Source organism: Pelobates fuscus, chromosome 1 (assembly GCF_036172605.1).
Source record: "Pelobates fuscus isolate aPelFus1 chromosome 1, aPelFus1.pri, whole genome shotgun sequence".
NCBI lineage: Eukaryota > Metazoa > Chordata > Amphibia > Anura > Pelobatidae > Pelobates > Pelobates fuscus.
In genome coordinates this window covers 252,437,364-252,552,314 of record NC_086317.1, presented here as the reverse complement: position 1 = coordinate 252,552,314, position 114,951 = coordinate 252,437,364, and the positions used below count along the sequence as shown (strand labels likewise).

The window sequence follows — 114,951 nt, the reverse complement described above, 5'->3', positions numbered from 1 at the left end:
AGTGCATGCACTGTAGCTGCTGTGATGGAGATAGGTGGCTCTCATGCCTCCCCCCTGCATTCAGTTGCTGATATTGACATATGTGCTGAGTATTAGTGATGTGATAAAGAGAGGGAGCAAATATGTACAGTTTTAACTTTAATGGTAAGTTGTGTGTAACATAACAGGTAATGAGATGTACATGATCCAGTAAATGAATTATTTCCCAACTAGGGCAGAATAGATATTAATGTAGAAAAGTACGTTTCAACAAGGTTATGGAAATTAAAAAAAAAAAAAAAAATTCTACTCGTCAAAGTGACTAAAACGACTAATGTGCATTTTAATGATAACATTAAAGGAGCATATGCAGTAAAATACACTGTCACTTTGATCTGAGCCTCTTGTTTTATTTAATCATAATGTCATACTGAGCAGTTACAATTTAGAAGCTAGTTAGTAGGGTGTAGGTCTTCAATGACAACTTAAATTACTTTAAGGATGAGATTCATATAAAACTTCAGAAAAAATAAATTCAGAGCTGGAAGGTTCTGCCTCTGGCAGTGCTGTTAAGTAGGAGTAGTGTAGTTCAAGCAATTGTTGAGTCACAGATTCCCTCTAAATGTACCGTATATGCTGGTATACGTCGATCCATCGTATAACTCGTGTAATACATGTTTAGGCCTGCATTTTCCTGACAAGTCAACACCCCAGGAAATTTGCAAATTGTGGCCATAGGCCATGGATAGGCAACCTTTTAGTAGTACTGTGCCAAAACAAGACCTTGAAGTTCCTTGGCGTGCCGGTCTTATTTTTTTAAACTGAGGTGTGTATGTTACTGTATTCTGTTATTCATGGGTGCTGCTGTTGTTTTGTAGCAATGCCTTTGTGTGTATGTGGGCTGTTGTATATATTCATGAGTAGTTTGTGTTATTGTGTATGATACCTATACATGTGGGCTGTGTTTGAGGGCTACTTGTGGAATTGTGGAAATATGTCACTTTGTGTGTTTGGTGTATGTGTATAGCTTGTGCTATTGCATGTGAGAGACTGTTTGTGGGGTTGTGTGCATGCATGTCGATTGTCAGTGGTGTTTGTGGGGAGTGTGTGTGTGGAAAGTTTATATTATTTGTATGGGGGGGATGTATTCTGTATATATCGAGCAGTATGGATGGCTTCCTTGGGGTCCAGTGAGGACCGGGCTGGCCAGGTACAGGTCAAGGACAGGAGCTGTGATAGCTGCTGCAGGCTGCTATACTCCAGTGTCGATTCCTGTTCACAAGTCCTGGGAGGAAGTGACCTGAGACTACTTCCTCTAAATGCTGCAATGCATACATTGAGGATTTTCCCTCTCCACTTGCTCGTTTTGCACTAGCAGATATCTGAAATCCCACTCGGACTCCTGATAGACCAGAGCCTGTTTGTATCTGGCTGCTTTGACACTTATTTAGCGCCAACAGATTCCGTAGCGCTTTACAATATTATGAGAGGGGGGGATTTAACTATAAATAGGACAATTACAAGAAAACTTACAGGTACGATAGGTTGACGAGGACCCTGCTCAAACAAGCTTACAGACATGTGCCACAGGTTGCTGACCCCTGCCTTAGGCTAGGCCTGCAGACTCGTACGGTTATAATTTGGGGATAGAAAGCAGAAGTCCACAAATAGTCCTGTTTCATAAAAGATTAGAATTTTTTTTTATTGTATCCTTGTATATCAATGGTTATATTATATTACTATATGATTAATAAGATGGTCAGAGTTTAAATGTAAACAAACATTAACATGTTTATTTTTTGCCCATAAATGGCACATGTGTATGTCTCCAGCCAGTCAGCTGTGTAAACACATGAATATAATACTGGAAGCAGTTTTCTGCTAGTTGTCCAGAAATTTGTGGATAAAGCGTAAATAATGACTCCTAAATTACTTAGTTGAGTGATAACCTTGAAAAAATTCCCACCTGTCTCTAAATTAACATTTTACGTACTGCAGCAAAAAGCAACAATTGAAACCCTGCCTGCATCCATCATTTTTTTTAAATTTTTTTTTTGTTAACACAAAAAAATAAATTAATTTAAAAAAAAAAAAAAGCCTTTACATTTAACTTTTATCCAGATCTGGGAAAGTCTGCTTACAGCGAATACTCCTCCCAGTACTGATGATCTCTGCTCCATTGCGGACAAACTGCGAGTGAACAGCAGTTGTCACGATCACCAGTCTGAAGTATTAGCAACGTTCAGTGCCATCTTGTTGTGCATGATGATGCCAAATGTGAAGACATTTGAATATTGAAGGTCTTATGGGAAGAAGTGCTTCTAGTGGTTGTCTTAGACAAATCTAAATGCTGACATTTCTCAGAAATAGCATTGTTATACACTGTCTTAGTAAAGAGACAGTGTCTATGGACCAAAAGCTCTACATTAAGACGTAGTGGTTTGGATACTTCAAATGTCCCTGAAATATAAAATTATTTTATGAAGTTTTTTTTGTTTTGTTTTTTTTTATCATTAATCTTCCCACTTTAAATTATAAGGGATACGAGAACAACATAAATAGTCAGGTGGGCTATTAATACCGTAGGCAAGTGGTCTGTGGACACATGACTGGGTTTAGGAAGTTTGAACAATGGGGCTACCCTCTCCTACCTATTGATTTGGAGTTGTCAAAGTATTTAGTGAGCTGGGAAAACCCCTGACCCTCATGTATAAGCACCAGGGTTTTTCCAGGACCAGGAAATATACAGGCCAAAGAAGTTGAAGATCCCTACAAACTTCGTATTCATTATATTTGTATCTCACAGCACAATCTCTTCACTATTGCTATTACACCCTATGTTTTTAAAATCTTTGTCATATGTGTATAAAACTTCAAAATATCTTACATGCAGGCTAAATTACCTTGTTTAAAATTTATCTTAAACTGTTTTTAAAAATTTGTGTCATATTTATTCACCCCTTAAGGACGCAGCTTCAAAAACTGGACTTACCCTTAAAGGGACTCTCCAGGCAGAGTCTTTTACTCACCTGGTTCCAGCGCCGGGAGCCTTGTGAAGCCGCGCCCCCTATTTCGTCAAAATGACGAAATAGGCGGGCACGAGCAGGGAGCAATCAGACGCTTCCATTTGAAGTCCTGAGCGCACTACCGCGCATGCGCGCGGTGTGCGCGGCCGCGAGCTGAGCTGACTGACAGCTCAGCTCGCGGTCTTTGCCCGCCCCCCTCCTCTGCTGACAGGCTGGAGAGAGAAGGCGCGCACACAGTGCCTTCTCTCTCCTGCACACGTCAGACGTATTTTAATACGTCTGACGTGTACAGGGCCTTTTTAGGGCCCTGCATGATAGGAAGTCCCTCTGGTGGTCCTCTGAGTGACGGCCACTGGAGGTATTCCTATCAATCAATGTAAACACTGTATTTTCTCTGAAAATACAGTGTTTACATTGCCTGCAGGGAGCTATAGATCATACCTGAACAACTACATTAAGCTGTAGTTGTTCAGGTGACTATAGTGACACAAGCCATTTTTGCTGTTTGTGTTCAAATGCAATTTGCATCTCTGTCATTTATTGCACCAATACATATTATATGCTGTTTTTAGAGGATTATAAGGGCTTTAATTTGATGTCACATATACATAGATAAATTCTCCTTAATTATAAAACAAATGCCAAAAAATGGGGGTAAACCCCCCCCCCTTTTTTTCAGTTTTGGCAATAATAGCGTGTGCATAATGTCCAGCTTAGAAAAAGTAATTCAAAATAAATTCATATATGTGTCATGATTTATAGAGTACATAATATGTATAGGATTTCAGTTTATTTTGAAAGTTACAGGTCACAAAATAAAAGGACTAAAATAAAATTTCAATGTGAAACTATTTTAGAAGTTGGTATGTTTGTCTTGTAAGTTTAGTAGGCATTACAGAAAACAAAAGTGTATATTTATATAAAGTAGACATCACAGGCTATTTACCTAAGGTTAGTTTGACACTTTTTACGTAGCCATTTCATCGCCAATCTCTGCTAAATGTTGGAGTAAAATTGTGTTTTTCTTTATTTTGGCATATACACCTATAACAAGGTTTTTGTAATGTGTATTTCGTAAAGCTGTTCAGCTACATCTGCTGATTACAAAGATGCCCCCATTGTATGCCTTTGGCACTGTTCTGTGAAGCTACAATCCATATAAGAGACAAGGCTATTTCAGTTTCTATAGTTAGAATTTTCATAGATGGATATGATGGGCCTATGTAGTAGTTTCGCTGGCGTTCTGTCTAAGTGACAGGACGTTAGGGAATACTGACAGTAAGCATCGCAAGATCACAAATCAAAGGTGAGAATTGTGGGGTAATTGTTCTGACCACCAGAAACGAAGCACACTTTGCTTTGCTCCTCCACTGGTCATAGCTGGTTAGTTGTAGGAAACCTCCATAAGACAAAGTAGTCCCTACTTTGTCTTATGTTTTAAAGAAAACTAGAGCAGACAGGAAGAAATGAAGAACAGATCCTGACAGAGGGAGAGAAGAGGAATCGATTAAAGAACGGTAAGTTCGGCATGACCGTGCCGCTTTAATGTATTCTTTAACTTTTTTTATACTTTTTAAAACTTGTTTTTAAACTTTTACTTACTGCATTTTTTTAACTTTAAAACTTTTTTACACTCTTAAAATTTGTATAAACTTTTTTTACCGTTAACCCCTAACTAGCAGTAAGCAGCACTTACAGTAAATTCCCCAATTTCCCATAACTCCCACCCACCCACCCCAGCTAGCAAAATATAGAATTTAGAAATATTTAAATTAATGAAATAAATTGAAACCAAGAGGGTTAAAAAATAAAAAGTTAATCCTCAGGGGTTAAAAACAAAAATCAGGGGGGCGTGTCTGGCTTCCGGTGCATTCAGTCGCATGGATTAGGAGCTCCGGCGTTATACCGTCCTGATCAGCTACAAACAAGCCAGAATAAGCGGTAACTCAAATATTCATCTGCCCTTAACTCCGTGGTCGGTAAGGCATTGCGTGATGTCTCCCCTCAAGCAGCCTAAGGCTCAAGAATCGACTAAACTAAAGAAAAGAGAACGCCAGATACCAAATCAAGATGGCGGCGATGAGCTCGGAACTATGTCGGACGGCACCTCTGACCAGGATTCAACTTCTTCTAAATACTCAGACTCCCCAATTACGGAGAAGAGTCTCCATAAAATGTTACAGGAGCTGTAGAGCAACAATAAAAGTGGATTTCTACCGCATAGATGGCGACCTCAGAAAGGAAATAGCAAGTCTGGGGGAACGGACTAACCATCTTGAAAATAAAACAGGTGACCTGTGTAATGCTCACAATGAAGTTGTGGATAAACTTCAGTCCCTAACGGAGGAAAATGAAGTATTGAAACTAAAATTGGCAGACCTGGAGGACAGAACAAGAAGACAAAATGTACGTCTTAGAGGTATTCCTGACGATGTCTCCCAGGACGCTCTCCCTACGTATGTACTCTCCATATGCAAGGCCTTAGTTCCAGAACTACCCGATTCCGCCTGGGCCTATGACCGAATGCACAGACTCCCTCGTCCGTCTCGGCTATCGACTGAAATACCCAGGGACGTGATCATTACATTTCATTATTATGCACATTAAGAGGCTTTAATGTCTGCAGCAAGAAAATTGCCAGCACTTCCTTACCCACATGCCAAAATCGCTTTATTTGCGGACTTATCAGCTGCAACCATGGCAAAACGAAGAGAATTCATCACAATTACCAAGACGCTGCGGAACAATAAGGTGAACTATAAGTGGGGATACCCGACAAAACTAATCATTTGGCGACAAGGATCAACCCGAATAATAAACGACCCTAAAGAAGGTATGAAGGCGCTCTCAGAATGGGGATTATGGCGTAATGCAGAAGAACGACAAGCCGATTCGGGAGAGGTCTCTCCGAAGAAAATCCAAGCTGACTGGCACATGGCAGGAACTCAGCCTAAAAAGACATGAACTGTCACAATCATTCATGCCGTATCCTATTAGGTAGTATGGGTATGATGTTTAAATGTCTACTTAGCCTGTATAATCTTGGTGATCTGGTAACACTTGATGCCCCCACCTGTTATATTATTAGTGGCCAGTGTTCGTTGAACTACCCTTTGAATATATAACAGCACATATAGGGTCAGCCGTCCACGACTATACCCCTACCATTTGACCATAGTATTATTCATAGTTTAATATTTATAATTTTGTTTTACGATTACTTAACTTTTTTTTTTTTGGTTGTTGTGTTCCTTTACTTAAATTGGTTAATAAGCCAATCTCTCCACTGGGTATCGTATCCGCATTGCCATGCCTACATTACTCCTATCTGGGTTGTCAGTTATTGCTTCCTTTCCCATTTAGAGATATTGCAGTATGACAACTCAGATGGGGGGATAACCCATGCGACAGAGTATTTTTGATTACTTTCGGGTGGACATGGATATAGTTGCACGGAGTGGTTCCGCTTCAGCATCGCCAATGGCGAGGTGATAAGCTATCACTATGTTGTTCGGCTCATGAGGTGCAGATTAAGCACTTAGACATCAAGAACTAACGTTATTGTTATTATATATTACTGCTGTTTTTTGAATGTGTGTTATTGAAATGTATATCTTACTGTGATACCTCTTTACACACAGACACATATTCTTTCTACTAATGCATTTGAGTTACACTCTATCAGGACGATAGGGGCTCCATGTTCCCCCCTTATTCTAGGTCACCTCTTGAGTTCACCATCCGGTGTTCTCTAAATGACCGCATTTCATCTCCTTCAGAATGGAGATCATTGTACATACTTTAGTTTGTTTTCCCCCCTTAAATCTTTTCCCTCTCCCCATTTTCCTCACAAGCTCTCGATCCCTACACTAGATATCAGAGAATGTATCAGACATTTACAATGGGTTAAATTTGATAGGATTGCATTTTGCAGTTATTATGAAAGGCTGCGCTACATAGGGAATGAAATTATCCGATTGATAGTTATCCGACTGATAGTTACTACTTCATGCTCTTTTCACGGTTGTTATTACTCCATTAGCATCACTATAAACCCATCATTATGACTTATAACGCAATGAAAATTCTGTCTCTTAATGTTAAAGGCTTAAATAGCCCCAACAAAAGACGCCAGGTGTTGAAAGATATGTGTGCTTCTAACGCAGCAATAGTTTGCTTGCAAGAAACCAAATTTCATAAAGCGAATCCACCTAGGCTACACTCGCCGCGTTACCCCGTAGGATTTCATGCATGTGCACCCAATAAAACAAAGGGAGTAGCTATATTTTTCCACTCAGATTGGGTTTTCACACTACACGAAAAACATGCTGATCCAGCGGGTAGATTACGGATTCTAGTGGGTGACCTGAATGGAATTCAACTGACACTAGTCTCCCTTTATGCACCGAACGAAGCCCAATACTCATTCATAAAAAAAGCTATCAAAAAAATTTCACGTCTCAAACAGGGCCATTTAATAATTTGTGGTGATTACAACTGTACGCTAGACCCACAGCTGGATACTCATCGCATCCATAACAAACCTCCTAACAAAGCTCCCGCACGCATAGGTAAAATGTTCTCCCACCTGCTTCACTCACATGACCTGTATGATTCCTGGAGAAATCTGTATCCCACTGCTAGAGACTATACCTACTTCTCGCAAGTCCATACTACATACACACGAATAGATCTTTGTATAATAGACAAATTTACACTACCACATTTAATAAGCCAAACGATAGGGCAACGCACATGGTCCGACCATGCCCCGATTGAAACGATTATTGCAGTCCCTCACCCTGCTAAAGGTCGAGGTAAATGGAGACTGAACGAATCTATTTGAGATTGTCCTATAAACCATAAAACTGTAGCTACGGACTTAGATAACTACTTTAAAGTTAACTCAGATGATTCTACCTCTATTGAAACACAATGGCTCGCTCATAAGGCAGTCATTAGGGGTGTATTTATAAAAATAGGATCTTCAAATAAAAAACGCATCCAGAATTCCTTTACTGCGTTAACTCAAAAATTGGCATTGTTGGAACACGCCAATAAATTCTCCCCCTCTAAATCCATATCGAAGCAAATAACTAAAACACAAGAAGCCCTCCACCAATTAAGCGCAAATAATTATATTAACCCCTTCAGGACCAGCCTGTTTTTGCGATGTTTGTACGTTAAGGACCAGAGCAGTTTTAACACTTTTGTGGTGTTTGTGTTTAGCTGTAATTTTCCGCTCTCTCATTTACGGTTCCCATACAAGTTATATATTGTTTTTTTCAAGACAAGAAGGGCTTTCTTTACATACCAGTATTTATATTATGTCATATATTGTATTTAAAAAAAATAATGAAATATGGTGAAAAATAAAAAAAAAAAACATGTTTTTGGACTTTTACTTGAAAAATCTTTTACTTATCTACAAAAGCTAATGAAAAAAACTGCTAAATAGATTCAAAATTTTGTCCCGAGTTTAAAAACACCCAGTGTTTACATGCTTTATTGCTTTTTTTTGCAAGTTATAGGCCTATAAATACAAGTAGGAAATTGCTGTTTCAATATATATATATTTTAAATGTATCAATAGTGACATTGTTACACCGTTATCTGTCATAAATCCCCGAAACACACCTAACATGTACATATTTTTTAAAGTAGACAACCCAGGGTATTTAAAATGGGGTATGTCCAGTCTTTTTTAGTAGCCACCTAGTCACAAACACTGGCCAAAGTTAGCATTTATATTTGTTTGTGTGTTAAAAATGCAAAAACCGCTAACTTTGGCCGGTGTTTGTGACTAAGTGGCTACTAAAAAAGGCTGAACATACCCCATTTGCAATACCTTGGGTTGTCTTCTTTTGTAAATGGTATGCCATCATGGGGCTAATTCTCATTCCTTGGCTACCATACGCTGTCAAAGGCAACCTAACCAATCTGACAAATTTCAATTAAAAAAATCAAGCCTTATATTTGACCCTGTAACTTTCACAAACACTATAAAACCTCTACATGTGGGGTACTGTTATACTCAATAGACTTCGCTGAACACAAATATTAGTGTATCAGAACAGTAAAATATATCACAGCAATAATATCCTCAGTGAAAGAGCTGTTTGTGTGTGAAAAATGCAAAAAACTTCACTTTCACTGACAATATCATCGCTGTGATATGTTTTACTGTTTTGAAACACTAATATTTGTGTTCAGCGAAGTCTCCCGAGTAAAACAGTACCCCCATGTACAGGATTTAGGGTGTCATAGAAAGTTACAGGGTTAAGCACAGTGCTAGCAAATTAAATTATCTGGACTTTTGGCCTGGGTTGGCAGGCAGGTCCCTCAAATTGCAATCATTAAAATTACTTAATTAGGTAAAAATATTACATAAATATGCACGTAGAATTTTAATATATATACATATTTATATATTTGACGTCTACGTGTATATTTATGAAATTATTAATGTAATTTTGTATGTGGACATATGTATATTTCGTATTATTTTTATTTATTTATTTATACATAGATATATATATCATTACATTCTAAGTGTATTTTGATATAAATATATATATATCAATATCAAAATACTGTTAGAATAAAATTGAATATATATATATAATTTTTTTTTAATTATTAAAAATTATTTTTATTTTTTGTTATTTATTTTTATTAACATATTATTTGTATTTTATAATAATATATATATACCATATATATAGTTATTATATATATTGTATATATTCGTGTGTAATTTAAATATAAGTGTATTTTTATATTAATATACGTATATATAAATATAAAAATACACTTAGTGTGACATTATATATATGATACATATACATATATTATATATATAGATATAATACATGTATATATATCATATATATATACACATATTATTATTTTTTTTACACTGATTGTTTTTTTTTTCACTTTATTTTTTTATTTTACACTTGCAGGGAGACTGCCTGTCAGCACAGACAGTCCCCCTGCAGGCAGATACAAAGACCCCTATTGCGGTCATGTGATCGAGTGATCACATGGCCGTGGGGTCCTGATCTGCCGAGGGGGGACTGCCCGGGCAGACAGGCAGTCCCCCTGGACCGGGAGGAGAGCTGATCGCCGCCGTGGGACCGACGGCGATCAGGTAAGTAGCCCAAAACCGTTATGACGGTTCAGGACCGTCAGCGGTCCAAACGCACGTTTTACCGCTGACGGTCCTGAACCGTCAGCGGTCCTGAAGGGGTTAAACACGCACGAAAGTTACAACAACACTATTACCACATGGGCAACAAAGCAGGTAAATTATTGGCGAACAAATTAAAATCTAAATACCTCCAAACAAAAATTCCATATATCATCTCCAAATTAAACTCAAAAATGTATAACCCCAATAAAATTGTCGACGAATTGTCCTATTACTATGAAGACCTATATAACTTAGAAACGCACACTGACACACATACACCCAATCTAGAGGAAATTGCAAATTTTTTGTCACAAATAGATCTTCCACAGGTCACGTCTCAGCAGAATATAATGCTAAGCGCACCATTTACGGAAGTTGAAGTTGAAACTACTATACGTTCTCTCTTAAAGCACAAAGCTCCAGGCCCTGACGGGCTTTCCAACTATTACTACATTAAAATGGCACCACAACTGTCCCCACACATTACAAAATGATTCAACAACGTCCAAAGATCCGGAACATTTCCGCGAGAAATGTTAGAAGCCTTCATTATAACCCTGCCCAAACCAAATAAATCTCCAACGATCTGTAGCAATCTTAGGCCAATATCACTTTTAAATGCAGATGTTAAATTGTATGCAAAATTAATTGCTAATAGATTAAAACCCATACTGGCCAATTTGGTCTCCATGGAACAAGCGGGCTTTGTTCCTGGTAAGCAGGTGGGAGATAACACCAGGTACTGTATGGATTTACTGGAGTGGGCGATTAAGAATAAAAAGAAAGGCACGTTAATGGCATTGGACGCTGAAAAAGCTTTCGATCGCCTTAATTGGTCTTATATGGCAAAAACTTTATCAGCGTTCCAATTTTCTAGTCCCTTCATCACAAGTATCAAAGCTCTTTACTCATCGCCCTCTGCTAAGGTCTTTAATACGTGTTTCACTTCTCGCAGTTTCTCTATAAACAACGGGACCAGGCAGGGTTGCCCCCTATCATCCCATATCTTTATTTTATGCCTGGAACCACTGGTTAGAAAAAAAAAAGACCCCTTAATCCCAGGCCTATCCACACCTGCAGGGGAAAAAAAGATTGCACTTTTTGCGGACGACATAATGCTGTTTCTCACTAACCCGTCACAGTCGATACCACATGTTTTAAACACTTTGACGTCATACGGTAAAATATCATACTACAAGAATAACATTACTAAGACACAAATTCTTCCCTTCAACCTAGACTCAGAGACGATAAATGATCTAAAGGCCCAGTATCCATTTGAATGACGTAAGACCTCAATTTCTTACCTGGGCGTGAAAATAGCTCACTCTGAAACAAACTGTCCTGGAAAATCATGAAGTAGTTCTGTCGAAAATTTCAAAACAAATTGAGTCCTGGGACGGGACAAACTCCTCTTGGCTAGGTAGGATCACCTCCCTTAAAATGATGGTTATGCCGCATATATTATATCTGTTTAAGACGTTACTCATTGCTCTTCCAAATGCACTCCTAAAGCGTTTCCAAATAATTTTGAATGCTCATGTATGGAAGAAAAGACCCCCCAAGGGTTTCCTTTCGTTCCCTTTGGTACCCTATGAAAAAGGGCGGCCTTCACATCCCTAACATTAAAAATTACTATATAGCCACAGTATTGGCTCAAGGTGTTGACATAATAACACACAAAACTATTCCAGTATGGCTTCATTTAGAAGAAAAGTGTGTCAATTTACAGCCATTACGTTACAATTTATTGTCTGCATCATTCGCCACATCATCTACTATGTTGTCCGCCACAAAATTCTTAATCAAATCATGGATGTCTTGGAGCTCACTGTTGGGTTCCCGATCGGAATTGCTTTTTATGGCCCCGTTACAGGCACTTACGGCCATATCTCCGGACCTGCCATTACAACGATGGATCTCCGGGGGTATATCCCATGTGTACTCACTATATTCAACTACGGGTTTACTTCCTTTCCCTACTCTCCAAGCAATCTTCAAGTTGCCCCCAAGAGACCTTTTCATGTACTTAAGAATTAAACACATCCTACAATCTAGGTCGATAGACTATGTTAACCCCTCATTGAGTAGTAAACTAGGCCACATATGTTGCAGTGCTCACAACAAACCATCCTCCATAAAATCTCTATCCTTTTGCTATTCAACCCTGTCATTGAACAGTGATAACGACAAGTTACCCTATATGCTCCGCTGGGAACACGACCTAGACGAAACATTCCCTTTATCCAACTGGGAAAATGCTATTTCATATACTAAGAAATCCTCAAATTGTGTCACTCATTGGGAAGCATACTTCAAAATATTAATGAGGTGGTACATGACTCCGTCTAGACTAGGTAAAATATATCCTGGGTCGAATACGAATTGTTGGAGATGTGACAATCCAAACAGCACGTTGAAGCACATATTCTGGGACTGCGAAGTCCTGCATACATTCTGGTTAAAAATACAGCAGTTAATCAAATCAGTTAGCGACCAAAATCTCCCGCTTTTGCCAGCTACTTATCTCTTTCATTTAATACCAGACCTGGGCAGTTTCCCTTCAAGGGCAGTGATACTGAACATCCTAGTGGCAGCAAAAACTAGTATTGCAGCCCACTGGAAAAGCACAACTTGCCCTTCCGTTCAGGAGGTAATAAATAGAGTTAATACTACCTATATTTATGAAAAAGAATGGGCGCTTAGGGGGAACAAAACATCTTTTGTAAATCTTTGGCACAACTGGGAATCCACTGAAGACACCAACAAATGATCTATTTTGTTCTCTGATATTCCTATACTTACTCCTTCCTCTCCCCCCTATCCCTGTTAATTAAAAATCCTAAGTTTATGCAATATTGTTCTGGGAAGACTATTTCATTTATATTGACACTGTATAAGATGTTACTTAATAACAAGGCATTAGGTTGTAAAGTAGGTTCACTTTGCTACTATTTCGGAAAATGCAACTTATGAGTGGGTAATTTGTATTGGTAGGTCTCTATTGTTGATCGTTTTCTTGCAACCTACAGATATTGTCATACAATTCACCGGTGATGTCTAGGTAATGTTCATTGGTATGCATTTTCGCGCAACGAATACATCTGTTACGCCTTACGATTTTCAAATGTTTCATGGTCAAGTATGCTTACTGCTTCTCAACCAGGAAAGATCATATATCAGACTTCCACACATCTTGTAACATGTTAACTCATCACCCTAAAGGTTGTATATGTGTAAAATTTCTGTCGCTCGCTTCACAAGTTGCACTATCTTTAATGTATACTACTAAAAGGAAATATGCTTTCTGACAGTATTATCAACATTATTACCGAAATTATCATAGTTATTGATGATCCTTGACCCCTATCATAAAGTTGTTAAACAAAAATAATCATATACTTTTATGTATTTAGCCGTACTAATTATGCTGTGTTATATCTTATTTTATTTTTATTTTATCATGTAACAATTACATCTTCCAGTGTATTACTAAATGTGACTGTTCTTCCTTTGCATACTTATTTCAATAAAAAATATACATTGAAAAAAAAAAAAAAAAAATCACAATATAATATTGAGATCTGTATTTTGATCACTGTAGGCAGTGATCAACTGGCAGGTAAGGGGTTATTTTTTTATTAGGACTGGGTAAAGGGGGGTGGGATTTTTTTTTTTTTAATTTTTAAAGCTTTTTTTAAAAAAAACTTTTTTTTACCGTTAAGCCTTAGCTAGCCTTACACCAAATTCCCCACTAACTTTCACCCACTCCAACTAGCTAAATGTAAATAAAATATTGAATGAATAAATGTAACCCCTGAAGGTAAAATAAAAAAATAAAAAATAAAAGGGGTTAAAAAAAATAAAAATTACCACATTAAAAAGTAGTCCCAGCCAATTAATCACTGAAGTCAGTGATCAATTGGCAGGGAATTTTTTTATTTAAAATCAGGGGGGGGGGGGGGGGGGGGGATTTTAAAGTAACTATTTTTTTTTACACAGGGAGAAGATCACTGCTGATCCGTCTCCCTGCACTTCACACTGAACACGGAAGCATAAAGGGGCGGTTCAGAAGTCCCTACAGCACATGTGCTCTCTCTGACAGCCTGTCAGAGCGATCACAGCTGCAGGGACAGCGTGATTGGGAGCTCCTGGGCTGCCTTGAATACCAAAACAACTCAATGAAGCAGTTTTAGTGTATAGATCATGCCTCTGAAATATACCTGCTTCATTACCTGCCATTTAGGAGTTAACCATTTTAACCCTTTCTGCCTGCATAACAGACTGTTTCAAAGTCTACCATACAGAGTTGAACTTGAATTAAATCACTCTGTATGGTGCTTTGGCAGTTTGTTTGCTTGATTTCCCTGAATATCTGGCCTCTGCTTGTCCTGACTATGCTTTGTTAGCTGCCTGTACCAACCTATTGACTTCTGGATTCCCCTGACCTTGGCCAGTCCCGGTTTACGCTAGCCATTCTAAAGTGGCTACACCAAACAACTCAAAGTACTACATTTGTAGTACTTGAAATGTAAAAACAAAAAGAACGTTACCTGCGGTCTGGCCTAAACCCTATGTACATTTAAACAAAATGGAGGCTTTTCTTGTTTTTACGATGTATTTAGAGCTGTTGGATACTAAGCTACTTCTGCTGTAAGCACAGTGCTTTATCTTTGTATATGATGCTTGTATCACACAGCTGTTACATTGCTACAGAATAAAAAACAAGCAATAAAGGCGCTAAAACTGTAAAATATTAGTGCAAATATTGAAAATAAAGGTAGAGCAGCACCTAAAAGTGCACAAGCTCAAAAAACACCAAACAAAGAATATAGATAAAAAGGTGCGCTGTACCTTTAAAAATTTGAAGTGCAAATTAGTGCATCAAAATAGTGCAAAAAAGAGTGTCTGTCCAATATAATCACACTCAATATAACAAATGTGCAAAATTGCAGGTGAATAGTGATTAAAAATAAAAATAATAACTTACAACAGGAAAATATGTCTCAGAATTAATGGCATTCGGTTATTCAAAATAGGAGATATGGTACATAAAAAAGAAGAGAAACATAGCATAATACTGTATAAAACTATGTAAAGCAACCAAAAAATGGAATAAAACTCACAAGGGAAGAGCAGTATAAGTCTGCTCTAACTTCTCCAGCATGTAGTCCACAGCACAGGACTATGGTGATAGTAAAAACAGCAGGACGCCAGCTGAATAAAACGATCTTTATTTCTTTCAATAAAAAGCCCCCTTTACCACATAGAAGGCCAGTGTCCAATTCAATACTTTGAAGAGGTGAACGCACCAAATTTCCGCGGTCTCTACAGCTTGCGGCACTATAAGAGGCACTTCCGGTTTCGGAGCTCCGTGCGATCACGTGATGACGTCGTATGCGAACGTGATGATGCGTTTCGCCCAATCTGCTTCCTCAGATCACGTCCTGATGTAGCTGGTCCTGCCTGTTAAAACCCATACTGTGGGCGTGGAGTTTATAAAGATGAATGGATAACCAAAGTCTCATACAAACGGGGTAGATCCACTATATAGTGAAGTCCCATAAAGTGTACAGAGTGGATGAAATACGGCAAAAAATTGTAAAAAAAAATAACAGCCAAACAAATACTGATAATAAATAAATGTCCCAATAGATATTTCCAACAAAAATAAAGTAACATAAATATATATATTAGAACATACTTAGTCTTAAAGAGACACTAAACTGAAATCTATAAATACAGTTATATAAATACACCTACTAGCAGAAAAGAGGGGAAAGTAATATCAAATTACAAATTTATCTAAGAATAAGTGTAAAATTCATGAAGTAAAATTATACAAATCAAATTCAATATTAAGACCTTTGGGTTCAAGGGTATCTAGTGTGTGAACCCATTTCATCTCTTCTTTCCCTATATGTTGAATAAAATTGCCTCCTCGCCATGATTTTTTAACAATTTGAATTCCTTATTGTGATACTTTTTAAAATGAGCAGACACACTATGATGATCTATACCTTTTCGAATTTTATTGACATGTTCATAAATTCTCTTGTGTAGAGGGCGAATGGTTCTGCCCACGTATTGTAATCCGCATGGGCATATTAAAAGGTATATAATATTTTTGGTAAAACAAGTAATAAAATCTTTAATAGTATATTCCTCTGTTGTATATTTCTTCTTAAATTTACTAATCCCTTTTACAGTGTTATTTCTGCTACATTTACACCCTACACATTTTCCACATGAGTAAAAACCTTTTTTGTTCACACTTAAAAACGTATCGGGCACTTCCTTTCTTGGATGGTTAAAGGTCAAAATCTGCTTTAAACTAGGTGCACCTCTAAAAGTGATAAAAGGTTTATCTGGAATGATTGTCGATAATTCTCTATCCTAAAAGGTGCCAGTGTCTGTTAATAATAGATTTAACTCTTAAAATCCTGATTAAAATCTAAAACTAAAGGTACTTTATCAAATTTCTCTTGTCCTTTATTAAAATTACTTTGTCTAAAAACCAATTGATTTTGATCCAGGTCTTTTATTTCATCAAATGCCCTATTTAGTATGTCAGTAGGATATTGTTTTTGGGAAAATGTATCTATCACTACTTTTGCTTGCTCTTCAAAAACATTCTGTTCAGTGCAGTTCCTTCTTATTCTTTGTAATTGGAATATTATTGAGCCAGGGGGTGTAGTGCCCGCTGTTGTATAGCACATAACTATTGGCATCTACTTTTTTTTTTAATTGTTTTTAAAATACCGGCTTCTTCATAGATTTCCAAGTTTAAAAAATGAATATTCTGGCTACTAAAAGAACTGCTAAAATGTAAGCCCCACTCATTAAGATTTATACTTGCTAAAAAGAGCTCTAAATCCAATTGTGTACCCTTCCATATAAAAAATATATCATCGATATATCTGTGGTAGGAGACCAGGTTCGTCATGTTACATTGCTGCCAGCCACCCCATGTTTGTCTTATTAAGAGTTTATAAGTATGTAGGGGTAGCACCCCTTCCTGTCTCAGAGACATTTGCCTTTTAGCTGATTTTACAGCCCTATTTAGGGTTAATAAGTATGTAGGGGTTTATAAAACACCCCTTCATGTCTCATTAGAAATGTCTGATACCAGGAAAGTTTACTGTATGTGTAGAAGCCCTATACAGGGTTAAATGCACATAACTATACTTCTTAGCTATGGTCAGAATTTAAAATGAAGGGATTGTAGATACTGTATCCTGTGCTTCAACTGCTAATGATGTTGCAAGTGCAACTGGTACTCTATTGAAGATGTGCTCTTATGAATACAGTACCATTACAATATTGCTATAATGATGCTTTATATAATGTAATATTCAATTACGGGAGGGTGAAATCACGGTATTTATATCCATAAGATAGACATTTTTTAACATCACCTGATTAATATACTACAAAACACAAGGATTTCTCAGCAAGTTTATATTTACTTTATATGCATATTATTCAAAGAATAAGAAATTAAGCGTAACATTAAGCAGCCCAATATACTTCACCACTATGTTGAAAAATGTAAATATAATAATTTTTTATTTTTATTAAATCTAAGCTTATGTGTTACACAATGAGCCAAGTAATCCGCTTGTACACTTTCCTGGATGTGATCTTCGCCTCGCACACTTATTTAGAAACCAGATGCCAAATGTGGAAACTATGGACAACAAAAAGAGAGCAATAAAATAATTATAAATCATAAATCAATTAATCTTTCTACATATGTTTTAAACTAGCCATAAACAAAGTTTGCTAAATAAATTATTATTATTATTATTATTATTATTATTTATCATTATTATTATCTTCTCTGTGGGTTTTGAGCAATGTTTTATTCAGGCATGTTGTCAGAGTAATTACAAGATTGCTTCCTGTGATGTCACTACTTACCCAAATATGTCAGACTAGTTATAATTTTGGGTCTGAGTTTTTCCCCCTGGTATTTTGGGTTGTATGTTAGATGTATGTAAAAATTAGATGTATGTAAAAAATAAATAATGTTTCTAAATTAGCTACAAACCTGGTTTGTTGCTGCTTGCAAGAGATTTAACAAAATATAAATTCATATTTTTACTGATCTATGGTAAATCAGCAACCCGAAAAAAGACTGAATACACCATGTGAATTAGTCCAAACTGTCTTCTTATGCCTTGATGGGAGTAATTTGCAGCTAATGCCTTCTATTGTGAAACAAATATGTCATGCGCCTAGTTTCTCCAAGAATATACATTTGTAACTGTTTTTAATTTAGTGTCTGTTAAATTTGTCCCAGCATACCACATTTTGCAAATGTTATTACAATTGTATTCCCCTCCTTGTATTATATTATACTACTAAAAGTTATTTGGAGTAATGGAAATACAACATATTTAATAAAGAAATTGAAGAAAAACAATATTGATGTTTTTTTAAGGCATCCTAATTTTAGCTGCATTATTTGTGTAGACAAAAACACAAGAAAACTCACTCATATCCCAGAGAGCAAAAGATGAAGAGTCCTTAATTAAATAAAAGGAACACTATAGTCACCTAAACAACTTTAGTTTAATGAGGCAGTTTTAGTGTATAGATCATGCCTCTCAGGTTTCACTGCCATTTAGGAGTTAAATCACTTTGTTTCTGTTTATGCAGCCCTTGTCACACCTTCCCTGACTCTGATTGACACAGCCTGTATGAAAAAAAACAACTGGTTTCACTTTCAATAAGATGTAAGTTACCTTAAACAATTGTATCTTTCTCTGTAAATTGAATTTTAATCACATACAGGAGGGTCTTGCAAGCTATTAACATAGCAGGGGATAATAAAAATCTAAATTAAATACAACTTGCAATAAAGTAAGGATAAACTTAAGATGACTCTTTACAGGAAGTGTTTAGGAAGGATGTGCAAGTCACATGCAGCGAGGTGTAACTAGGGTGGTATAAACAAGGTGATTTAACTCCTAAATGGCAGAGAATTGAGCAGCGAGACTGCAGGGACATGATCTATACACCAAAACGGCTTCATTAAGCTAAAGTTGTTTTGTTTTGGTGACTAAAGTGTCCCTTTAACATGAAATTAAATTAATTAATTAGTCGACATGGGAAAAATAAAATAGTTCTAAGCTTTAGATGGATAACCGTGACTTGCTTGGAGTAAAGAAAACTTCATATGTATTAAGTTTGTATAACAAATCCCTTAAGGACACCGCTTCAAAATCTTGTTACCCTTAAGGACACAAGCAATTTTTGCATTTTTTTGCTGTTTGTGTTCAACCGCAATTTGCATCTCTCTCACTTATTGCACCAACACATATTATATAACGTGTTTTAGAGGACATCAAGGACTTTAATTTGATGTCACATATATAAATTCTCATTAATTATAAAAATGAATGGGGGGAATGAATGAATGAATAGAATGAATAAAAAACGTTATTTTCCCACACTTTGGGCAATAATAACTGCATAACATGTCCAGCTTTGGAAAAGTAATAAATTAAATTGTCTCTTGATTTGTACAGTACATAATATGTATAGGATTGCAGCTTTTTTGAAAGTTACAGGTCACAAAATACAAGGACTAAAATAAAAATTCAATTTGAAACCATTTTAGAAGTTGGTATGTTTGTCTTGTAAGTTTAGTAGTCTTCACAAAAAAACAAAATTGCCAGACAAAAGTATATATTTATATAAAGTAGATATCACAGGCTATTTACCTAAGGTTAGTTTGACACTTTTTACATAGCCATTTCATCGCTAATCTCTGCTAAATATTGGAGTTAATTTTTTTTTTTTTCTATTTTGGCATATACACATATAGCAAGGTTTTTTTTATGTGTATTTCGCAAAGCTGGTGTGTGTAAGAGGAGAAGACTATACAAGAAAACTGGCAATTAGGGAGATGCAGTGGATATTTAAACTTGGGGCATTAAAGCCCAATGGTTTAAATATCGATTTTGAACTTACACATTTTCTGGAGTAGATCCACATAAGATACAAAAATCGGGACACTTTAAGATATTCAATTCAATATTTATATTTTTTACCTCCCCCCAAAAAATGTTAAAGAAGAAAAGGAAAAATATTTTTGAATAGAAATGCACCTTGAATAGAAATGCACTTATAGGTCTGTGACCTATAAGTGATAGAATTGAATGTACATCACTTTTCCAAGAAAGGGCATAGAGAAAAAAATCTTGTGATTTAAAAAAATGTGCAGTAACTATTTTTATGAAACATAGTATCCTTTTTAGAAAATGTATTTTTACATTAAGGGAATTACCATCTTGGAAAGTATACCCAATTAAAATTAGAAATAATATTTTAAGGGGGCGGGGCCTGACTGTCAAGATGGCCAGACGTGTTTCAGCTCAGCTCCTGCAAAACAGGGCTGAATATCATTTATTCCAACCCTATAATGCTCCAAAAACGACTTGGCCCAAGCAACAGCCTAACACTGAGCAGAACGGGAACATAAACATGTGTGCAGCCAGCCGTTTTAACTCAGTTTTCAACCGTCTGGTCGCGAGGCCTAACAAAACTGACGACCCACGGGCCGGGGGAGGCGGACGATCTCCTGACCCGGGACGCTCAACGACAACCGACGACCTAGCTGCCCCGTCACCCCCCCCTCTGGACCGGTGGGGGTTATCCCGGTCCCCACTGGGGAAGGACACCCCCCGGCAACCATGGGATCTCCCATACCCGGGGACCGCATGGCGAACACAAGATGGCTGCCGAGCCACAGCCTCTACGAACCACAGTAGAAGCAGACGTTCAGGCCTCGCGGGAAGACTTCGAAGCCCGGTTCGAGCGCATATGCCACGCGTTCTGGCACCGCATCAAAAGCCGAAACTCACATGAGTCGCAGACCAAGAGAGCGGACACGCCGGACCGTGAGACGGAAACGTGCACTGAGCAGGGGGCACAACCGGCGGCTCAGCCAATAAGCCGTACCGGCACGCGGAAATCTCCTCCACACATAAAGCGCCCACAGAATCGCGATCCAGCCAAACGGAAACCGAGGGTCTAGGGACAAGCGGCAAGGGACTCACTTGAGACCTGGGCTCCGGAGGAGGGGAAGCCCTGGTGCAACTCACCTACCACGGGCCACATGGAGGGAGCTTGGATTAACACACAGCCCCCCCGGAGGCAGAACACCGCTATCCCACTGAACATGCAGCCTGCCAATCTCCGATGGCCCTCACGCGGAATAGGATGAAGGGACAACATGTAATGTACACCAGTTCTCTTGCAGAGACATCTAAACTGTTATCTAAGAGTCCCCATGGTGCGATCAGTACCCAGTGGTCATAAAGCGGACTTAACATTAACTACAGCTTGCTACTGTTTCTACCTAATGCATGATTACTCACATCATTATAACAAGACAGGTTACTAGTCCACCTATCCTGTTCAGCCCAATGTTCAAGGATGTAAACCTGCTATCATATAGTTAACACTCATGATCGTTGGTAATGTTTCACTCACCCATACACTCTCTCAGGTCTTAAGCGTAGACCTTTAGATTAGCTTACATTTGAAAAGTATAAGATTGTGCCTAGACAAAATGCCTGTGTCTCCAAAGATTGAGCTAGCTTGTTTATTATATGCTAGCACCTCTATTGTTACCCCTGTATTCTCTCTAGTCCTGAGCACAGACCTTATGATTCAGCCTGTTTATTCAAACGATAAAAATGTGCAGTTTGTAACTCGCCATAACACTGTATTAACGTGTGATATTGCAATAAGCTTGTCAATGCTGTTGTGGCAGCACAAGCCTGAATGTTATGCCATGCACTAAGAAAATAAAGAATTAAAAAAAAAAAAAAAATTAGAAATAATATTTTAAATGGTATAGTTTTATAAGCACCATAGGAATGTTTTTTTAAATGTTTTTTTATATATGTACTTATAAGCTTTATATGTAAGATAGTTATCCATAAAATCCTGTATACAAAGAATTGATAAGATAAAAAAAGATAAAACTTTGATTTTATGCATGTGAAAGGGTTAATGATCATGTACCCATAAGATCTAAAGCAGACATTTTGAAGAAAAAAAAAACATGTATAAATGAAACTGATAAGATGTAAAGGAAATGACATCAGGATTACACACAAGTGAAGGGGTTAACAAAGCAGATAGGAAGAACCTGCAGGATATTTGTAATCAAGTTCAAGGGAATTTAGACGAGATCGGCATTCAGTATCCACAGACTTTGAGAAAGCCCACCCAGGGCGAAACTAGTAAGTCACGTGGTGCCGATTTTTACGATGCGGACGGTGTACCTACACAAAAACTGTAACTACCCCAAGAACAGTGAGCTGGATAAATACAGTGACATTTACTGTTTGAGCTATATATCTTTTATATGTTTTTATATTTGATTTATTTTTAAAACGGAAATAAAGCTGAGTAATCCTTGAAAGATCTCCGGAGTAATTAATCTCTATATTGTGGGTTATATAAACTATACTATATATATATAAAGTGGATACACAAGTCATTATAACCAAAGTGTTACAAAATAAGATAAAAGCTTAACCCCTGGAGTGCTGGAAAAAGAAAAAAAGTGGTTATCTTTTGAGATTTGGACTGCTCATTTCTGGGATTCATTTATAGGACTCTCTGTGCTGGAAGTTGTTTATATTTAATGAAAAAGTATTTTTGTGTGAGCACATATTCTGTGTAAATTACATCTATAAGGTTAATAGGTTATAATTATAACTTCTTATTTTTCTGTACTTTCCAATTGGAGAGCTTTCAAAAAAGATTGTGCGCTAACATTGAAAATCCTGTGGTGTGTGTGTGTGACACACAGGAAGTTCGAGGATAGCAGCACATATTATAATTGTTACAGTGCTGTAAAAGAGAGATGACAAGTTCAGGTCTTTAAATGTGAATTTTCATAGATGGTTTTGATGGCTTCATGTTCCATTTTGGAGCACTTCAGCGACATATTCCAACTACACCATAAAGGCAAACCATTTCTTAAAGAAGACATCCCAAGGTATTTCAAAATGCATATTTTGAACCTTGGCATGGGATAATTTTTCTGCTAGCTTGTGCCATGTGTGCGTTGAAGGGGCACATTTGAGACAAAGCCATTCCAGGTTTTTTTTTTTTCCAAACTTTGAATTTTTATGCTGTGTCTATGTCCCATTTTGGAGTATTTTACCAGGCTACATATTTCAACTACCCCATAAAGGCATACAATTTCTTAAATAAGACACCCTAGGGTATTTCAAAAGGCATATTTTGAACCTCAGTGTGGGATCATTTTTCCGCTAGCCTGTACCAAGTGTAGTGCTAATAAGCATTTTTTTTTTTTTTTTGACACACAATGAGTTTGTCCTGTATATTTTGAAAACCGTATGTGTGCTATGGCAGGATAATACTTGATATGTTGCTCAGCTATGTCATCTGAGTACAGCAATGACCCCATATGTACCTTTACCAGGTATATGACAACGTTGAAGAGGTACATTTAAGACAGCCATTTAAGTTTGAGTTTTGACGCTGGGTCCATGCCCCACTTTGAATTTTTTTAAGCAGGTTATTTTTTCCAAGTAACACACAAAGACATACCATTTCTTAAAGAAGACACCCCAGGGTGTTTCAGAAGGCATATTTTGAACCTTAGCGTGATATCATATTTTCGCTAGCCTTTACCAAGTGTAGAGGTAATATTTTTTTTCCCTTTTTAAACTTTTCTTTACTTTTAAAAGATTTCTTTAAATGTAAAACTTTTTTTTTTTACTGTTAACCCCTAACTAGCCTAACAGTAAATCCTCCAATTTCCCCACTAACTTCTACCCACCCTAGCTAAATAAATACATATTTTACAAATATTTAAGTAATTAAATTTAACCCCGAGGGCTAAAAAAATAAGTTAGCTGGGGTTAAAAAAAAAAAATCAGATCACAGTGAAATACTTTGACCTGTATTTTGATTACTGCAGACAGTGATCAAAGGCCATGGAATGGGTTAAATTTTTTTGGAAAAAGGTGAGGGGGGAGTGGAGATTTACAACTAACTTTTTTTTTTTTTCTTGCAGAGAGCAGCAGATCACCACCAATCTGTCTCTCTGCTCTTCACAGCTCACACTGACCTGCAGGGAAACAGATTGGGTTTCACTGCAGCACGTGTGATCGCTCTAACTCCCGTTCAGAGTGATCACATAAGCTGTGAAAGTAAAACTGCTTGCTCTAGAGTGCCTCAGACACAGAGGCACACTACAGGAACATTAACCCCACGATTGCAACGATAGTGGCAATCTGGGGTTAATTTTAGTATTGGACAGAATTTTATTCCGTCCTTAAGGGGAGGACTGCAATCAGGGCCGGACTGGGAAAAAAATTTGGCCCGGGCATTTTCCCCCCCTCCCTTCTTACCTTTTAGCCTGGGAGGGGGGGACCGGCACGCTGGTGAGTGGGAGGGGGATTCAGGCACTCTGCCATCCATCCCTGGTGGTCCAGCGGTGAGTGAACTCTAGCCCATGGCAACGCTCCGGATCTCGTGAGAGGAACCCGGCGGAGCTGCAAGATAGAGCTCCGCCGGGTTCCTCTGCTGGCAGGCGGCCGCCTTTGACAGCATGTGGGCCGGTGAGGGAGATCTTTGATCTCCCCACCGGCCCTCCATGGAATACAGCGGGGCCGGCGCTAGGATCTCCCTGCCGGCCTCGGCCCACGGCCACCGCAGCCCACCGGGCATTTGCCCGGTGTGCCCGATGGCCAGTCCGGGCCTGACTGCAATGATGGAAAATGTCCGTCCAGCGTCCTTAATGTGATTACAAGGAAAATCACAAGAAATATAAAGAAGTACCTTTCAAGTCTTAACATGAAAGATGGAGGAGCATCGCCTAAACCAGGGGTGCCCAATACATCAATCATGATCTACCAGTCGATCGCAAATGCGATGGTGGTAGATTTTGGCCGGCTCTTTTACTTAAACATGGGGTGAGTGCCGGGCAGCTGTCTGCTTTTTTTTATGGATACTACTGTAAGAGAGGGGAGCAGGGGTTTTGTAGACGTGGAGAGTTTTTTTTTTTTTTAAATGTATTTTATTAGATTAATTCAATATGATATATGCAGTAGTCAAAATAAGGATTTTATTAAGACATGCAGGCTCCTATTATGCTGCACTCTTTCTTTATTTCCCTCAGCAGCAAAGAAATATAACATTAAAAAAATCAAACAACATATATATATAACATGATACATCAGAGGTTAATCCCAGTAACCAGAACAGCCAATTTGCATCCAGTCCTTAGTATAATAGGCGGTAACCATTAGATCACTTCCTCTTTCTTTGCTGCTCCCTTAGTTAAGTACACTGCTCCCATAGTTTCTTAACTGTGGGATAGTTATATACTACTGTTTATACATTATCGTTGTGATTTTTTATCATTTTATCTAATTATTATTATTTAATTGTTGTTTTCATTATTTGCATTTTAATTTTATCATGTTTTATATTTATTCAGTATTGTTAATTTTAATTGTGTAATTTGTTTTGTTTTCTATGCTTTTATCTTTGCCCCTGGTTCCTTTAAGTAAAACCTTTTGGGGACTGAGGGGTTCTCCTCTAATTACTGTGTTTTATATTTTAAAGGGACACTATAGTCACCTGAACAACTTTAGCTTAATGAAGCAGTTTTGGTGTATAGAACATGCCCCTGTAGCCTCACTGCTCAATCATCTGCCATTTAGGAGTTAAATCACCTTGTTTATACCACCCTAGTCACACCTCCCTGCATGTGACTTGCACAGCCTTCCATAAACACTTCCTGTAAAGAGAGCCCTATTTAGGCTTTCTTTATTGCAAGTTCTGTTTAATTACGATTTTCTTATCCCCTGCTATGTTAATAGCTTGCTAGACCCTGCAAGAGCCTCCTGTATGTGATTAAAGTTCAATTTAGAGATTGAGATACAATTATTTAAGGTAAATTACATCTGTTTGAAAGTGAAACCAGTTTTTTTTTCATGCAGGCTCTGTCAATCATAGCCAGGGGAGGTGTGGCTAGGGCTGCATAAACAGAAACAAAGTGATTTAACTCCTAAATGACAGTGAATTGAGCAGTGAAATTGCAGGGGAATGATCTATACACTAAAACTGCTTTATTTATTTATTAAGTAATTTAGGTGACTATAGTGTTCCTTTAAGACACCCACATTCAGCGGAGTGGTGCCTTCCTGAACATGTGCCAAGATACATCGACTCTAGAGTTTGTAAGCTCTTGGACAAGGCCACACAGAACAAGTTACAGGCAGAATGCCCTTCGCCCTACTGTCCCTGATGATGCGTGTAGAACGCCAATTGTAGATCCAATTCCGATGTTCAGTTTTTGGGGAAAACTGGATGGAAACCCAGAATGGGTTTGGATTTCTCATTTACCCACTGTCAGGATATGGTCCTGGACCTTTTAGACCCTGCTGCCAAAATTTTTGATGCGGTCGAAGACGACTGGGATTTGGATTGAGACACCATCCATGGCTGGATCCAACAGATTATCTGCCTGGTTGGCAATGTAAATACTGAGCGCCGCAAGTCCATCTTGCTCAAAATTGTGCCTAAGTTGGTCAATTTAGCTCTTAAGGAGCCAGGTGCCCAGGCCAAAGGGTTACTTTTCGGTGACTGTTGTTAAAGAGTTGGGGTCATTTATACACACGTTTATGGCTTTAGATAAATTCATTTCTTGATTGAGAAAGCCCACTGCACGTGGGCGATACGTGTCTCGGATTTAAAGCCATATCTGAACATTTGATCTAGACATTTTTGATCGATTTTTATTATTTTCTATTTTATTTCATTTTCTATTTAAAGTTCAATAAATTTACACAGTCCAATTGGCTTCATCTATTACTTGCTGCTAAAGAAGGGAAGATGCCACCTTTCGAGGTACCTAGGTTTACAACCCAGAGCCAGGTCTTATTGGCACTAAAGAAGGTGAGCAAAACCATCAGCACTTTATGTTTTATATGTTAATTGGAACGTAATACACAAGAGATTTTCTCCTCTTATCTTGTTTTCTGAGGATACCAACCCTGGGAAAAAGGGTACAGTTTCACCAACGACACTAATGCTGATGTGATTTGAGCCTGTCCTCTAGAGGCTTGCACTTACAAATAGGTTCTATTTTTATTACAATCTTTTTTGTGGATTTACACTATATTGTTTTATTCTGTCTCTTTTGTATGTATTTATTGTACATCCCAGCTATACACCCTATTTAGGGTAAGTGTATACTTTTATTTACTATATAGTGCTCCACTCAATTAGTATAGATTTGGGTATAATACTCACATCTTACTGATTTATTTTGTTCACTACTACATATAGTGGGAGCAAGCGAAACCCACTAGAGTGTGTAGCTGCTTTTTCTACCCATCACTATAATATTTGTAAGCGTACTATACACAGTAATTACCTTTCTGTTAGAAATACCAGAGAATTTAATTTGCAAGCTCTATATCTGACCCTGTAAATTTCCAAAACTTAATAAAGCCTGTACCTGGGAAGTATTGTTGTACTCATGAGAGATCACTGAACACAAAAATCCTCAAAAAAAAAATCACTAAACACAATATGAGTGTTTTAGAGCAGTAAAATGTAGTACTAATGACTCAGTGGGAACTAAAAAAGACTGGACATACCCCACTATGAATATCCTGGGCTGTCTATTGTTGCAAATGGTATGTCATGATGGCGGTGATTTCATTCCTGCGCTGCCATATGGTCTCAAAGGCAACATAGACCCAGCAAACAAATCTGGCAAATTTCAATGTGTAATATCTGAAATGGGCAAGTGTCACACCAAGGGTGCATAATTCATTGTTGCACAATAGAATATTGCCATTTAATGTTATTTGTATAGTGCATATATTAATTGGCCACTTGGTTGCAAGGTCAGATGACAGAAGGGATAATGTAAATGGTATAGGAATGTGAAGGGGGCAGATGGTTTGCAACATGGATTGATTAATGATTAATCAAAGGATCTGCAGGGTGTGAGATTCTACACTTGAGATGCCTGGATGTCTATACAATGTAAACTAGCTCGCTTGAGCCATATGGCCTGTACCTCCTAATTGAGTAGATTTCTTTAACATGTTAATGATCATTAGCTTTCAAGAAAAAAAAAGAAAAACAAGCCTTGTGTTCCAGTATCAAATCCAATAGAAACATTAATACTTACCCACAGATTAATAATTAAGCCTCATTTTTATTATATTTAGAATGGGACAAGCACAATCTTCTAATCAAGCCCAAACTTGATTTGCGTAAATTAACAATAGGGGAAGGGACGTGATGTCTGCTATATTGGGACACAAGTAAGCAGTGTCACATATCTATAGAATGGAAAAAATGGTAATATTCATATATGCAATTATTATATCTGTGGCAAGGACATAAGAGGAGATAGAACCAAATGTTTGCATTTGGATTGATGTTGGTCTGGAACACAAGTATGTGGTCACTTATGGTTAGTATAGGTACACCTTATCTCCACCTTTGGGTGAGGCTTGGTAATCCACAGTGTATATATCTAAGGATACTGAAGTGTGTTGTACTTGCTTGGGGGCCACCATCTACCTTACCAGAGAGCCCCTGGGCAGAAGTTTTGCTTTGAAAACCTGAGTGATTAGGACTTCTGTTATTTTATCCCTTTTGTTTTTATCTGTTGGTGTAACTAATGTGATTGTCGTCTATATGTATGCACTGTGACTATATTTTGCTCATGATAAATATCCCTTTATTAAGTTCTGCCTTTGTCTGGTAAAGAATCATGTTACCTGAAGAGACTAATTAGTATTTTGCAATTGCTTAGATATTGTGCTAAGTTGTATTTGGTGGGTTTTTATTATTAAGTTACCTGGGGGACCAAGGCACTCCATTTATAAATAGTCTTGGTGGCAGAAGTGTTAAAATAGTAATATTTATATTGTTATGGTTAAGTGTGGGTGGTGTTAAGGGGGTTTTTTATCATTATTTCCAATCTAGTGCAGAGAAATAGTGAACTTTTACCCTTTCACCACCACAACTACGTCACGCACACTCTTGGAGTAGGGTGCCTTCATGACAGCAAGCTCTTTATTTGACCCTGTAACTTTCCAAAACACCATAAAACCTGTACACAGGGACATCGTTGTGCTTGTGGGACATCACAGCATACACATAAATACTAAGAGTATTATGACATTCACAGTTAAAATGCCATGAATAACTACATTTCTTTAGATTGTATTCATATTAAATAGTTTCATGTATAAATATTTGATGTGAAATTAAAACCATGTTTGTTCTGAAAAAAATTATATATAATAAGTGTGGGTACACTTAATATGAAAGAGATAAATGGTTGAACAGACATATACCTCAAACTTGTACAATTGCCTTTGTCCTTAAGGGGTTACAATGCTTTTTTTTTGCTTTTTCAATTACTCATTAGTACATTTGCATTGTATGCTTGATACTTAATTTCCACTAGAGGGCAATATAGTGTTATTAAAAACATGTTACAATAACTTTCCAGGTTTCCGAATTCTGTTAAGGTGGTATTTCAGCATGGGTTATATATATATATAATATATATATATTAATATTTGTTTAAAAATAACAATGGAAAACACGGACATAATTGGGCATAGACACATGTACAATTTATTCTTTTGGGAACTGCCATACATGCTCCTTACTATTCTGCACGCCTGCTCATCATTTTCCTTAAGAAACATAGAGTATGTAAATGCATATATGTACTATATAAAAGATTGTTATAAAATAATGTGTGAATTAGCCTATTGTATGATTACATAAATGTAGTTTGTGGATGAATCCAGTGAGCCAGTTAATCATATATCAATATCTGTGGTGACAAATCACAACCTGTTAAACCTTAAAGTGCAAATATGTGCAAAAAATGCTATGTGCAAGAATTGAGGATAAAATCAATTCAATTTCCCTTCGGCAATAAATCCACCCTGAAGATTTCCACTTATCTTCAACCATAGATACAAAGCAAAAATAGTAGGGGTGATTCTGCTAGTGAAAATAGGAAAGGCACATCATAGTGTGTAACTGTATGTAAAACTATATAAAAATAGTTTAATTGGCCACTCACACTTTAGATGCCAACTTCAAGCCTTCAGATACAGAGAAATATGACAGATACATCATATAGAGGGGGGTACCCGGAAACCATGAAGAGTGAAAGCAGTTTGAGGAATTTTAACCAATTGAAGGGCTCATTAGACAATCTAGGGAGTTTAACCCCTTAACACCACAGCCAAATGTACAAGTTGTGATCAAAACAAAATGTAAACAAAACCTGGCATTTTGCGCTATATGTCTGTCCAACCGTAATTCACCTCTTTCATATTAAATGCACCCACACTTATTATATATCATTTTATTCAGAGGAAACAGGGCTTTAATTTAACATCAAATATTTAGGTAGGGAACATAATTTAATATGAATAAAATATAAACAAATGTGAGAAAATAAGAATTATTTACATTTTCTTAGTTCTACGTGACATTTTAACTGTGAATGTCAAAATACTGTTTGCTTTTACTGCAATAAAATACACATATTTGTACCCCCTATGTACAGGTTTTATGGTGTTTTGGTAAGCTACAGGGTCAAATATAGCGTGTAACATTTTTCAGTTTTTTCACATTGAAATTCGCCAGATTGGTTACGTTACCTCTGAGACCATATGGTAGCCCAGGAATAAGAATTACCCCCATGATGGCATACCATTTGCAAAAGTAGACAACCCAAGGTATTGCAAATGGGGTATGTCAGTTTTTTTTAGTAGCCACTTGGTCACAAACACTGGCCAAATTTAGCGTTAGTATTTGAAAATGCAAAAAACAAATTTGAACACCAATTTTGGCCAGTGTTTGTGACTAAATGGCTACTAAAAAAAGACTGAACATACTCCATTTGCAATACCCTGGGTTGTCTACTATTACAAATGGTATGCCATCATGGGGGTAATTTTCATTCCTGGGCTACGGTACAACAAAAACCAAAGGAAACATAACCAACCTGGCGAATTTTAATGTGAAAAAACTGAAACGCAAGCCTTCTATTTGACTCTGTAACTTTCGAAAACACCATAAAACCTGTACATGAGGGGTACTGTTATACTCGGGAGACTTTGCTGAACACAAATATTAGTGTTTCAAAACAGTAAAACGTATCACAACAATTATATCGTCAGTAAAAGTGCCATTTGTGTGCGAAAAATGCAAAAAAATGTCACTGTCACTGATGATATCGTCGTTGTAATACATTTTACTGTTTTGAAATACTAATTTTTGTGTTCAGCGAAGTATTCCGAGTAAAACAGTACCTCTCATGTACAGGTTTTATGGTGTCTTGGAAAGTTACAGGGTTAAATATAGTGCTAGCAAATTAAATTCCCTGAACTTTCGGCCTGGGTTGTCAGGCAGGTCCTGTAAATTGTAATTAATAAGATTACCTAATTATGTAAAATTATTAAATACATATATATGTAGAATTATTATAAATATATATATATATATATATATATATATATACACGTGTATATATGTATAATTTTTTTTATAATTTGTATTTATAGGTATATATATATATATATATAGTGATTTATACGTATATACTTATGTATATAGATATATATATATATTATTTCATTCTACATGTATTTTGATATCAATATATTAATTTTAAAATACAGTTAGAACGAAATTACACATGTATATATATTTTGTATTTATTTTTTTAATTTTATTTTTTAACGTATTTACATATTTATTTATTTTTTATTATATATAAATATATATATAATGAAAATGATATATATTTAATCAATATCATTGTACGTGTATTTTGATATTAATATATATATATATATAATATATAATTATGTATAAATATTAAAATACACTTAGACAGTGTATGTATATTTATGTGTATGTGTGTATATGTGTATAAATATACTTATAATAAATATATATATGATCTAAGTATATATTTATTTTTACACTGTTTTAACTTATTTTATTTCATTTTCAGACAGCAGGGGGAGTACCTGTCATTACAGGCACTCCCCCTGCTGGCATTGCAATGCACGGCTATGCCGCCCATGTGATCGCGAGGTCCTCGCAAGGACCTCGCGATCACATGACCCAGGAGGGCCGAAGAGGACGGAGGGGGACTCCCTGGGCTCCCAGCAGGGCCGGTGCAAGGATTTTTGCCGCCCTAGGCAAAAAAATTTTGCCGCCCCCCCATATGTCCAGCCCACCATGTGACATCACAATGCCCCGCCCATATGCTCTGCCATATGGGCCAACGCCAGTCTTCACAAAGTGTCTTATCTGAAAAGACAGTGTGTTTACATTAGAAAGCCTACAGGCACAGGCTATAGACACCAGAACCACTACATTATGCTGTAGTGCTTCTGGTGACTATAGTATCCATTTAATGTGAGGTAAATTAGAGATTAGTGCCACTAATAATATATTGGATTGCCTACTTACCACCAGATGAGGACAAGAGGCTGATGATGGGCTCAGTCTGGCTCCACAGGTCTGGTGTAGAAGAGGCTCTCTAGAGACTGTTTTTAACAGTGCTCACAACAATTAACGAACAGGAAGCAGCTCCATTTTTTAGGGCCCCTTACACAGCTCAATGTCTGGGCCCCCAGGGGGCATACGCCTACAATGCCCACCCATAAATCCACCTACATGGCCCATCCGTGAGTTGGGGATGTTTTATGTGTGCAATTTGTGTAAGGGATGTAGTGTGTTTATAGGGGATGTAGTGTGTTTTTGCTTGTAAGGAATGCATTGTATGTTTCTGGGTGTGTGTGTGTGTGTGTGTGTGTGTAAGGGGTGCAAGGTTTGTTTCTGTGTATGTAATTGAATGCAGTGTGTGTCTGTAAGGGGTGCATTAATTATGTAAGAGAACGTAAGGGATGAATTGTGTGTTTCGGGTGTGTCTGTGTGTGAGTAGGAATGCATTGTTTGTTTCTGTGTGTGTGGGGGGGATGCATTGTGTATGTGTGTAGTGTAAAAGAGAGGGTTTGTGGGGTAGGATAGGGTCCTTATCCCCCCCTCCCTCCTATAGTGCTCCTTATCCCCCCCTCCCATAGTGCTCCTTATCCCCCCCCCCCTCCCATAGTGCTCCTTATCCCCCTCCTCCCATAGTGCTCCTTATCCCCCCCCTCCCATAGTGGTCCTTATCCCAACCATCCCTCCCCTAGTGGTCCTTATACCCCCCCATCCCTCCCCTAGTGGTCCTTATACCCCCCCTCCCCTAGTGGTCCTTATACCCCCCCCTAGTGGTCCTTATACCCCCCCTCCCCTAGTGGTCCTTATACCCCCCCTCCCCTAGTGGTCCTTATACCCCCCTCCCTTAGTGGTCCTTATACCCCCCTCCCTTAGTGGTCCTTATATACCCCCCTCCCTTAGTGGTCCTTATACCCCCCCTCCCTTAGTGGTCCTTATACCCCCCCTCCCTTAGTGGTCCTTATACCCCCCCTCCCTTAGTGGTCCTTATACCCCCCCCCTTAGTGGTCCTTATACCCTCCCCCCTCCCTTAGTGGTCCTTATACCCTCCCCCCCTCCCTTAGTGGTCCTTATACCCTCCCCCCCTCCCTTAGTGGTCCTTATACCCTCCCCCCCTCCCTTAGTGGTCCTTATACCCCCTCCCTCCCTTAGTGGTCCTTATACCCTCCCCCAGTGGTCCTTATACCCCCCTCCCCTAGTGGTCCTTATACCCCCCTCCCTTAGTGGTCCTTATACCCCCCCCCTCCCTTAGTGGTCCTTATACCCCCCCCCTCCCTTAGTGGTCCTTATACCCCCCCTCCCTTAGTGGTCCTTATACCCCCCCTCCCTTAGTGGTCCTTATACCCTCCCCCCCTCCCTTAGTGGTCCTTATACCCCCCCTCCCTTAGTGGTCCTTATACCCCCCCTCCCTTAGTGGTCCTTATACCCCCCCCCCTTAGTGGTCCTTATACCCCCCCCCTTAGTGGTCCTTATACCCTCCCCCCCTCCCTTAGTGGTCCTTATACCCCCCCCCTCCCTTAGTGGTCCTTATACCCCCCCCCCCTCCCTTAGTGGTCCTTATACCCTCCCCCCTCCCTTAGTGGTCCTTATACCCTCCCCCCCTCCCTTAGTGGTCCTTAAACCCTCCCCCCCTCCCTTAGTGGTCCTTATACCCCCCCCCCTCCCTTAGTGGTCCTTATACCCCCCCTCCCTTAGTGGTCCTTATACCCCCCCCCCTCCCTTAGTGGTCCTTATACCCTCCCCCCTCCCTTAGTGGTCTTTATACCCTCCCCCCCTCCCTTAGTGGTCCTTAAACCCTCCCCCCCCCCCTTAGTGGTCCTTACCCTCCCCTCCTGCCCATGTAGCGTGGCCGGGCGGCGCGGAACGCGGGACAGGAACCATTGTTTCCTGTACCGGCCGCCGGCGGAATGACAGGAAATGCTCACTGAGTGAGCACTTCCTGTCATTCCGCCGGCGGCCGGGTACAGGAAACAAAGGTTCCTGTCCCCGTTTCGCGCTGCCCGGCCACGCTACATGGAGACCGGCAGGAGGGAGCTCTCTGCGCTTCCCTCCTGCCGGTCACTCAAACCCGGCCGCCCTCACACAGCAGTGCTGCGCCGCCTGGGGCTTGCTAAAGCGCTCAGGCGGCGCAGCATAAGGAGGCGCACCGGGGACAGGGATCCGGCGCCCCCTAGTAAGTTGCGCCCTAGGCGGCTGCCTAGGTCGCCTTACAGGTGGCGCCGGCCCTGGCTCCCAGCTAAGTCCCCATACCGCAATCGCCGGCGTGGGATCGCCAGCGACTGGGTAAGTACATAAGATCGCAGGGCGTTCTATGCCGCCTTGCGGCGTTTAGAGCCATCAAAATAGGAATGGCATAAAACCCCATGCGGTCTTAAGGGGTTAAAAGGGAGAGGGGAGGGAAGGTTTGTTGTTGTGTTTTTTTTTAATTCTGTTGGTGATTTGCACAAGAGCAGTCAATGTCCTTGAGGAAGTCCCTGGAGGGACGAAACGCTGTAGGACTGGAGAACTGACAACAGATTCATGCTTTTGACTGCCACAGCTGCTGTTTTAAAATTACATGTAAGCGAATACAATTGTTATGCACTTTATTTAAAACTTGCACTACAATTTTTGCACTCTCTCTTTCTTTCAAATGGTTCTTAAGCTGTTAATGTTCTGAAGCAAGAGAGTGATCTCTTTAAGGAGTATCTGAAGACTTAAAGTTGGCATCAAAAGTGCAAGTTGCCAATTTAACTATTTTTATATAGTTCTACATACAGCTAATAATCATGTAGTTTGTGAATGTATGTGTAGTGTTGTATGATATATTTACTAAAAAAAAAGACCCCCTTTATATACACTATGAGATAGTTATTTACTTCCCCCAAACTCCACTTACTTACAGTAACATTCACTCCCATCACTTAGTCACATTTTAGTACCCATGTCAAATCTGGTTCATTAAAATGGTGTGTGCATGTAGTACATATTGTACAAACCATGGTAGAAGTTTTAACGTCAATGCACAAGCAGTCTCTAGCAGGAGACAAAACTAATTACCTGTGATCTAAAATTGTATACAGGAACAAGTGTTACTTACCTCCCAAAACGGTTGATCATGGAAGAAATTTCGTTCCCTGGGTGGCCTGAATAATTTACATTTCAAAAGAAAACCTATGTGCAAGGAAATATATAAAAACATGAATAACAAATTAATTTCACATTAAAATTTAAGGTGACATATTTCTTTGTTAGTTTTTTACAAAAATATCCGCTGTTATGTTTCTTAAAGGACAGCTGTCAATTTAACACTATTTTTTATTATAATCGTTTAACAACTTTTGATAGGAAAAAGATTTTTTGAAATGAAGTATATGTAAACATAAAATTAGAAAACTTCATCCCTAACTTTAGTATATGATTGCAACATTGGATCACAGTGTTTGAGGGCTGACAGTTAGTCTCTATGGTCTTCCATGGTTCTGTGCAGGGAGTGAAGCAGGGAAGAGACCATGGAGACTGTCTGATCCAAAGTGCTTGTATATGACTGAAGGATCCTGCCATATACCAAAGGTAGAGATATATTTTACTAATATTTTCTTTACATATACTTAAGTTAAAAAAAAAAAAATCTATTTACTGTCAAAACTTGATGAGATTTTATTATATAGAAAAAAATAGTTTTGATGTGGCAGCTGTCTTTTAAAACATACTGTTTACTTAGGTGCATCTGTAATGCTTTGATAATTACTTGCAAAACAAACTGATATCTAAATCTATATTCCTAGTTTAAAACCGTTGTGAATAATTATCTTCGATTATTAAAGTTTGGGGGATGGTTTATCCAAACTTATTAAAAGGATACTATAGGCACCAAAACAACTTTAGCTTAATTAAGCAGTTTTGAGGTATAGATCATGCTCCTGCATTCTAACTGCTCAATTCTCAGCCATTTAGGAGGTAAATAACTTTGCTTATGCAGCCTTAGTCATACTTACCATGGCTCTAATCTATACATCAAAAGCACTTCAATAACCTCTTAGTGACCACACCGTTTTTCAATTTTCTTACCGTTAAGGACCAGGGCTGTTTTTACATTTCTGCAGTGTTTGTGTTTAGCTGTAAATTCCCTTTTTCTCATTTACTGTACCCACCCATATTATTTACGGTTTTCCTTGCTATTAAATTGTCTTTCTAAAGATACCATTATCATCATCAGATCATATAATTTACTATAAAAAAAGAGAAAATATGATGAAAAAGAAAAACACACTTTTTCAAACTTTGACCCCAAAATCTGTTAAGCATATACAACCGCCAGAAAACACCCATGCTAAATAGTTTCTAAATTTTGTCCTGAGTTTAGAAATACACAATGTTAACATGTTCTTAGCTTTTTTTGTTGTTGTTGTTGTTGCAAGTTATAGGGCAAAAAATACAAGTAGCACTTTGCTACTTCCAAACCATGTTTTTTTTCAAAATTAATGAAGTTACATTGTAACACTGATATCTGTCAGGAATCCCTGAATAACCCTTCACATGTATATATTTTTTAAAAGAAGACAACCTAAGGTATTAATCTTGGGGTATTTTTACTCTTTTAATGCAACCATTTTACCACCAATATATGCCAAATAAAAAAAATAATTGGTGATTTTTTTGACACACACAGCAATTTAAGAATACGTGTACTGAGAACGTTAAGGGTTACTGCCAAAGAACACCCCAATATGTGTTCAGCAACATCTGAGTACAGTGATACCACCCATGTATAGGTGTGTTGGGTTTTCTGGGGGCTAAAATACTTTATTTTGAGGGTGCGCATTCCAGTTTTCCAACTTGGAATTTTCACAGCTGGTCATCATGCACCCATGTCCTATTTAAAGCCGGTCAATGTAATTTACCCCCAACAAACCATATATTTTGAAAAAGTAGACACCCTAGGATATTTCAAATGGTGGTTGTAGCGGATGGCATTGGACTGTCCTCAAGGGCTATGTTAAAAATGCAATTCGTGTGTTTATTTTCCTGTATAAATGACATTGTATGTAGCATTCGTATGTTTGTTTGTTAGTTTTCATCCGTATTCCATACGAATGAAAACTACCGAACCAGTAGACCACCCCAGAGAGAAGTGTGTGCCTTATTAGGCTTTCACACTTCTCTAACCGCAGGTTAATTGGTCCAATCGGTACTCTTTAGATGTATCTGGGTGGCCGCTGTTCGGCATACGAACACGTGGCGGCGGCCATCTTATGCACGAAACCTCAGGTGTTTGGACGTTGAGTGTCTGGAACTCAAATCGGACACTTAATTACCCGAACACCGCTGAGACCTCCAGGGCTCCGTAACTCCTGAACGGAGGGGCCAACCAGCCCCTCATTCGGTGAATCCAACGTACCGAACAAGGGGATTCATACGAACACCGTTTTAATAGTGGATGGCATGGATTTATGTGTGTTTTATCTCCCGAATGGAGACCGACCGCAGGGCCAAAACACATGGAACCCTTTTCGGCTACCACCTCATGTGCGGTCGGTCAAATTGTCTCTTCCACATAACTCCCGAACCCGTGGTCCGATCTGGGTGAATTTTGAATATGTTAGTCACCAAGATCAGGGCTATCAGGGGGTGCCACTTAGATAATTGTACCTCACAGTTTTAGGGTACATCCAGAAACCGGGTAAAACTGTGTAATGTATAAGTGGATTATGTGTCACACTGAGGGGAGGAGATGTATGGGAGGTAACTATTGTACCATTGGATACTTTACCAATTACTGTAAATCCCTCCCTTGCATGGGAGAAGCCTGTATAAGGAATCTGTGTGATTAAAAGTTCAGTTCTGCTCCTGATGCTGTGTGTCGTCCAGTCATGGGGATTGATGTTGGGATATTGTTGGATTATTTTGCCTGCTGGAATTATTGCCTTATGGATTTCTAATACTTGTTCCTGAGCCTTACTGGGATCTTAAGTGGAGATAACCTGTGTAATAGCAGCTCTCCGCTACAGTGGTATTTTTTCAAGTTTTTTATTCTTTCTTTTTGTGGTGCAAATATTTAACACACACTCTTGTAATGCCCCTACAGCAGAAACAAGTAGGAGAAGATACAGAATTGAACAAGTACAAGGCATATAGGATTACTGCGCACATTTTTAAAGTTAAGTAGCATAATCACAGACTTGTCAAGCATGTCTGAAGTACACGGAAAAGCAAATTAAGTAAGTAATCAACATGAGCTACCCAGACATGTTAAGGGTTATGAGAAATTAGATTGTAGAACATGCTTATAAAACAGCAGTATACAAAAAGTATAGTTAAAAATAAAATAATCTACACAATGTAGATTAAACTAAACAGTTGGTTTTGAGTTATGCAGGCTATATGTACTGTGGTTGAGCAGTATGATGTGCTTCATGGATCACCAATGGATATAAAGGATAATAAGTGGCTTTTAATGAGTATAACATTTCCTACGATATGGTGAAGCACACATGAGTGAGGATTTTCCACTGGGACTGGATAATCAAGCAAAGGTAAGTGGGCGTTATCAGCATTTTGGGGATGTGAGGAGAGAAAAGGGACAGTAAGACAGGAGACATCAGAATCAGGGTCAGTAGGCGTTGTAAAGGAGCTCCCTCTACCCCTGGCTGGGTACCTCCGCCAAGGGCCGCTTCCTAACTGAAACAGGGGACAAACGTAGCACTTCTGCCCACAGTCGCCTCGGCTTGACTGGGGCCCTGGAACCGCTCTCTCCTGGAGCCAAATGGGGAACTCGGTCTAGCAAACCCCAGGCACTGGTTGACACTCAGTCCTGCAAGCTCTAGTCCTGGAACCGCTCCCTTCTGGAGCTGAATGGGGAATTCGCTCTAGACACCCCCAGGCACTGAACGACACTCAGTCCTGGGAGCTCTAGTCCTGGAGCCGCTCCCTCCTGGAGCCGAAGGGGGAATTCGCTCTAGACACCCCCAGGCACTGGACGACAATCAGTCCTGGGAGCTCTAGCCTGGGAGATAATTGAGAACACACTTCTCTCTGTCACGCATCCGCATATAAAAATGTGATTAATGACATGTACTGTCCTGACAGGAAAAGTTGTGCCGAGCAGCAATCAAATGCAAATGGAAACCTGGTAACTGCATTTCGGGTCAGAGGCCAATCAGATCAGATCCAGAGGAGGGGTATTTAGGCCCAGTTCCTACTCATCCTGCTCAGTGCCCTGTCGTGGTTTCCCTAGTGGTAGCCCGAGAGCGCGTTCCTGGTTCAAGTTTCTTCTGGTGTTTGACTTTAGCTTTGATTTTGACTTCCCTGTATTCTGGTATCGCTAATTTCTGGCTTTCCCTTATCGTTGTGTCTCTTTCTGTATCCCCAGACCTCGGCAAATATCCTGACTACTCTTTGGTACATTAAGTCCGGCCATTCTAAGGCCCGGTAATACTTTACCTATTAGTCATCTGTGTGACACAATTTTACGTGCTGGATCAACTAGTAATCCTGACACTCTCACTGTAACTCTGTCTGCCGCTTGGGAGGGGGACCAACTGTACCCACTCCTGACATCTCCATCTGTGGTTGGAGATCTGGGCAGGCTGCCGGTGGAGAGACCGAGGTCCCATCTTTACCTGCCAACTGGGGGGTCTTCACAGGACCATTCTATGAGGTCCCCTGTTTCTGGAACTGGTATTAAAACAGGGGTTACAGCAGCCAGGTCTCCCCACCTGGAGTGTAGCAGGTCTGGGTCAGACGCTCAGCTTTCCTGCTCGGCAGGCACAGAGACCACGGTCCCATCTGCACCATTCAGACCAGGTGCCTTGTCTCCTGATGACGGGCTCAGCTGCTGGGGAAGAGGGACGAAACTCAACTCTCCCGGTGTTGCACAGTTCATAAACCCCATCATTTCAGAGACAGGTGACATTACCCAGTGGAACAGGCAAACATAATTCTGTTCTAGTTCCCCCTCCCGGCTGGCCAGAATAGACAGGTCTGTCTGTATGGCAGCGATCTCAGTAAGATCCCAGTTGTCTGCCTGCTCAGCTCGGATGGACCAGAAGCGGGCACTGTCTGATTCTCCAATCCCCAGATAGTGTACTCCATACTGCGAAGCACATCCTGTAGTCGTTGCTGGAGTCTGGCGTCGAAGCCGGACTGGTAGTACTTGCCTTCCATACTTCTGAAGTGGTGCTGGTTTTCCCAAGGCTAGGAAGCCATCACACCGCTGCCAACCAATGTAACGGAGCTCCCTCCGCCAAGGACCACTTCCTAGCTGGGCACTCAGTCCTGGGAGCTCTAGTCCTGGAACCGCTCCCTCCTGGAGCCGAAGGGGGAATTCGCTCTAGACACCCCCAGGCACTGGACGACACTCAGTCCTGGGAGCTCTAGTCCTTACAAGGTCTTTCCCTGTTGAATCCTCCACACTGGAACAGTGATTAAAGAATAGCCCTTTCTCCTCCCAGTAACCAGACGACACATAGTTCTGGGAGTACAAGCTGGGATTCCTTTATTGGCAGCCACAACTGGTCTTATATGCAGGTCCCCATGCAAGGGGCACTCTCCCCTGGACCTGAGAGTAAACTACAGTAAAAACATACACACAATTACATTGGCTCTCTGGTCCAGGACACTCCCATACAAAACAAGATAATCCCTCCCCTGTGCCTGGGAGATAATTGAGTCAAGCACTGTATTAAACTCAATTATCTCCAAGCACAAAAAAACACACATTTTCCAAACACCCCAAAAGTACCTTAAAAATACATAAAACCCCACAAAAGTTACATCCCCTGATAGCCCCCCGATCTGAGTGACCAACATATCCATATCCAAAAATCACCCAGATCGGTTCAGGATTTTCCTGGAAGTCATAATTTGACCTATCGCATGCATGTACCTGTACCTGGGCACCGACCGGGAACCGCGAAGTCTTCATGCCGAAAATAGTTCCAGGGCTTTTGCCCAGGCTGGCAAGCAGGCTCCTTCAGGAGCTCGTGGCAAACTCACTAGGACAGGGGAGTTTGTCACAGGCGTCATATCAGATCAGTATGCCATCTTGTTGCAAGTGTCCCCATTCACCCAATACCAGAGGTTGGCAGGCTTTCGGCGTAGGTCAGTGAGTAATCAGAGGCACTCCGTGTAATGGCAGTCTCTTGTTTTGCGGCTGCACAGTACCAGCTGCAATCAGCCGCTTGAGCAGGCCTCTCAGCTCGTCCGAGTGCACACCACTGGCCTTGCTAAGCGGGAATCTTCCTAGTGCGCTGGTTTGGCCTCAGATGTTGCGGGCTATACGTTGGAGATCTCCGTATGTGCCAAGGCCCAGACAGGCGGTGGCTGATGGTGGGTCTGCTTTTGAGTCGGGATGTCCTCTACCCTCTCCTCCCTCGCTTCATCACAGTCAAAGGTTTGGTGGTGCAATTTGGTGGAGTTAAGTGGGGAAGTGGGTCATCGAGAGATGTCTGTGACAGATCGGTTCTGTGCCAGTTTGGCCCACAGTTGTGCCCAGAAGTGGTCAAAGGCTTTCACTATTCGGTCCTCGTGAGGGATCCCAATCAGGATTCCATGCAGCCGCCATCTTAGCTTGGAGCATGTGGCCCTGTAGATCCTATTGAGTGTCCCCTGTAAGCATTTTACCACTGGTCATTCACCAATGGGCACCCAGTGGGGACCGGGATAAATCCCACCGGTCCAAAGGGGGGGTGGTAGGAGTCCAACTGAGTCACTTGGTGAGTTCATTGTCAGGAAGAGTGGCTGCATCTCCCCAGCTCCAACTCTAGTAGGCCGCAGTTCAGTGTTCCAGTCTTCGGGACGCAACAGACTTGAGTGGGGTATCAGTCGAATCAGCGGTGCACCCCCGATGTGGTAAGCGTTTTGGCTCGTGAGTAGCAGATATTACCCCAGAATCCACACGTTTTGATCAACAGCAAAAACATATGTAAGGAAGGCTGAACTTGATGGACGCAAGTCTCTTTTCAGCTATGTAACTATATAATGTTAGGCGGGAGCTCATGCTGCCCGCATCTGCACTGCTTGGAGGTCAGGCTCAGCCCCCCAATTGGTGGTATTTTAACACTTTCCATGCACTAATTCTACCACCAGTCTTTATAAAACTTTTGGATAGTCATTTTTTTGTGTTATTTTTCTCTCACATTGTACTTTAGGCATAGATTCTCGGGTCCTGTTATCTGTTACTGACAAAGAACACCCCAATATTATTATTATTATTATTATTATGTTATTATTTATATAGCACCATCAAATTCCACAGCGCTTTACAATGGGTGGACGAACAGACATGTAGTTGTAACCAGACAAGTTGGACACACAGGAACAGAGGGGTTGAGGGCCCTGCTCAATGAGCTTACATGCTATAGGGAGTGGGGTAAAGTGACACAAAAGGTAAGGATAGTATTAGACTAATGACAGTTGCAAGAGAGGAATCAGTCAGGAGCTATTAACAGTTTAACCCCATTAAGGACCAAACTTCTGGAGTAAAAGGGAATCATGACATGTCACACATGTCATGTGTCCTTAAGGGGTTAATTTATACGCTTTTATGAAGAAGTGGTTTTTTAATGATTTTTTGAAGGAGTGGAGACTGGGTGAGTGTCACGTATTCATCTGCACATAAAAATGTAGTTAATGGCATTTACCATCCTGACAGGAAAAGTTGTGCCGAGCAGCATTACCGTTCTGACAGGAAAAGTTTTGCCGAGCAGCATTACCGTTCTGACTGGAAAAGTTGTGCCGAGCAGCAATCATGCACACGGAAACCTAGTAATTGCTTTTGGGGTCAAAGGCCGATCATGGCCAATCAGATCCACAGGAGGGGTATTTCAACCCAATTCTCCTTTTGCTCATTGCCCTGTTGTGGTTTCAAGCCTATGGTTATCCGAGAGTGCATTCCTGATCTTGATTTTCTGGTATTTGACTTTGGCATCGTTTTGACTTCCCTGAATTCTGGTATTCTTGACTTTTGGCTTTCCTTCATCATTGTGTCTGATTCTGTGTTCCTGACCTCGGCAAGTATTTGACTATTCTTGGATACGTTAAGTCCGGCCATTCTAAGTTCCGGTTATACGTTATCCTTAGTCCTAGGTGTGACAGTTCTGCGTGCTGGATCAACTTGTAATCCTGACTGTGAGCATCTACTTGAGGAGGGAAGTGAGTTCCACAGGAACGGTGCAGCCCTCGAGAAGTCTTGAAGGCGAGCATGAGAGGTGGGAGTACGGACAGAAGATAGATGTAAGTCTTCAGCAGAGCGTAAGGGTCTAGACGGGACATACTTGTTGTAGCGGAACCCCTTTTTGGCTGTCCCATCCATCGTTTTATTTGTTGGCCCTGCTGAGGTTTTTCATGCCTGGATTATACAGATTGACATTGCACCAGCTATGGACATACTTTGTTCGGTATACGAACAAAGTACCGAACAAACGGACCACCCTGATGTACATTAATCATGCAATTTACCTCCCTGATCGTTTCTCTCATTCTCTTGGTTTATACGAATTCACTGCTGTATCCCCTGAGTGGCCGCCATTTCGGCAGCCGAAAATGTGGCGGCGGCCATTTTAACCCCACGAACAGCGGTGTTTGGTCGTCGAGTGTCTGGAACTCAAAACGGACACTCGACTAACCGAACACCGCTAAGACCTCCAGGACGGCAGAAAGTACCGAAAATAACTCACGAACGGCCCGGTATTCGGTAGGATGAATCCCACGAACTAGGGGATTCATCCGGTTACCGACTCAATTATGTGTGGCATAGCCTTTTGGGAGTTTTGGGGCAGGAATAGAGACCGACCGCAGGGCCAGATTTCATGGAACTAATTTCGGCATCTTTACCCATGTGGTCGGTCAAAACTTTACCTTCCTATAACTCCCGAACCCCTGGTCTGATCTGGGTGATTTTTGGATATGTTGCTCACCCAGATCAGGGCTACCAGCGGGTACCATTTTTAAAGGCATATCACACATATTTGGGGTACATCTGGAAAGTGGGGAAAAATATGTACAGTATAATCGTATTATCTGTTAAGCTAAGGGGAGGAGATGTGTGGGAGGTAACGTCTGTATGATTGGTGCAAAGTGTAATTAATGTGAATCCCTCCCTCGCATGGGAGAATCTCATAAAAGCAGGAATGTTGCCATTAAACATTAGTTCTACTCCTGATACTGTGTGTCGTCCAGTGATTGGGAAAGGTGATGGGATATTATTGGATTTGATTGCTGACTGTGCTGTATATTCTCTGGGATTTACTACTTTTTCCTGCATCCTCTGGATATATTGGTGGAGTTAAGCTGTGGGAAATCAGCTCTCCGCTACACTTTTGTATTAGGGAGTATAGATAGGTGCAGCATTATGTAGAGATTTGAAAGCAAGAACCAGAATTTTAAATTGAGTCCTATATTGAGCAAGTTGGGAGCACGTAAGACCACTGAGCAGCAGATAACAGTAGTCAAGGCAAGAAAGGACTGTGGAATGGACCAGCACCTTAGTCGCATCTGGCGTTAAGTAGGGTCGGATGCGCGCAATGTTTTTAAGATGGAAGCAGCAGGATTTGGCGATAGACTGAAAATGAAGCGTGAAGGAGAGGTTGGAGTCAAAGAGAACACCTAAGCAGCGAGCCTGCGTGGTGGAGCTGATGGTAGCACCGTTGATTTGGCGGGAGACAGACACAGGAGTAGCAACAATTGAGGGAGGAAAGACCAGAATTTCAGTTTTGGTCAAGTTGAGTTTAAGGAAGTGGACAGCCATCCAGTTCGAAATAGCAGAGAGGCAGAGGGACAGGAAGAGATCAGGAGAGGACAAATAGATTTGCGTGTCACCCGCATAGAAATGATATGCTTCAAGGTCATGTGCATAGAACCATAGAAGCTATTGCACTATCATGTGTTTCCTTTCGTATGTGTACCATAATGCATGCTTTACTGTTTATATCTGTATTTTGTAAGTAATCTTTCAGTTAAGATTATACTTTTGATTGATGCTTTCTTTGGGAAAAGTATGGGACATATTTGCAAAAAAAAAAAGACCCTGCACACGTATCACAAATCCTTGTATCACCCCTAATGCCAATCATTGTTACATTGTTATAAGCTCAGCCTTTTACTGTCATTGAACATAATATGCGGAGAACGAGAAATAGAAACTATGGGAGATTTATCAACTTCATGATAAAATAAAAAAATTGGGACAATCACTATGGCAACCAATGGAATCAGCAGCTACATCCCATTGGCAATTGCTCTATTTTACAGCTTTGCACCACTTTTCAGAACATGACACTTTGATAAATCTCTCCCATAGTTTGTTTCTTCAAGTGCAATGCAATAGTGCTCCAAACTGAATTGTGATTTTACTGTAGGAATTAGGGAGCTATGTACTCGCGGCACTAATAGGATCAGAGTTTCATTCATTCAAATTGTGTCCTAACACGAATGGACAAACTGTTCTCATTCTGTTAGGACGAAATTCGGTAGTTTTGCTGGCGTTCGAACGCCGAATGAATCAGCAGGAGGATGGTGGGAAAATTGCTTTGACCACAGGAAATGGAGTGAACTTTGCTCCTTCCCTGGGTCATAGCTGGTCAAGCGTAGGAAAAATACTTAAGACAAAATAGTCCCTACTTTGTCTTATGTTTTAAAGAAAACTAGAGCCAACAGGAAGAAATAAAGAACAGATCCTGAGAGAGGGAGAGAAGAGGAAGCGATTGAGGAAAGATAAGTTTGGAATGACAGTGCCACTTTAATATGACCCAGTGGAAGAAGATGGTGGCAGCCATAAGGGACTGCTTCAGGTAAGTAAATAACAGCATTTCCTGCACTACAATATACAAAGATCCAAGAAGGTGATAAAGCCACTGTAACTCCTGGGTCTTGAGTCCCTATAATATTTCAGTGAGTTAATACTGGTAGGAAAAAGCACATCATATAGATCAGACTTCAAGCAACCACCCTCAATAAATGAGTTATGATCGAAACACAACCTTCCCAATAGAATTACGACTGCTATGGTCACTGAGATAATTTTCAATTTGAAGAATTGTGCAATTTGTGTAGTCTAAATATCAATCAAAAACCATTTCAAAGTGCAATTCTAAGACCTTTAATTATACTGACCTGTTAGGAGTCCACTGACTAGACTTACAGCCAGTGTTAGAAGGATACAGCCAATGCCAACAATTGCTTGATAACCCAGTCTAAAGAACAAGAGAGTTAAAAACATATTTGACATATATTACAAACATATTTTATCATTGACAGAGTCTTGTAAATAGATAAGATAGCTAGACATGAGCCAGTCATAATATTATCTCTGGATTTTCAAGTATTCATTAACCCCTTCAGGACGGAGTCAATAGTGCACGTTCTGATCAAAACAAAATTTAAACAAATAGAGGAGCTCCACGCTAACCTTACATGTAACCCACTGTCATCTTCTACTTAACTAGATTTGTGTTTAGCATTGTTATTCTCCTTCGTACTGCAGACCTATGACAGTGACCCAGATCTGTGACTCCTCACTCATGCAACAATACTGCGTATAGCGACACTTTACTGAGACTTTACCCACATGCCTAGCTAGCCTCTTTAATTCATAGTAAACGTGATTTCCTGCCTAGACATGTGGAACTAGCCTGTTATATTAATTTTACTAACACACTTAAACTAAACGAGAACATACACTGTTAACATATAGATCTCATTTACTTAAAAAATGTTGTGCTGTTTCACAACTGCCATGATGATGTATTTCTCTACTGTCATTATTGTACTTGCCCATGCTGTCGTGGCTGTGCAAGCTCTTTTGTTATAACATGCACTACAAAAATAAAGAATAAAAAAAAAAAAATGTAAACAAAAACTAGAATTTGCGCTATATGTCTGTTCACCCGTAGTTCCCCTCTTTCAAATTATATGCACCCACACTTATTATATATCATTTTGTTCAGGAGAAACAGGGCTTTAATTTATCATTAACTATTCATATATGGAACATAATTTATTATGAATAAAATTTAAAAAAAATGTGAGAAAATAAGATTTTTTTTAAAAAATTTGCATTTCCGTCTGACATTTTAACTGTGAATGTCATAACACTGTTAGGTTTTACTGCAAAAAAATGCACATATTTGTAATCAGCGATGTGTCACGAGTACAACAGTACCCCCCATTAAAGTGTGATGTAATTCCAGTAAAATACAAGTTTAGCAGGCTAAGATTGCCACAAGGCATATGTATGTATATGTGTTTGTAGTATCAGTTGGTTAATTACACGTAGCTAAGATACTGTCATCACTGTACTGACCAGGTGCAGGAATGTAAGAACTGGAATTACGCGTCCCTCTCCTTTGTATCAGATGAGCCACGTGGTTAGACCGGATGGATGAGTTTAGACTCTATTCATTAAATAGGTTAAGGGTATGTGTGGGTGTAGTTAATTGTGGGAGGAGCTACAGTGCTATATAAGGAATGTACTCTATGTATTCAGGACTCAGACTTTGCTGTATTTTGGTGACGCTAGTCCCTCTGAGTCCCGATCGGTGATCCAATAAAGAATCTCTTCCTTCCTGAAGAAACCTGTGTCCATCTCTCTGTGCTTGGCTTCCGTCAGTTTCTCCGGTATCATTTGGTGCATTGGCCGGGAAGCTCATCGTTCAACGGTAGCTGAGAGGCAGAGGCGTGAGACGGTCTATCTTTGCCCACGTTCTCTACGGCTGCACCCCTGAACTTCTGCGTGGACCTCCCTTCGTCTCGGCGCCACTGGTCTGTTGTCCAGGAGATCATCGGCCTCTACGTGAGAAGTGCTGGGGTGTCCCCGTCGATGAGTGTGAACTCAGGTTCAGGAACGAGGAGGTAAGATAACTGCTGTTTTAGACGGCAGGACCCGCTAGGGGTATACCGATTGTGCGGTAGGCCCAAAGGGGTTTTTGAATCTGTATCTGCCCCCTCTGTCGGAGGGAAGGAGCGAAGGCGCACCGCTCGATCGAACGCTCTTTAGTCAGACCGTTTGATTTGGTTAGTCAGGCGGGGTCCTGGTGTAAGATAGCCCTAGCCGGACACCGGTGTCTTGTCTAGACTAGCGTTCTAGGGTGTATATTACGTTCGCTAGGTCGGAGGGACCGGGAGACTAAGCGGCGCCTGTGTAAATTCGGTTCGCTAGTTCTCATCCTATCTGGGCTAAGTGGGAAGGCGTGTAAATTTGGAACCCACTAGACTTTTGATAGTACGACTAAGAGGCGCCTGTGTAAATTCGGATCTCTAGCTCGTTGTATAGTGCGACTAAGAGGCGCCTGTGTAAATTCGGTTCTCTAGCTCGCTATGTATATGTGGTGATTGGGCAGTGTGGCTAACCAAAACGGGTGTATATAGTTTTAGGTAGTCCATTCAAGGTACTGGCCAATAGTTTAGTTGGGAATTGTAAATGTGTTAACAATTGTTTAGTAAAGTGTATATCTTGTTAGATAGCGCGAGCTCAGCCGTCTAGCGAGAGTGTTAATAGTGTGTTGCTGTATTATAGTGCACGGTACCATAACCCTGTATATTTACTGACACTGTATAATAAGTACTAATCATTGTCGTCCATTGCATGTTTAACACCATAACCACTAATAATTGTATTGTGACCTTAACTTGTGCTTTGACCTATGCTAACCGTACTGTAACCGCTATTTGTAAAAGACGATGTTACTGGGGTGTGTTATAGACGGGTAATTCGTATATAGAGAATTATAGCGTGGGTGACTGTGTAGTTACGCCAAAGGGCATAATATTGATTATATAGTGACTGGTGTAGCAGCTGTGTGTGTACGGGAATTCCCTGAGTGTTTATTGTTATTGTGTACGTTTCACTTGGTAACCGTACCACGTGGTGCTGTTGCCAGAGGAAACGGGTGTGACTGTTGAATAGTACGCGTGTATAGTAATCGTTGTCGACGACGTTCCACTGTTAAATATGGGTGCGTCGCAGTCAACGATTCCGGATCCCTTAGGATGTATGGTTAAGAATTTTAAAAAGGGATTCAAAGTTTGTGATTTTGGGGTTAAGATGTCCCCTGTACGTTTGGTCACTTTGTGCACTAGGGAGTGGCCTACTTTGGTTGCGGCATGGCCGCCACGTGGCAGTTTGGATCCAACTCTGGTACAGCGCTTACACGTGGCTGTATCAGGTAGGCCTGAACTTTACGGCCAGTTTCCTTATATTGACTGTTGGAGACAGGCCGTAAATGACTCGCCAAAATGGCTCCGGACATGCCACGAGGAACAGTGTCGCCTCATGGTAGCTAGGACTTGTTCGTCCACTAGGGCTGGTGTTAGGCCCATTTTGGACACGCCCCCTGAGTCCGAGATCCCTTTGCCGCCCCCTTACTTTCCGTTAAGAAGAAGTGACGCAAACGCAGGAAGCCCTGTAACCCTTCCCTCATTACCCTCATCCACTTCCGCTTCCTCCTCCAGTACAGGATCCACCCCCCCTCGTACTAAATCTCCCCTTCCGGAACCAGAACCCACCCCCATTAGAAACGAATATCCTGATTTGGCGCCACTTCAGACTTCCGGTCAAGCTTCATCTAGCTCGGCCCGAAGTGTTCTATTCACTACCTTTTCCCAAAACCAACCTCCCACATCCCCATACCCTATATCTCCCCGACCGGAACCCATGACTGACGCCTCTCTACGTAGCCCCATCCAAACCCGACAGTTGACTGGTGCCCAACAATTAAAGCACTATCAGATGCCTCTTCGTCTGAATCCCGGGTCAGCTTATATCGATGCCGCAGGTCAAATGGCACACGCTGACCCAGTCTTCGTATATGTCCCATTTACCACAACCGATCTTTTAAACTGGAAGACCCATAATTCCTCGTATACTGAGAAACCACAAGCTATGACTGATCTGTTCACCTCAATAGTACAGACACATAATCCGACATGGGCTGATTGCCAGCAGTTATTAATGACTTTATTTAACAATGAGGAAAGGACAAGAATAAATCAAGCAGCCATTAAAGCATTAGAGGATAGAGCCCGTGCTTTGAACCAAGCTAATCCAGCAGCATGGGCCGCAACACATTATCCCAACACTGATCCCGATTGGAACGTAAATGGTGCTGATATGGTTCAACTCAGAGCCTATAGAGACGCTATAATTGCTGGCATGAAAGCCGGAGGAAAGAAAGCCATTAACATGTCGAAGACAGTTGAGGTGATCCAGAAAAGCGATGAAGCGCCCAGTGTCTTTTATGACCGATTATTGGAGGCGTACCGCTTGTACACCCCCTTTAATCCGGAAGACGCAGACAATTCCCGAATGGTTAACTCCGCCTTTGTCAGCCAAACTTACGGAGATATTAAGCGCAAGCTACAAAAGTTAGAAGGGTTTGCAGGTATGTCAATCTCCCAACTAATGGAGGTAGCTAATAAGGTCTATATGAATAGGGAAACAGAAAGCAAGAAAGAGGAGGAGCGCAAGATGCGTAAAAAGGCTGATATGCTAGCGGTAGCGATCGCAGGCGTAGATAAACGGGGCCCAGATAGAGGCAATAATAGATGGAGTAGGGAGCCTTTGAGTAGGGATCAATGCGCGTATTGCAAGGAAGAAGGGCATTGGAGGAACGAATGTCCGCAAAGAGAGCAGTACGAGAGAGACCAACCCAGGGCAGGCTACGGAAACTTTAGAGGCAGAGCGAGAGGTAGAGGAGGCCCCGGAGGGAGTAATGGGTATAGAGGGAGTAATGGGAACAGAGGAAGTGTTAGGGAAGATAGGTATATTCCAGCAGCGCAAAGGTCCCGCGATAGAGAAGGTAGGGACTTCGTAGGATTGGCTGACACGGTCATGGAGGACTATTGATACCGACCGGGCTCCATCCCCCTTGGTCGAGCGGAGCCTATGGTCGATGTATCAATAGGGGGGAAAAGGAGTGCGTTCATGATCGACACTGGTGCTGAACATTCAGTGGTGACTAATCTAGTTGCTCCTCCATCTGGAAGGACTATTACTGTGATAGGAGCAACTGGAAGAAGTGCTGAAAAACCGGTTCTTAAAAGTCGACTCTGTACATTGGGAGGCCACGTAGTAAAACACCAATTCCTTTATATGCCTGAATGTCCAGTCCAATTGCTGGGACGTGATATGCTATCCAAATTACAAGCGCAGATTACGTTCCTACCAAATGGAACAACATCCTTAAAGTTTAATGGACCTTCAGGTATTATGACTTTATCCGTACCAAAGGAAGAAGAGTGGCGACTTTATACAGTGTTGACTAGCCAAAACCCTAGGAGTGATGAGACATTGTTTAACATACCAGGAGTTTGGGCAGAGAACAACCCACCAGGACTGGCCCGCAATATTCCACCAATAAAAATTGAACTGAAACATGGGGTTTATCCAGTGAGCCTAAGACAATATCACATTCCGCAGAAGGCTAAGAAGAACATCCAATCCTATCTGGATAAGTTCATACGGTATGGTATCCTAAAATTCTGTACTTCCCCCTGGAACACCCCATTGCTGCCTGTTCAAAAGCCCGGCACAGATGAGTATCGACCTGTGCAGGACTTAAGAGCAGTCAATGATGCGGTTGTTAGCATACATCCAGTTGTACCCAATCCATATAACCTGCTTGCTTTAATTCCGGGCGGGGCTACTTACTTCACAGTCTTAGATCTCAAAGATGCCTTCTTTTGCCTCCGAATTGCCGCAGAAAGTCAATGTATTTTCGCTTTCCAATGGGAGAACGCTGTAACGGGCTCAAAACGCCAAATGACTTGGACAAGACTGCCCCAAGGGTTTAAAAATTCACCTACCCTATTTGGTTCAGCCCTAAGTCAAGATCTATTGGATTTCGAGTCCATCCCAGGAGAGTATGTATTGTTACAATATGTAGATGACTTGTTGATAGCAGCAGTTACAAAAGAAATCTGTCAGCAAGCAACGCACGATCTACTACACATTCTCTGGAAGGCAGGATACAAGGTGTCTAGAAAGAAGGCTCAGTTGTGTTTGCCAACTGTCAAGTATCTAGGATTCCATATCTCTGAAGGTCAAAGAATTATGGGGCCAGAGAGAAAAGAAGCTGTCTGCCAAATACCAATACCCAAGAATAGAAGACAAGTGCGAGAATTCTTGGGGGCAGCAGGCTTCTGTAGGATATGGATTCCCAGTTATGCGATACTAGCAAAACCTCTGTACGCAGCTATCAAAGGTACAGAGCACGACCCCTTCTTATGGACCCAAGAACAGCAAACGGCATTTGAAGATGTGAAGAAGGCTTTGATGAGTGCCCCAGCATTAGGTCTACCTGATCACACACGACCATTCTACTTATATGTACACGAGCAAAGAAGAATGGCTGTGGGAGTATTGACACAGTACTTGGGATCATGGCAAAGACCTGTTGCCTACATGTCTAAGCAACTGGATGCAGTGGCCAGCGGACTTCCACCTTGTCTAAGAGCCGTAGCTGCAGCCGCCCTGCTAGTAGCTGAAGCCGATAAACTCACTCTGGGTCAAGAACTTTATGTACGAGTCCCACATGCAGTACAGACGTTGTTGGATTACAAAGGAAATCATTGGTTTAGTAACAGCCGTATGACCAAGTATCAAGCAATGTTGTGTGAAAACCCAAGAGTGCATTTAGAGACTGTAAACACCTTAAATCCAGCTACCCTTTTGCCACAACCTACTGAAAGTCAACATGATTGTTTGGAAGTGATGGATGAAGTATTTTCAAGTAGACCAGATCTTCGTGATTTTCCCATCCAGAACCCCGATGTTCAATATTACACCGACGGCAGTAGTTATGTGAAAGAAGGGATCCGCTATGCAGGATATGCAGTGACAACAATAGACAAGGTGATAGAAGCTCGGCCACTGGCGAAAGGAACATCAGCACAAAAGGCAGAATTAATAGCACTAACACGAGCGTTACAATTGGCTGAAGGTTTAAGAGTAAATATCTATACGGACTCTAAGTATGCGTTTTTAACCACTCATGCCTACGGAGCTTTGTATAAAGAAAGAGGACTACTGAATTCAGAAGGCAAAGAAATCAAGTACGCAGCCGAAATCCTACAACTATTGGAAGCAGTGTGGGAGCCGAAAGAAGTCGGTATCATACATTGTCGAGCGCATCTGAGAGGAGATGGTGATGTAACCAAGGGAAATCGGATGGCAGATAGTGCAGCTAAGCGTGCTGCTGAATCAGGAAGACAGGAGTATGTAGGGCATATAGCTGCTCTTATACCAACTCCACTGTCCCAATGGACTCCAGTTTATACAGCTCAAGAAGAGGAGTGGTTAAAGACTGAACCGGGAAAGTATCTGGAGAACAAGTGGTATCAGCTAGAAGATGGAAGAATAGTTATACCAGCATCGCTAGCGGTAGAAATTGTCCAAAATTATCACAACGGGACACATTCTGGGAGAGACAGTACTGAAGAATCTCTTAGAAAACATTTCTACATACCAAGATTGTCCAACTTGACTCAGGCCATTGTACGCAGATGTGTAACGTGTGCTAAGAATAATGCAAGACAAGGACCAGTAAAGCCACCAGGAGTTCAGTTTATGGGGGGACTCCCCATGTCCGATCTACAAATAGACTTTACAGTGATGCCTAAGTCGGGTGGACATCGTTACCTGCTGGTAATTGTGTGCACCTATTCAGGCTGGGTAGAAGCATGTCCTACTCGTACAGAGAAAGCAGGAGAAGTTGTGAGATTCCTGCTACGAGAAATAATACCCCGATATGGACTACCCTGTTCTATAGGATCGGACAATGGTCCAGCTTTTGTTCACCAGTGCCTACAACAACTGACTCATATGCTTGGTATAAAGTGGAGGCTTCATACTGCATATAGACCCCAGAGTTCTGGTAAGGTAGAGAGAATGAATAGAACTATAAAGAACCAGTTGGCTAAAATGTGTCAGGAAACCCAACTTAAGTGGAACGTTCTCTTACCCATAGCTTTATTGCGAATCCGCAGTACCCCTACCAGAAGGATGGGCCTCTCTCCTTTTGAAATCATGTATGGGCGACCACCTCCCGTACTTGGTAACTTAAGGGGGGACTTGAGTCAGTTGGGAGAAGGAATTACCCGGCAGCAGGTTGTAGAGTTGGGTAAGACTATGGAGGAGGTACAGAAATGGGTACAAGATAGATTACCTGTGAATATTTATCCCCCTGTTCATAGTTATCATCCAGGAGATCAAGTGTGGATTAAAGAGTGGAATAATGTACCGTTAGGGCCCAAGTGGAGAGGTCCTTATGTTGTTCTTTTGTCTACCCCTACAGCAATAAAAGTAGCAGAAGTGACTCCGTGGATACATCACTCCAGGGTTAAACCAGCAGCAGTCGATTCTTGGCAAGTTACAGCAGATCCAGAGAATCCCTGCAAGATCCGGTTAAAACGCACTACTCAGTCGGAGTAACGAGGAATTATTGTGGATTACAAATTTTATTGTTACAGGTGTGAGTGAGAAGGCCATAATAAAGCCTGTCCGCTTACCATCACATAGTGTATAAGCCAGGAAAGTCTCGAAGGGACACCTGTGAAGACGAGCAGAACTCCATTCCCTGCAGCCCTCACATCCTGGAAGCTGAGGCGCCATCGCACGGACGAAGACTGAGGATGACGGCGAAAGATGTGCTTTTGATTGTGTTTATTTATATGTGTTTTTATATTCAGGAAGGTAGAGGTACCGACACTCCTAGCTGTGAGGTATGCATTAAGACTACGAGAACAGGTAACCATATATCCCAAACCCTAATTTGGCATTCACAATACGAGTGTAAAGGAGATGTATCGAGATGTAGATACTTAAATATAGACTATAGTGTGTGCCATTTAGGAGTAGGAGAACCTAAGTGCTTCAGTCCGGAGTATCAACCTCGTACAATTTGGTTGACTCTCAGGAATGGAGATCCTCAGGGGACCCTAATTAATAAGACGGTGTTAGAATCCGTACATTCTTCGGGTGTTCTGCTATTTGATGCGTGTAAAGCGATATCGAGTGGTAGAAAGCCGTGGAATGTATGTGGGGATCTTAGATGGGAGAGGACGTATGGGTCTAACGATAAATATATTTGTCTCAGTAGCAAAAATAAATATGTAAGTCCTAGATGCCCAAATAGAGATTATAACTTTTGCCCATATTGGTCTTGTGTGGGGTGGGCGACTTGGGGACAGACAGTAGATAAAGACATGATAGTGACTAAGTTGCCGACTAGCCCTTATTGTAAGTCTATGGAATGCAACCCAGTCCATATACTTATTAATAACCCCGACAAGTTCCTAGATAAGTATGGAAATTTATTTGGGTTTCAAATATACGGGACGGGTTTAGATCCTGGGACATTATTGTTTATAGGAATAGAGACTGATACGGTATCCTCCCAGACTCATCAAGTATACCATTCCTTTTACGAAGAGATGAGTATAGATAATAAGATCCCCCATAACGCTAAAAACCTGTTCATTGACCTAGCTGAAAGTATTGCCGGTAGTCTTAATGTTACCAACTGCTATGTGTGTGGAGGTACTAACATGGGAGACCAATGGCCTTGGGAAGCAAAGGAAGTAATGTCCGGTTCTGAGGCAGTTGACCAACTAATATCTACACAAGCCGATTATCATTTGAGTGTTAGAGGTAAATCTGAGTGGAGATTAAAGACCTCCATCATAGGTTATGTTTGCATAGCAAGGAAAGGAATAATGTATAATACTTCTGTAGGAGAATTAACTTGTCTAGGGCAAAAAGCTTATGATGATGATACAAAAAATACAACTTGGTGGTCGGCTTCAAATGTCTCAGAACCATCTAACCCGTTTGCTAGATATGCCAGTTTAAAGGATGTGTGGTTTGATTTATCCATCACATCTACCTGGAGAGCCCCAGCAAATTTGTACTGGATCTGTGGTAAGAAAGCCTATTCGGAGCTGCCACAGGACTGGGAAGGGGCATGTGTGTTGGGTATGCTCAAACCATCCTTCTTCTTGTTACCGATTGAAACAGGTGAGACTTTAGGTGTTAAAGTGTATGATGTGAATCATAGGAAGAAAAGGGGACCCATAGAGATAGGCGCCTGGGAAGATGATGAATGGCCTCCCCAGCGTATCATAGATTATTATGGGCCAGCCACGTGGGCTGAGGATGGTACCTTTGGTTACAGAACCCCTATTTATATGCTCAACCGTATTATAAGATTACAGGCGGTGGTTGAGATTATCACAAATGAGACATCACAAGCGCTCAATCTTCTAGCGAAGCATAACACCAGGATGAGGACCGCAGTCTACCAAAATAGATTAGCCTTGGATTACCTTTTGGCAGTAGAGGGAGGTGTATGTGGGAAGTTTAACCTAAGTAATTGCTGTCTTCAAATAGATGACGAAGGGCAAGCAATAGCTGAGCTTACTAGCCATATGGTTAAACTAGCGCATGTGCCTACTCAGGTATGGAAAGGGTATAATCCAAGTAGTTGGTTTGGTAGCTGGTATGAGTGGTTTGGAGGGCTTAAGGCAGTGGTAGGTGGAGTCCTACTGATTTTACTGTTGTGTCTACTCCTACCGTGTCTTATACCCTTAGTAGTTAGGTCTGTGCAAAGCCTGATAGGAAGTATAGCAGAGAGGAAGGCTGCTGCACAGATAATGGCGATATATAAGTATAAGGCTCTAGATCAGGGAGAACCAATGCAAGAAGATGAATGTTGAAGATTCACATCATAAGATAAGTCTGGTCTGGTTCAAGGTAACTTGCGGTGTAAGCAAACCAAGGTTAAGTGATGCCTCAAGTAATTGTGAAATATCAGAGGCATCAAAGGGGGGAATGTGATGTAATTCCAGTAAAATACAAGTTTAGCAGGCTAAGATTGCCACAAGGCATATGTATGTATATGTGTTTGTAGTATCAGTTGGTTAATTACACGTAGCTAAGATACTGTCATCACTGTACTGACCAGGTGCAGGAATGTAAGAACTGGAATTACGCGTCCCTCTCCTTTGTATCAGATGAGCCACGTGGTTAGACCGGATGGATGAGTTTAGACTCTATTCATTAAATAGGTTAAGGGTATGTGTGGGTGTAGTTAATTGTGGGAGGAGCTACAGTGCTATATAAGGAATGTACTCTATGTATTCAGGACTCAGACTTTGCTGTATTTTGGTGACGCTAGTCCCTCTGAGTCCCGATCGGTGATCCAATAAAGAATCTCTTCCTTCCTGAAGAAACCTGTGTCCATCTCTCTGTGCTTGGCTTCCGTCAGTTTCTCCGGTATCAAAAGGACCACTCTAGTGCCAGGAAAACACTCGTTTTCCTGGCACTAGAGTGCCCTTAGGGTGCCCCCACCCTCAGGGACCCACTCCCGCCGGGCTCTGGGGGGAGGAAGGGGTTAAATTTACCTCTTTCTCCAGCGCCGGGCGGGGAGCTTTCCTCCTCCTCTCCTTCTTCCTTGCGACGTCATCGGCTGAATGCGCATGCGCGGCAGGAGCCGCGCTCGCATTCAGCCGGTCGCATAGGAAAGCATTTACAATGCTTTCCTATGGACGCTTGCGTGCTCTCACTGTGATTTTCACAGTGAGAAGCACGCAAGCGCCTCTAGCGGCTGTCAATGAGACAGCCACTAGAGGTTTAGGAGGCTGGATTAACCCTCAGTATAAACATAGCAGTTTCTCTGAAACTGCTATGTTTATAAAAAAAATGGGTTAATCCTAGAGGGACCTGGCACCCAGACCACCTCATTAAGCTGAAGTGGTCTGGGTGCCTAGAGTGGTCCTTTAACAGGTTTTATGGTGTTTTGGAAAGTTACAGGGCCAAATATAGAACATTCCATTTTCAAATTGAAATTTTCCAGATTAGTAATGTTACCTTTGAGACGGTGTGGTAGCCAGGAATGAGAATTATCCCCATAATGGCATAGCATTTGAAAAAGCCAAGGTATTGAAAGTGGGATATGTTTAGTCTTTTTTAGTAGCCACTTAGTCACAAACACTGGCCAAAGTTAGCGTTCATATTTGTTTTTGTGTGAAAAAAGCAAAAAATGAATATTTGGCCAGTGTTGTAATACAATTTACCAGTTTGAAACACTAATATTTGAGTTCAGCGAAGTCTCCCGAGTAAAACAGTACCCCCTATGTACAGGTTTTATGGTGTCTTGGAGAGTTACAGGGTCAAATATAGTGCTTGCGAATTAAATTCTCTGCACTTTCTCCCTGTGTTGTCAGGCATGTCAATCAAATTTTAATTAATCAAATCACATAATTACGTTAAAAGATTATTTAAATATACACGTAGAATTTTAATATATATGCATTTATAGGTATTTAAATTCTACGTGTATACTAACGTAATCTTTTATGTAATTATATGTATTTATCTATATATATATATATATATATATTTGCGGTTATTTGTATTTTATATATAGATAGATATATATAGAATGTCATTCTAAGTGTATTTTGTTACCGATATATATATATTAACAAAATACAGTTAGAATGAAATTACATACGTATATAATATATATGTACATCTATTATATATATATAATATATATACATATTATATATATGTAACGTCATTCTAAGTGTATTTTAATATTAATATATATACTTATATTAATATTAAAATACACTTTGTATGACGTTACATATATATAATATGTATATGTATATATATATATATATTATATATACATATTATATATATATATAAAAATATTTTACATTTATTTTTACACATGTTTAATTTTTTTTTTTTTTACTTTCCCACCAGCAGGGGGACTGTCTGATATTTCAAACAGTCCCCCTGCTGGCAGATCCATAGCCAGCTATAGGGGGCCTCATTTGCCGGAGGGGGGCTGCCTGGGCTGTCAGGCAGCCCCCCAGAAGAGGATCGCGGCGGAGGTGAGTACACCTCTCCAACAGGGGCTCAAAGCCGTTACAACGTACCATGCCGCCGCAACGGCTTTAAAGGCCATTTAATGCGGGACGGCATGGTACGTCATAACGGCGTTAAGGGGTTAAAGGGACACTATAGTCACCTGAACAACTTTAACTTAATGAAGCAGTTTTGGTGTATAGAACATGCCCCTGCAGCCTCACTGCTCAATCCTCTGCCATTTAGGAGGTATATCCCTTTGTTTATGAACCCTAGTCACACCTCCCTGCATGTGACATGCACAGCCTTCCATAAACACTTCCTGTAAAGAGAGCCCTATATAGGCTTTCTTTATTGCAAATTCTGTTTAATTAAGATTTTCTTATCCCCTGCTATGTTAATAGCTTGCTAGACCCTGCAAGAGCCTCCTGTATTTGATTAAAGTTCAATTTAGAGATTGAGATACAATTATTTAAGGTAAATTACATCTGTTTGAAAGTGAAACCAGTTTTTTTTTTTTTTTTCCCATGCAGGCTCTGTCAATCATAGCCAGGGGAGGTGTGGCTAGGGCTGCATAAACAGAAACAAAGTGATTTAACTCCTAAATGACAGTGAATTGAGCAGTGAAACTGCAGGGGAATGATCTATACACTAAAACTGCTTTATTTAACTAATTTAGTAATTTAGGTGACTATAGTGTTCCTTTAAGATACTATTATTATCTACTATGATGATGAATGATCCATTACCTCTGAAGTGATCTCATTAATTAAACTACGCCTTTTTTTTAGATTTATCTTTCTGCTCTATCACATATTTCACACAGGTCCATATGCTGTTATAAATACCCCTTGTTCCTTGTTCAGGTTTCTATACCCTCAAGATGCTGGTTGTGAAGTGAATCTGTCGCTACCTGTACTATTCATGATTGCATAGTTCACCACCACCACTTTACCTGTGTAATATTACACTGAAAGCGGGGCTTGTCTGATTGCTTTTCCATTTACAATTTTGTATAATGTGTATACCATAACAAATTAAAGAATACCAAAGGAAGAAAAGAAAAAAGAAAATCCCTTGTGGCAGTATGTGAGAGGAAGACAATGCCAGTGACCCAAATGTTAAAAGTACACCTGCCATGCAAAACATGCAAAATGACACATCATTAACCATGTGATAGGCATCCTGTAATTGATACATGAGTATTATGCACCTGCAACCCAAGTGATGAAACAAATTTAAAGGGACTCTGCTAGCCCCTGCATGTTAGGTGCGATGTGTAGGTTAGATCCTACTTACATATTCTGTTTTCTTTATTTATTTTTTTAACTTCCTAAAGGACCGCTCTACAGTCAAAAACAGGGGGGATGGGGGAGAAGGTAGAATTCACTGTTTAGTAGGTATACCCCTATGAATTCTTATGACTGGAAGAATATCCGTGGCTGTCTGACAGTCGGGGTTGTTCCCCTGTTTAATAATAAATGTATCAACTTTTTTATAAAGTGCTTTTTTAATGGGATACTCTGCTGAAGTGCCTTATGGGTGAGGGGTGGTCTTTTGAGAGGTTTAAAAAAATAATTAGTTTTGCTTCACATGTGCTCCTTTATTACTATTCCTCCCTAGCAGTGTTTTTTCTCTTGTTCCAGAAATACTGGTGTGCATGATGTCAAAGTTTCCAGGTTTGTATTTTACTTTTATAGTTTTTTTTTGTTTTTTTGTTTTTTGTTTTATAGTAGAAAGCATACACCGAAGTACAACTCAAAGTTCCTCGTACTACAGAATGTTAAATATACTGATATTGTCAGATCTGCCATGATTACTAGGTGTTCTCTCTGGAGAGAGAAGATTGGGCAGAGACAGGGCCAACGACTCCATAACATGCACGACTGTAAACAGGGCTGCACATATGCTGAACTTTGCTGAAGTACTTTTAACTGGATTTAAATGCCCTATATTTTACTCCAAATGTGGTGCAAATGTCTTTAACCCTTAACCCCTTAAGGACCAAACTTCTGGAATAAAAGGGAATCATGACGTGTCAGACATGTCATGTGTCCTTAAGGGGTTAAGGACACATGACATGTGTGACATGTCATGATTCCCTCTTTTCCAGAAGTTTGGTCCTTAAGGGGTTAAAAAAAATTGTCAACTCCAGCCAGCATTGCCACTTTAAGGAAAGTATATCTTTTCAGATATTCATTTTCTGTACATTTTGCACAGACTGACAAATATACCACTTGCTGGCAAATAATTTATGTAATCCCTGTATTTTAGCTCAGCATAGCCTGGGGTGATTTCTTCAACAGAAAGTACGATAGATGTCACCAGTATTAAAAGGTCTAATAAAAGCCTGGCCAACATTATGCCTGCCTATGGACTTTATTCAATTAACAGTGAGTTATGCTGATTTGGCAACTAAACTACAAATCCTACCCAGGCCGAGATTACAGACCTGGAAAAAGTTCCCATCTTGCCAATTTTGGTCAAACATATTGTCAACTCTGTATAACTCACTGTGTAATGAATAACCCCCACGTGTATAGAAGAACCTTGTCATGAAGGGTATCTTCATTATTATATGTTTTTTTTTATCGTCACTCAAGCAATTATAAACGTCTGCATGGTATACAATAGAGAAAATATGCTTTTACTATGTTCAGTATAGCACTATCAAAGTCAATAAGGCATACTTCCTAAGAGTGATAGACTTGAAACATTGTGAGATGTCAGAAACATTTCTGTTTTTGCCCTAGAGGCTTTATGCAGTTCCCATGTTAACAGATTTGACACTTGATTTTGCTGTTGGAAAAGCCAATGCTTTATCTTGCCAAGTTTAATATTAAAGGAGCGCTCAACGCACCATAAACACTTCACCGTGCTGTAGTAATTATGGTGCCAGGAGTGCCTTGACACAGATTCATTCTAAGTTGTCAAACTGTTTAAGAATGGTTCAAATTCTTACCTAACTCCAGCCGACAGCAAGGTCGTATTTTATGTTAGGCGGAGGTAGCCACTAGGGGTAGTCTTTTTTTTTTGTACTTATAATGTGAATATTTGGAGCTCAAATTGGCTTATGGAAAGAGATAAGTACAAGGAGCCATGGCCTGTATCCCTTATACTCCAGTTAGCCTCCTATGATTGATACTAGACCTGCAGGAACAGTTATAGAAGGTGTAAAACTGTTCCAGCTCCTCCAGTGTCTGTGTGTGAGGCTGGACAGGAAGTGGAAGGGATCACTTCCCATCTGCCCACTAACAGCCTCTCACACAGGACATGCTTGGCAGGAGGAGCAGGAACAGCACTGAGTGATACACACAGTATAACAGCGCATTTGACTCTGTTATCAATCATAGAAGGCTAAACTGGAATACAGAAATTTGTACTTTACAAATAGCCCTTCAAACGTCATATGTCCTTAACACCCCTTTTGCCCAACCCTAAATGTAATCCCTCCCAAAACCTAAACAAACCATTTCCATTATCACACATTTAAGCACTTGTAATACATTTCCGTTCTAGTATTTATCAGTTATGCTAACTAACAATGCAAACTCCATTTTGATCACAAGAGACTCCATTCCATGTCATGTATGCTATGTGAAATCAATATATGTGGTGAAAGTCAGAAAATAATTGTTGAAATTGAGAGTTCAGTTGAGAGTGATCAGCAGCGTTAAACTAAGGACAGCTAACAGAAGCTCCTAAGCAGAAGCTTCTGGCTGTCAGGCAGATGTAGTAGAGAAAGGGGGCAGCACCTGGTGGAACCATTCTAAAATGTTTTGACTACTTATAATGGGGGTGGCGCTAGACCACTCCTCCCACCATAACCACTACAGTGGTCATGGTGCTTTAAGTGTTACGTGACTTGGCAAATCATCACTTGGTAGCTAAATATTTTTGACTTTTTGGTTTTAATGTCCCAAAATAAAATCCCAACCTGGTTTCAAGCATTCTCTAAAGCAACTTGTGGCACAGTCAAAACATCATTGTAGTTCATGAAAGCTTTTTCCAGCTCATTGAAGCATCCTTTTGGCAAAACCGACAGTCAGGATCATTAATGTTTTCAGGCTTATTTCCTCTAAGAAGTGAAAAGCTGAAAAATTATCAGTTCCATTGTGATTATTTCAGGTTGTGGTTGGTTCCAGGCCAGAAAATGGATACCTACTTGCTGAAAAAGTGTAAAACGTGGCATACAGCGAAACTATTACTACCTTGGTTTGATAAGAATAAATATTAAGTGTATGTGTGCACTAATCTGTGTTAAAGTTGTTCAGTCACCTTATTTTTTTATTGTAAGCAGTTACAATAAAAAAAAAAAAAATCTAATTTATAATTGTGGTAGAAGCTGGTACAACTCTTTCCTACTCATTCCCAAGCGTATATGCAAAATAATAATTGATTTTACTTACATTTCAATGCTGTTGTAATCTGCAGTTATGACTAGAAGTGAGTAGGCAATCCCTCCAAGCAAACCAGGTAACCCAAAAATGTAATGAACTCCACATGTGTCATGTACTAACGAAACAGTATTCAATGTTCCCTGCAAAATAAAGTCATATTATATCATTTTGGTGGTCCTTGGTTCCTGCTAATAAGTAACCCAACAGCCAATCGTATTTTTTTTGTATCCATGACTGCATTAACTTTGATGTGAAATTATGCCCATGAATAGAAGGAGCAGAAAAGGGTAGCAAGGAGCTGGAAGGGGCAGAAGGAGCATAAAGGTAAAGTAATAGAAGGAGCAGAAAGGGGAAGCAAGGAGCACAAAGGTAAAGTAGGAGAAGGAGCAGAAAGGGTTTGCAAGGAGCAGAAAGGGATCAGAAAGAGAAGGGTGCAAAAGAAGAAGAAAGTAGCCGAAAGGTGAAGGAGCCAAGGAGGAGAAAAGACAGTGTCAGAAGAAAAAGAAGACTGTGTCAAATTAAGGAGAAGAAGGAGATTGGAGCAGGAAGGACAAGTGAAGTAAACCCTCCACTTTATTCTGGACACCACATCATAAGGCTTTGGTACCTGGGCCTGGCAGGGAAACTTTGGACCTTCAAATCTCCCCAGGTAAAACAATATCAGTGTTAACTTTTATTTACTGTGTCAGGAAGCACAGAGTGCTGCTGGGTAGGGGTGCCGCTGATTGGCTTGAACGGTAAGCTGGCATCTAAGCGAATCAGTAGCTCCCCATTCATAAAAAAGTAACAAAAAATTTAGGAACCGGGAACTAGCAATTGGCTTAGAGCGTCAACTGACTCTAGTCAATCAGCGGCACCCATGCCTGACGTCAATCTGCACTTCCTGACATTCCGTTTCAGAAGCCGAATTCCTGGAGATCTGGAGGTGGAGGAAGCTTTTGGGGTTAAACCATTTTAGAGCGGTTTAACCCCTTAAAGGAAAGAGAGCACCCAGGGGCTTCCTGGCATCATAGCATTTTAATTTAGATGACGTTGTTATGGTGTCCAGAATGTTCCTTTAATTTGCTTAAGTGTCAGGAATGCAAACATGTATTCCTGACAGCATAGTTGTGAAAACGCTATTCACCCTTGCTATATGTGATAATGACTATGCCCCTTCCCTTTCTTGACACTGTCAAAAAGGGACCAAGCATGGATGTCATTACAATTATGCCCTGCCCGTGGAGATATGGAAAAGATAGGAGCCAGGGTCACTGACTTGGAGGAAAAGCATGAACTGACCCTCACTGAGGTGGACCAGCTTTGGCAGCAAGTCCTGCAACAGCAGGGACAGTTGGCTCTTCTCCATCATTAGGTGGGGTCCTGGAATCCTCCGGCCCTGAAAATGCCATTACAATCTTAACTGGTATCTTTAACCACATTTTGGGCAAGCCAGAAGATGCTGCAGTCACCATTGATAGAGCCCACTGCATATTGAGACCTAAGTCTCGGCCCTAAGACTCGCCAAGAGATATAATTTGCCGGCTTCACTACTATGCATACAAGGAAGATCTACCTCATAAAGCTCGCAGGCTGCTGCGCCCATAACATATAAAAATCATGCTATTGACATATATCAAGACCTAGCCTGGTCTCCTCTCCAAGCCAGAAGGCAGCTAAAGCCCCTTACTGAAGCTCTCTCAGCAAAAGGCCTGAAATACAGATGGGGCTTCCCACTCAGCCTGACCATTCAACATGACAGAGTTATTTACACAGTCACATGCCCCAAGGATATACCGGAATTCACATCCAAGTTAAAACTACAGGTACCTGAAATCCACGCATGGCATGGCAACATCCAGGCCCAAGCACGCCCACCGAGGCCCCAGCATGAGACATGGAATACAGTACCACCTTGACACAGGCCAGGGTGGAATACCCAGGCCTGATCAGAATTGGTATCCAGGTAAGCTAATGGTCCGATACTGAACCCGCAGGATGCAGCATAGCGGGTTACCCCTGCACTCCCTAGGCACGGACTTCTACTTTTATCTCTAAAATTAGGAGCACAGACGGACAACTGGCACACAAATCAGAGGAAATTGCTACAGAATTCTACAAATTCTACACTCAATTATATAATATTCCACAGACTGGATCCCAGACAGCCCCCTCACACGATATCTGAATGCCCTCTTAAAAACAACAATAGACAGACGTGGCCGACTCACTAGATAACCCCATCATGAAAGACGAACTAACCGCAGCTGTCAATCACCCCTGAATAAGAGCCCTGGACTGTATGGCCTCACCACTTGGTATTACAAGCAATTTCTCCCCACACTCGCACCATACTTTCTTTGCGCCTTCAACGCTTTCTCTCAGGGACGCCCTATGCTGCCACAAACATTAGAAGTATACATTACCCTCATTGCAAAGCCAGGTAAAGACCCGTAATGGTGTGGAAGCTACTGCCCCATATCGCTATTAAATAACGACTCAGGTGGGCTTTATTCCATCTAGGGAAGCCAAGGAAAATTCGACTAAGGTAGTCAGGCCCGGACTGGCCATCGGGCATACCAATGCCACCACCTGCCCGGTGGGCCGCGATGGTCATGGGCCGAGGCCAGCAGGGGAGATCACAGGATCTCCCCTGCCAACCCCTGCAGGGCCAGCGCTACCCGAGTGCCGGCCCTGCTGTGTGCCTTCATGGGCCGGTGGGGAGATCAAAGATCTCCCTCACCAGTCCACAGGCAATTATAAGCGGCAGCCTGGGGAGGGAGGGAGGCAGGAGAGAACCCGGCAGCTAGAAAATGTGACCCATCAGACCAGTAACTTTCTTACTTTGCATTTCCCATTGAAAATGCTTTTCGCAGTGGACAGGGGTCATCATGGACACTCTGACCACACACTGCATAGACAGCATTAAGTTTTTCAGCAATTTGTGTAGCAGACTCATTCCCTCGCAGTTCGCTTGTCTGTGCCCCCCTTGTTCGTTTCCCGAATGGATGATGTGTGGTCCCCCTTTTATACACCGAACAACCCTCGCTGTTACCCACAAACAAGCAAATAACTCAAGTGCTTTCCCGTGGTGGCCGCCATTCGTATAACCAAATGCACATGCTCTAGTGAATGGCAGAAATGTTGTCTCCCAAACACAGGCAGTGGTACACGATCTTTGCGCACCTGGAACTCTTCTTGGCTTTGCGATCCCGCGAACCCGGGTAAAGATTGTACCGCGACCTATTCCACTTCCCGACCAGCTTGGAGAATGACGTTTGGGAGGTAGGAACTACCAACTGGGGGGAGCACTCGCTCCCTAAAGGCCAGGGGGAGCATTTGTCGGTGTTCGCACTGGTGGTCAGAACTTTACCCGAATGGTGATTCCGTTCTACCGAACGGATCTGAGTGCTATTTGGACAACTTGCTCGCTCAGTTCCAGACTATTCAGGGATATAAGATTCTTGGGGTTCCAGTGGATTATGACTATGCTTTTGGGGTGTTTTTATGTATTTTTTATGTGGTGTCCTGTAACTGAAAGATAATTGAGTTACTAGGTTTTCACACAATTATCTCCCAGACACAGTGACACCTGGGAGGGGTTTGTGTTGGTTTCAATGGAGACCCCATGCTGGGGGTCTGTGCAAAAAAGGCTGAATTTTGCTTAATAAAGTCAGTTGTACTCCCAGAACTGTGTGTTGTCCAGTTATTGGGGAGGGGAGAGCTAATCACATTTCAGAACTTTGTTCCTGAGTTCCAGTTACTACGCATCCAGTGGAGGAAAGTCCTGGTCAGGACTAGCGCTCTGCTACAATTTGAGCTACAGTAGCTCTTCTGTGTGATCAAACCAGACGGGCTAGCCTTCGCTCAATTGTGCATCGATGAGTCTTGGGAGCTCCTAACCTTGACGCAGGTTCACTGGTTATCATTCCTTGCACCACTTTTGGTAGGTACTAACTACAGCATACCACAAACACTCCAGAAGGCTTGCTGTTTTGGAGATTCTCTGACCCAGTTATCTGGCCATCAGTATTTAGCCTTTGTCAAAATCACTTAGATCTTTTCGTTTGCCCATTTTACCTGCTTCCAACACATGAAATTCAAGAACTGACTGCTTAATATATCCCACCTCTTGACAGGTGCTATTATAATTATATCAATGTTATTTACTTCACCTGTCAGTGGTTTTAATGTTGGGGTTAATGAGTGTAGGCCAGTCATTTTTTGTTTCTAACAATTCTTGTGAAAATAGCTTGTGTGTGTAAAATGATGTGTAAAGTGGGAGCTTGTTTTCTAATAGCAGTTTGGTTAATTAGTGAATTGCGATGAAATGAAAACAGAATTTGAAAATCTTAGGACACTCGATATGGTAGTATAGGTGAGATGGGGCTCATTTTGGGGTGGACATTGGTCAATAAAAAAATAACAGTATATACATTTAATGAATGAAGTAGAAAATGTATATACATTACCTGGAAGTATGTGAGACTAATTGCTGAAGTCAACCCTGCAAAGAATCCTATGGTCATTGCAATCCAAGGATACTGAAGCATGAAAGCTGAATATCCTATAGCAACCCCTCCAGCCAACATGCCGTTACGGACATGGCTCTGAAAGAGATGTAAGCTGAAATTCAGTATGAAATAACGAATGTTGGAATGAAGTAGCACACATTTGGAAGGGTTCTAAAACAACAGTCTACTAAGTTAGCTATCATATATACTGTATATCATGCATCAATGCTGCATATGTTCTAAACTGTTGCAAATCTATCAAACGTGTGGGCAAAATAACATTAAGAATGTTGCAAATTAAATACTAAAATAAACACGATACAAATCACAGACATGAATCAAAACGAACAATCATCTGAAGAAAACAACACTTTACTACTAAAGATTGTGTTTAAATTTAATAAGAGTTATAGCATTTTTCCAAAAGATCAACATCATTTATCAGAACTATAGATATCAGGTGCCATGTCAAAATAAATCAAATAAAGAAAATCAGGGTGCTCAGCCCCAGCTAAGGGATATATTTGGTGATTTGGATGTGCCTGAATACAAGGAGACACTTTATTTTATTTTTATTTATTTTTTTATTTTATTTTTATTCTGTGTTTTTGTTGTGCAAAGAGACAGGCCTGCCGTGCCACAATAGCAGTAACAGATCAATTAAGGCATTCAAGAACATATCAAAGAGTTTGAAACATGGGTTGGCCCATAACGTTGTCAAGTGTGACCGGACAGGGAGGGGGTAACCCTCAAAGTTTAAAGTGCAAAGAGAGAGAAAAGCTGTCCTTATAGAGAAACCCAATATAGGGATGATAGTATCAAAAGAAATATAGAGCAGGTATAGTATCCTGTCGCAAGAGATATTACAATATCATACTTTAATAGGGTAAATAAACGTCAGTTCTGAGTGGCAGTAGGTGCTGGTTACCTCTTAGATGGCACACAGACTTACTGGCATTAAACAAAACGGGACGTGTGGGTAAGGGGGTGGTACTATGTTGATATGTTCTAAAATCACATAGTCCTAAACACATATAGAAATAACAATAAACAGTAGACAAATAAGTATTAAAAGCTACCCTATCCTTGCTCATAGGCTGGTCCAGATTACTGGTCAGTAGCAGTAGGGAGGGAAGGGCGAGTAAGGGAAATGAGGAAGTAGGGGGAGAGGGGGAGATGGGTGAACGAAACTAGGCTAAGCAGAGAGTGCCGTGCCTAGGAGAGCAAACTTATCTATAATTATTCCAGTGTGCTGGTAGTGTACTATAGTAATTGACCACTAGGGGTCGCTCCAAAGTAAGTATCGAATCTGGCTAACCTGCCTGATTGACACAAATATACTCAGTGTAGGAGTATATGCAGGTGACGGCTTAAACCCGTGTCTGACAGACACCAGTAGGGAGTAACGGGTTTGTCACTATGGTATTAAGCCTATTACTAACTTGACAGCCAGTACTATGGTAAATGACCACTAGGGGTCGCTCCAAGGCAAGTGTCAAATCTAGTAAGCTTGCCTGGTTAACACAGTAGTATCCAAAGTGGATGTATATATAAGTAACGGCTAACACCAGTATCTGACAGACACAGGTAGAATGTAGCGAGTCTGTCACTGTGGTATAAAGCCTAATATGGACTTAACTTCCAACACGGGAGAGAAAGTTATTCCGTGGTATGAACTCTTGGTCATAATTAGAGTACACTGTTGATCCTATGCGGCATCTGATAGTGCTCGCGGTTTGTCAGGATGTTAACAGCGGTACTATTTACGGGTTTGCTTCATTGACACAGTGGTGTCGAATGTGGGTGTAAATACATGTACAGACATAGGATAGTTCACGACAGACTAAGATAGATTCTAACAGGTCTGTCGCTGCGGTACTGAGCCTGATGCTGTCTTGATACCCAACATTGGAAAATGAAGTAAGACCGTGGTATGGAATCTTGCAGGTGGTTAGAGTTCACACGGGAGAGAGAGTTATTCCGTGGTATGAACTCTTGGTCGTAATTAGAGTACAATGTTGATCCTATGCGGCATCTGATAGTGCTCGCGGTTTGTCAGGATGTTAACAGCGGTACTAATTACGGGTTTGCTTCATTGACACAATGGTGTCGAATGTGGGTGTACATACAGGTACAGGCATAGAATAGTTCCCGACAGACTAAGATAGATTCTAACAGGTCTGTCGCTGCGGTACTGAGCCTGATGCTGTCTTGATACCCAACATTGGAAAATGAAGTAAGACCGTGGTATGGGATCTTGCAAGTGGTTAGAGTTCAATGTTGATCCTGTGTGGCATCTGATTATGCTCACGATTATCAGGATCCTAACTATAACTAGATTAACAGGTCTGGCTCACATTCCAGACAATCTAATACTTGGAGAAACCCAGAAAAAGAATAGTGCCTTCATGGGCACTAGTTATAGTAAAGAGAGTGCCGGTGAGACGGCACAGTAGTTAGTAGATAAGAAGAGTATGTACACTATGAGATAGTTTGCCTAAATGTATACCCAAATCGGTATAGAGCTAGCTTTCCGGTTAACTAATATCAAGGTGTCAGATCCCCAACAGTGTTCTCTAATGACGATATCGGTCAGTTTAACTGTCTGTACTGCCCCAGGGTAATAGAGCCCGATATGGTAGATTGCAGTGTGACAGGTACTGAGGACCGATCGTAATGTATTTAGAGAGAGTGAAGTCTTTTCATGGGGGGTGGCGGAAAGCAGGTAACGGTCTGAGGTCTGAGGTAAATGTCGGTGTAAAACCCGACGCGCGTTTCGCCGTGTTTAGCGGCTCGTCAGGGGGAAGTTTCTCCCTCGAGTGGTAGAGTTTAAAAATACCGCCCTGACAGCTGATTGGTCAAGTTTTCGGCTGTCATGGAATGAGGGACTACGGTGGCTCACCGGAGTCAACAGTGTGAGGAAGTCACTGTAGTTTGATTCCAATACAATATATATGCCTGAATTCTTGTGCTATTAAGTTTCAAATTAGCCTTTGAATTTCAAAGCCTTACCGAGAATATTCTTGTAAGTCCATAGTTGGTGATGAGTAGTAGTGATCATAAGTTAGTGTTATTAGTATGTGACTAATAAATTACATCATCACCTCTTGGGAGTATCACATTTAATTTTTAACATATTGTATCCACATGGTGTTTGATACAATGAGGTTACAAAGGATGATCTTTTGATAGAAGGGTGATATAGCGATCAGTGGTGGTATTCTTCCTTAGTCGTTTAGGGATAAAGCCGGGCCATGGTGATATCCTATATTGACATATTATAACCTCATTGTGGGTGATACAATGAGGTTACCAAAAATAATTTTTTAATACAGGGGTATTGAAACAATTAATGGTGGTATTCATCCATTATGTTTTTGGAGAGAATGCCGGGCCATCTGGTCCAAAGATGATCTTTTAATACATGGGTATTGAAACAATTAATGGTGATATTCATCCATTATGTTTTTGGAGATAATGCAGGGCCATATAGTCCATGTATAGGAGTGTAACGTATATAGGGACACCGTTTGGATTTGTGAACGAGAACCAGGGATTGGGGGGTGATTGGTAGTGCTTGGTCACCCCGAGTTACTGGTGAATGAATGGGGTGTAATTAAATTCTTCGTTTAGGCCATGGGGGGCTAGGGTTTTAAAGGTGAAAATCCAGTGTGATTCTTTTTGTAGTAGGATTTTATTGAAGTCACCTTTCCTTGGGTTGGGCAATAGTTTTTCGATGGCCTGGAATCGGAGATTGTCACAGATGCCATTGTGGAAGTTGATGATGTGTCGTGCTACTGTAGTTGGGGTAACAGTATTTTTGATGGAGTTTATGTGCTTCAGGACCCTCCGTCTAAACTGTTGGAAGGTTTTGCCTATGTACTGGATCCCACAGCTGTCTACCCAAAGTACATAAGGGCATTCGACCACCACCCGGGAGACCGATTGTCGCTATATCACCCTTCTATCAAAAGATCATCCTTTGTAACCTCATTGTATCAAACACCATGTGGATACAATATGTTAAAAATTAAATGTGATACTCCCAAGAGGTGATGATGTAATTTATTAGTCACATACTAATAACACTAACTTATGATCACTACTACTCATCACCAACTATGGACTTACAAGAATATTCTCGGTAAGGCTTTGAAATTCAAAGGCTAATTTGAAACTTAATAGCACAAGAATTCAGGCATATATATTGTATTGGAATCAAACTACAGTGACTTCCTCACACTGTTGACTCCGGTGAGCCACCGTAGTCCCTCATTCCATGACAGCCGAAAACTTGACCAATCAGCTGTCAGGGCGGTATTTTTAAACTCTACCACTCGAGGGAGAAACTTCCCCCTGACGAGCCGCTAAACACGGCGAAACGCGCGTCGGGTTTTACACCGACATTTACCTCAGACCTCAGACCGTTACCTGCTTTCCGCCACCCCCCATGAAAAGACTTCACTCTCTCTAAATACATTACGATCGGTCCTCAGTACCTGTCACACTGCAATCTACCATATCGGGCTCTATTACCCTGGGGCAGTACAGACAGTTAAACTGACCGATATCGTCATTAGAGAACACTGTTGGGGATCTGACACCTTGATATTAGTTAACCGGAAAGCTAGCTCTATACCGATTTGGGTATACATTTAGGCAAACTATCTCATAGTGTACATACTCTTCTTATCTACTAACTACTGTGCCGTCTCACCGGCACTCTCTTTACTATAACTAGTGCCCATGAAGGCACTATTCTTTTTCTGGGTTTCTCCGAGTATTAGATTGTCTGGAATGTGAGCCAGACCTGTTAATCTAGTTATAGTTAGGATCCTGATAATCGTGAGCATAATCAGATGCCACACAGGATCAACATTGAACTCTAACCACTTGCAAGATCCCATACCACGGTCTTACTTCATTTTCCAATGTTGGGTATCAAGACAGCATCAGGCTCAGTACCGCAGCGACAGACCTGTTAGAATCTATCTTAGTCTGTCGGGAACTATTCTATGCCTGTACCTGTATGTACACCCACATTCGACACCATTGTGTCAATGAAGCAAACCCGTAATTAGTACCGCTGTTAACATCCTGACAAACCGCGAGCACTATCAGATGCCGCATAGGATCAACATTGTACTCTAATTACGACCAAGAGTTCATACCACGGAATAACTCTCTCTCCCGTGTGAACTCTAACCACCTGCAAGATTCCATACCACGGTCTTACTTCATTTTCCAATGTTGGGTATCAAGACAGCATTAGGTTCAGTACCGCAGCGAGAGACCTGTTAGAATCTATCTTAGTCAGTCGTGAACTATCCTATGTCTGTACATGTATTTACACCCACATTCGACACCACTGTGTCAATGAAGCAAACCCGTAAATAGTACCGCTGTTAACATCCTGACAAACCGCGAGCACTATCAGATGCCGCATAGGATCAACAGTGTACTCTAATTATGACCAAGAGTTCATACCACGGAATAACTTTCTCTCCCGTGTTGGAAGTTAAGTCCATATTAGGCTTTATACCACAGTGACAGACTCGCTACATTCTACCTGTGTCTGTCACATTCTACCTGTGTCCGTTACTTATATATACATCCACTTTGGATACTACTGTGTTAACCAGGCAAGCTTACTAGATTTGACACTTGCCTTGGAGCGACCCCTAGTGGTCATTTACCATAGTACTGGCTGTCAAGTTAGTAATAGGCTTAATACCATAGTGACAAACCCGTTACTCCCTACTGGTGTCTGTCAGACACGGGTTTAAGCCGTCACCTGCATATACTCCTACACTGAGTATATTTGTGTCAATCAGGCAGGTTAGCCAGATTCGATACTTACTTTGGAGCGACCCCTAGTGGTCAATTACTATAGTACACTACCAGCACACTGGAATAATTATAGATAAGTTTGCTCTCCTAGGCACGGCACTCTCTGCTTAGCCTAGTTTCGTTCACCCATCTCCCCCTCTCCCCCTACTTCCTCATTTCCCTTACTCGCCCTTCCCTCCCTACTGCTACTGACCAGTAATCTGGACCAGCCTATGAGCAAGGATAGGGTAGCTTTTAATACTTATTTGTCTACTGTTTATTGTTATTTCTATATGTGTTTAGGACTATGTGATTTTAGAACATATCAACATAGTACCACCCCCTTACCCACACGTCCCGTTTTGTTTAATGCCAGTAAGTCTGTGTGCCATCTAAGAGGTAACCAGCACCTACTGCCACTCAGAACTGACGTTTATTTACCCTATTAAAGTATGATATTGTAATATCTCTTGCGACAGGATACTATACCTGCTCTATATTTCTTTTGATACTATCATCCCTATATTGGGTTTCTCTATAAGGACAGCTTTTCTCTCTCTTTGCACTTTAAACTTTGAGGGTTACCCCCTCCCTGTCCGGTCACACTTGACAACGTTATGGGCCAACCCATGTTTCTATCTCGCTAACTTCAGGTTTCAATACCAATTTGGCCACGCTAACAAGCCTATCCACATAAAGATCTATGGTGGTTATCCATCTTCCCATTTTCTTCTATTATCTTCGAGTGTAATCATCCCTAACTTTATTTTTGCTAAATGACTGACCTCCTTGACAAATTAGGTGATCCTAACTTAGGCCTAGAGGAAATTACGAACGTATTTTCTACCAACCCCTTATCCTTGCACGGCATTAGCAAGGATAACATTAATGCTGCATTCTTCGAAATCCAAAAAACATACCAGGAACAAATAAAAAGTTTCTGGGAACTAACAAGCCTCAAACAGTACCTAGAACAAAAATTAGTACCGAGAGGCTTACGCCCTGAGATTTTATTGCCAGATAAAGTCCAAACTGAGGAACAACTTGGCGAATGGAACTCAATCTTATTAAGCTGTTCCTTCAAACTGATGGAGTTTCTGGTCAAACTAGAAACTGGCAACTTTGAAGCCTGTAACCTGAAACTGAAGGGTGAGATTACCCAAATAAAAAACCACAAGACTGATGAACTATACCCCTCTATGGAAATCAAATTACAGCAAAATATCACTAACTACAAACAACATTTGAAAACAAAAAAACATAATAAATTTCAAAGAGACTATAAAGTTTTTAAAAACTGTAACATCTTTAGGCAAACAAATACCAGGCGCAAAAAGAATTATAGGGGATCATCGTCTGGGGAGACGGACTGGTCAGACCAGGACCAATACCCACCAAACAGACGCAAACTTCCAAATACAAGGAACAGGTCACGTCCAAGAGATACTAGCTCTCAACCAAATTCCAACAAGAGCATTCTTAGAAATCTGGACAAAAACGTCTCATTTCTTGACATTCCCATAACAGGCGATACCAATAATCCTGAAGCAAGTGCCTCTACCCCAAATCCTTTTTTAGACCAGGTACAACCACACCAACTGCGGGGACGCCTGAGAGACAGGGACCGCTGGTCATACAAATCCCAAAATCGGACCCAAAGACAGCAACAACCATGAAAATAATCAATCTTTCCGATTTCCAACTCTCGGTACATCATAAGAGTCTGTTGAACAAAGGATTATCTTTTGTACCAACACCGATTTGTAATAAATTTAACTGGGCCAAAGATCTAAACCTCTTTGGAAGAAAATTAGCCCTCAACATTATGCACACGAAAAAGGACCAAGCCACAGCAAATGAACTAGGTCTATCCCTTCAGGACTATGAAATGTCCAAAACATTGGACAGTCTCTTACAGGAAAACAATCCCATGAGACCACTTACAGACTTCAAGCCACCAAGTTATTTCACCCCTAGCTTTGTGGACACCCCCCATGTTGACTTATTTCTCCAGATGTCACTCAATGAGTTTGAAACCGCTAATAATGTGAATCATAGAAAAAGCAATCTGACCTTCTTAGAACGCAGAGCCCTAAAAGACCTACAAAAACAACCAGATCTAATAATAAAACCAGCCGACAAAGGCGGAAATATCGTGCTTTTAAACCGGACGGAATATGTCCTTATGTGCCTCTCCCATCTTAACGACACCGCCTACTACAGAACACTCCCTTCAGACCCCACTAATACCTACGTTAATGAACTTGAAACTCTTTTGAATGATGCCCTTAGCCAACAAGTCATTAGCCAAGATGAATTCAAATTTTTGCATCCAAATAGAACTCCAACCATTGCAACATTTTACTGTCTACCCAAAGTACATAAGGGCATTCGACCACCACCCGGGAGACCGATTGTCTCGGGCAATAAATGTCTGACCGAATGTCTGAGCAAATTTATTGAAAAAATTCTACACCCTCTGGTGCTAAAGCTACCTTCCTACCTCCAGGACACCAAATCGACTCTACTCATGTTGCAGGACATGACCGTCCCTCCATACACACAATTGGCCAGCCTAGACGTGGTCTCTCTCTACACAAACATACCCCACCATATGGGATTGAGGGCTTGTAGGTCCTTTCTGGACAACACCTCATATAATGATGCACAAAAGGATTTCATCTTGGCCTCACTCGAGTTTGTTTTGACACATAACTACTTCGTGTTTAACGGTGTCTACTACCTTCAGATCTCTGGCACTGCTATGGGGACAGCGTGTGCGCCCACATACGCCAATCTATTCCTAGGATGGTGGGAGCAGCATGTCGTCACAACTACCAAATTCAGCCAGTTTCATGAATTTATTTTAACCTGGCACCGGTACATAGATGACATGCTGCTCCTATGGACGGGTTCTGTGACCCTCTTTGAGGACTTTGTCAGGTCATTAAACGACAATGACATCAATCTCAGCTTGACACATGTAATTGATGAGCATCAATTAGTGTTCCTGGATCTTAAAATTATCCTGGAACAAGATGGGACTATCCAGACTGAACTGTTCAGAAAAGAAACATCCACAAATAGCTTATTACACTGGACCAGTCACCACCCATACCGACTCAAAGCATCTATCCCCTATGGGCAGTACCTGAGGGCGAGACGGAATTGTTCTAAAGATGAGACCTTTTACAAGGAATGCCAACTCTTGAAATCCCGGTTCAAAGAACTACAATACCCCAATCGGGTTCTCAAACGGGCATTTCAACGAGCAAGCGGCATAGATCGGCACACCAGTCTTCACTCCACCAGACCCCTACAAGATTCCAGGACCCCCCGATGCATAGCAACTTTCGACCAAGGGTGGGAATGTATGACCAACATTTTTAAAAGGAACTGGCCCATTCTCCAACACGATCCGGCTCTCCAAAAAATATTACCTAATCATCCCTCCCTAACAGCACGGAGACCATCGAACCTACAGGACCAATTGGTTCATAGTCATCTTTCCTCCCCCTCAGCACCATCAAATTGGCTTTCAGATCTAAAGGGGACGTACAAATGCGGCCACTGCAAGGCCTGCCAGTACATTTTACCCACCAAATCAGTGACCTCCACTCAAACACGGATCAATGTAGTCACCAATGCCTTGGTAAACTGTGGTACCACCCGACTGATATACCTTATCACATGCAGCTGTGGGATCCAGTACATAGGCAAAACCTTCCAACAGTTTAGACGGAGGGTCCTGCAGCACATAAACTCCATCAAAAATACTGTTACCCCAACTACAGTAGCACGACACATCATCAACTTCCACAATGGCATCTGTGACAATCTCCGATTCCAGGCCATCGAAAAACTATTGCCCAACCCAAGGAAAGGTGACTTCAATAAAATCCTACTACAAAAAGAATCACACTGGATTTTCACCTTTAAAACCCTAGCCCCCCATGGCCTAAACGAAGAATTTAATTACACCCCATTCATTCACCAGTAACTCGGGGTGACCAAGCACTACCAATCACCCCCCAATCCCTGGTTCTCGTTCACAAATCCAAACGGTGTCCCTATATACGTTACACTCCTATACATGGACTATATGGCCCTGCATTATCTCCAAAAACATAATGGATGAATATCACCATTAATTGTTTCAATACCCATGTATTAAAAGATCATCTTTGGACCAGATGGCCCGGCATTCTCTCCAAAAACATAATGGATGAATACCACCATTAATTGTTTCAATACCCCTGTATTAAAAAATTATTTTTGGTAACCTCATTGTATCACCCACAATGAGGTTATAATATGTCAATATAGGATATCACCATGGCCCGGCTTTATCCCTAAACGACTAAGGAAGAATACCACCACTGATCGCTATATCACCCTTCTATCAAAAGATCATCCTTTGTAACCTCATTGTATCAAACACCATGTGGATACAATATGTTAAAAATTAAATGTGATACTCCCAAGAGGTGATGATGTAATTTATTAGTCACATACTAATAACACTAACTTATGATCACTACTACTCATCACCAACTATGGACTTACAAGAATATTCTCGGTAAGGCTTTGAAATTCAAAGGCTAATTTGAAACTTAATAGCACAAGAATTCAGGCATATATATTGTATTGGAATCAAACTACAGTGACTTCCTCACACTGTTGACTCCGGTGAGCCACCGTAGTCCCTCATTCCATGACAGCCGAAAACTTGACCAATCAGCTGTCAGGGCGGTATTTTTAAACTCTACCACTCGAGGGAGAAACTTCCCCCTGACGAGCCGCTAAACACGGCGAAACGCGCGTCGGGTTTTACACCGACATTTACCTCAGACCTCAGACCGTTACCTGCTTTCCGCCACCCCCCATGAAAAGACTTCACTCTCTCTAAATACATTACGATCGGTCCTCAGTACCTGTCACACTGCAATCTACCATATCGGGCTCTATTACCCTGGGGCAGTACAGACAGTTAAACTGACCGATATCGTCATTAGAGAACACTGTTGGGGATCTGACACCTTGATATTAGTTAACCGGAAAGCTAGCTCTATACCGATTTGGGTATACATTTAGGCAAACTATCTCATAGTGTACATACTCTTCTTATCTACTAACTACTGTGCCGTCTCACCGGCACTCTCTTTACTATAACTAGTGCCCATGAAGGCACTATTCTTTTTCTGGGTTTCTCCAAGTATTAGATTGTCTGGAATGTGAGCCAGACCTGTTAATCTAGTTATAGTTAGGATCCTGATAATCGTGAGCATAATCAGATGCCACACAGGATCAACATTGAACTCTAACCACTTGCAAGATCCCATACCACGGTCTTACTTCATTTTCCAATGTTGGGTATCAAGACAGCATCAGGCTCAGTACCGCAGCGACAGACCTGTTAGAATCTATCTTAGTCTGTCGGGAACTATTCTATGCCTGTACCTGTATGTACACCCACATTCGACACCATTGTGTCAATGAAGCAAACCCGTAATTAGTACCGCTGTTAACATCCTGACAAACCGCGAGCACTATCAGATGCCGCATAGGATCAACATTGTACTCTAATTACGACCAAGAGTTCATACCACGGAATAACTCTCTCTCCCGTGTGAACTCTAACCACCTGCAAGATTCCATACCACGGTCTTACTTCATTTTCCAATGTTGGGTATCAAGACAGCATTAGGTTCAGTACCGCAGCGACAGACCTGTTAGAATCTATCTTAGTCTGTCGTGAACTATCCTATGTCTGTACATGTATTTACACCCACATTCGACACCACTGTGTCAATGAAGCAAACCCGTAAATAGTACCGCTGTTAACATCCTGACAAACCGCGAGCACTATCAGATGCCGCATAGGATCAACAGTGTACTCTAATTATGACCAAGAGTTCATACCACGGAATAACTTTCTCTCCCGTGTTGGAAGTTAAGTCCATATTAGGCTTTATACCACAGTGACAGACTCGCTACATTCTACCTGTGTCTGTCAGATACTGGTGTTAGCCGTTACTTATATATACATCCACTTTGGATACTACTGTGTTAACCAGGCAAGCTTACTAGATTTGACACTTGCCTTGGAGCGACCCCTAGTGGTCATTTACCATAGTACTGGCTGTCAAGTTAGTAATAGGCTTAATACCATAGTGACAAACCCGTTACTCCCTACTGGTGTCTGTCAGACACGGGTTTAAGCCGTCACCTGCATATACTCCTACACTGAGTATATTTGTGTCAATCAGGCAGGTTAGCCAGATTCGATACTTACTTTGGAGCGACCCCTAGTGGTCAATTACTATAGTACACTACCAGCACACTGGAATAATTATAGATAAGTTTGCTCTCCTAGGCACGGCACTCTCTGCTTAGCCTAGTTTCGTTCACCCATCTCCCCCTCTCCCCCTACTTCCTCATTTCCCTTACTCGCCCTTCCCTCCCTACTGCTACTGACCAGTAATCTGGACCAGCCTATGAGCAAGGATAGGGTAGCTTTTAATACTTATTTGTCTACTGTTTATTGTTATTTCTATATGTGTTTAGGACTATGTGATTTTAGAACATATCAACATAGTACCACCCCCTTACCCACACGTCCCGTTTTGTTTAATGCCAGTAAGTCTGTGTGCCATCTAAGAGGTAACCAGCACCTACTGCCACTCAGAACTGACGTTTATTTACCCTATTAAAGTATGATATTGTAATATCTCTTGCGACAGGATACTATACCTGCTCTATATTTCTTTTGATATCAAAGAGTTTAGCTTGCCTGAGTGCAGGCAGGTATAAGTACTAATAACTGGTTTGTAAACAGTAGCTGGTAACATTCAGAATAGAAAATTAGCCTAGCAAAATAATCATAATAACAACCATATGCTGCACGGGCATCGTTCCTCGTGTATGTGTCTCAAGCACCATGAGCAGATCCAAGATGCCACTGAGCAGGGGCTACCGCACATAATTTCTAAAAAAAAACCAAATATCGCTGAGTATGTCAGTGTGCCTGGAGCTATAGACTGCCTGTGTCAGAGCAAGTATTAAATTGCGAGATTTGGGCATTCGGTTAGGCTCTTGTAATACCACTGGGGGTCAGCTTTAACCCCTTAAGGACACATCACATGTCTGACATGTCATGATTCCCTTTTATTCCAGAAGTTTGGTCCTTAAGGGGTTAAGGTAGGCTGCTATGTAGGGGGAGACTGAACCTCTGCCCAGAGCACAGGTCCCGATGAAGGTGGGGAGACTTAGATGGGAGGCCATATGTCTCGGGTAGTGTTACACTTCATCTCTCTGAGTAATAATGTGTAGGTATGGCCTAACAGTACAAAATTCAAAGTAAGTGCGGTCGTTGAGCCACCTGTGAGGGCTGTTTTTTAAACAGTGTAAGTGTACATTGTTATATCTGGCAACAGCTATGCAAGAATCAAAACATAAAAAAACAAAAAGACAGTATGGTAATAAAGGGTTACAAATGAATGAACGTGTGTCTCCCCCTCAGCAGGAATGTGCTGGTTAAATCACGTTGTTGGGACGGATTGGTACAGAAGTATACAGTAGTACACCAGTGTGCCTTTTTAAGGTGTCTGGGGTCAGTTGTACTTTATGTGTGGGAGATAGGTCCGTGGGTGTGATGCGTGGGGCATTAAGGTAGCGGTGCGCTGGCAGGTATATGCCATCGGGAGGTGGACACGCCAGAGTTATAGAATGATTGCTATAATCCATGTTACAGTGGTGGGTGATGTATCATGATATATTCTGATACCTAGACGGATTCCCAGTCACCTCTGTTAGAGTGTACTGTGAGTGCGGGAGCGTCTACCCGGCTGGGGGTGCCCTGTGCTTGCGTAGGTATTCTGCGCTTTGCCCTTGCGACAACTACTACTGTATTTTATGTCTCGCCCACGGTACCCCTAGGTGTTGGGAGGTGGAGAGGGAGGGGTTAAATGGTTGTGGGGTGACCCGTCGGGGCGTGGGTTAATGCCCTGTTATGTGAGGGGGCCCACTGTGCTGTAAGCTGACAATGCTGGTTAAATATGCTAAGAGAAGCAGAAACAGAGAATAAACTATATTAAACCAAACTGAGTGGCAGGTTGAATAGTGCTTCTGCCGTTCTTTGTTTAGGTAGTGGCCAACACATAAGAGGGTGTGGATGTTCTTGGGGCGAACTCAGGTGCTCCTGCAGGGTTCCACCGATGCTGTTGCTTGGGGGTCAAGGAGACACTTTTAGCATGCAGATAGGGATATATATATATATATATATATATATATATATATATAGGGAAGGTGACTGATGTGGTTTATGTGTCAGATTACCTACCAGCGTTGTGCATCATATTGCTCTGAAATGATGTTGTGTGTCACTGTGTCCCTTCTCCAGAAATAATGATGCAGAACGCTCCACCCATATTAGCCTTACTTACAGTGGTGTATCCTGGTTTTGTGCTGCCCTAGGCAAGACAAAACTCAGGCGCCCCTCTCCCCCCCCCCCCGCCAACCCCACCCAACCCTTCCCCCCGTCCCGCCTTCTAAACACACACACACACATTCACTGACAGATACGCATACACCAGCTAACAGACACACACACTCACAGGCAGACACACACACAGTCAGACACATACACACTCACTAGCAGACACACACACACACACACACAGTCAGACACACACACACAGTCAGACACACACACACAGTCAGACACACACACACACACACACACACACACACTAACAGACACACACATTAACAGACACACACACATTAACAGACACACACACACAGTCAGACACACACACACACAGTCAGACACACACACACAGTCACACACACACACAGTCAGACGCACACACACACAGTCAGACAAACACACACAGTCAGACATACACACGCAGTCAGACACACAGTCACACACACAGTCAGACAAACACACACACACAGTCAGACACACACACACAGTCAGACAAACACACACAGTCAGACACACACAGTCAGACACACACACACACACAGTCACACACACACAGTCAGACAAACACACACAGTCAGACAAACACACACACAGTCAGACACACACACAGTCAGACAAACACACACATTTACATATATATAGATTTCTTTTAATTTAACCTACCCCCCAGCCTCCTTACCTTTGGGAATGCTGGGGGGCGGGGGGGGTCTCTTTCTCCCTGGTGGTCCAGTGGCTGCTGGCCAGGCGTGCGGGCTGCTGTGCGCTGGTGGGTAGGCGGCTGGCGAGGGAGCTCTTCCTCTGAGCTCTCTGCTCAGCTCCTTCGCGCGCCGCAGAGCAGTGGCGGATCCAGGGGGGGCAACGGGGCAATACACTCACACATACACTGCATCCCTGACATACACTGCCGCTCTCACACACGCTCACACACTGCCCCCTCACACACACACTGCACCCCTTACACATTGCACCACTCACACACACTACTGCTCCTATGCACTACTACAGCCCCATTTCCCAGCAGACTTCAGGTAAGTTGTCAAACTGTTCTTAAACGGTTTGACTACTTACTCTGGGAGGGGGTCTCGGCACTATAGACCCTGGAAAATGCCACCCAAGGCAAATGCCTTGTTTGCGGCTAAAACGCCCCTGCTTACTTATATAAATGATGTCATTCTGCATCTGAACAAATTGATGCATCTAGCAATCCAGCATCCTCACGCACACACATTTTGGGGACGCAATATTTGATGCACATATTTCCATTATTTAAAATAAAATAAAAAAAGAACAATGGCAAATTTCTTGCTGTAGTTTGATTTATGCTTACGAGCTGGCTTGTAATGCAATGCTTTCTGATTTTAGGGAATTGTTTTTGCTGGACTTCTGGGTTCTACAGTAGTTTATTGGGTTACATTTGGAGAAACTAGTTACACATTAATGTTCTTTCCAGTTAGCTAGAGAAACCAAAGAAGAGGCACCATTACAATATTCCAATGAGATCATTGTGCAAATATGCATGCAAATCAACTTGTTCTTTCACTATATATCACCTGCTATGTAAATTTAATTTACCAGGGCCAAAATAAATCTTTCAGAGAGAGTCAAATTGTCACATTGAATTCATTAGCTCATAACGTTAAACTTCAGTAGATAGTTACATATTTGCCAAGTGAGTTTGATGGTGGTACATTTGTTGGTACTAAATGTGATGTTTCTAGTATTTCAGAAACACCTGTTTCACCTCTATTATCCTGCGAGTTTAGATAACTGTGTGGTAAATAAAAAATACTCATCAACCAGGAACAGGCCAACATTTTACGTACTTTTTTCAAACCTTTTTTTACAAAAGGGAAGCTACTGATTGGCTTAGAGCAGGGGTCCTCAAACTACAGCCCGAATCCAGCCCGCTTGGGTCCTGAACCCGGCCCAAGCATTTAGGGCCACCTGATGGGCCCTATATCTTCAGGGGCCTGGTCAGCACTGCGGCCGTGCAATAGCGCGACCGGGCCCTTTTAAAAAATTGCAGCCGCAAAGTAGTGCTGGGAGGAAGTGATGGTCACTTCCTCCCAGCTGCCTCTGCATGGCAGGAAAGAAAGACAGGCCGTGAGAATGGAAGAGCCACACCTACTCCCATCAGCCACAGCCACCCTGCTGCAAAAAAAGTAAGAACAATTAGCTATATGTGTGTGTATGTATGTCTGTCTGTGTGTGTGTATGTATTTCAGTATGTATGTCTGTGTGTGTGTATGTATGTGTCTTTCTGTGTCTGTGCGTGACTGTCTGTGTGTATGTATGTCAGTATGTGTCTATCTTAATGTATTTCAGTATGTTTGTATGTATGTATGTCTGTGTGAGTCTGTCTGTGTGTATGTATGTCAGTGTGTGTATGTATGTATGTATGTATATCTGTCTGTACGTTTTTTTAGTATGCATGTGTCTGTCTGTGTGTATGTATCTGTATGTATGTGTTTGTATGTATCTGTATGTATGTCAGTATGTGTATGTCTGTCTATATGTATTTCAGTATGTATGTTTATGTGTGTGTGTGTGTGTATGTATGTATGTATGTATGTCTGTGTATGTATGTCTGTCAGTATGTGTGTGTGTGTATGTATGTCACTATGTATGTATGTGTGTGTGTATGTATGTCCTTAAGCGTGTTTGTGTCTGTATGTATGTATGTTAGTATGTGTCTGTGTGTCTGTATATGTCTATGTTTCTGTTTCAGTATGTATAGGATTTTTCAAACTATAGTTCGGCCCCCAACAGTGTCTGAGGGACAGTGAACAGGCCCCCTGTTTAAAAGGTTTGAGGATCCCTGGCTTAGAGTGTCAACTGACTACTCTAAGCCAATCAGCTGCCCCCCACTCTAGCTGCTTTCTCAGGCTTCTGTTCTGAAGATTTTGACAAACTGTATGTGATGGGGCAGAGCAATACGGTACTGGAGAAGTGACTTTATGGTTAAACCGTGTGTGAACAGTTTAACCCCTAAAGGTAAGCCAAGTGCCAGGGACCTCCTGGCTCCATTTATTTTTTTTTTTTTTCAATTTATGTTTTATTGAAAAATTTTAGATAGTTTAACATCATTATCTGTCTTATGCGTTACATAGATTCGTATGTGACAAGTAATATAAAACAACTAGTATACATATGGTTAGTATATAGGTGTAGGACCATTAATGTAAAACAATTAGTAAACATATGGTTAATATATAGGTGGATAGGTAAGTGAGGAGTAAACTCTCGCTATTTTAGCAGCAGTCCTGGGTAGTAGACACATTTTCAATACATTTAATCGGTCACTTAGTGAGTCTGCGTTCTGGCTCCCCTTTGGCTGCAGGTATCAGTCTCTTTATTGTCGCATTGCCTGGTGCCTTGTTTTGCTTGTGCTTGTGGTAGAGACAGTGCTCCGGTTCCACTAGTGCATCTTCGGGCAGAGGGGTCCCTTGCTGTTGCCTTGTCGTCAGCCCTGCGAGTTGTAAGAAGCTGTCAGGGTCATCTGTTGAGGTGAGTGTGCGGCTCTCACCTGCGATGACAGTGGTGAGGGATCCATCCATGCCCCAACGGTATCTCAGGTTAGCGTCTCTTTGTTTTTTGGCCACAGGCGCCAGTTTCAGTTTTTCTGTTAGCGCTGAAAACGGTGTATCAGGGTACACTGCTACTCTGTGGCCTTATTATTATATATATTTATTCTTTGAAAATTGTCTTGGGCATAATTTATATCACATGCTAATTCAATCCTTTTCAAAAAGACTAAATTCAGGCCACGACTAAGGCCATTTGAGCCATATTGTGGTGTCAGTTGGCTCTTGACTTGTAATAAATAATAACTTTTTTCCATCTACTCGCCTTTTTATTTTAAAGTTTGAGACTTTTTCTAGGAAATTTGGTTAGGCTTATTGTAAAATAGATGGTGTTAAATCTTTTTTTTTTTTTTTATTCAAAAAAGTGCAGCTTTCTGAATTTTGCCATAGATGAATGCAGTAAAATGCAGACAATAGGGTCATGACACCTCACAAATTCATGGACCAATCTTGTCTTGTGTTAAAGGGACAGTTAGGCCTGTTAATATCAAATGTAAATCATTTATCACAACCACATACTCTCTGTGGTTTCAGTTTACTCAATTGACTCGTACAATACCCACAGTTAATTCAATCTAGCATCTTAGGGTTAAGATTAAATGGGATAGTCTTGATATAACTGTGTGGCCAATAACATTTAAAGGAACACTATAGTCACCTAAAATACAGTGGGAATTAGGGAGTTATCTACCAAGCAGCTGCAAGAGAAGTTCCGAAATTACGAAGTTCCGAAGTGTCGACGTGCCGAAGTTGTCGAAGTTACCGAAATTCCGAAGTGTCGAAGTTGCTGAAGATCCGAAGTGTCGAAGTGCCCAATTGCAGAAGTGCCGAAGTCCCGAATTTCGGAATGCCGAACCGAACCGAAATTTTTTCCCATGCACATGCCTAGTTGATAGTACCTTCATGGGATGCTTTTGGTTTCCTCCGGGTTTTCCCGACTTAGTTTGCTCAGAGAAAAATCTCTCTAGAGATGATTTAGAAGAGGCAGAGTTGGTGGCAGGTGTCCCCGCAGCATTGCTCCGCTCTTTTTATGCCATTATTTCTGTTTTGTCGTTTACATTCAGTTACTTGCTGAGCTCAGCTTTCAGGCGACCATCCTCGCTGGAGTCTAGGCCACGCCCCCCGGTATGTAAACCTTTGATCAGGGCCATTTGGGGTTTGCTGTTAGCATTATTATTTAAAAAGTAGCCGAACTATGAGCAACTATGTGATAAAAAAATGGCTTCTTATGATCACTATCCTTCAATAAAATAAATTTTTGTGTATGATCAGTCATATTTTCAAAATCAACGCCAAAAATTTCACAATTTCTGCCAGGGTATGCAAACTTTTGAGCACAACTGTATGTCTACTTTTCATATTATACATATGTACAAATTAAGTATCTATGTTTCGCACCCTCTCTTCAACATGTGACCTATTATTGGTGTATAAAAAGAGCAAATAAATAAGTGTCTTGGTGTCTGGAAAGTCTAAAGGTATGCAGATATGATAACTCTTATGACTGTAATATGAATGCAGTTGTATTTATTTAGACCTGATAGACTTGGTATTCAACGTGATTTAATAATACGTGACTTAAACCTATATGGTTCTTTCTACATTCTTATTTTATTGCAATCTCTACAGATTCATAGCTGGTTATGTATGGAGTGTGCTCGTCACCAGATGTATTATATATCATTATTACAGAAATAGGTCATGGCAAGGGAGGAATACATTCTAGGTAAATAATAGCATTCTGTGAAAAATAAACAGAAAAAAAGATAATTTCCTGAACTGTTTTCTGTCTCAGTGAGTAAAGGGACACATATGATACTAAATATACTCTGGATTTTTTTGTTTTTCTAGCCCCTTTACCTGTGTCTATTTATAAGACTCATTTGTTTAGTACTTGCCTGTTTTGAGTACAGTGTTTTCATATATTTTGGTGGGGAGAAGAAAGACTACATGAGATGATACTGTGTATGCAAAGTATGAGTAGAATATGATTTGTGCAATTTTATATTTAGACTTTTAGATATTTTATTAAAAGAGAAATTGTAAGATATTATGTAACCTATTCATCTGAATCACTGCAGGAACCTGTCCAATAGGTATGAGAAAAGGAAACTGCGTGATAGGCAAAATAACGTAGCCACTACTTAACATTTGTTATATGGAAGATACACCTACACGGTTATTTACTAAAAAAGGTATTGTGGAGAAATGACACCTGCAATCCAGTGCCAAGACAGTCTCCTCACAGCAGCCACTTTGCCTCTACCTTTTCCAATACAGTGCTTCTCATAATGAAGCACTGGGAACCTATAGCATGCAAACTATGGGAAGCATTGTGATGTTTCAGGTCACCCTGTGATTACACTGAATGTGAAGACCTTCAAAAATCAGGTATTCAATGAGGAAGATTCTCTAATGTGACAGCATTGAGAAGCATATTTTAGGCATAATTGTAATCAGCACTGTTTCTCTAAATCAGCAAGGTAAATCAGCAAATTATATATGCACCAAATAATTTAATTAAAGGGACAATATAGTCACCAAAACAACTTTAGCTTAATTAAGCAGTTTTGGTGTATAGATCATGTCCCTGCAGTCTCACTGCTCAATTCACTGCCATTTAGGAGTTAAATATCTTTTGTTTCTGTTTAAGTAGCCCTAGTCACACCTCCCCTGGCTGTGACTGACACATCCTGCATGATAACAAAATTATTTAATTTTCAATCAGATGTAACTTATTATATTTTTTTATCTCCTGCTCTGTAAACTAAACTTTAATTACACATGGGAGGCTCCTGCAGGATCTAGCAAGCAATAAACAGAGCAAGAGATAATAAAATTCAAAATTGAACAGAATTTGCAATAAAGGAAGTTTAAACATTAGATCTATGTTTACAGAAAGTGTATAGGAAGGCGGTGTAAGTCCCATGTAGGGAGGTGTGCCAAGGGCTGTCTAAACAAAGTGATTTAACTACAAAATGGCAGAGAACTGCGCAGTGAGACTGCATGGGCATGATCTACACACCAAAACCACTTCATTAAGCTAAAGTTGTTTTGGTGACTAAAAATTAATTTGGTGCATTTAAGGTCCATTCAGGCAATTATAACCTGTCATAAAATGTCATGAAGCCAATAATATAATATACTGTAATATGCAAAGTTGTCATTATAATGAAACCCAAGTAAGAGTTAGATTCTATAAGCACCTATAAGCTTTCCTATGATGGTTATCAAATACCAATTTTCCCATAAATATTAACAGAGAAATTCCTATTTAACAGAGTTATGCTTCTCTCTAGTAATAACACCCAGCCCTGTGACTGTGTTTACTATACATTACATCTTACCATTTTAAGTTTTCCTTTTTGATTCATGAGAAGGGACACTGAAAATACAGTAACTGCACTAACAGCGAGGGCAAAGTAAGTGTTGTAGATTGCGTTACGTTTTTGTACTCTATCTTGAAGTAACACAGAGTTATAGGAGGGCCAAAACATCCACATAAATACAGCACCTAAAGATTAAAGAAATAAAACAAACTTTACTCATCAAATAAGTGAAATACCAAAAACATACTAACATTGGGAATTCTATTGTTTAATATTTTGCACAATATTCTATTTAACAGGATAATCTCTAGTCTGGTAAATAACGATATCTAATTTTATAAAATAATAAGTATAAGAAAATAATTAAGTTAGGAGTTATATTTAGCTTACAATGTGCTTGTAGTTACAGATAAGAATGCTATAAAAGGTCAGCACTAAGGTAACCCACTAGGTAAACTATTAACATAGCACATTCAGCTGTATAGCAAAAGAGAGTAGAGAATAGAAAGGCTGCATGTACTAAAATGGCCAATTTCAGGCAGGAGATCTCTTAGTGTTAACCAATTCCCTAACTCGGGAAGGTGCTGCACTCAGCAGAAATCAGTGCAACGGACACCAGAATGCTCCCTTCCCTGCCTTCCGAGCTCCAGGTGATAACCAGAACTATCAGGGGTCAAGGTCAAAGTCCCAAGAGGAGAGTGCTTCTCCAGGTGGTGGACTCGAGGTGTGAATGTGGACAGCATCCACTTTGACTTCCAGCCGGGGAAGGGAATGAAGAATTGAAGCACTGGAAGCTGGCTTGATACCAGATAATATGAATTGGAGCACCCGCTTGTCGAGTCTCCACAAAAAAACTATCACAAATTTCGTCATATGCCAAGAGAAAGGATTTTTTTCCACCTCTGCTGTATCTCCATCACTTGTAGCTGTGGTATAGAATGATTAGCAGCCATCTTGGAATGCTCATGTTAGTGTGTGGTGTCAGTCAGCCAAGTGCCCAAAAATGAAGTGAACAACAGATATCTGTGCTGGTGGGGAACTGTGATAACACCCGCTGGTCCAAAGGGGGGAGCAGGGCTTAGACAATACAAGACTTATGTCCAGACCAACCCTGTCTGGGAGGTCAGCTGCACTCCTTTCCAAGGCTTGCATTAGGCCTCACATTTGAGAATCCAGGACCAAAAACCAATTAAAAACTTTGGGTATAAGATATCTCTACACTCCTTACAGTGTTGATATGGGTCGCTTAAAGGGATGATAAAGCAATTCAATCCCAAATAATTAGGGTGTTGTAAGGAGCTCTCACTGGTACGTCTAGCATGGCCGTCTGGCCTTGCTTGCTGCCTTCTTTGAGGGCTCAGATGGCTTTATAGGTGATGTCTTGATTATTTTGGTTGGTATACATAGTTACCATAGCTGCCACAAAGGCCTACCAATTCTACACAACAGCATCTGTACTATGTAAGAGTTAGGTGCCAAGACTTGGCGATCGATGTGTGCTTAAAAATGCGTTAATTTTAATAAGCGTGTGGCTTTAACTCAAACAGTAACTCACATCCTTTAAGCATCATATGTGGATGTGGCTAAATATGGCCATAAAATGGCTACCATGGAAGATGCCAATGACACATGGCAACTAGAACAATGCTGAGTACCCAAAGCAACACAGAGATGTGAACAAGGATTGTGCCATGAAAGAGAGGTGAGACCATGACAAATACTCTGTACATATACATGTATGGTTGGGTCATATTTGGGCTGACTTGGTGCACTGACATGCCACAATTGCCAGCCAAACACAAGTATCTGCCTGGCATCAGCATTGAATTACAAATCACAAATGTATGGTCCATCTAGTTTATCCAATATCTTATACACTGCTCAAAAAAATAAAGGGAACACAAACAACACAATGTAACTCCAAGTCAATCACACTTCTGTGAAATCAAACTGTCCACTTAGGAAGCAACACTGAGTGACAATCAATTTCACATGCTGTTGTGCAAATGGGATAGACAACAGGTGGAAATTATAGGCAATTAGCAAGACACCCCCAATAAAGGAGTGGTTCTGCAGGTGGTGACCACAGACCACTTCTCAGTTCCTATGCTTCAAGGCTGATGTTTTGGTCACTTTTGAATGCTGGCGGTGTTTTCACTCTAGTGGTAGCATGAGATGGAGTCTACAACCCACACAAGTGGCTCAGGTAGTGCAGCTCATCCAGGATGGCACATCAATGCGAGCTGTGGCAAGAAGGTTTGCTGTGTCTGTCAGCGTAGTGTCCAGAGCATGGAGGCGTTACCAGGAGACAGGCCAGTTCATCAGGAGACGTGGAGGAGGCCGTAGGAGGGAAACAACCCAGCAGCAGGACTGCTAGAGCCCTGCAAAATGACCTCCAGCAGGCCACAAATGTGCATGTGTCTGCTCAAACGGTCAGAAACAGACTCCATGAGGGTGGTATGAGGGCCCGACGTCCACAGGTGGGGGTTGTGCTTACAGCCCAACACCGTGCAGGACATTTGGCATTTGACAGAGAACACCAAGATTGGCAAATTCGCCACTGGCGCCCTGTGCTCTTCACATATGAAAGCAGGTTCACACTGAGCACATATGACAGATATGACAGAGTCTGGAGATGCCGTGGAGAACATTCTGCTGCCTGCAACATCCTCCAGCATGACCAATTTGGCATTGGGTCAGTAATGGTGTGGGTGGCATTTCTTTGGGGGGCTGCACAGCCCTCCATGTGCTCGCTCGATGTAGCCTGACTGCCATTAGGTACCGAGATGAGATCCTCAGACCCCTTGTGAGACCATATGCTGGTGCAGTTGGCCCTGGGTTCTTCCTAATGCAAGACAATGCTAGACCTCATGTGGCTGGAGTGTGTCAGCAGTTCCTGCAAGACGAAGGCATTGATGCTATGGACTGGCCCGCCCGTTCCCTAGACCTGAATCCAATTGAGCACATCCGGGACATCATGTCTCGCTCCATCCACCAACGTCACATTGCACAACAGACTGTCCAGGAATTGGCAGATGCTTTAGTCCAGGTCTGGGAGGAGATCCCTCAGGAGACCATCCGCCACCTCATCAGGAGCATGCACAGGCATTGTAGGGAGGTCATGCAGGCACGTGGAGGCCACACACACTACTGAGCCTCATTTTGACTTGTTTTAAGGACATTACATCAAAGTTGGATCAGCCTGTAGTGTGTTTTTCCACTTTAATTTTGAGTGTGACTCCAAATCCAGACCTCCATGGGTTTCAAATTTGATTTCCATTTTTTTATTTTTGTGTGATTTTGTTGTCAGCACATTCAACTATGTAAAGAACAAAGTATTTCAGAAGAATATTTAATTCATTCAGATCTAGGATGTGTTATTTTTGTGTTCCCTTTATTTTTTTGAGCAGTGTATATTGGCATCTCATTTAATTAAAAATGAGGGTCAGTTGCAGTATTCCAGTTATAAAGAGAGGCCCTACTTTACAATTCTTTTGATGCTGCTCTGGGGGACTCTGGGTAGGAAGAGAGAAAAATGGGCATGATACAACTAGCACTTTGAGCATTGGACTGCAACTCCCATCACTCAGTCAGTATCTGGATGAGCATGATATAAGTTGTGATTTGCATCTCCACGAGTGCTGCAAGTGACTATGGTCCCCTGCATTGCAAAATATTAATTTCATGTTTTATGTCATCCGTATACAAATTACAAAAAGTAGAACAATTTTACTAACCCATTATTAAAGCCAAAACAATTTGGGCACTTCATAAATTCTATATGAAATGTTTATAAAGACTGTATTTATTTTAAATTCCAATGCAGTCAAAAGATATCATAATGTATCCTCCATAGACATCAGTGTTGTACTCACACACAAGCGCAAGAGTAAAGTACTGACATTGTCTCCTGGCAGATAAAGCACCAGGAGTCGAAGATGACTGCAACAATGGGGGACAACTGACCTCTGCTGCACCCCAAGACTATCACAGTACAAGCAGTGATGGCAACATCGTGGATCTTTTGAAAAATAATGTGGAAGAACTACTTTAAATTAACATTTATTCTATCTTAACAATTGTTTATTGTGACCATTCTCATTCAATTTTTTTTTGTTAATTCAGTCTGTAATGTTTCTTGTGACTTACCTAACATGGAAAACAACTCTGAAGTTTTACAAGATTGTTCTTTTTCTTTGTTGAATATATTACTTTGCGAAGGTGAAGAGATTAACCATGAGACTGATAATCCAAAATAGGCTCCAAAGATATGAGCATGCATCATGCCAAGGTGTTCAGCAATCTGACAAAAAGGACATAGATGAAAAACAAGTCAACATTTGTTTCTAAATACCTGCGTTGTGAAAGAAAAGGATTCATTTTACTTTGTGTGTGATTGGGGTAGACTAAATACTTATTCCCTTGGTAGAAAACTAGCATTGAAACCCATGTGTTGCAATGTAGATAAGAAAAAGCCACATAATTATCTTTCCATGTTTGCCCCCAGCTTCAATGCAGAAGCCTTTCATTGGGGCTACAGAGATAGACCAAATCTAGATTTAAAGTGACTGCACATTGCAGACTCTGAGAAGACAAAGTCATCCACTGACCTCCAGGGAATCTTGTTAATATAAATATAGAAATATAAGTATGCAAATTGCCTTACAAACCGATAAATGATATGTTCAATACCCTATCCAACCCTATGTAACTGCTGGTGACATTGCTGAAGTTTTTGGAATTTGGTCATCCCTTGAGTTAAGAGTAGAGGTGGTTTTGTTTTGGTTAGCTAATTTTAAAGCAAAAGTCCCTATATTCATATTGCACGTAAAGTCTCTGAGATGAGCACTGCGTAAGGCAGTGTTCATGGACCTCATGTCTTCCATCCATAAAGCATACCTGCACTCATACCACCCACCTCCGCAAAAAGCTTAGTTCCTAAGAGGTTTCAGTCTCTAATAAGAAATCAGAAATGTCTGCAGTTGAAAATAGATTGCCATTCTGACTCATTGCCATTGAGCTGCTGCCCTACTTCTCCAGCGATATTTGTAAAACTGATGTCCTTAGCTGTGTGCATCATCATTCCTTAAGTAAAAAGCATTGTGTTAAGTCCAGGAAAAGCCTTTAGGCTTAAATGCAGAATTAGAATTATCCAATATCCTGAAAAAGTTGAAAAACTGGGCACTTATTTGATAAAATAACTTTGTTTTTACAGATTTTAAATTTAGATAAACAGATGCTTAACTCAACTTTTGTTTTAGATGTATCTTAATATAGGGTTTATTAGCTTTATCTTACTAAAAATGTTTATTTAACAAGATGACTTAAGATTGTATAGGTTTTTTAATTGAAGGCTGGATAATAATTTCAATTGTTTAAATCTACCCATTATAATCAATAAGCAAAATCAACTATTCGATAATAGGGAAATCGATCTGCACATCTATTTTAAAAAGTTGGGGAGTTTGCTTTATACACTTATATTATGCAATTTCATTGATACAATGCTCTCTTATGGGGAAGATCTAATATGCACACAGCGCTTGCTACTCATGTGCATTAGGGTCCCCCATTGGGGTTATGTTTATGGAGGAGGTGATTGATCCAGCTCCAATGGCCCACAGCGCTGGAATCAAGTAAGTGTTTAAAGTATTATTTAACCCTTTATTTGTTGTTGGGGGGGAGAGGGACAACACTATAGAGTTAGGAACAAAGTTTTTTTTATTCCTAACATTACAGTGTTCCTTCAACAGAGTAGGACATACGAAATTCTAAATTAAACAGACTATGAAATAAGGGAACCTAGAATATCTAGGTACTTTTTCAGGAAATGTTTAGGAAGGCTGTGCAAATCACATGAAAGGGAGCTGTGACAAGGGCTGTATAAATAAAGAGATTTAACTCCTAAATGGCAGCGAACTGAGCAGTGAGAATGTGTTGGCATGATCTATACACCAAAACTGCTACATTTACATTGTTGGTACTTGTGGTTGTTTGGTACATTGATACAAATTGATATTGTTCAGTAGAATGTACTATTTTATGATGTGTGTAGAAGAACCATTTAGTGCTCTCTTACCGCGAGGTACTTTGTCATGATGTATCTGTTAGCAGTAAACAGCGGTATTTCTACTGCAGCCATCATTAGCAACTGTACTGGATTCATTTTTCCCAAGACAGCCCCAAATGAGATTAATACTGGCAGAACGCTCATTAGTCCTGTGCACAAACTGGAATTGAGAAACCACTGTTAGTGACAACAAAGAAGATATTTCAATCTATTTTATGCTACAACATTGCTGAATTTATCATCAATTTATTAGTCTCATGAGCGAGAAATAAAACTTCTCCCTGAGTTAATCTATGGAGTTTTTTCATGAAATATATGCGATGATGGTTTGATGAATAAGCACCAGAGGGTAACCTGGGATAGTAACTAATGACATATTCCTTCTTGTGAAGAGTCATAACTGGCAAATAGTGCTATATATAGTCCTGGAGGGAAGCAAATATTAGGAAAGGAGTAAAACAGAACTAGTTTTACAAAAGTATTGCTTTAATGGTCTGGTATTAAATTTATTCATAATTTATTTTATAGAACAAGCAGGTGCTAATGCATTTAAAGCGGGATCATCATTGGTATTAATATGTACTAAAATAAAATAAGTGAGTAAAATAGAAACATCTCATATAAAACATACAAGAGATTATTCACTAAATAGGAAAAATTGATGAGCTAGAAAATGTTTCAGATTTGACCATCTTGGCCATATATTTGCAGTTATGTGTACAGTTCTACATAATTCACAATTTACTGAATAACCCCAGCCATTATTTGTTGAATTGTTAGGAATTAACCACAGAATTTAAACTTGTAGGCTAAACCACCTGAGTTGGAGAATGTTTATGACTCACCATTTTATACATTATATTAGAGGTCACGAAACTATGGCAGGCTGCCAGACTCAAACAGCTGGTGTGATCTGAAGATCTGGAGCTAACCTACCAGGGGTCCCAGAGGGACTTTTTCAGATATCTGATAGTGCCAACGGAACGCTCAGCACTACCAGGGATTTCAGCAGGTGGTGAGGAGCTGTCTTCAATTCACTTACAGCAGCGTGTGGAGGAAGTGATCTCAGAGCGCAGACAGCGTGACAGCCACTAGAGGTGGTATTAGACAGCAGTGTAAACACTGTATCTTCTCAGAGAAGGCAGTATTTACACTGCTAGCCTGTAGGGACAGACTCTTTGACACAGAACCACTGCATTAAAGGGATTCTATTGTGCAATAAATACAAAATTGTATTGCTAAGACTATAGTTCCCTCTGCGCAAAAGGAGGAGGGGATCAGAGAGCACTATAGTCTTAGGTCAGCGCTCTTCCTGCTCCGAAATCATACGATGAGGGGGGCCTGATGCGCATGTGCAGCAAGCGCTGCAAGCACGTTAGGCCCTACCTGTAGGAAAGCATTCCAGCATCAGTTAAGGGACCTAGTGTCCAATAAAGTCTCAGAGGTGCCTCTAGTGGCTGTATGGTAAGCAGTAGCTAGAGGCTGACTTAGTACTGCAATGTAAACATGTTTTAAGGGACACTGCATTCAGACCACTTCAATAAGACTAAGTGGTCTGGGTGAGTATAGTGTCTCTTCAAGCTGTAGTGGTTCTGGTGCTTATAGCGTCCCTTTAATTAATCAATTAAAAGATAAATTCTAAGCACTGTTATCATGTAGCCATCTTGTAAGGATCTTTCTATCTTTCTTACTTCATCTAAAATGTATTACAAGTGCAGCAGTTTGCAAAACAAAATGCTGCAGATATATGTCAATCCACCAATCTCTGACAACACAAGGATTGTACAAGGATTGCACATCCTGTCTCCTCGCTTACCATAGCAGTCATGGCTGCACATAGTTTAAAGGGCCACTACAGTCAGTCACCAGAACAACTTAATAGTTTAATGGCATTTTATGCAAACACTGCCTTTTCAGAGAAAAGGCAGTGTTTACATTGCCCCTAGGGACACCTCCTAGTAGCCACTCCTCAGATGGCCACTGTAGGTGCTTCCTGGCTCAGTGCTGCATAGTAATAACTTAAACAAGGAGCACAACCACAAATGTATATAGAAAAAAATGTTTATTACATGGGTCAAAATAATAGGCTCTCATAAACAGTATCAATGCATAAAAAGGACAATAAATGTCCAATAAAGAATACAATGCAATATCTATCAGTTCTTAAGTTTGCATACAAGCAAACTGCATAATGCATAAAAAGTTATATATAAGTATACAAGACAGCTATATGAGATGCCAAATTCAATAACCCCAAAATAATGATAAAACAACAAAAAAATAAAGAAAACATACCAGACCTAGTGAGAAGACAAGAGTCAACCAATACACCCCCAACGTTTCGGCAAAATGCCTTTATCAAGGGAGCCTGTACTGAAGGAGTGAACACCACCCTTATATACCCCTAAACTAAAAATAAGACAAGAAACACCTGAAAAAATGGGTGGCCACTCATCAAGATTGAGATCCTCCCAACCATAAACAGCTGTAACTTATGGTTACCAAGGAAATCAATTAACAGAACATAAACAAAAAAATAAATGAAAAGTTAACAAATCCCTCTCAGACTTAGAACAAAAGTCCACAAAGTTGCATAGTAGTGCTGCATAGTAGGCAGCAGTGCCATTCAGCGTCTCCACGCTCTGTATGGGGACGCTGAATTTTCCTCATAGAGATGGATTGATTCAATGCATCTCTATGAGGAGGTGCTGATTGGCCAAAACTGTGTTTGGCCCAGCCCCCTTGCCGATTTCAGCTAATTGGATTGGCTAAAAATCGGCAATTCTGATGATCTCACCCAGGGGGCGGAGCTAGCGTCGGCAGACCCGCGCAGCCCTGGAAATAAGCTGAGTTTTAATTACTTTTAAGGGCGGTAAAGGGGGCAAGCCGGCTAAATGTGGGTTTAGCACTATAGTGTAAGGAATACATGTTTGTGTTCCTGACTCTATAGTGATCCTTTAAATCAGGAAAAACATGAACAAGCTCTAAGGGATAAACTATATTTCACTGTATTTTGCTATTTGGATTTCAGTTCCTCGTAATATCATAATTAGGTCATTAAAACAAATTGAACAAATTTGCAGTAGCTCACTTTTTGTTAGTACATGATAAGTTATCAAACAATTATATGTACAAAAAATGAAAACGAAAAGTAACAGACAAGTACCTGGTTAAACTGATAATTCGAACTTGTTGAAATAGAAACGTGTCAAGTATAACAGCCCACTGTAGTCCAAATGCTACAATTAGAAAGTTGAATCCAATTCCGCTAAATCCAAACCTTTTCAAAAATGCAAACAAAAATCCAAATCCAAAGATGATCATAACATTAATATCTTGGAATTCTGCGAATAGGAAAAAATATGGTAATTAAATATCACACACAGGCATCATCACACAGGTAAATCATCAATAAATGTGCACATAGACCATTTTAAGTGATAAAGAATCAGTGATTTTCATAATGCTGATATTATTGTCGAAAAGAAAAAAACAGTCCTGTCTACCAAAACAGTCCTGACTCAGGGTTGAATAAAAGGTAAAATTGCCTAAGAATAATATATTTAGAGAATTAATAAATATGTATTGATGTGTGAAATCATTATGAAAAATATAATTTTTTCTCTATTCTCTTTTATTGGTAATTTTTCATACTGGGAATTTAACGGCACAGCACTTTAACAGGTTTTTATGCATTATACTAAGAGTTGTGGAGAGCTTACAAAGGAAATTGGAAACTTCAGAAAAATATAGCCACATTTTTCACAATTTCAAATTGGCTATTTTTTTTTACATTTTGGCTTAAAATATTAAAAATCTTTTCTAATTTCTCTGCAATTACCTTTTTGTTTTTTTGTGAATAAACCCTTAATTAGTTTCGTTTCACCATCCCTTCTCCATAAATACCACACTTTAAAACATGGCCAAGTAAAACCGTATTAGAATATGTTACATCTAACTGCTTACGCAGAACATGGCATAGAGATTACGAAGCATTCTTTATCAGCAGTGACCATGAGTCTGCATTGAGCTCCTTTAAAACCTTTCCGCCCATGTTTGTAACTGAGAACATTTCCTGATTAAAGATTATTTTATTTGTCTTTAATGTACAGATACATTTTAAGGCAGACATATCTCTGAAAAACAGCATGGGCATGTTAACAATGGAAATAGCTTTAGGAGGGGCAGTGTAGATATATACGCTGGTTAAGTAGCAGAATATTTTTATTTATTACATTGCATTTTAACAGTGAAGGGTTAACACAGCAAATAAGACCCAAACAGCAAATGTTTAAAATGGCCCTGCTGAAATGAGTTTACAGGTAAAGAAAAAACACATTTCAGAAGGGAGACAGTCATTTTCATCTTAGAAACTCATTTAAAGTGCCCACAGAGACCTAAACAGGGGACATAGAGGACAATTTTAGCCATGCAGTATGGCATGTCTCTGCATACATAACACAACCTTTGAAGAGACACAGGTTGTGTCAGGTGTGCAGAGACACAGCTTTGGTGCAAGAATCCTTTGTTATTATTGTCAAACCATTTTTAGCTTGGCATTCAAAACCAGCTACTGAGTAAGGCTCTATTTTAGTTAGCATTATCATTATATGCTCAGTTTCTACTTTGCTATGTATGCCTATTTAGTCACAAAGTAACTCCAGCACACCATGGTTTATTGGTGGCATGGATTCAACAAGATGTGTAAATGATCCTTGGGGATTTTAGATTTTAGTCCATTCTGTTTGTTCCTGCAGATTTGCAGTTTATATAGTCATGTTTAGTCTTATAACTATCATTCCATTCAACCTCATTTAAAAGGTGTTCAAATGGATTGAGATCTGAGGGCAGTGTAGACTAACGTAAAATTACTGCCATATTCAAGAAACCAGCTTAAGGGGGAGCCTACATTGTAACATGACTCATTATCCTGCATTAACTACTTAGCTGAAAATGGGAAGACTAAAGGGATGCATCAGTCTAGCAATACCATGACATTCAATCGATATCAAGCGGTCTGCCAAGTGCCAAGAAACCATTTTACCATCAGCCTATACCATTGGCACAATGCAAGATGGATCAATGGATTAATGCAGATTATGTAAAAGTATGCTCCTACCATCTACATCAGACCAGATGATATTTTTCACATCTTCAGTCATTCAGTTCATGTGCCCACTATAGCCTTATTTTTCTGTTCTCTGATGTCAGTCAGTATTATAACCTGACATGGTGTAATATTCTATCATTATCTTTTAACAACTACTTTTATGTTAAGTGGATTAAATACTGGTAGTATGAGCAGAATGTTATATTCCCAGGAACTGTATTGTAGTGCTTGTTTCTAATGCAAATAGGATGGTCCATTTTATTTACTGACTGCAGTAGAATCTCCCACTTCGACTCATTTGTTCTGTTCTTTATTATTTCCCCCAAGTGGATTGTCTTCATAATTTTAATTAACACGTATATGTAATGAAAAATTGATACAATAGGAACAACAGAAAAATATGAAGCAACTTGTTTTTGTCATTTCCCATGGTTGATGGGAAAAGCATTTTAATGTGAGATGCCCAATAGAAACCTGTGTCCACTCCTTACACATGGCTGAGAAGATCTAAGCAGGGTGCTGCAGTCTTGCAAAATCATCCATAAACCTTTGATTTGATCTCAAACAAGCATGGCTCATTCAGTGGCAAAGCTAGAGATTTTTTTTCACCCGGGGCAGAGACTTAGTTTAGCTCCCTTCATTTTTCCTTTCAAGTGCCGGCAGTTGGTGCACGCTAGAATCATTAAGAGTCCAGCATGCACCCACTCACCGTCTTTCCCTCCAGCCACCATGGCTTCTGAATAAATTGTGCTGTGTGTAAGGTAGGCTGATTGTGGGCTTTGTGTGTTGTGCTTAAGGGTAGGTTGTGTTTCACATGTAGGATGTAACTGTGTATAATGATCACTATCTTCAGGGGGTGATTGTGACAGGGTGAGGGAGGGTAAGGTGAGGGGTGTGAGTTTGATAGTTTTTGGTGGGTGGGTGTGGTATGGTGAGGGAGGATGAGTGTTCTAGAGACAAGGGGTGAGTGTAACAGGTTAAGTGAGTGTTACAGTGTGAGGAAAGTGAGTGTGACAGGACGTGTGGATGAGTGGGTGAGTGTGATGGGGATTAGTGTGGTAGGGAGAGGGGTGATGAGTAAGCAGGGTCGTGAATATGACAGGGTTAGGGGGATGAGTGTGGCAGAGTTTGGGGTGAGTATGATAGGATATGTGGCAGGGAGAGGAGTGGTGAGTGACAGTGGCAGGATGGTGGTTGTGATAGGGTGAGGGGTAGTGAGTGTGACACGGGTAGAGTGACAATATGTGGCAAGGCTCCTCACACTGACTAGTAATGCATTTCTAAAGACATGTATAGCATTTTCCTCCCTCCTGTTTATCTTGTGTGATGGAAAGGGGACAATAATTCATATTATTCCCCTGGTAGTCCAATGGGGTCCCTAGTGGCCCAGAGGCTTCCTGGTGGCCAGCTATAATCCTCCTGGTCTGGTGTTTTGTGATCATGTTAAAGTGCAGGCTGGGAAACCGACAAAGAGCACCAGTACCGCTCCCTTCAAGCTCAATGAGGGGATCCTATCAGAGCCAGACATTATGGGCAGACAGCTCTGGGCATATATATATATATATATATATATATATATGTATATATATATATATATATATATAATGTACCCCATCAGGCCAATATAGGTAGATCTATATGTACACCCCTGAGAAGCAGCAAAAATTTGATAGGTCGAAAATTAAATCCACAGTGTATCTTGCTATTTAAACTTTGGCTTATGGCAATTTCAGGTTATTGTCAGAATTATATTTGAAGATAATTAAAAAAATTATGTTTACTTAACTTAGTTTTTAAAATAAATGGTTCAAATTCATGTATCTGGGGGGAGGAGCCTGGTGCCGAAACGGACCAGACGCCATATCGGGTAGCTCCGACTAACAAAAATCAGCCTCCAAAAACCCGCCATCCAACATCAAAAGCGCCAGCACTACACAGGGGAGACCCCCAGGAATCACCCGATGCCCTTCCGGTACACACCGAGGCAGGCAAAGCCGAGAAGTAAAGCCCGGGCCTACCTTCCAGCAGCCCACCACGGCCTAGATTACCTGCTAGGCGGGGACTTCCTAAACGACCCGTGGGACGCATCCCAGGACATCTCCGACCACGAAACTTCAAAATGGGGCGCAAAACCCAGAAATCCCAACAAGGTACAGTGGCAGCGCAGCCTGACATAGGCACCATGTTTCAGAAGCAAACACCCGCCAAGATGGCGGCCGCACAGGGCCCAGACTCCCCAAAAGAGACTGACTTATTAGAACCAAACAATCAGTGCGCTACTCACACAAACCCCACACCACAACAGGGGACCACAGACCCGGCCACTAAACAAGACCTGCAGCACATGCAAAAAATGCTACAAGAAATACAAAGCCTCCTTGCAGCAGACCTACCTTCCCTAAAAACCAGCATGCAACAAATCACAGAAAAAGTGGTACACACAGGGAGAGGTGAAAGGGATCCAAAGAGAGGTCTCAGCGCTGCAGGACTCCATCCTCCAACTACAACACAACCAACAAAACTTAGTGGTCCAACTGGCAGCCCAAGAAGACAAACACAGGCACAACCATATTAAAATCCGAGGCATCCCAATCTCGGTCTCCAAAGAGGACCTACCACACTACGTGAGACGTCTCATGCAATCAATCCTACCCCCTGCAGTGGGGAGGAAATCTACTTTTGCAGGCATATACCGTCTACACACTCCGAATAGGGCAAATACACCTCTTGCAGGAGACGTCATAATCAGCTGCATCCTACCCCAAGATCGGGGACACATAATGTCAGCGCTCAAAGGCAAGACGCCATTCAAATTCTAAGATTCCCAATTGACTTTCTACCAAGATCTAACAAAAGCTACTCTCCGATCAGCGATTTCACCAGCCAGTTACGCTCAGCGGGAATACCATATTGTTGGGGAAACCCACGCCACCTACTGGTCACACATCAAGGAAATACACACACAAAATAACCTCTGGTACAGACGCCACTATGATACTACCAAAACTAGGTCTACCAACCACGAACAACCACCGCCACTCCAGCCTGGGACCCAGCGACGATAGAGCCGTTTACTCCGAGGACCCGGAGAATGGACACTCAGGCCACCTGACGGGTAAGAGGGGAGAAGTCTCCAATCCCAACCTGTTCAAAGGATAAAAGCTGTTAATTGTCTCTCAAGTTAATGTTTTACTAAACCCCTATGTTGAAGGCCCGCAAGTTAAAAGTCTGTCCCAAATGCCCCTCAAAGAGCTTACCAAAGAAGGCGCAGGCAACCTGGTGCACCAAACACACGCACAACGACACAGAGCGCAGCTCCCAACCCCGCCAGCCCGTAGGTGAGGGTCACCACCCCTCAAGAGTAGCTCCCACAGGCCACAGAACAGACCTCTCCGTTGAGAGGAAACATTCCTTGACAAGCTGCTACACGTACAAACCGACTGCCCAATCTATCGGTAACCATTACAGATCTATGAAGGGGACCAACCGCACACACAACAACCACCCTATTAATATAAAACCGAATACCCGCGACGGATCGCACCACCAACATCACCCCACGACCTAGGTCAAGACATGCACAACCACTTGACATATCCACAACAAATGTCACATAACCCACTGCCTAGGATTTCATAACCATTTCACAAATATAAAAACTGTGCCAAATCACGACATGTGTATTAACAATCTGATGTTGATTTCCACTCGAATGTTCGATATTGCATATGGCAACTGTACTTCTTGTTACTCGGCACACAAAAATAAAGAATTAAAAAAAAAAATTAATGTATCTGAATCAATTATTTTCATAAAGCTATTGATTACTGTAGTATATGTTTATTTCTAGAAGGCATTATCTGATAAGAAATGTTGTTTTTTAGAGAACTTCTTGAATTAAAGATTGCCATTAGGGGCATATGGTTAAACATACATTACAACTATAGAATACAGGAATTAGACATTCTTTCTGTATTTTTCTGCCTCCTATAAAATATTCTATCCTTTGATTCCTTACACTTGTATTATGATCAGGTGGTTCAACGGTTGTTGAAGATCTGCTACTTAGGCTGTTAAAGCATAATGAGACTTGTTTAACAAAAAACAGCAAGAGATCCTTAGGCTTAGACCACCCTTGCAGGTTTCTAGGTTCCATGTCAAGTTGTTTATGCTGCAATGGCTCTCAATTGGCCTAATTTCAAGTTCAGAGCAAAAACATTCCACCAAGGTGTTCCACCAAGTGCAGAAGGTTATTCGAAGACATTAAGGGCTAATATAATTCCTCTTCTATAAGAAGCTATTTGACAGGAATCACAGCAAAGAAATCAGCATAAGCAACCTGTTTATTAGTATTAATGTTTAAGGAATTCACGTTCATTAAAAAATCAACACAATTAAGGAAATAAGAAAACGTTAATGTAACCACAAGGCTACCCTAACATAAATTTCATCTAATATCATTTCACCCCAAATATCTTCAAACAAATAAGAAGACAGCTAACTGGTTAATCAAATACATTCTATTTCCTTAATTGAATAATGAGATACAATGGAGATACAAAACCTTACCTGGATATTGCTTGATATATTTGGTGCCACTTGCATAATGTGTAGAAATTAAAAACAAAAAGATTAAAAGAAAAATTGTTTGGAAAAATAGAAACAAAAATGGTAGAGATCCTCTCAAACTCGACTTATAACTTGGAGGCATTTTAAATGTAATCATGCTAAAGTGTTCTCCTGTATGAGCAAGTGAAAACGTATAGCAGTAGTGAAGGGTGTTGACTAAGTGTGACTGTTCTTATCTATGACAGAGGTATAGACTCAGCATTTGTAGGCAATTACATTTTCAAAGAAGTTAAAGACAAGATATTGAATGGTGAACTGATGGGGTTCGCTTTATGAATGTTAAATACTGCTCTAAGTGCTATTTCAAATTACGGGCCCAAAATTCAACTGCACATACCCCTGTCACATTTTGACTTTGGCACATGCTATGGGAACACAAAAAAAAATAAAAAAATATCTGGGGCAATAAGAAACCCAGGGTCCCCAGCACAACACTATACGCACGCATCGCTAAAGGTGGTACGGGCCTCCCATATCTCACCCACTATTACAAAGCTACAGCACTAGCAACGGGCATACACTTACACTCCCCGGCGGGGAAATTACAGTGGGTGGACATGGAAAGGACACAAACACCGGAACATAACTTAATTGATATAATGTGGACGCCCAAACACCTTAGACCTTCTAATCTTCACTTGCTCCCCACCACAACATATACGATAACTGCGTGGGATAAATTCATGGACACCCTAAATTGCAAAACCGTTTTCCATGCCCACGCTCCCCTGACAGCCCTAAAGGCCACGACCCCAGATCTACCACTGGGAAATTGGATCTCAGCAGGGGTCACACACGTCCACCAAATCATAGACAACAAAAAAGTCATACCATACTCAGACTTGCAAACCAAGTGGAAATTACCGAACAGGGAAATTTACACCTACCTAAGACTAAAAGGAATAACAATGTCACACGTACAATTACAACATACAAGGTCCTCAGACACACTAATCCCAGTGACCGCCATTCTAAACAGATGTTTGACTACACCGAGTAAACCGAAAGCTATATCCCTCTGCTACGGAATATGGGCCAATACACAAAAACACCAAACCCAACTATGCAAAACGAGATGGGAAGAAGACTGCTCCATCAGAATTTCTGATGCTGACTGGCTACAGGCCCTTAATAACCTATCCAAACTTACAAAATGTTACACGCATATAGAGGCACATAGAAAACTGGCCTATAGATGGTACATGACCCCATAAAAACTCCACAAATCATATCCCACAGTCTCTCCTTTATGTTGGAGATGCTCACGGGAAATAAGGACACTGTTACACATATGGTGGTCCTGCCCGAAGATCCAACCGTTATGGACAGAAGTTCGAAACACACTCTGCAAATTAGCCATACCGACCTTACCAGAAAACCCACAAACATATATTTTGCTCTTACTCCCTACCAAGCTCACTAAAGCACACAAACAAGTGAGTGTCCTTGTCATTATGGCCGCCAGAAACCTTTTAGCCACTAACTGGAAATCACAAATTTGCTCGTCCAAATCCCAACTCTGGGACAAACTACAACAATACTACATTTATGAAAGCATGACTATGACAGATAGCGCAGACGCGCAACATTTTCGAGACAAATGGAAACAGTGGGTAGACCTACAAGTGTAAACAGGGACCGTTCGACACAAACACATTTCCGACAAAGCGACGACTCTCCTCCAACTGTAAAAAGTCGTACCTCCGTGGACCCTAACCCGAACCTCCAATATATATATGTGAACCCCTGAATAACCGGTTGGGAATAAACCTGTTATACCCCACACGAACGACTGACAAGCCCCAACACAACATAGAGCCGATTATACATTGTGAATCTTCATGTTTGAAATGTGACCTCTTCTGTAACCCCCCCCCCATGATACATGTACCATATGTAAATAACGATGTGCAAAATTTTTGAACCCTCTCCCCTTCTCTTCTGTACCCTATAACTTGAAATCCAATAAAAATTGTGAATTGAAAAAAAAAAAAAAAAGAATTTGGCATTTTGGAGGCAAAATTAGCCGGTGTACTATATTCTAATCAAAACATTGCACAAATGTTGGATTATAGGTGCTGGTATTGAGGTAACCTGCTCTATGAGTACCTCAAAAATATAATTAAAAAAAAGAACTGATAATACCTCACTACTATATTCTGCACGTTAGCCATTGATAATGTTTACATCAATGACCAACAATACCAAAGCACCAGGTCACCTATGGCAATTGGCATTTGGCTGCTGGTCCCTCACTTTGCCTATTAAGTATATATATATATATGGGTTTCTTTACAAGCACTGTTTATAATCTATTTTATTTGAAGAAAGTTGATTTATTTTTACGCAAGACAACCCACTGAAGAGTTCTCCTCCTAAAGGTATCTTTTGGTTATTTGCTATGTTTGGGTATCCTTAGAAATTAACTCAGAAATTAGAAATGAACTGTTTTCTGCTTTTTCACATGATTTGGTGAAACAGGCACTTAGCTATCATCTCAAGCATTCTTCAGATTTACCGGGTTATGTACAAATTATCTAGATTTTTCTAACTATAGTGACGTAAAGTCACAATTTTATTAAGAAAGGAGGTGAGCATTATGCTTAAACGTCCTCTACTATTCAAATAGCAGCAAAAAAAGGAAATAATGCAGTGCAAACAAACATAGGAATCGAAACAAGATATACATGTGAACTTGGTAGTAACAGTTATAACAATGACCAATCAGAGGAGAGCACAGTCTATATAAGGTGTAACCATGGCAATCAAGTCCTCTTTATTTGGCTGCAACATTCAACAAGATAACTGCAGATTAACAGGAAAACAGGGAACTGTAGAACCAGGAACTTGAACGAAAGGAGAAAGTCAACAATCTTGACAGCATATTTCACATAGAACTGGGAGGGAAATTCTTGTTCAGTAGGAAATATCTAATTATGCTTAAAAAAAATTTTTATTTTTTTTTAAAAGATAAAAATTTGTTAGTGAACAATAAATGTGGTGGGAATGCAGATTGACGCTCTGATTGCACTGAAAAGATGATTTTTCACACATTTTCTCCTCTTCCATGGCTAAGACCATCAGTCTTGATGATCTCAGTCAATCCAATGCTTTCCCACCGGAAAGCATTGGGAGACTATTGCGCATGCACTGCAAAACGCTGTGCTGCACCAATCAACATCTCCTCATAGAGATGCTTTGAATCAATGGATCTCTATGGGGAACATTCAGCGTCTCCATGCAGAGCGTAGATACGCTGAACGTAGGTGCTGCACACTGTGCAGCACTGGACTAGGAAGCACTAGTGCAGCACTGTACTGAGTGACAGCCACAAGAGGTGTTCATAGGCAGTAATATAAACATTGTCTTTTCTATGAAAAGGCAGCCTTTAAATTGAGAAGTCTGCAGAGACAGGCTATAGACATTAAAACCACTACATTAAAGGGACACTCCAGGCACCCAGACCACTTCTGCTCATTGGAGTGGTCTGGGTGCCAACTCCCACTACCCTTAACCCTGCAAGTGTAATTATTGCAGTTTTTTTAAACTGCAATAATTACCTTGCAGGGTTAAGTCCTCCCCTAGTGGCTGTCTATTAGACAGCCACTAGAGGACACTTCCTGCTCTATAGCACAGGTTTTCTGTGCTAGAGCGTCGCTGGACGTCCTCACGCTGTGTGAGGACCTCCAGCGTCGCTCTATTCCCCATAGGGAAGCATTGAAATTCATTTACAATGCTTTCCTAGGTGGTGCGCTAATGCGCATGCGCGGCATTGCCGCGCATGCGCATTAGGTCTCCTCGGCCGGCGGGCGAGATCAGTCTCGCCCACCGGCCGACGTAAGCAGAAGGAGGAGCGGCAGGGGAGGAGGAAGCAGCGACGTGGGACATGTCGCTGCCTCTGGTAAGTCACTGAAGGGGTTTTCACCCCTTCAGCAACTGGGGATTGGCTGGTGGGAGGGAGAGGGACCCTCCAGTGCCAGGAAAACGGATCGTTTTCCTGGCACTGGAGTTTCCCTTTAACCCCTTAAGGACACATGACATGTGTGACATGTCATGATTCCCTTTTATTCCAGAAGTTTGGTCCTTAAGGGGTTAAGCTGTAGTGGTTCTAGTGACTATAGTGTCCCTTTAATAAAATTGTGACTTTACATCACTGGTTTTATGGTTTTATGAAACATGTCAAACTAACCTTATTGCATTCTATGAAGAAGTATGTAGAAGTATAGATCAGGGTGTTGCAGTGGATGTGATCTACTTGGATTTTGCCAAGGCATTTGATACGGTTCCTCACAATAGGTTAGTCTTCATACAAAGAAATTGGTCTAGATGAATATTCTTGTTCTTGGGTAGAACATTGGCTTAAGGATAGAGTACAACAAGTTTTCATTAATGGTACATATTCAGGCTGGACAAAAGTGGTAAGTGGTGTCCCTCAGGGTTCTGTTTTAGGACCGCTTCTTCTTAACATGTTTATAAATCATCTTTATATGGGCATTGAAAGCCATGTTTCGGTGTTTGCAGATGACACAAAACTCTGTAAAGTAATAAAATGTGAGCAGGATATTGCTTTGCTGCAAAGGGATTTGGATAGATTGGGGGATTGGGCACTAAACTGGCAGATTAAATTTAACGTAGAGAAATGCAAAGTTAAATGCAAAGGATTTGGGAATTGTTATAGACAACAAATTAGGAAGCTGTAATGCTTACTTGATAAATATATGGAACACAACTGCAGATAACTGATGGTTTTGTTTAATGAATAGGATTGGAGATAATGAATTAAATAGTACATGTACTGTATCTTTAAATAATTTGAAGTTGTTAAACGGAACAAGCAGTAGCAGATTTGCAAATAGTGTAGGAGAAAGGCAATAAGTTAGTTAGTCCATGGAAGAGAGTAGCTTTCCAGAGCAGAATTAGTTTGGTAAGTTGCAGGAGATAATAGTTAGTTTGGAGCAATAGAGAGTAAGCAGACTTGCAAGCAGGCAGAATCCAATTTTGGACTAAGTGTACTACTTAGCTTTGTAGTGGTGGAAGTCCAGGCTTGCTTTAGCGTTTTCTCCAGAAAGAAAAAAAAGGTCTTAGCAGGTAAGAGTTGGTCTGTGGTACAATCCGTGGTGAGGAGAAAGTGGGTCAACGGTTTCCAGTCCGGGTCCGGTACACATAAAAGGAAGAAGAATATTGCTCGCCGGTTTTGAGGTTCGCGGGTAAAGCTTTCCAATAATCCAGCGTTTTGAATCTGGCGCGGTCTCCCTATGAATACACAGACTGCTGAATACATACAGACTGCTGAATATATGCAGTCTGTATGCATTCAGCAAACTGTGTGTGTACTCAGCAGTCTGTGTGTATGTACTCAGCAGTCTGTCTGTGTGTGTACTCAGCAGTCTGTGTATTCAAAGGGAGACCGCGCCAGATTCAAAACGCTGGATTATTGGAAAGCTTTACCCGCGAACCTCAAAACCGGCGAGCAATATTCTATTTCCTTTTATGTGTACCGGACCCGGACTGGAAACTGTGTGTGTGTATCCAACAGTGTGTGTATTCAGCAGACAGTGTGTACTCAGCATTCTGTGTGTGTGTATATTCAGCAGTGTGTGTATTCAGCAGACAGTGTGTACTCAGCATTCTGTGTGTGTGTATTCAGCAGTGTGTGTATTCAGCAGTGTGTGTACTCAGCAGACTGTGTGTGTACTCAGCATTCTGCATGTGTGTACTCAGCAGACTGCATGTGTGTATTCAGCAGACTGCATGTGTGTATTCAGCAGACTGCATGTGTGTACTCAGCATTCTGTGTGTGTGTACTCAGCATTCTGTGTGTGTGTGTATACAGCAGTCTGCTGAATACACAGACTGCTGAATACATACATACTGCTGAATATATGCAGTCTGTATGCATTCAGCAAACTGTGTGTGTACTCAGTAGTCTGTGTGTATGTACTCAGCAGTCTGTATGTATGTGTACCCAGCAGTGTGTGTATTCAGCAGTTTGTGTGTATTCAGCAGTTTGTGTGTATTCATCAAACTGTGTGTGTATTCAGCAGACTACTGAATACACACACACAGTCTTCTGAATACACACACACAGTCTGCTAGATACACACACAGACAGACTGCTGAATACATACACACAGTCTTCTGAATACACACACAGTATGCTGAATACACACACACACAGACTGCTGAATAAATACAGACTGCTGAATACACACACAGTCCGTGTTGGCACTTTGAGGGAAAAAAGTTGGCATGTATTGCGGTTTGGGCACTCGGGCTCAAAAAGGTTCGCCATCACTGGACTAGGATTTTTGCCTTCTTTTGGATCAACAGCAAAAACATATGTGAGGAAGGCTGAACTTGATGGACCCAAGTCTCTTTTCAGCTCTGTAACCACACCCTGTTCCAAATTACTATGCAAATTCTATTTAAGTGTCACAAAGATTAAATATTTTGTTTTCCAGTTTAACTCATGGATGGCATTGTGTCTCAGTTTTTTTTTTGATCACTGCAAACAATCTCGGACACCTGTGATAATTAGATTGCCAGGTGAGCCTAATTTAAGGAAAAACTACTAAAGGAGGATATTCCACATTATTAAGCAGAGCACCATTTTCATGCAATATGGGGAAGAAAAATGATCTTTCTGCTGCCGAAAAGAGTGAAATAGTTCAATGCCTTGGACAAGGTATGAAAACATTAAAAAATTTCACGAAAACTTAAGCGTGATCATCGCACTATTAAGAGATTTGTGGCTGATTCAGAGCACAAACAGGTTCGTGCAGATAAAGGCACATTGAGGGAGATTTCTGCCAGATCCATGCATCGGATCAAGAGAGCAGCTGCTAAAATACCATTACATAGCAGCAAACAGATATTTGAAGCTGCTGGTGCCTCTGGAGTCCCACGGACATCAAGGTGTAGAGTCCTCCAGAGTCTTGCAACTGTGCATAAACCTTCTATTCGGCCACCACTAGCCACTGCTCACAAGCAGAAATGGCTGAATTGGGCATAAAAATACATTTTTCAAACAGTCCTGTTCACTGATGAGTGACGTGCAACCCTGGATGGTCCAGATGGATGCAGTAGTGGATGGTTGATGGACAGCCACCCTGTTCCAACAAGGCTGCGATGTCAGCAAGGCGGTGGTGGAGTCATGTTTTTGGCCGGAATCATGGGAAGAGAGCTGGTCGGCTCCTTTAGGGTCCCTGAAGGTGTAAAGATGACCTCTTTAAAGTATGTGGAGTTTCTGGCTGACCACTTTCTTCCCTGGTGTAACAAAAATATACCCCAACACGCAGGATTCAGCTAAACAGAAGACAACACAGAGGGGAGATACGTCTACCGGACCTTAGAGTGGCCGGACTCAACGTATATAGGAGAAGTACAGAGTCAGGAACGATCCGAGGTCAAGGGCACAAAGAGACAGCGTAAACTAGGACTAGCCGGGGTCTGGTACACAGTAAACAGCAAGCCGGCAAACAGAACAGATAAGGATAAAGAGATAACGTAGTCAGAAAACAAAGCCAAGGGCAAGTACGAAGGAACACAACTGAATACAACAAGCGCTAAAGGGAACTGAAACAGAAACCACGATAGGGCAAGGAACTAAGGGAAAAAGGTAAGTATATATAACTAAACACCTATTTTGATTGGCCCCTGTCATATCCACGCCCCCAAAAGGTAAGTGTATGGGGAGTGTGGAATGACAGGGACCAATGGGAGGCCTTTTCCAATTTAGGCTCCCACTGTCCCTTTAAGAGCGCGCCCGAGACCCGCGGCGCGCTTTTAAAGTCAGGCGGGACACATGACCGCTTCTCGCGGTCACTGCCCGCCTTCCTGTTCCAGCCGTCGGATGAGCCGCGCGCGGCTCGTGCAGCAGCAGGATCGCGCGCGGCTCGAACAGAGGACCCTGGCCGGCCCCTGGAAAGGGTAAGTAACGCTACAGTACCCCCCTTGAGGACACACCCTCCGGGCGGGGAGGGCCAGGCCTGGCAGGATAACGAGAATGGAAGGAATGCACAAGGCGAGGAGCATGAACAGCATCAGCGGAAATCCAACTGAGCTCCTCAGGCCCATATCCCTTCCAATGCACCAGGTATTGAAGTCCACCTCTAAGGAAACGAGAGTCAAGAATGGCAGAAACTTCAAACTCCTCATGACCCTCCACAGAGACAGGAGGGGGAGGAGGGGTATACCGGGTATAGCGGTTGCGTACGTAAGGCTTCAACAACGAAGTGTGAAAGACATTAGGAATACGCAGATTCTTAGGAAGACCCAAGGCATACAAAACACGATAAGGACCAATAAAGCGGGGAGCCAATTTCATAGAAGGCACCCGGAGGCGAATATTTCGGGTGGAAAGCAAAACCCTGTCCCCACGACATAAGAAGGAGCCGCCCTGCGATGCTTGTCAGCCTGCACCTTCTGGCGAGCAGTGGAATCCACCAAAGAACGCTGAACCTGCTCCCAAGTATTATGCAAACCAGCCAAATGCTCATCCAGAACTGGCATGCCCTGTGAGGAGAAAGCAGCCGGAAGAACAACAGGATATTGGCCATAGACAACGTAAAAAGGACTTTTGCCGGAAGAATCATGAGTAGCGTTATTCCGAGCAAACTCAGCCCAAGGAAGAAGGTCAGACCAATTGTTCTGATGGTGGGATACGAAACAACGAAGGTACTGCTCCAGAGATTGATTGGCACGTTCAGCAGCTCCATTAGACTGGGTGTGGTATGCGGAAGAAAATGAGAGACTAATACCCCTTTCCGAACAAAATGCTTTCCAGAACCTGGAAATAAATTGGCTACCCCTATCGGACACAATAGATACGGGAATGCCATGCAACCGAAACACCTCTCTATCAAGGATAAGTGCCAGTTCCCTAGACGTGGGCAGCTTGCGAAGAGACACAAAGTGGGCCATCTTGGAAAACCGATCTACTATCATTAGGATAACTGTGTTACCATTGGAAGGGGGTAATTCAACAATAAAATCCATGGACAGGTTAGACCAAGGTCTCTCGGGAACGGGTAACGGATGCAACAGCCCACAGGGAACTCTACGAGAAGATTTCATACAGGCACAAGTAGTACAAGCACCTATATAGTCGGTGACATCCTTACGTAAGAAATCCCACCAGAAATACCGAGAAACAGCTGACACCGTTTTGGAAATACCAGGATGTCCAGCAGTCTTAGTGTCATGATTCAATGACAGAATCTCCCGTCTCTTGGGAACATCAACGAATAGTTTATCAGTAGGCCTCTCGCTAGGGGCCATGCTTTGTTTCGCTTGTATAGCCTGCAAGAGGGACGAGGAAATAGACAAAATAGTAGTAGCTATTATCCTGTCTGGGGGAATGACAGGAGTAACATCAATCTC

The 114,951-nt window shown here is 41.1% G+C and overlaps 1 protein-coding gene across 1 annotated transcript; it reads right to left on the bottom strand.

The window, feature by feature from the left end:
• Window positions 1-17,350: 17,350 nt before the first annotated feature.
• Window positions 17,351-105,712, bottom strand: LOC134612132 (blood group Rh(D) polypeptide-like). The gene is made up of 10 exons (XM_063456510.1): window positions 105,511-105,712; window positions 98,998-99,175; window positions 95,841-95,991; window positions 93,911-94,064; window positions 89,780-89,946; window positions 68,487-68,624; window positions 64,045-64,175; window positions 46,873-46,952; window positions 35,861-35,934; window positions 17,351-17,890 (listed from the first exon to the last, which is right to left on the bottom strand). Exons 1-10 carry the CDS (start codon window positions 105,665-105,667, stop codon window positions 17,864-17,866), a joined length of 1,257 nt encoding a protein of 418 aa, XP_063312580.1. The 5' UTR covers window positions 105,668-105,712; the 3' UTR covers window positions 17,351-17,863.
• Window positions 105,713-114,951: the final 9,239 nt, after the last annotated feature.

Excerpts from the sequence above, each read along its gene's own strand:
- LOC134612132 (XM_063456510.1), bottom strand. The coding sequence starts at position 105,667 with ATGATTACATTTAAAATGCCTCCAAGTTATAAGTCGAGTTTGAGAGGA. Across the intron at positions 99,176-105,510 it reads ATATATCAAGCAATATCCAG|AATTCCAAGATATTAATGTT; the intron begins GTAAGGTTTTGT and ends TCCTATTCGCAG. Across the intron at positions 68,625-89,779 it reads AAAAAGGAAAACTTAAAATG|AGCCATGTCCGTAACGGCAT; the intron begins GTAAGATGTAAT and ends CATCTCTTTCAG.